Raw genomic sequence first — 144179 nt, 5'->3', positions numbered from 1 at the left:
TAGAGAATCATAGGCAGGGTTTAAAGGTCAGCTCTCTGGGAACCACTCTTTTCTGTATCATTTACCGCTGAAATGACCTTTGTCAAGTCATTGCAGTTCCCTAGGGTCCACTTTCCACCTTTTCCAGTGGCTAGATGTAATGAAACTGCTATTAAAGTAACTTAACTAAATATCACTCACAGGGTATTTTATTCTCCTCACTCACTCCTCTATCAGGGAATGGCGACCAGGGACAACATAGTAAATATATTTAGAATTATCTTTAGGAACTGTATCAGAGCACAGATTTTCAGTTGTCTTCTTTATTTTTGAATTCATCTCTACTCCTACGTAAATCCTGACTATTGCAAGTAGGTAAAACTATTATTGTTCCTATGAGAATTTATGATAAATGTGGTACAGGCATATATTCCTAGAGGCATAGCTCTCATAGGTGTGAAATTTCCTAACATTAGAGCGCAGGAATCTAATTTGAGGAGGAAGAGGAGGGAAAGAGAGGGGAAGGAGGAGGAGGAAGGAGACGGGGAGCGAGGGGGTTGGAAAAGCAGGAAAAAAAGGAGCAACATGATGTCGCGTAAACACCCAAAAGCCTAATGCAAAACCTCAACAATAAAAAAAGTGTTGTTTTAATGTAGCAAAGAAAATGCCACCAACTCTGCTCTTCCCAGTTAACTTAAAGTAAATTGTACAAATTTTATTAGCTGCTTTTCTAGCTCAGAGGAAATCAAAATCTGAAAATTCTGAGAAAGCTTTCAGAAATACTAAATGAGACACAACTAACCCCAATCTAAGAGGAAAAAAAAAAAGTACGGCAGGGAGGGGGCCCACATATTTTTAAATGCAGCCAGAGAGTATTGTGAATTTTAATAAAGAATCATTTTCCTTGGGGAATTTATTTATTCATATACCTAGATTTTCCAACCGCATCCAAAGCATACGCAAGTCATTATGAGAAGATGCACATGGTGATGTGATGGGGTCCATTTATCCAAAGAAATTCAGCTGAAGGGGAAACCTGAACACAAAGCAAGGGCGACAAGACACTTGGGTGTACGCTGAGGGTGGAGGCACATCTGAGACTGCAGATGTAATCCAGCTTGGGGTTCATAAATCAAATTCAGGCTTTATGCTATGGGGCATTTCTATGATCGGGGACAACAGTGGGTTTCACCCTGGTGTGGCAGGAGGAAAGTCGATGACATGTAGAGCATAGGATAGAGAGGTGTGGGGGGGTTCATGGGTCTCGGTGACAGGGACTACTCAAATGTGTTCCGGAGGCTCAATACGAGCAGAGCAAGGACAAAGGCAATCATGCTATTAGAAACAGTCCTGTGCAAGGCTTCTCAGAGATTGCTGCTCAGTCTACTGGACAAATAGAAGATGGAAGGTCAAGGGATACTAGTTTGATGTCGTTCCTTAAGTGGAAGGGCTTCCAAAGGCTTATCTCTAGGCATCAGTGAGCACAGCTGTTGTTTGCAGAGTTCCTGGTTCCTGTATGTGTAGAACCCACGTCTAACGACACATGGAAGACAGGCAATACTGTGACAGTTAGCTATGCAAGTGCCGGGGGCCCACTTGATCAAGCAAAACCTCCACCCCATTGTCATGTGTCCATTATTTGGAACATTGTGAGAATAATAGTTGATCCATAAATTCACGAGCTTGTGAAGAGGACTTTTTCCAAAATTAAAAAGGACAATTACATCTATAAATAGGTGTATTTTGGTTCAGATATCTACTTACTTTTAGATGCCAAGTAAGATAATGTCTAAAAAACAAGAAATGAATCATATGGTATGTTTCTTTCCCTTTCTGACTTATTTCCCTTCGTCATTCTAAGTGAAATAAGCCAGAAAGAGAAAGAAATATACCATATGATATCGCTCATATGGGGAACCTTAAAAAAAAAAGAAAACAGAAAACAAAAAAAGAGTATATTAATGACCTCATCTACAAAACAGAAACAGACTCGCAGACATAGTAAACAGTCTTATGGTTACTGGGGGCAACGGGGTGGGAAGGTATGAATTTGGGAGTTTGAGATTTGTAATGTTAACCACTATACATAAAAATAGATAGAAGACAGATTTCTTCTGTATAGCACAAGGAACTATATTCAATATCTTTTTAATAACCTTTAATGAAGAAGAATATGAAAATAAATATATATGTATATATGCATGGGTGGGACTTTATGCTGTAAATCAGTAATCGACACATTGTAACTGACTATATTTCAATTAAGAAAAAAGAGATTTGAAGTAAAAAAATAAAAAAGAAGAAATCAGTCAAGGAAACACGAACATTGGGGTCAGTTTATTTGTATTTCTCAGGCCTCCTCATGGTACAAAGATGAGGAGCAGTTCCATTAAAAAGTCATTGAATGAATTATTAGTAAGTGGAAAGGAGGTATCATCACTGAATGGGAACCCACCAAAAAGGGTGGGTTCAGTATTTAGAAAGGGTCCTTTAGTAGACAGAATATAGGATTTGGATTTATTAAAACAAATAAGAAAGTGAAAAAAAATCTCATTTAAATACTTCCCAATCCTCTTCTAGATTTTGTAATATTGTTAGCCAAATGGCATACTTCAGACCCCTTAAAGTCTATGCACGGTGATCACTTCAGGGTAGGAAGGGGTTAATATTAAGAAACACAGGACAGATCTGTGAGAAGAGCATCTAATTTGGGATGAAGACAAAGTGACTGGCGGTCGTGGTTGGGAGTCAGTGCACCCCTGGGAGGGATGGTTTCAATACAAAGGAGATTGTTCAGTTGTTTCCTTGGCTTTTTGCTTGTGTGTGTACATACACATCCGTATAACACAAATTCCCAGGTGATTCTTGCCTTGTTTAACAAAATGTTCACTATTAAGCTAGTCTGGAACCAGTCTTTGTTCCTATGATAAAGTGTCCTAGATATTGTAAGGCCAAAAAAAAAATCGATATATAGATAAATAGATATATAGATATAATGTCTAGTTAGCCACACAAATCCTTCGCCTTTTTGCATTAACTTAGAACTCTAGAAAAATCAACATTATAGATAAGGGAGAAAGAGGTAATATTAGATTGCCTAATTAGAATATGTTTAACAAACCTTCTTCGATTGGGCTGTCTCAGATTTCTTCACAATCTTTTCACTTACATCTGAGCCATGAGTGACTCTTTCTATTCAGCCAGTTTTCCACAAAGAGGAAGCAAAGTGTTACTTTGGTTCGCTTCGGTTTTTCTGCTTTTTTAATTGTGATATTTACTTCGTCGGCGTCAGTGTGCGCGCCAGTCCAAAGAGTCTAAAGCCAGGCTGTCCGGAGGTGCATAAGCCGAGTGGCTGGCCTCCTCCACCAACTGGATCACTCACTCCAAGCACAAGTGATTCAATTTTGTGCCTCAGCAAAATTGCAGATTTTTCCATGCTATAGACCAGTGAGTTTCAACCCTGGCTGCAAATTAAAGGCACTTTCAGATACCAGTGTTCAGGCCCCCATCTGTGATGTGAAACCAGATTCTTACTAGTTGGGTCCCTGATGTGTGTGCGTAGCATGCACACGTGTGACTCTGCATGCGTGTGAAAGTGTGGGTGCGATGGATGGATGCATGTGGGGCCTTGGGATGCTTGGCATCCCAGATGATTCTAATTTGCATGAAGGAATCAGGTTTGAGAACCACTGAGTCATAAATGCATACATCTTCACAGCTACTTACCAAATACATAACTGGAGACTCTCTAATTTATAAATAAGGGATGCGCTTTTACTTAATAAGAAATGAAGAATTAGAAATCACATTCTCTAAGACAAGAAACTCCTGTAATAAATATTCTTTAATGAATAAATTGCATCTGTATATTCTGGTATAGAGATAGACCAAGTGAGGATGTGGAGCAAGGACAACGTTTTTCTTAAAATGATCTCCTGGGTCCATCCCGATACATGGAGAAGTGAGGAATCAGCGTCCCCAAGTCCTACACCAGATATCACACCATAAATACTGGATCCTAAGTTTTCTTTCAAAATTGAAATTAGAAATTATCCACCTTAGTCAGCCTGAGAAATAGTTTAGTAATATATCAAACTCACATACATTGAAAACAGAGTTATTCACAGACCACTTACATTTCGCTACATATTTATCTTGTAGCTACACTTAAACGTACAACAGATGGTGTGTGTAAAACGTCTGACAAAATTTTGCTTTCTTATTCACATAAGATCCGCAAGAGACCCTTTGCCCATATGGAATCGGAGAGAATTTCCCCTAGGTAAATTTGGATGTCTTATCTTCTAGGATCTTCTGACTCTTCCTGGCTCCCACACAGCTTCTGTTCCAGGAAAGTTTTTCCCAGGCAGCCAGCGCCTTGCTCTTGCAAGATCGTCATCACCTCTCATGAGTTACTGCCAGTCTCAGCTTCCAGGACTGTGTTACACACCTCACAGTGGCTCCTTAACTTGTGTATGTGAGTCCAGCTTCTCTCTCTAACCTCAGAGTCCTCGTGTGACTGCTCTTTGTCATGTCCTGTGGCCATGAGGACAATCCTATTTGTTGGAGAGAATTATTCATCGATTTCACCCCAGCTGAACATTGACTCCCCCCATGGAACACACATCACTTACTCTGCAAACACCATGTTACATGCCTCTGGGAGGAGTGGTACGCCCCTCGCCCACAGTGGAGGCTGCAAAGTTTCCACGTAGAAGTCTAAAAACACATTTTAAGATCATCAAGTGATCAGCCAATCATTTTAATATTTAGAAGCACCATTTTCCACATCACTAGGTCAGGGAAGGAATAAGAGTTCACTAAATAGTAAACACTTCGCAAATTACTCCTTGGCTACTTTGCCTTGGATGCAAATGACCTTGTCGGTGCAGGCGTCATTGGGTGGGAAAGTCACCTCTACCTCGAAGACCGTCCCCACAGGGTACCAAATCTGAGACAGAGGGCAGGCTGCCAGACGGCCACTTCCATTACTGTCTGCCCAGGCCACAGGCACAGTGCATCTGTGCAAGCAGTTCACGTGTTTATATAAACACTTCACAACACCCAATGAATCACTGCTTCCGCCCCAGCACTTTCCTTAGGGAAGTGTATGCCCCTGACCTAGTAGAGACTCGAGGCAACTCCTTTCTTTCATGAGCTCAGGGTTTAATGGGCCCAACACAACAGCGGCACAGATGAGTAATTTCAAGGAGTTCTCATTATGACCAGGATCTGCGCTACAGAGACTCAGAGGACGCGTGTCAGCATACACCTCCTGCCTTTAGAGGTGTTTGTTTTTTTTTAATATATACAAAGCATTACAAAAGATGAAACACACAAGGCTGACCGCTCTCTTTAAAGGTCAAAAGAGGTTATGAGTTTTCTTCTAACAGTAAAATTCTGGGTGAGGAGAAATTTACAAGTTTCTATCTTCAAGAAAGTTAACTTTAGTAATAGCACATTCTGTTCAAATCTGTGTAAAAAGCTAGACCATCGTCTGGGGTCTGAGAGAGAAAGATCAGAGACTTTCTGTGCATATCTGTCATTTTAGCTAAATTGATAGCTAAGTAATGTTTTATAACACTTCACATTTAAATGCTTTCATTTCTTTCGTTCTCTGTATCTATGCCACCACTGCCCCCATCCTTTCTTATTTCTTGCAGATTCGTTTATAATCGGTTTCCTTGTTTTCCACTGAAAACCACAAATGAGAGATGGGATTAGTGAAGTGTGCTTTAAGACCAGGAAGCTCTTCGGGGAAGTACAATTCGTCTTCCATTGGCACAATATCTGTGGAAACAAAACAAAACAAAAAAATTCTCTACCGAATCAACACTAACCACAGCATAGCCAGCATGGGGGAAGCGGACATCCATCACCACGGGGCTGAGGAGCTTAAAACCACTGATCCTGTAGCAGCAGAGTCATAAAATCCTGCCTTCTACTTGAAAAACATTTGATAGTGGACGTCTGAATGCCTCATCTCAGAGAAAGCCGGGGTACAAGGGACTGAATCATTAACATTTTGCAAAATATGGGGAGTCATCACGTCTGAGAAAGCAGATGGCCTCCCCACCACTCAGACACCCCCAACCCAAACAAGCTCAGTGCACTGCAACAATGTGACAGCTGATGGAGAAAAGACACACCACGCTTCATTCTAAGCAGGAATGAGGATCTGAAGATGAACCCAGAGCAGTTCCAGGAACGGTATTGTAAATTCCCACAACTGATCTCCACTGGGGTTCAGGGGACAGTACTGGACCAGCCCCCCAGTGTGTCCCATAGCTACTGGCACCAAATCGAGCTTAACGGAATACTCTAAATGGATCACAGAGTTCGGGCTCATTAGAGGCGGTACATCACTTTCGTAAGGAGAGCAGTTAGAAGGTAATATTTAAATGCCTACAAATCCTTTGGTGCCCGAGAAAAGGTGTCCTAAAATCTTATTAAAATTTCCACCTGGAATAGGCATCACCTCAAAGAGATAATTCTGTTTTTGAGTTTGTTAAACATGTAATGACACCATATCATTATCAATTACATACAATTTTTTAGATTTTTAAAATTTCTCCCTTTGACAATTAGTCAGCTTCTTAGAGATATTTCATCGCATTCAAGGAGAAAATAAATCAGAGCAATTATCCAGAGAACATAGACTAAACTTCTTGCTCCATGTAGAGAAAAAATAATTAGAATCAGACTGAACCGTGCTGGAAAGGACGTAGGACAAGGGAATGCGATGCCTGATTCATCCTTCTGGATTTGCCCCTTAGATTTAAACACATGTGCCTCCATTCTGTAATATAGAGACGGGAGAAAAATAACTGTCTCACCTCCGGATATTGAAATGATGAAAGCAAAGTAAGGGAGTAAAAGTGTTTAGCAAAAACATAAATTTGCTGTTCAGTGTAAAATTTACTCAGACATAATCTCAGGCTCCTTCATCCATCTTTCACCTGCTTCCCTGGCAACATCACCCACATCCGTGGCTTCAGTCACCACAAATAAACTGGGGACTCCAGAGTCCTTTTCTGAGAAAGATCTTTTTTATTTTAATTTTTTTGTTTATGTATTTACTTATGTAATTATTTATATATGTATTTATTTTATTGCAGTATAGTTGATTTACAAGGTTGTGTTAGTTTCAGGTGTAGAGCAAAATGATTCAGTTATACATATATATATATATTCATTTAGATTCTTTTCTAAGAACTTACTAAAATATACTGAATATAGTTCCCATGCTATACAGTAAGTCCTTATTCTTTATCTATTTTATATACAGTGCTATGTATCTGTTAATCCCAAACTCCTAATTTATCCCTCCCCTTTCCCCTTTGGTCACCATAGTTTGTTTTCTATGTCTGTGAGTCTATTTCTGGTTTGTAAATAAGTTCATTTGTATCTTTTTTTTCTTAGATTCCGCATATAAGTGAAATCATATGATATTCGAAGAAAGACCTTTTTTAAATACAAATATCTGATCCCTTGCTCTTAAGCCCCACCTCTATTTCAGGTGCTCAGACTTACACGTGCTCTTGAAACCCACCAAGCCTCTGCAGAGGGAGACGGGGCTGAGGGAGACAGTTATCTTGTAAACACTAAGTGTGTTTTTATTTTATTTTCCTTTTGTTCACTGTATTTTATTTTATTTTATTATTCTATAGAGGCAAAGATTTGACATCACCTTTCCAGATAATCTCATTCATGAGAGTTGGGGTTTTAGTCTCCAAAAGTTAAGGAGACTTTTGGCTACGTTAATGTAAGATGTCTTGTTCTCAAATAACGAAGGGGGCAAAATTGGTTCTGCATTTATTGTAAAATAGTGCCTTTATCCTGGGCGGAGTTGTGTCACTGGATGTTTGTTTTTCACCTTAAGAAAATTGTTATTCTCTTGGCCCAGCTGTTCAGAGAGACCTCAAAAACCTACCTGTCTTGAAACTCAGTTGACTTCCGGACTTCAGCAGGTTGATGGCAGGAACCGGGCAGAGTCTGGGCTGGGTTCCAGAGCGCAGCCCCGCTTAATCCAACCAGACTGTTCCCTCAGGAATCTCACTCCACTTGGATATCAGGAAGATGACTTTATGTCTTCTGAACTCTCCCTCAAACTGTCCTATGGTGAACAAGTCCTCCTCTTTCCTACCGTTTATCAGCATCCTGAGAAGGTCCTGGCACTTTCCACCTACTTCAGATGTTAAAAATCAGTCAGTCCACGTGAAAAGCTTCAGCTCTTATCTGATTCTACACACGTTGCCCTGCCGTTGCTGGCCCAGGACTGGCTGGGACCTTTCCCTCCCTCACCATTGTCCTGTTCCTAAGTTCCAGCTCTCCAAGAATTAGGGATTGCAAAAAGAAATGAAGCGGGAGGACAAATGTCCCTTACCTTGCTGGGGATAATGTTAATCCTTTTTTGGCTGATATCTGCTGCTTTTCTGCCTCACCCCAACCCATCATCAGTGACAGCCTCTTTGTGACAAATGTACATACACTGTCCCACTCTGTGCGAGGCCAGGGACTGGTGTGGCCTCCCCACCACTCAGCGGGGTCCAGCCTGAATGCTGCATCGGCCCTCAGTTCCCACGTGCTTCCTGCATCTTGGAAGTGTTCACCCAGAGGGCAGCCCTACGGAGCCGGCTTCCGGCAAGATGTCTCTGACTTCCACGGTGTTCTACAAGCATCCACTTGACTGAGAGGCGTCTTGCCTTTGCCAAGCCAACTGGTGTGAGTCCCAGTCGCCACTTTGTTTCTCTGCCTGCCACTTCTCTCCAGTTTCCCTACCCATGGGGTGGATAGCTAGGTTAGCAATCTGATTACCTATGTAGACACCCCACCTGGAAATGAGACCCAGTCTACCTTTATCATCAGCATGTCTCATCTTTCATGAGAAATTTCTTGGGGCCTCTATGGGTGGGACGAAGGCAGAGGGGTAAGTATGCCCAGTAGTGGGGTCAGTTGTGCTAACTTTGAATGAACCCTGGAGAAGCTCCATCCTCAAATATTAGTGTGTGTGTGTGTGTTTTTTTTTAAGAGTGTAGATTTCTTAATACATTTTTTTATTTTCAGGTGTATAAAGTACTCACATCTCATATCAATTCTCAGGAACTGGCACTGTGATGCCGCAGCCAGGGGAAGCCCCTGAAATCACACAATAATGCCCAGCAAAATCGGGGGCTCCCCTCCCTCTCCGGGGAAGGCCACTCTGGTTGCTCCCCTCCTCATGCTCTAACTACAGAGGATTCGTTTACTCTGTGCCGTATGCTTTCCTGCTTCAAGCTCTGCCTCCCGGGTGGACCTTGCTGCTCCCGGGAATATCCCACAATTCTCGCCGTTTCGCCTTAGCCACGCCCCCTCGCTGCGGCCAAGGTGAGGCGCTCACAGGCAGCTGGGGATTAACGACCAGTGCCTGGCTTACTCCCTATTCATTCGTAAGCGTTCAGGTTGAAGGGCACGCGTCGAGGTGCTTCTCTGTCTTTGTAATTAAGTTAGTTTGCCCCTCTGCCCTTTCTGAGCCCTCATCATACTCGAAATTACTCGCTCACTGACCACGTTCTCTGTTAAATTACATGGTTCTTGGGGCCAGGGGTCAATCTCGTGGATGGAGCTTGCTCACGGGTGTATCCTTAGTACCGCGTGCATTTCCCTAGCAGCTACTTATTTATTAAGTGAATTGATAAATGTATGGAGAACGAAACTAGTGTCATTAATTTTTATTAGATTTAGCAAATGATATTTCAACCCTTCATTTGAATCTGCCCTCGGATCTATCAAGAACCTTATCTGCTCTATCCTGTTCCACCTCTGTTGCTTTCCCTGCACATTTTTGGCTTCTGTCTACGTGAGAGTTCGAGGCTGCTGTGGTATCTTCATTTCTATTCACATTGGAGAGGTTGGTGAAAATGTACATTTTTAAAATCAACGAAAAGTGAGTTTTACCTGATTTTAAACTAGATATAGTTGAAGTAAAAAAAAAAATTTAAAGGAAACAGAGCTCTGAACTCCTCATGTCTTATACAGCTTAATTTTAACCTTTCCTACGGTCATTCTTAACTGCTCTTCCCAGGATAGTTTAAATGACCAAATCGATCATCAATCATTGACTCTAAGAAAAATTTTAGGTGTGAAGGTTTCTGCATGGGTATGCTTGCTTGGTTTTTAATTTTACTTAGAGTGAAACAGTTTGTTTAGCTAATTGCTTCCCATGTAAGACAGTGAGGTTGTAGAGAACGCTGACCCTGGGTGTTATCTGTACAGAAGGAAGCACTGGCTGAGCTCGGCCATCTCCCATCTGGTTCCCATCACATCAGACTCGCCCTCTGGCCCCCGGCCACTGACATAACCTCTGGCATAGTTAGTGCAACCTTCCACCATTCTGTAAAATTTCTCTGCTTGTTACTCTTCCCCTGACAGTTTCACTCAGCAGATCTGACTGTTAGTGGTAAAACACCACATCCCAGTATTGAGGAGACACTCGGAGGCCGAATACAGCATCCCCTTATTTTACAGATCAGAGACCCAAGATCCCCAGGACAGTGTGACTCTCTTGTACTTTTTAACTGGAGGGAAAGAGACAAGGCTAGAATACAAGGCTGCCCTCACCCAGCCCAGTGCATGTTTCCAGCGCAGAACATGAGCACATTGAGTCAAGTATCCTGGAAGCAATCTAGGGTGACTAAGTAAATCGCAGATTTAAAATAAAAGGATTTGAACCATTTCAGTCTGGATATTCAAATCCCACTAAACAGTGCATCACTTTTTCTAATGCTTACATATAAGCAAATGGAGAACCAGAAATGGGCAAATATTCAATTATAAAAATCTCTGTAGACAGTGCAACTGGATAATTTCACGTATCAGACGAAATTAAAAAAAAAATCTTTCATCCTATTCTAAGTTTTGGGGGGCAAAGTGAGGGCGGGCTGTTGCATTTTGGGTTTGAGTTAACTTCAAAGCGTTCAGTTCCCCTGCCCTCACTTGGTCCTCAGAGACGACATGAGCATGCAGCCGCAAGCTTCTCCCCCCGTCTCCCTGGCAGCCGCAGTCCCGCAAAGGTAATCATCCCCAAACTGTCAGACGGGTCCCTCCTCCCAGAAATGGTAGCTGGGTGGATTTCTCTGAAGTTTGGTGGAAGTGGTCAGCCGCTGTCACTAAGGATTAACTGGTCCCCGAATAACCAGAAACATAAATCAAAGTGGGATCAGAAAAGACAGGTCCTCCCCACCAAGTGTACGAAAGAAAGGGAAATGTGTCCCGGAGTCTCCTTTCATCTTCTCAGCCACACCCTCACGTGGAGAGTCAGCTGCTCCAGCACAGTCATCTTCAAAGACAAAGGACAGCAAAGCAAGAAAGGGGAGAAAAGAAAAAAAGAAAAAAAATTCTAATGACTAATTGGCAAGCCATCTGTCTGTATGTGTTATCTCCCTACGTTACCTTCACAATTTTCCTTTTTAAGTTCTCCTTGATCTAAGCCCAAAGACATTAAAGTGTGTAATATATTCTGGTCTGCACGCCAGCAGAGTCTTCCTAATGTATCAGGACGGGGGGCGGGGGAGGTGCCGGGAGCCCAAACCCATGGCTTACCAATAAAGAAAACTGAGGCTCAGAAGTTTAGGTGACTTGGCCAGGACCCTATAGCTTCTTGGAAAGAGAGCCGGGACAAGAAATTCCATCTTCTGACTCCATCCTCTTACAGCGTTCTTGGTGGGATAGCATCTCATTAAAAATTATCTTTCCTTTATCCTATGTTCTTTCATGCCTTTTATAACTGCCTTTCCCACCTTCCTAACTTACAGCAGGAGCCTTGGTTTTTATCCTCTTCTGTCAAAATTTGCAACTGGAAATTGTTTTATATCTGTCTCTCCCCACTGAAGATGAATGAGAATCCGTCACCACCTTCTCTGAGGGTGTATTCATGCTCAGCCATACACTCTGAGTTGCGGAGTGGAAGCTTTTGTCCCTGTTAAAGGATTTGGCATCAGGGCATACCGAGGGAAGGAGGGGATTTTTTTGACACTCTCATCTCTGAGTTAATATCTGTCTACTACTAGCCACGCAAAATGCACACATAACTTCACCTTCCAGGAAACCATGATGGGGAATTAATTAACAGCTGTAAGATGGAGAGATCCAGTTTCATAAGTTGATAACCTCCCGGAAAAATCTCTCTAGTTTAGAACAGCATTCACCAGTGGAATGTGGCGCATTCCTACTTCTCCAGAGGTGACAGTAAATAGTTTCTGCTGTTTATCTCTCTCTCTTTTTTTTTTTTTTTTAAATCCGAAGAAGTGTATCTTCAGTGTCATTGCTGCCGTCTCCATTTCGGGGGTCTCTCGACTCCGCCTCAGATCTCCTGGGGAGTCAGAAGAGAGAACATCTGTTTGTCTGCTTTTTGCTCCCTTTTGCAGAACCTGCTAAATAGGGAAAGAAGCTAAATTTTTAATGTTCCCAAAGCTCTGTGTGTGAAACGATGATATTGGGTTGCCATTGAAGAAGAGTTTTAAGACAGGCAATTTTATATCAACTTACATAATGCATGCCAAAGTGTGAGGCTGTTATGGAATCGCATCTGCAATTGTGCGCTGCATAATACAGCAATCGTATTTGAATATTATCAGATTGTAAATGGCAGAAATGCAGTATTAAGTGTTTGTGGGGAGTGAATTATGCCCTATTATATCGCAGAGACCCTGGGAGCAGAGGAAGCAGCCGGTGAACGGCGGGCTTCTCTGATTTATGAACAGGGTTTGTTGACTAGGATTATGCTTATTTTTCTGTGCAGAACCATCATGAGCTTCGAGGCTCTCCTCCAAAGAGGACACACACAGTGAGGAGGGCTAAGTGGTCGCATGTCTCCCCTCCTGCACGCCACAGCACCTGGAACATCCAGCATCATTTGGCTTTTTTTTTTTTTCCTTTGGAAGGAAGGAAGAAAGCTAGAGAAATATATAAAGAGTGGAAACAAATCTCCCCAAACTGGCAAGAGCATTCGAGGAAAGCTGGAGAGGTGGAAAATGCTCAAGAGGGATATGATCTCAGACTGTAAATGCCTTCGAGGTAGCACTCTAAATGAAGGGTAGAAATTATTCACAGTCTCAGATGATGGCAGGGGTAGGTGCAATGGCCTGGAGCTAAGAAGGAAGAAGCTTGGATTAGATAATAAGAAAAGTTTATTGCAGTAAGAATGACAGGCTGGAGAAATAGCTTCTCGAGAGTCATTGCAGGGATTCAGGAATGGTTTCGGCAAAACGTTAGCAGGACTGATGTAGCGAGGAAAGCAGAATGGATGGAACACGTCGAAATTGGTGCTCCTGTTTCTGGAGACAGGGATGAAGGACCACATGCAGGCATTTTTCCCCACTGAGTTCAGCTTCGCCAACATGTGTTACAGAATCGTTACTCTCGTGTGACAGTGTCATACTTAAGAAGCAGAACCTCCAATTAAATTGCCACGTAGAAGGTCACAGTGAACAAGTGTGATGCCCTGTCTTCCTCTACAAACATCTCCATCCCTGACTTTGAAACCACGACGAAGAGGACCGCCTGAGCTAAAGTAGCCTGATGGCTTATTGAAGGACATGAGCTCAAAAGGACAGGGAATTTAGCGCATATTTTGCATTATTTGCCCATTCTTTATAACATGATTATTCCAAAAAGGACTTGTGTCAGTAGCTGAGGATTTAAATAAGGAGAAGGGAGGAAGATAATTGTTCTAGCTGGGCATGGATTTTTCTTGGATTTTTCGACTCTCAACTGAGTTAGCAGGAAATGGCAACATCAGTAGCCAAGCAGCCCCCCTCAGGTTGCAGGACTTGAACACCAAGGGTTGGTGGCTGTTCTGAACCGACACTTAGAACAAGGGTTAATTAAGAACATGAACATTTCAGAGATGCCCCCGCATCTGTGGGTGGAATGTTACATCTAATGCCTGCGTTACAAGTTCAAGAGGGCAGATGGCACACACAACACAGGCTCCCTTTCCATCACTAATTCATTGTACCGTTAGAAAATGAATCCACAGCCACATGGAAGCAGCAGGGCACCTCCATTGGATGAGAAATGTCTAAAATATGGAAAGCAACCTGAATCCGACTACTCACAGCTACAAAAAGTCAGAGTGGCTCTAACAGTGGTGTGCTGTCAGGAGCAAGGTAGTGATGCAGGAAAAGATGGGGAGCAAGAGGATGGCTGTGATGCAGGTCTTGGTCAAGTCCCTGGGATGCACTCCACCAAGGGTGGATCCTTGGCTTCAGGCAGGAAAGAATTCAAGAGCAAGCTATAGTAGAGTGAAGGTAGACTTATTCAGAGGGTTACACACTCCATAGACAGAGTGCAGGCCGTCTCAAAAGGCAAGAGAAAAACCATGAGGTACGGGGCTGTTGGTTTTTATGGGTTTGGTGATTTCGTATGCTAACATGTGGGAAGATCGTCCCACTTATTCTGGGGAAGGGACTGGGATTCCCAGGAACTGGGCCACCACCTACTTTCTGACCTTTTATGGGCAGCCTTGAAACTGCTGTGGCACCTGTGGGACTGAATTTAGCAGCTATTGTATTCCAACGAGCATCTATTGACATTCCAGGTCTACTGGGAGTTGAATCTTCCTCCACCTTGGTGCTAATTGCCGTGTCATTCTCTTAATGGATGCACCCTGTCCTGTGCCCTCCTGTCTCAGTGGGACTGAAGCAACTGCAGGGGAACTAGTTTGGATGGTACAGTCGGGGATTTCGGCATCTCTCCTCACCCTCAGCTCTCTGGCTCAGCACTGAACAGTGATGCCTGGGCCGGGGCAACCAGAATCTTAGGGCAGAAAGCTTGCTAATGACTTGAGCAGCTGCTACAGCTCAGGATGAATAGGGTAACCCTACATCTGGAATGCTTCTGCCCCTCCTTCCCTGTAACTCTACCCGGACCTCAGTACAAACCACAGTGGTGTGACCTGGCCCGTAGCCCACAGTGTCTATGCAGATGCAGTGTTACCAGAAAGTTAATGGTGGGTCCTCAAAACAAAACACACAACCAAGCATAACCAAATAAACATACCGCCAAGCATAACCAAATATCCGGGGAGCACCACATCATGAAGAGAGGGCACGAAACACTGCAAATGGAAAGACATATTCAGACTCCCAGTGACTAGAAAAAGCAAGATATAAGAGTAAATACTATCTATCTCTATACCTACCTATCCTCTGAGAAACACAAGACGATAGTATGATTTTGTTTAAAGATTCAATTTGAAAATGTGGAAACTGCAAATGTAATTCTTGAAGGAAGAAAAGTAAATACAAATTCTTGAAGAAAAAAGTGAACGGTGGACTGACCTCGAATTCCCATCAATGATACTGGATGCAAGAAGCCCACTTCTCCAAGGTTCTTAGAGAAAGTGATGTTGAACACTATGATTATATTTCAGGGCAAATAAAGACATCTCAGGTTTTTTGGGGACATGACTATTTTACCTTCCATTAACTCAAGTCTGAAGGAATTACTAAAGCATATATACCAGCAAGTAAAAATAAATGAATCCTAGAGAAGGAAATGGAATTTGAGAAACAGCAGTGAGCAAAGAAATCAAAAATGTATTACTAAGTCTAAATGAGCATCGGTTACAAAATTTCAACCTTAAACTAAAATCACACATGACATTGATGTGAGATGACATCAGTAAACACGCAGCAGAAAGTGACTTACTATGGAATCATTATTCACACTTTTATTTTTGCATTGTTTTCTTTATTCATGGACTTAAATATGATCTCATTTTTCCTGGGATGAGAGGAAGAGAACCTTACTCCTCTGAAATCCTGTTGCAGGCATCATCTCATTTAATTTTTTAAGATGTTTCATTTACTCATCTTTATGTGTGTTGTAGTACAAGATAAATTATAAATTCCTTCAGGGAAGAGAGTTTATCAGTTTATTAATTTAATAGGTTTGGTAACAACCAGTATTTTGAAGGTGTTAAATAAAAATAAATTTCAGTTTTCTGTACTGGTTGGGGCAGGAGATATCATGGAATCAGTTTGGGGGCAGAGATGATGATAATAAACCAAGGATCATAGAAACAAGTCAAGTCTTTTTTTTTAAAATATATATATAATTTTTATGGTGCTGAGGAAAAGAGAACCCTTACAATACAAAAAACCACAAATATTTATTTCTATTAGCTGTTAAAATTGTCTTTATAGAAACTCATATACAAAATCCTAGACCTTAAGAAAAATTCCAGTTCTACCAGAAACAGGCTCTGGACCCTCAACTGCCAAAGGAACCCCCGAAAATATCTGACACAGAGCAAATTCACATCCTTCAGTGAAGATAATGAGAGGAAAAAGAAAAGGCACTAGATCCACAGAAAGACATTACAAGACAAAAAGGGAAAAGAACATTGCTAAAAAAAAGAAAAAGTTGCCAAGATGTAGATAAAAATGTAGACAAAACATTTCACCATTGTTGAAGAAAAATACTTTGTCTAACTATGCTTTGAAGCGGATAATAATAATATATTAAATAACACAGTAGTGGAGCAAGAGTGGGACATATAAATCATGAGTTGAAACAGCTTGGGGAAAAAAAGCAAAGTAAAAAATATAATCATCATGGAAATGTAGAAAAAATAAAAAAGAACACAAACAAAGTATATTTAGGGTCATAGATCATAGGAACACAAGATACAAGCAAAGTGAAATTGAAATAAAGGATTTACCAAGAAAAAAAGAAAGGCAGGAAATAGAGATTCAACTAAATGTAATCAGAGTTCTTAAAGGAAAAAAACAAAACAAAAATTTAAAATAATAAAATACTGAAATATTAACTCAAAAAAGTCTCATTTAATTAGAAAATGTTATTTCTATGTATTAAAATATACAATCTGTGTCAGAATAAAAAGAATGATCAACTGAAGCTTATCATGGTAAAGGCACTGATGTTTAACCACAAATAAAAGAATTCTTAGGTTATAACAAGAAATGAGTGATTTACAGATAGAAGGGGAGTAAACAGAAGAAGGCAAGGCTGGCCACAACTTCTACTTTGCAACTATCAGCACAAGAAGAGAGCCGTGTAACATCTACAAATTTCTTGAAAATAGAAAGTGACCTAAGGTTTTAATACCTGGAGAAAACGTTAGTCAATGATAACATTAAAAAAAAATGGTTTTTAACAAGGAAGAACTCAGGAAAGACTTTGAACATTGGGTGCATATGCCTTTTCAAATTAGTGTTTTTGTTTTCTTCAGATATATACCTAGGAGTGGACTGGCTGGATCTTATGATAGTTCGACTTTTAGTTTTTGAGGAAACTTCATACTGTTTTCCACAGTGGCTGTAGCAATTTACATTCCCAACAAAACTGTACAATGATTCCTTTTTCTCTGTATCCTCACCAATGTTTGTTATTTAGAGTATTTTTGATGAGAACTATTCTGACAGATGTGAGGTGATACCTCCTCGTGGTTTTGATTGGCATTTCTCTGACAATTTGGGAAGTCAAGCATCTTTTCATGTTGGCCATCTGTAGGTCTTTTTTGGAAAAAATGTCTGCTCAGAACTTCTGCCTATTTTTTCATTTTTTGCCACTGATTTGTATAAAGTATTTATACATTTTGAATACTAACCATTTATCTATCATATCATTTGCAAATATTTCACCCATTAAGCACATTTTTTTAATTGATGATTTCCTTTGCTTTGAGAGATTATACGTCTCTAGGAATTTTTCCATCACTTCTATGTTGTCTGTCTTATTGACCTATAGTTATTCAGAGCAATCTCTTATGATCTTTTGTATTTCTGTTATGTCTCCTTTTTCATTTCTGATTTTGTTGACTGGGGTCCTTTCTCTTTTTTTTCTCCATGTTTCTGGCTAAAGTTTTACCAGTTTTGTTTTGTTTTCAAAGTACTAGTTCTTAGTTTCACAGACTTTTCTTTTTTTTTTTTTTCAGTCTCTATTTCATGTATTTCTACTCTGATCTTTATGATTTATTTCCTTCTATTAACTTCAGGTTTTCTCTGTTGTTTTTTATATTTCCTTTAGGTGTAAGGTTACGTCGTTTACTTGAGACGTTTTTGTTTCTTGAGGTAAGTTTATTATCCTACAAACCTCCCTCTTCGAATTGCCTACTAGCTTTGTATGTATTTGACTTGCTACATTAACTGCATATTTGTCTTTACCAATGAGATGTTTCCTTTCATAATTTTCGTGTTTCTAGTTGTGGCCTTTCCTGTTTTGCTTAGAGAAATCACTTTAACATTTTTTTTGTAAAGCTGGTTTGGCAAATCTAGCTTTGCTCACTTTTAATACTGCTGACCTCTCCATCAAATCTGAATGAGTCTTGTTAAGTAGACAGTTCTTGGTTGTAGATTTATCCCTTTCATCACTTTAAATATATTTTGCCTTGCCCTCCTGGCCTGCAGGGTTTCTACTGAAAAGTCAGCTGATAGCCTTTTGGGGGTTCCCTTGTATATAACTTGCTGCTTTCCCTTTGCTGCTTGTAATAATATCTCTTTAAGTTTTGGAATAAGTCTCTCTTTATCTATAATTTTAATTTCATTGTGTGTCTCTTTGGGTTGATCCTGCTTGAGACTCTCTATGCTTCCTGGACTTGGATTTTGATTTCCTTTCCCAGGCTTGGGAACTTTTCAACTATCATGTCTTCAGATATGTTCTCAGCCCCTTTCCCTCTCTCTTCTCTTGCTGGGACCCCTATAAGGTGAATGTTAGTAACCTTGATGTTGTCCCAGAGGTCTCCTAAACTGTCCTCATTTCTTGTAATTCTTTTATGTATTTTTCTGCTCAATGTCTATGATTTCCACTATTCTGTCTTCCAGTTAACTGATCCTTTCCTTCTATCATTCAGTCCACTGTTGATTCTTTCTAGTGTATTTTTCATTTCAGTTTTGTATTCTTCATCTGTGTTTGGTTGTTCCTTATATTTTCTAACTCTTTGTTGAAAACTTCTAACTTCTCCCTCTTTGCATCCATTCTTCTCCTGATTTCTTTGATAATCTGTATGATCATTACCTTGAATCTTTCTTAGGTAGATTGCCTATTTCCACTTCACCTCATTCCTCTTCTGAAGTTCTGTCTTCTGTCTTCCTTTGGAACGTATTCCCGTCTCCTAATTTTGCATAATTTGCTGTTTTTACTTCTATGTATCTGGTAGATTGGTTATGTTTCCTGACTTTGGAGGTGTGGCCTTTTATAAGAGTCATCCCAGCTGCATCTCTCTCATCACCAGTTACATGCTCTAGGGGTGCCGCTTATGTGGGCTCTGTGAGTCTTTCTGTTGTGGCAGCCTGACCACAGTGAGCAGTTGGTAGACTTAGCTGCTCCCTGGTCTGGTTGGTATCCAAGCCCTGTCTTGTGTGGAGGCTCCCAGCTGCTGGTTGGCAAGGTTGGGCCATGAGATGGCTGGCTTCAGTATACCAAGTTTCCCTGGGGCTAGTGCTGGCTCACTGGTGGGAAAAGCCAGGTATAGGGTCTGAGTGCAGGGCCCAAGGGTCTATGGCTGGTGTCAGACCAATAGTGGGTGTGGCCAGTTCCTGTGAGTTTCAGGGTGTCCTGAAGCTTGTGCGAGCCTGCTGGTGGGTGAGCTGGGTCCACCGGCTACAGGTGGACCTCCCGCTGGTGTCTGCCCGCTGGTAAGGGAGGCTGGTCCTGGGGCTAGAGGACACAATTATATCATGACTCCACCACTCCTACCCATCCATGTGTGGCTTTTTTCTTTTAGATGTAATCATTTGATCACAAAGCAATATTCCAACTCTACTAAATCTATGAGGTATAGAATCCACCACTACACACATACAGACACATATAAAAATAACTCAGAAATACCGAACAATTTTAAATTGGCAAAAACCTTCCAGAAAAATCAAAGAAAAAGAAAGCAAAGTTTATGATCTTAGTATCAGACAAGGGTAAATTGTGACCAAAAAGTCCTAGAAAGAAAAAAAATCACTTTTAGCAGCTAAACAGTGAAGTTCACCAGAAAAATATAACCAATATAAATATCTATACTCCAAATTGTATACTAACACTTTTCAACAGAACACGGGGATAAACTATGAAAAATAGTAAAAGCATTCACAGCAGACTCTGTCACTTTATTCAGGAAGTTCAAAGAGGTAACTTGAGGAAAGTTTAATTAAGGGACTATTTCCAAAGTTAAGATATTGAAAAAACGTTCAGAGTTTTAAGAATCCCAGAGCTGGTAGCAATCTTTCATGAACACTTTTATGAAACAAAATGTTTCATAAAGGAGCCATGAGAAGACATATAGAAACACTAATAATAGGATGCATTTCTACATCGCTCTGGAACAAGACAGATGAAGTGAACAAAAATAAATAAGAATGTAAGAGATCCAAAAATGTAATCATTAAGAGAAACGTTATGAGTCTGTGTTGAACTTTACACCCTATCTATTAAGAATGCAGCTTCTTCTCAGTCACCCATGACACATTCACAAGAGCTGATCATAAACAGAGTTAGAAAGAAAACATCAGTCATCTACATAATGGAAAACAAACAAGAGTCCCTTCTACCTAGAAAACAAAAATGCTGCCTATTAACTAACTCTCCGATAAAAGGAAGAATACAAACTGAAATTGAAAATTTTATGAAAAGAATGACAATGAAAACAGTATAGATCATAACACATGGGATGCATTTAGAGCAGTGATCAGAGGAAAATTCATAGCCTTAAATTCGTTTATCAGTATAAATGAAAGAATGATAAAAAATGACATAAATTCCAAGCTCAAAAAACGAGACAAAGAACAAAGCAAACACAAAGCAATCACAAAGGCAAAGAATAAAAATAAAAAAAGAAATTAATGAAGAGAATAGAGAAATGAATCGAATGAATAAATCGAAATTCTGTTTGAAATTTTGAAAAATGTAACAAAGTTACAACTAGAGAAACCACTAGCTTACTTAATCGAGAAATAAACAGAGAAAGAAAAAAATATGCAAGATGCGAGAATTGGGAAATAACCATGAAATAAAATTCATATCTTATAGCAAGACAAGAAAAACTTAAAAAATTTTCTCTGTCCCTTGGCCTCCTCTCCCCTTCTGCATTGACCAAAGCTTCCCCATTGGCAGAAACACCTGTTCAACTGTAAAGAGCAACATTCTCCCAGCTTCAATAAGACAACTCCTTAAAAGAAATATTTCTTCTTGATCATGGAAGGGGTCGCACAGCACTTGATTTCCAACGATGGAACAGTTCTCAGAGATTTCTGAGGTACTCTTTCCGGGTTATGATCCTCAGATTTGTCTCAAATAAAATTTTCCATTTCTTTCTTAGATCGACTGATTAATTTTTCATTGACATAACCATTGAAACACACAGATTTTTAAAAAATCACAGGGACTATATGATAGTCCTTTATGCAAGCCAACTTGAGAATGTCAGAGAAATAGCGTTCAGGGAATGCACACAGGATGCAGGAAGGATATGGGAGCATTGAGATCAGGAAAGATTCTGTTAGATAAAACACATATACATCAGAAAATTGGCTTAAGGCATGGTACAGTCTTCTAAAATATTCTTTTTTCTGAAATGTAAATATGCAAATGTATGTTAAGCAGAAAAGGAGTCAGACAGTCACAGCTAGCATTCCTCTTCCCACCCCCACCCCTGCACCAAATAAACGGTACAATTCAACATCAGCCTATAATCCAGCCTGGGTTCTGAATATCTATTTGACCCTTTTTGTGCTGCGTGGCACCCCTACATCCCCCCCTTCACCTTTTCTATTGTAAGACGGATGAAAGGACACACAGGCTACTGGGATGAAGACCTACTGAAGACTGAGATGGATTCACCTTGCAAATGTGCAAAGCATTAATGGCCACTTATCTGAAATTCCCCAAAGGCTGTTCATTAAGCCCAAATCAGGCTTCCTGCTGTGGCTCCTCTGAAAGAGATGACAGGCCACTGTGTCCTAGACGTGGGACTCCCACTGGGAGGGAAGGACATTCAGACCGACTCCGTGCCCTTGGGGTAGGTGTCCCATGAAAGGCTCCAGGAAGGGGGGGCGACGTCACATCTGTGTGGTATGAATACATTTGCCTTTCATTTCCATGTTAGTCAGCCTACAGCTGCCTAATTACCACTTTCTAAAGCCACACTGTAACACTGAAGGTCATTCATATTTGCTGAAAAGCTATTCACCAAAATGAAGTGAATCCTTGAATATAACTAATAATTATTAAACCATTACTAGTATTTACTGAGCAGTTATTGTGTGCCAGACTCTCTAAATGCTTTCATCCCATCATCTCATTCAGTCTTCACAACGGTTTTATGGGGAGACTGAAACACAATTCGCATTTATCCATTTTGTGTTTTTAAGTAAATGGCAGATTTTGATCTTAAAAGATGGTCAAGGTCACTCTATCTGTGACTCGATCTACCACCTTGATGATTTTTTTTCCCTGACATTTTATATCATCATTATTTAAAGGAATTCACGGAATTTGTAAATAGGTTACAGGGTCCTGTGATTGCATTGAGCACACGTTATAGGTCATGGGGCCGCTGATACACATTTCCAAAAGGATGGATATTTGGCACATCCCACAGAATGATGATGACTTTTTCCCTCTTATTTTGGTACAAAAAAAATATGCTTTATGAAAGACAGATGCTCACTGCATAAGAAGAAAAAATGGACAAAGGGGTCTTCCCAAATCTAATTGTGAAGATAGCAAGAGAATTAAGGCTCCTGGGCTAAAGGTTTGTTCGTTTTTATGATTCACGATAAAAGATGAAAGAGTGAGGAGGTTGCTCATTTCTTTTTTGAAATATCAGAAAGACACCGATGTTGAAACTTGTAGCCCAATTTAATACTGAAAAAACTTTTTATTTTATTATTGTGTTTATGTTTTTATCTTCCACAAAGTTTAGCATCCTGAATCTTGTCTTGCTGAAAACCACAACACAGTAAGCCTTATATTTGGTTGGTAGTTCTTTGTACTTTCACTCAATGTTCAGTAAATCTTTATTTTGAACCTTATACATAACTAAGCATTTTACAAGAGAGGGTCTCTGCTTAAAGGCTAGAGGAAGGAGGGGAAGTAATACAAGTCGCCCTTAGATGCACACAAATAGGGTGGACGAGAACGTCTCGAGGCTGATTTGGGATTAAGATCCTGTTTCAGGTGGCTGTAATATCATTACAGTATGTGGAGAGGTTCTAGAGTGACCACGACTTTGTGCAAGTTTATTAGAAACAACAGGGAGGGCATGAGTGTCCTCTTGATGTTCCAGTGGCATCTCTGTTGGGAGACCCAGCAGTCTGGCGATATCACAAGATAGAAAGAAGGTAGGGTTGCAGCCTGGTTTTTCTCATAGCACCCATGACTTGAGCAAGTTACTGAATTTTTCTGAGGCTGAGTCACTTCCTCTCCATGATAGGGGCATGATGCCCGCATGACCTGCATTGTGTTGTAGGAATGACATGAGATAATGTCTATGATGTATTTAGCACAGCGCCTGATGTAAGTGTGCGTTGAAGCCAGTCTGTACTTATACATCAATCGTATAATGATACTACATTTCTCTAAAGAACTTGGGAAGCTGGGGAAAAGTCAGAAATGCTAACCATCAACAACATTTGTCATTACAGTGAGCGTTTACCACCGACTTCATGTATGTGACTTTTTGGGCCCTGCAGTTCCATGCATCCCACTGTGTAGGTTTCTTTACCCCATAGCAACAAAGACAAGACATGTGTAGCCACGTCTGGTGTACATCCAGAGTCCCACAGCAGTGTACACATCCCTTTTCTTGATTTTGATGGCTCTTATTCTCCACATAGCTAACAACTGTCTCCTTTGGTTTGCTGTTTCCACTTGTGTCCACAGATACAGTTTTTGAAAACAGCACAATATGCCTCATTTTAAAAATCATGTCTATGATTACAGCTAATAGAGATGAGCTTTTAAAATTTCTCCTTCTACATGTAATAAATATAAAAGGCAGAAGGAATTGTAACTGTTTAAATTATCCACAGGTGCTGTGTATGTGTGTGTATGTGTGTTTGTGTATCTTTGTGTGTTTGTTGAGATTAAAAGGGACATTAAGGTAAAAAAAAAAAAAAAGGAGCAAGAAAGGAGTTTTGTGGCAGCATACACTTCAACAGAGTCTATGTGAGACTGACCAAGATGCTCTTTGGTACCTGTCTAATTAATCAGACGTCCTTCATCACAGCTCTAACCCCTGGATGTCCTGGGAGCCAAGGTAGCCCAAGAGCATCATCTTTCATTGAAGGAAGTTCGTGGGAGAAATTCCATTTTGGAGGACACATCCCCACCTTGATGTCTGCTCTTCATTCTGTATCTTTTCAGTTTAATCAAAACACTTTTCCCTGAACAAAAATGACTATGAAGTTTATTTTCATGTTTAGCAACCATGGGGAGTATTAGCTCACGTAGTTCTGATCGAAGACTCAATTCTCCTCTACCGTTTAAACTGACAGAAGCTGGAGAGAGGTACATACTTCTTCAAAGCCTTTGTGATCTGTGCCAGTGGTTACAAAACTTTACTGTGCATTAAGAACCAGTGGTGAACGTTGCTAAGTTTCCAGGTCTGATTTAGCTAGAGATGGGGATGTGCCTGCATTTCTGTTTTTCTAACTAGCTCCCAGACAGTCCTTGGCTCACACGTTAAGTTACAAGACCCTAAATGAGGAGTTGACCGGCTTTCCCTGTGAGAAGAGAGACAGTAAATATGTTTGGCTTTGTTAAAGCGATTCATCTCTGCTGTGGTAGCACAAAGGGAACCACAGATAACACATTAACCAAATGGGTGTGGCTGCATTCCAATAAAACTTTGGAAATGAAATTTGAATTTTATGTAATTTTCACATATTAAATAATATTTGGTGGGTATTAAAAAAAACTGTTTAAAATATGAAAACCACTCTCAGCTTGTGGGCCATGCAGAAACACTTGGCATGTCAGCTACGGCCTGTGACCCAAGTGACAGCAGCCTTATCCTGTAACCAGGACTGGACACGTTGTCTATTACTATGAAATGGGCTTTCTCTCTACCTCCTGGTTTAGGAAATATCATATTTGTTGGGAAATCTCTGCTCTTCCTGAGAGACAATCATTTTATGTACAGCCTTTGACCTGAGTCCACCACCCTAAATAAAGCTGAATGTGCCTCGTTGCATTTCAGAGGCAGAGTGAGCAGGGGCACCTCTTTACTCAAGGACTTTAGGTTTACTGGGGTTTATTTATTCACACCAAAATCGGGATCTACTTTGTCATCTATTTTGAGAGATACTAGAGTGTCATACCTTTTGCTAAATCACTAGTAATACCTCAGCTTGAAATTGTTTGAAATTTCACTAATTAGAAATCCATCTTGAAGATAGAATTTAATCCCACCCCCCACCCCCAATGCCAATGGACTCAGAAAGAATCCACAAAATAAACCTATTTTGGGAAAGTACTTCTCCAACTTTTTCAATGATTTCTCCCTGTCAGCACAGAGAAAACAGTGTGTGTGCTCAGGGCTCTGGAATCTAGACTTAACTGGCCCACAGCAAGTGTGAAATTCCTTTGAAGTCTCCTGTTTTATCTCATAAAATACATGCACATCTTGCATTTTATTCCATAATATATTGATGTTTATTGTAGTATTAAAAAATGTTTAAAGATACTTCACAGCTCACTTTCTTACATTTTTATGCTAAAAATTGAGAGCCCCAGGAAGCTGGCTAATGTTTACTGCATTGATTCACATATACTCACTGGCACACCTGTGTGTGTACACCAGTTGGAGGAGTTTAAACTTAGCAGGGGGTCCACAGTTCTCCCTGGCAGGGTGCTAGACCCCATGTACCTAACCCTTCCAGCTTCTATCTGGCCCCGGCCCCAACCACCATGTCCTCAGCCATATGATGCAAGGACACATTCGTCACAAAGTTCATCTAAGGATTTTCTAGTTAATTAGTTGACATTGTGCAGGTTGTCTTAGCATGATTGTCATTTGAACTTTATCTTCTCTGTTCATAGGCTTGGTCTTCAAATCAAATTAGCAATGGATTGTCTTTAATATATTTAACAAGCCTATATGTATAATGTATAATGCAATGGATCAGAATGATCTAATTGCGTCAATAACTCTAACCCAGTAACACTCTGTCTCCGTGTTGTCAACTTCTCATATATTGCATTTTATTGAAAATATGTGTTCTCATTTGTATGAATTGCTTTTAATTAATTAATGCATTTTATCAAGTAGATACCATTGAAACATCTGATGATGTTTTAATGTTTGTTTCTTTTCATCTTCATGGAAACCATCCATTCAAACTATTGGAGTATTATAAATGTGAAAATTAACAGCAAGTCCACCACTATGAATGCTGGCCTGATTTTTTTTTTTTCCAGGGGGAGGTAATTAGTTTTATTATTCACCTACCTTGCTGCTGTATATTTTTGCCAACATCAGTCTGGTCTCTTTTTTCTTTGGAAGCAGCACAACTCCCGGAGTATGCCTCAATTCTATTTAAGCGGCAACTCTGAGAAATATATTACCAGTTTCATCAAACCAGCTATAGATCCAAGTATACAATTTGCCAGAATCAACTTTTAAAATAGTATTGGTATTATTCCTTGTATTTGCTTTAGACCAGCATTGCTCTTTTAACCTGTCACTGACATGCAAATTTTATGTTAATTTCATTCTTGCCTTTAGATCTGACAGAGAGCTGGAATGTTTTATGGCATGTTTTGTTCTTCAAAACGCCCATCTGTACCTACACAGATTTTTATAACAGGTGAGGCAGTGTCCTCAGAATTAGGCACTGATAGCAAATAATTTATCACACAGAACCTGATCATCTTGACCACTGTTCTAATTACAGTCATTTTCCTGAGAGTTTATACAGACTTGAAAAAAAAATTATAATTCCTTTTAATCATGACTGTTTACTTTTGGAAACGCATATAAATACTTTTACTTTATTAGTAGATAGCTCCCATTTCTATTACTTTTTGTTTTTTAGCTCCCCAAGGGTTAAATTGTACAGGCAATAAGATAATAAAAATATTATAAAAACTTCTATGGTGAGCAATATATATATACAAATTTAGACATCTACATGCTTAAGAATTATATATTAAAGCCTCATTGATGAGATCTAGAATAAACATCATTGCTCATATTTCATGTAAAACTATGTAATTTACCAATTCTCTTTTCCCTTCCCTCGGGTTAGAGATATAACTTTCAGCAGTTCATCTGACTCTTCCAAGTCCTAGTAACTGGAAGCTATGACAGTCTGCATTTTCCAACCAAATTTCAGAACTAAGTACCAGTGATGTGCTGGAGTCAGCTCACACCAGATCAAAAGAAATAATTGTTAAATGTTCGAGAATTTTGCAAGCTGACTTTCAGGAAATAACTATGACTATAAATTAAATTATGTTAATTTATAATTACATTGTAATCAAAACAAGGATAATTAATACTCAAAATGTATCACTTTCTAGTTATTTTATTGCACTTTATGTTTCCTATGCTGTCTGTCCATTGTACTTGTCTGTGGGATATTATACAACAGTGTGCTAGTACCCATCTCCTCCATGTCTTCCTTCAGAAATGTCATAGTGATAGACTGAAACGAACCATAATGGGAGTTTTTAGACTAAATAAATTGACGAATGCTACAAATCAGGGCTCTCTTTTTTCTCTTCTCTTTTTTTTTTTTTTGGTTGGAAACCTAGTTGTTAAACATTTACCAGTACATCACTGACTAAGCCCCCTCCTTCACAAAACTGCAAATCTTGAGCTAAGAAGCAACTTCATGATTTAGCTAATAGAATAGATAAATAAAAAGTGCTCAGGCATATACATAGATTAACAGAACTGGTTATTACAGACTTACCAACAAGAGAAGAACTGAAAACTACCTGGTAGTGAAAAAGAGGACAAGACTCCCAGACAAGGAGAGGCCAAACATCACTGTATTACAGAATCATGAAGCTACAAAGAAGCTAGTGAACTTCTCGTGCAACATTTCTGGGTAACAGGTGAGAAAGCAGAAGTTTTCCCAATTGCTCAATGATTGAGCCAAACAAAATTCTAGCTTTAAATACTGCCAGTAGTCCTTCTTCTATACTATGTGTTTCATTCAGAACATCATGTGTTCAATTTTTTTTCTTTCACTCATGTTTGTTTACCTATTTTTTTTAAAAACATAAGTTGATATTAGGATAAATATATAACAAAATATTTATACTTTATCAGGTAATTAACACATGACTATTTCCAAACTCATAATTATTTATATAGTTCATAGAGTCTGATTTTTCTCAGCTACTTTTGCCCCTAGAAAATTTATCTTTATAAGGAAATAAGGGTCTTTATTTAAATAATAGTATATCAACTTATTAAATAACTGTTATGTGTTGGGTGGAACAACTTGGTGAGTGTAAATCATTACATGTATTTGATAGATTAAAGCAAAGCTTATGGCGTTTATGTAACTTTTTCCATGTGATGCAATTAGGTGACAGTAGCGCTGGGATTTGAAACCAGCGCTGCCTCACCCCAAGGTCTGTTTCTTTTTCCTTCCCTCTCCTCTACTATGTTACTTTATCTTTTAGACATCTGTCTATAGAAGAAAAAAATAAAAATGTTTGCCACAGTTGTCTAAAATTTCTAGACCATATTTTGCTTTTTGGCATTTTAGTTCACATCCAAGCAAAGTTAAAATCTCAGTCATTTTCAAGGTCACCCATCACTGTAGATGTCTGTCATTGTCACGAACTACATACGTAACCGTGGAGGGGGTCCTCAACTGAATCCTAAAGTTATCTTCCAAAAGATAGATATCGTGGACTGAAGGAAAGGGAACTGGGGACAGCGTGAGAGAACACTGAAGGTAATAACATACAGACTCATTAACACTCTAGCAAAATAAGATAAGTATATTGACAGCACAGAAGAAGAGAAAATTCTATTGTACTTTGGCACAGCAGGAAAATAAGATACTAGAGGCCATGCAGAAGGGCTGGCAAATTTGAAACAAATTAAAGGCAATAACCTTAAATATATTGGTAATAGGTCTGCGGGAATCACTACTGTAGGACGTGTTTAAATCAAATAACAGTGTCGAACTATAGGGCAGATAATTGAATGACCAATAACCTTGCTGGTGTTTTGGGTTAAGAAGACACACAACATCTCATGGGCCTGATCTGATCAGCCCAAGGGCAAGGAGAATTTAATTTTCTTTAGAACCAGATAAAGTATTCATCAGAGTAACTAGAGCTGGCTTTCTCATATTACTAGGACCTGCTTGTGAACTGCATTCCCAGCTCAGGTATTAAACAATAGTTAGCAATGGGCCCCATAGGAAAATGATGGAATGGTGTCAGCGTGAAAGAGAATTTTAACGTTATTCCTCACTAGTGGGGGTAGACTGCATCGAACCATTCTCATACACTCTTCTAGTTAACAAAATTTACTTAATAACTGGATCAAGGGTCAGATTTTAGCTTGTGAACTTAAAAAAGATGACAAATACTAATCCTAATGATTTTGTGTAACAGAAGCTTATAAACATTCAGACTTACATGCACAATGTTTGTTCATCATTATTCTTAATGTATCTTCTGGATCCTTCTATTTTAGCACATAAAGATCCACCGTTTTATAGTCTTCTTGGTATTCATTATGTAAATAAAATGTTCATATTAGGAAAAATGGAGAACTAGAGGGAACCCTTCAGTGTAAATAAACGGTTCATGTACTTTCTTTTTTTGTTGTTTTACCATTGAAATAAAACATTATTTCATATGCATCCCTGTGCATATGTGCAAGTGTATTTGTATAATAAAGTCCTTTGAATGGAATTACCAGTCAATGAGTAAATATATTGTCAATATTTGGTGGATGTTGCAAAACTGCACAGTAAATTGGTTACACCAAACTGTACTCCCACCAAGAGAAATGAGATCACATGTTTCCCTACTTCCAAGGCCAACTTTTTGATATTTGTGATTCTGAATCCTGAAAGGGGAAGGTAACTGTTTTGTCTACTCTGCTAACGTGTAACAGTGTGTGAGACTGAACACTATTTCATATGTTTAAAGCCACTTCTTCTGTGACATCTTCATTGAAGTCCTATCATTTTTTTTCTGTTTGGTAAAGGCCTTTCTCTTATGATTTGTTAAATGTTTCTTGAATGTTTGGTACATTAGTCCTTGTCTGGCCATTCTAGACATTAATTTTTATCTGTGTATCTCCAAGATCTCTAAACGTGATTCTATTCAGTAAGTTAAAGCTCCCCATTTACTGAGATAATAACAACATTTGGCTAATGTGAGTCTCTTCCTCTACCTTCTGGTCAAGATGAGATGTAAGGGTGCCAGTGCCAAGTACCAGCTACTAGAGGGGTGAAATTAATTACCCTGTGAGACAGTAAATGATTAATGTATGAATTTATTTACCCACCAACAGATTTATTCAACAAACATTTCCAGATTGCTTACTAGGTTTCAGTCTTTTACGAGGTGTAGGGACACCCTCATTTTTATTTTAGCATATTTAATCTTTTTCTAAGCAGTTCTTAACCACAAAAAACATAACAAAAAAGTATACACATTCAATATTTCTACACTGAATGAATGTTATATCCTAAATGTGTCCATTAGAAATGCATTGAGATGCTAATAATTCAAAATTTCAGTAGGAACTTATTGTCCCTGGGAGAGACTATCACATATCACATAAAGTCCAGAGGTAGGCAGTGCAGGGTTGGTATAATGTGTTTTTGAGTTACGGAGTTTCCTTCTGTCTTTCTGTTTGCAATCCTTATGCATGGCTTATACTTTCAATTCTCTTTACTGTCATAACATGGCTGCTGGGTCTCCAGGGATCGCGTCTGTGTTCCAGATAGCAAGCAAAAGGAAGCAGGTGTAAGGAAAGTATCACCTGCTTTCGAGGAAATCAGCTCCTTTTAAAGAGCTTCCTTTCAGGATGTTCCTGAACATCCCACTTGGTGGTTCCCATTTAAATCTCACTGGATGTGTTAATGAACTTGATTGTAGCAATCTTTTGACAATATATGCATTTATCAAGTTATTACATTGTACACCTTAAAGATATACAATTGTATTCATGAATTATATCTCAATAAATGTGGGGGGAAAACTCACTGGCTTCTTTTTTTTTAATTTTTTTTTATTGAGTTATAGTCATTTTACAATGTTGTGTCAAATTTCAGTGTGGAGCACAATTTTTCAGTTATACATGAACATACATACATTCATTGTCACATTCTCTTTTGCTGTGAGACACCACAAGATCCTGTATATATTTCCCTGAGCTACACAGTACAATCTTGTTTATCTATCCTACATTTTGAAATCCCAGTCCCCTCCCACCCCCTGTCCCCCGGCAACCACAAGTTTGTATTCTTTGTCTATGAATCTGTTTCTGTTTTGCATTTATGTTTTTTTCTTTTAATTTTTTTTTGATTCTGCATATGAGTGATCTCTTATGGTATTTTTATTTCTCTTTCTGGTTACTTCACTTAGAATGACATTCTCCAGGGACATCCATGTTGCTGCAAATGGCGTTATGTTGTCGGTTTTTATGGCTGAGTAGTATTCCATTGTGTAAATATACCACATCTCCTTTATCCAGTCATCTGTTGATGGACACTTAGGCTGTTTCCATGTCTTGTCTGCTGTAAATAGTGCTGCTATCACTGGCTTCTTTATTAGCAAGGGAATTTAAGAGAATGGACTATTAATGTTGATGTTGTGGTTTTACTGTTCTTGGTTTTTATTAACCTGGCACGTACATTCATAGTAAAGAAGAGGAAGATAATTGGCATTAAGGAGCAGAATCTGCCACACCATAGATTTCTTAATTCTTTAGGAGGCAATCTTCCAGTTTCCATTTTCTTCAAAACATAAGCAAGAGTGAAGAGGTGTACCCTACCCTCAACTTTGATGTCAAGTTGAGTCTACCATGTCGGAAAGAGCTACCACCTGCGAGATTAAGAACAGAGGGAACTCAGCTTGAAGCCTGGGCCTTTAAAAGTACCACGTTCCTCAGTATTTTCACATGTCACCTCTCATCTCTGTCTTTCTCCCCATTCCTCACACAAAATAAGACACCAAATTCAAGCTTCTTTTTCCTTCTTTTCTTTTTCTAAAAACCACAAAAGTACTCATTGAAATACTTTTCTGCCACCCATTATTCAGGCTTAAATTTCATTCTTCCTGGTTACTAAAGGCAGGTCAGTCTTTTAAAGCATCATTTTAAGTGTCCTTTTCAAAAAGCTCTCATTAACTTTGTAAGTCTTATTAAAAATAAAATAAAATAAAATAAAATAGCCTTACTCTTGCACGTAAGACTTCTGCAATCTAGTCCACCTGGACTTGCCGATATGATCCTTGAAAAGTGTCTAGTTCATCCTTAATCTGTCTGTCCTCACGCAGTTGCCCTTTCCTCTCCTCGTGAAATCCTCCAGGGGCTAGTTCAAGTTTTCCTTGCTGAACATAAGATGGATAATGTCAGGGAGCTTCCACGCCCATGACATCTTGTCCACAGTGGAAGTGAGCCTTTCGGTCCCTAGACACTTGTCTGCAGCACACGTTGACATACTCTGGTTTCCAGCCGTCTTTTTCACGTTTGCATTCATGTTTGCCTTGTATACACAGTAGTTATGTCCACTCTCTGAGAAAGCTCTGGACAGCTTTCTGAACACGTAGTGGGTTCTCATATCCACTGGTTGAAACTAATTTTTCTTATTCTCCTCGCTATGTATTTTGTGATCCGAAGTCCCCCTTCTCATTACGCCTGCTTCTCAATATCTAATCAAAATTGTATCCGGGCCCCAACTCCCACTCCGACGTTCCGCAGAGCCAGGGAGCATCTTCCACAGAGGTCAAGGCATTCCGCAACGGGCCGACTATTAGCATAAGGCTTGGGATGGAAGTGAATGATCAGCCTCTTTTAAACTGAATGGTTTCCATTGAGCTTTATTTTCTGTTTGCTTGTTAATAGAAATGCCCATAGGCAGTGGCCCCAGATCAAAAGGCGGAGCCTAATAGAATCTAAAAGTTCACGTTTAATTTTAAAATCAGACTCCCTTTAGATTCCTAGCATTGCCAAAATTCATCTGAAAAGCAGAAAATGTCATTTTCCTTCCACCTTCCAAAGCAGCTGAAGAAAATTTAAATGCATCTGGTTATAACAAACAAGCTAGAAAGTGCACCGCAATTGGGACAAGAGCGCACCCAGATCCAATTTTCATGACTGAGTTCGAAAGCCCTTGAAAACTGGGGCTCATGGTACAATCCCTGCTGGGACATTAGCTGGAGCCTCTTTGGCAAGAAAGACTGAACTAAGAAGGAGTGACATTTTCCCAAAGCAGGTTAAACACCGCAACAGAAACGTAGAAGAAGTTGCCCTTAAAGTTTCTCCCAGGCTGCCTCAGTGTGACCGCTCTTCTTTGCATGTCAGCTCCCTGCGTGGCACATCACACCATCCAATTTGTGGGCTGGATTAGATACCTTTAGGAGTGTTAATGCCACACCTTCTGAAGCTAAGTCAATGTGACAGTAATAATAAACTGTTGTTTACTTCCTCATTTGTTTAAAGTTTCCCCTCAAAAATGGAAGGTGAGACTCTTTGAAGGCTATTTCTTCACTGACCGTGCCCATCCCTATACCTGCAACTTGGTAACAGCCAATAAGATAGCAGTGATCTATGCCCTTTTTAGGCTCATGTCTCCTGCTGGGGTGGTTCGGATGGCTGTCCCTAGGGCAATGGGATGGATTGAGTGTACCTTCTGGACCTTTCAGAGGATTCATTACTGTTTGATCCTCACTTTAGAGTCACTAGATGGGCTGACACGATGCATAAGGCTTTTCACAGAAAGGATATTCACCTATTGGGTCACAAAAATTTTCTACCGTATCTGTCTTAGTTTGGAAAACTTGCCTAAAGGTAGGCTGTAAGCTTGAAACTCAACTCATTCAGTATCAAAATTTTTATAAGACAGTGGTTAAGAGATGAATTTTGGAGCCAGTTTGTCTGCGATAAACCCTGAGCTCCACACTAGCTCCATGACTTTGGACAACTTCACTTAAGGCTTTTTGTCTCTTGGTTTCTTCAACTATAAAATGGGCTTAGAATAAAGCAAGTATCATATTATTTTCTTTCCCTGTTTCCCAGTAAAAACCTTCTACTCTACTCTCAGATCTTCCAAGCGTCCACATTTGGAATATACGTATCTTGGTGTACAGGTCTCTGGTTGTACTGTTTCTTTTACCAAGAATGTCTGCTTCTTGCCCCCTGTGCACTCTTAGTTACACATGCTTAAGATTTAGGATCAGACCCTTTAATTGACTTCTTCCCTGGCACTTTCCACTACATCTCAACAGTCCTTTTTTTTTTTTTAATTAAAGTATAGTCAGTTTACAATGTTGTGTGAATTTCTGGTGTACAGCAGAATGTTTCAGTTCTGCATATACAAACATATATTTGTTTCCATATTCTTTTTCATTATAGGTTACTATAAGACATTGAATATAATTCCCATGCTATACAGTATAAACTTGTTGTTTATTTCTTTTGTATACAGTAGTTAGTATTTGCAAATGTTGAACTCCCAATTTATCTCTTCCTACTCCTTTTCCCCCCTGGTAACCATAAGTTTGTTTTCTGTGTCTGTGAGTCTGTTTCTACTTTGTAAATAAGTTCATTTGCATCTTTTTTTAGATTCCATACATAAGTGATATCATATGATTTTTTTTTTCTCTCTTTCTGTCTTACTTCACTTAGAATGACAATCTCCAGGTCCATCCATGTTTCTGTTAATGGCATTATTTTATTCTTTTTTATGGCTGAGTATTATTCCATTGTATGAATACACCACAACTTCTTTATCCATTGACAGTCCTTTTTAGAATGTCTCCTTAACCTGTGGTCTCTTTACCTTTCAGCCACATATCATTCACTATGTTCTAGCACTGTGATGAATATTTACTTAATAATGCCCTTACAATAAGCGTGTCTCATGTTTTATTTTTTACTTTATTGTATAACTTATCCAGCATCTAGTTGTATTAGTCTGAGCTTTATTCCACAATCTTCACAAGGTCGGACCTTGTGAAGTTTTCCTTGGTCATTCAAACATATTCAGGATATATTGTTGCCACCTGCCACCATGAAGCTTCCATTTGGCAAAAACATCAGAAACTCTGTCTTTTCATGGTAATAAATATTAGAAATGGTCTGAGGGCAAATGCGTTAGGGATGCCTTATTCAAATTTTGTTCTATCTCCTAGAGAAAGCTAGGATGTCTACTGAGCACTGTATTTTGTTGTCCCTTGAGTACTCTGGATTTCCTCTCCTCCTCCCAACAATTTGACTTTTATAATTGGCAGAACGATTCTCCTGTCTTCATTTCAATGACTAGCTGGAGGCTATGAACCTGATTCAGCCTTACCAGTCCGTTTATGAGACCAATCCATATTTCAGCGCTCTACCTTGTGTTGGTCGGAGTTCCCTTGGGTGAACTTGTGCTAATCCTTTGCTGCATGATGGTCCCATACTTGGAAATGCTGCTCTACCGTGTTCGCTTTGACCGGGCACTTGATCAATATCCATTGACTTCCTACTGAGGATGATTCTTTTGTCCCTATAACTGCCCTGCTTTCCTGAAATTCTCTCACCCCTTTGTCTCAGTCCCCTTCATTGTATGGCTATCTCCACACGGCTAAGAGTTTTATCCCTCTCCTATGGCTAACATTATTTAGCATGGCTCCATGAATGTCTTGAACACTCATTATGTCCTCAGTAAAAGAAAAAATGAAAGCAGCAAATTCTGAGTTGCTGGACATTCTATTAACAGAAACTGTTTATTAAATGGCCCTTTGCACTCCCCCAGAAATTATGTTTAAAGTTCATTAGTAATATTTTGTCATTGAAATAGCAATATATGCATTTGGAATCTGTAAGAGAAGCAATTATTTTCAGAACAATTTTAATTATAGTTACTCTGTACTAATTCACAGTGAATTACCATTCCATGTATATATTGTATGACTAACATCTGAATGCTATAGACACTAAAATTCTATACAAACAAACTCTGTTTAAAGCTATGTGATATATATATTTGTAACTTGCTTTGGATGTTTTGAGACTTAAAAAGTCTTTATATTACATTAAAACGTGTACTTACAAAAGGTAGGTGTAGATCATGATGAGAAAAAATTAAATCATGCGGTTCATTGACATTCTAAGAGATGCCACACTCAAATTTTAATTTACACTATATTTTCTTTTATCTTAAGCCTATATTAACATGTCTTTAATGTTAACACAAAATGTCCAATTCAGGGAGAAAAATCTTATTAAAAAGACCAACAGAAATGGTTAAGTTAATGAATGCTATGATGCACATAGCTTCCTAGTGGATCTACTGGTCTTTTTCAGTGAACCTGGTTCGGTCCTGTACTGATACACTTTACTTTTCAGAGCCCTATCTTTAGTCCTCACATTTCCTCTTCTTTCTTTTCATTAATTATCTTCCACTAAAACAGAGACTTAAAATACTAAAGAGAATGAAAAATAAATGGTACAAAGATGTATCCATAACACTTACGTAAAAATAAGAGCTCTGGAGTTTAAGACAACAGTGGTTTCTCATGAACAAAAATGTGAACAACTATACAGAGACTTGAGTAACAAAGAGTAACAAGTAAATATAGTTAAAATTGGGGCATGACTTTTGGAATGATAGCAAGGATAAATTTTTTTTTTCTTGTTCTGACTACGGAAACAGTTCATTCCTTTTTGAGAATTTAAATTAGGACAAGGAAGAAAAAGAATGTCTGCATGTATTCAGATCAAGAAACAAAGGGAGATCAAATTTTGGAGTAAAGCTCCCTATTTAAAAGTTCAACTGGCAGTGAGTCATCCTGCACAATCACAATGAGTCTTTGTACTTACCAAGTGGCTTTTGTACAAAGATCTCACAAGGCGAAGAACTGCAAAGAAAACTCATTTTCATTTGAGATAGATGACAACAAAATCAGAAGGAAGGGGGCAGAATATAGGCAAGTTTCGAATACTTCATTATTGCCTCTCAGTAATTTTTTTAGATTAAAATAATTTGTATGTTATACATTGTTGAATGCAGAGATTTGAAGTGCAAAATGCAATGAGTTTTGAAATATAATCACATCTATATAATCCTGACCCCTGTAAAGACTTGGAAACTTCTTTTTTTCACCCAAGGAAGCTCTTTTGACTACAAACTTAATCTACAACTCTCTTCTCAAGGGACAATCACTACTCTGATTTTTCGTTTCATCATACATTAGTGTAGTCTGTTCTACAATTTAACACAAATTAAATCATACAGTATGTACATTCATGTTTCTGGCTTTTTCATTTATCATAATATTGTTAGTAAACTGCTTTTAGGGTAGTACTGGGTTAAAAAAATTAAGATAATGCAGAATATTTCCATATATAACACACTCAGTTTCCTCTGTTATTAACATCTCAAATTATTATGGTGAATTTTTAACAATTAGCGAATGAATATTGATACATTATTATTAAGTAAAGCTAATCTTTTATTCAGATTGCCTGATTTTTGCTGAACGTCCCATACAGAACACCACATTCAATTTAGTCATGTTTTCTTAGGCTTCTTGATTATGACAATTTTTCAGCTTTTCTTGTTTTTGATGATCTTGACTTTTTTTTCCTTTTTAATGTAATTTTTGTTTTTACAATTAAAATCATCTCAACAGATGCAGAAAAAGCTTTTGCCTTTGAACGTTTTGAAGATTAATAGTAAGATGTTTTGTAGAATGTTCTTCAGTTGGAATTTGTCTGATGTTTTTATCATGATTACATTAGAATTATGTTTTGAGAAGGAAGACCACAGAAGTAAAGTGTCATTTTTGTTATTTCAAGGGTATAAGCAATCACTTGACTTGTAATTGTTAACATTGACCTGATCACCTGTCTCAGGTGATGTATGCTAGGCTTCTCTGCTGCATTTACCTTTTTTTTTTTCCCCTTTCAGCATAATAAATCAAGGTTCATCTGTTTTGTTGTGTGTACCAGTAGTCTGGTCTTCTGTATTACAGAGCAGTTCATTATATTATTAAACTGTAATTTATTTAGCCATTCTATGGTTAATTAATATTTATATTTTTCCAATTTGGAGATTTTATGAATAAGGCTTCTATGAACATTCTTATATGCATTTTAATATGTTTATGTGTTTTTATTTCTCTTAAATAAATGATTATAAGTGAAAAGTTAGGATCATAGTTTTAATGTATATCTAACTTCATAAGAAATTGCCTGACCAGTTCATAAAATTGTTGAACCATTTTATACTCCTAACAACCACGTATGAAAGTTCCAATTGTCTCCCAAATTCACTAACTCTTTGTAATGTGAGCCATTTTAATTTTAGCCATACTAGTGGCTATGCAGTTGTATCTAATTGTGAGTTAATTTTGATCTCCTTTCTGACTAATATCATTGAGAATCTTTTCATGTACTTTTTGGTCACGTATTTTTCCTCCATTTTAACAGATTAGTTACCATGAAACTGCTTTTTCTCCTCTCCACTGGATTTCATTGACAGTCTTGTCAAAAAGTCATTTGAATGCCTAAGAATGGATCAATTTCTGTGTTCTTTATTTTATTCCATTGATTTATCTTAATATCAAGCCAATACCATACTGTCCTGATTACTGTCACCTTCCAATAATTCCTTAAATAAGGTAATGTAAATCCTTCACATTTGTTCTTTTTTTAAAGATTGATTTCATTCTTCATTTCATCACATTTCCCTATATGTATTAAGATCTACTTGCTATTTTCTACTACTAAAAATGTGCTCAGACTTTGACTGGAATTTCATTGAATCTGCTGATGAATTTTTTAGAAATCAATATTATAAAAGTATCGAGTCTCCCAAACAATTATAGTATATAACTCTCCATTTGTTTAGATATTATCAATTTTCTTTTAGCATGTATGTGTAGTTTTTATTATGTAAGGTGTACACATATTTTATTTTAAAAGATCTAAAGTTCTCAAGTGTTCATAGATTTAAAAAAAAATTATTTTTCTGTTTTTGTTGCTAATATCTAGAAACACAGTTAATTTTTTTTTATATATTCCCCTTTATTCCTGAAATATTGCTAGATTGGTAGAATCCATATAATTTTTAACCAATATTATAATCCCTATTCAAAAATAGTTTTACTTGGGGAAGGGTATAGCTCAGTGTTACAGCACATGCCTAGTGTGCACAAGGTCCTGGATTCAATCCCCAGTGTCTCCACCAAAATAAATAAATAAACCTAATTACCTCCCCTCAAAACAAAGCAAAGCAAAAAACTCAAAAAAGTAATTTTACTCTTATTTTCCTGAGAAGGACCTTCACAATCACATCAAATAGAGGTATGAAAGGAACATCTTTGCCTTTTTCTCAATATCAGGGATAATTTACAGTTTTCCACCCTTAAGTGTAATGTTAGGTGTAAGTTATTTGTAAATGCTCTTGATCAGATTGATAAATCTGCCCCTTCCTAGCTTGTTGAGTATTTTCATAAGAAACGTGTTAAATTTTGCTGAACGCTTTTTCTGTGTACATTGAGGTGATCATACAAATTTACTCACTTATTTTGTTAACAGATTAAATTACATTGATTGACGTTACGTCTTAAATTATCTGTGTATTTCTGAGAAGTTACACCTGATCGTGAGTTATTCTGTTCGTATTTCATTCCACTTTCTAATATTTAAAACATCTGCTTATATGTTATTTTTGTTCTGTATTTTTCTTGTCCGGTTATGGTTTTCAATGTTGTGCAGGCCTCAAAATAATTTGCATTTTATATATTGTTAAATGCACAGATTTGAAGTGCAAAATTCAATGAGTTTTGAAATATGATCACATCTATCGAATCCTGCTTATAAAAATATGCTAAACATATTTTTAAAATATCGAATTGATATATATATCAGAAACTTCTATGTGTTGATAAGTGTCAATTTTTCTGAAATTAGATTATTATAACGTATTATAATATTAGCTTTTTAATAATGAGAAGGAGATAGAATTTGAAAATTTTAACACTTTCTCCCAGTAAAATTTGACAGATCTTTGTTCTCTTAAAGTTTGAAATATGGAATATTATTTTTGCTATCATACAAATTTTTTGGTTGTTTTTGACACTGTATACCAAATACAAGTAATGTTTATATAAGGCAGAATTTTATAAATCTGTTTTTATGACAATTAATGGGCTTATTTGCAAATTGATACAATTTAGAAGATGATGTGTTGTCTGAAATAATCTGGTCAATAAATCAAACTTTTATGAAGTTTAATTGCTACTGAGAACCATATAAACATATCACCTATCTCATATTATTGTTATAGTCTATGTTTCTTGTACTTTAAGAAGAATATCATATCTTGAGTCAAGGACATTTATGCAAGCTATTTTATTTAGAAGATGACCCAGGGAGCAGGAGTGAGGAATCAGAAACTGTTAATTAGAAAAAGTAGAAAAATCAATCTAAGTGTGAGTCTTTGAGATGATTACCATGGCTCACTGGGGCTAGAAGCATCCAATAAAACACAGAACATTAACCAAACTTTAGTTCCCTGAAGGATGGGAGGTGAAACTTTTTTTACACTCACTGGTTGAAGGCTATGCAGGTGCACAGAACGACTGGGTTCCCACATCATAGGGCAAACCTTGAGGCAGAGGGTATTCTTAGGTCTAAACGTTTATAGCAGGATGTGAATTTAAGCTGGCACAGCTACAGCTGAAGTCAGAGGGACAATAGCACATCTAATTCTAGGTCAACAAAATCTTGATTTAAAAGCTTAGAGAAAGAAATTAACTGTTAAAAAAATAGAAAGACAAATGATTAAGAAAATTGATATTAGATTATTTTAAACTAATAAAGTTAGAATGGTTATTTAAGAACCTGAGATTAGAATAAGAAAGAAAACTTAAGAGTTTCTTGCTCTGAAGAGGGAGAGACTGCGTCTCAGGCTATGAGGAAATTCGCCCTACACTGGCACTAGCTGAACTTAGCAAATTCAAATTTTGGAAAAGCAACAGGAGGCTTAGGGGATGAGTTGGGAATGGGATCAGTGTGAAGAGGTTTTTTGTTTGTTTGTTTTTAAGCTAAACAAAGGGAAACTCTGGAGAATTCAGGTGTAAACCATAAGGCTCTGATCATAGGGGTGCTGACATATCAAAGTGAAAAGGAAATACAGCCAACCTTGAACAAAATGGGGTGAGGAGCCCAGTCAAAATTCCACATATAACTTGCACACAGCCCTCTGTATCCATGGTTCCTCTGAACCCTAGTTCCACACCCGTGGATTCAACCAACCTCGGATCCTGCAGTACAGTGTTTTATATTGAAAAGAAAATATGCCTATAATTGGACCTGTGCAGACCAAGGAACAATGGTAGTTTGGAAATGTAATGAAAAGTCATCGAGAGAGAAAAAAGAGAATGAAAAAAAGAAGAGAACTAAGGTATTCTGTTCCACAGCAAAGCTAAATTGGAGTGCGTTGTTATATGCAACGTTAGTAACATTTAGGGGTTGTTCCCTAATATGCACTTCAGTGTAGTAGACAGATTCAGTCAGTCACCCATGGCACTGATTATGTCATATAAATTTAAGACTTGAGAAAGCATTTAGATACATGATAACATATTTCATTGTGTATTGAACATAGTCAATGACTAACAACCAGCAATCAACAGGACATGTACACAAATACATAATACACATGGCCATGTACGTTGTCTTATAGTGCATAAATAGTACATAAATTGTCTTTGGTTGAGGGATCAATGGGCTAAAATACTATAAATTATCCTTGGAACCAGACATTCCCTAAAATATTTTAGAAATAATTTAATTATAAAATTTTCAGAGGTAACGAATACCATTATATTAGGCTATTAAGTAATGTTCAATATTGATGATAAAACATGCAAATAGTTAATAGGTACAATTTAAATTTTTGTGTGTATGACTGGAATTTGTAAATTAAATCTTCTACAGTAGGATGGTTCTAATTTCTTTTTTTTTCTTTCTTTTTTTTTTTCTAATGGTTCTAATTTCTTATTAGATCACCACTAAGCATTGACTATAAGAACTCGTCCTTTGACTATGGTTGGATATTTAGCAAATTTTGAGTATAAATTCTACCACTGACACCATAAACACACATACTTCCTTTCCATGCACTTTGAGTCATAGCTATTTGTCCATACATGTTGCAACTTAATGTGTTCTAAATCCACTCTCAGGCAAATATTTAACTAAAAAACATTCATATGATGAAGTATGCCTCTGACTTTAAACATAAGCACAGTTTTAATAGGAGAAAAAAATGGTATATTTGGATAATGATCTGTACCTTTGGGCTGATTTCCAGTGAGTGACAAAATTCATAAAAAAGAGCAGGTCTCAATTTAACCCTCATAGAGGGTAAAACCATTATAACATTTCACTACCCTCTGCAGAATGCAAATAAAAGTTGTTCAGGCAGAGTATTCCTTCTTATATTTAATTTGAAAATGAGACTCTCAAGCAAGGATCTAGAATTTCAAACAACAGGGCACAGCAAAGGAGGGTGGGGGGAGATGCAAATGGAGGATACTGTAAAATCAATGAATTTGTGAAGACATCCAGTACCCAGCAAGATTTCCCCCAAAATGAAAATAAACAGCAATAAAAATGCCATAATATGATGAGGTAGCAATAATACATGAGAGGTTTTATGAATCATTCAAATGAGATAAAAAAAAAAAAGACAGAGAGAAAAGAACAGGAAAAAGGGAGGGAGAACATACTGAAAATGAGTGAGTGTTATTGTTTGATCCCTTATTTTCTTCCTTTTTGTTTTCTTTTAATTTCACTTGATTTGCTAAATGAAAATTGTCTCCAAAATGATGAATTAATTAGAAGAATATACAACTTTTTTTTTTCTTACGAAGAATAAAAAGAGTTTTATCCTCACAAGATCCCATCCAACGTCTTCACTCTGCACCATCGTGGGTTTTGAAAGTTATTTACATGATAGCTAACAAAAATGTACTCAGCAAAACACCAGGCTTCGTAAACACAGGAGATGATTATGTTGGAAGAGCGATATTCCATTGTCATCTTCATTTTCAAGATACATTTATTCTCCCGGTACACAGTGTATAACAACGAAACGCATATTAACATTTATTGGGTAAGTGTGTGCCATTAGAGTGACACGGTGCAGGGGGTTGGGGCTGATGGGAGTTAAGGTGGAGCTAAAGCCAGGAAAGAAGGATGCACTGCATTCTATTCCTGGCATATATGTACCACCTGAACGGTATTTTTCATTATCTCCTGCACTGGGAACATTCTATTATTCCACTGGGAAGTCATAGCAGAAGAGATATAATTATCAGCAGAGTAATGGGGATGCTCTTGCTAATGGCCAGCTATTCAAATATCTCAATATAATCGTCCTGCCCAATCTCTCCCCATTGCATACTCTTCTGGAGAAACTCATCATTTTTTCCACTTACTCCAGCATAATGAATTCATTTTGCATTTTCTTTGTGAGAAATTAAGAGGAATCGAAGTATAATGTGTTGACATTTGAAATTTTGCATGGAAAAGTTTAGGCTGGCAATTTAGTTTAATCGCAAGCTAGCAGGGAGAGGCTGCTGATTAAATTAGTTCCCTGTGTACAGAATGTGTATTTTCTTTGTAAACCTTTGCCTTTGTATCTGAGTTTGGACTTTTCCCCCCCTTCTTTGTAAATCCCAGTTTTCTCAAAAGGAAAAGATAATGTGCCCCAAATTGATGCATCGTGTTCTTTGAGCTTTTATTTTTTAAAATGACCAAAATTGTTGACATCACAATGAGCATTAAGTGAGAGGCCCTTGGGAAAAGTGAAAAAAAAAATGAAATAAGTGAGAAATTGCCCTTAAGAAAAGCCAGCAAAGTGTGTTTTCTTTTTCGTAACATAAAACCATTCATTTTGGCCACTCTTAGGGAAGATTAGATTGAAGCTATTCTGTTTACTTGCTCCAATCAAAATTTGAGCAACCATTTCCATATTTTATGCCTCTTATTTTTCTTTTTAGAGTTTCAACTCATTTTCTTTAATAAGACTTGTAAACTTCTAATAAAACAGCCTTTCCACTTTCTCTAGGGAATGCCAGACATCTGGGCAGGTGATAACGTGAACAAGCTGTAAAAAACACTGCTATTGGAATCATTGAATAGGAAGGCTCTTTATCTGTCCTTTCATCCCATCCTAGGAGCTTTGTTACGTCCTTATATTTACGGGGTGGGGGGCAAGACTAGGTGGGAAACCTGTTTATCAGTTGATGGGGAGCAACGTTTTGATGAACTTCTTAAAGTGTTTCATAGTCTTGCTTTTATTTGCTTCCTCTAGTGTTTTCGCAACCAAATACTGTGTTAACGTAGTTCCCTAAAATTTTTTGACCAAGATACATTTGGGAAAATATATTCAGAGGGAGTACCCTTGGCTCTAATTTTCTCCGGTCCTTTCTGAACAGCACACAGATGAGCACTGCTGCATCTCTCCCCAGACTCATCAAAGGCGGCAGGGAAGGGGTATAAGGAAAAGATAAAGTGAACTCCACTTCAGCAAAGGCAAAGGAAAGTCTGCCTTAGAAGCTCACATGCATCCAGAAGGATTTCCCTGGAGTCTGTGGGGTCCAAAGTCCTGCCGCACTCTCTGGCTCCACCACCATTCAGTCCATCCCTACTCCTCATCTTCTGAGAGTGACTGGGATCCCTCCACTTCTTCTACCACCCTTGACAGCCAAGGAGATGCCTAGACATTCCAAGCCCTTCTTAAAATTCGTCTAAAATTTTACATTCTCTGTTCGCTTGCAGTTCTTTTCCAATATTTTTACATCGATGTCCCATTGAATGCCATTTTCCTTCTTTGCCTCTCACTCTGCCCATTATCATTAATAATAAAATCCGTTGCTATTATGTCAACAGTCAAATATCCCACTGCCACAATTATTATAACATGGGACTTGTCACTTTGCTTGGAAAAAAATGACCTCTTGGTCTAAAATGTGGAGTTTTCTTTAAGAAAGGTGGTTCTATCTTTCACAATGAATGCCTTACATAAATAGATTATTGCCTCACTTTATGTCTGGAGAGCTTCCATAAGCTAAAGAGAACTGAAAAGGAAATAAAGGGAAAGAAGTTTATCACAGCTCCCATGGTGTGACAGTGAAATTGCTCTGCATGCGTGTTATTAACAACTGATCGCGATGCATCAGGATTTTCAAATTCCAATTAATAACCTATTTTTTCATTACTCACAGTGATGCTAAAGGATTCCGGGGATAGACGAGGGACTACAAAGGTGTATATCTGAGAGCATGCACACCAAAAAAGAAATTTCAGTTTATAGTCTGAAAGGCAGGATGTTATTATAGCAAGAACACTTGATGGAAAGTCAGTAGCCTGAGTCCTCATCTTAAATCTAGTTCTAGTTAACTAGCTACGTGACCTTCAGGCTGTGAGTCCCAAGGCCTCCAATTCGTCCATAAAGTGAGAAAGTTAGATTTGATTTTGTGCAATACTGCTTCCAATTTGAAGCAACTCTAATTGCATTATTTGGACTTCAAGTATCTTTCTGAAAAATCAGGCTATTAAGAGACAGTAAACATAAATTATTATCCATAATAGTTTCATTTTAAATGATTCATTTTTAAGTAGTTTCTCATAACAGGTAAAGAGGAGGTAATATAATTATTTAGGAGGAAGTGTAGTGAAAAAATATGGCAAATGTGATCAAGCAATCCATCATTAGAGATTTATTGAATGTCTACTGCCTTAAATAATATGAAAGATTTAAAATATTTTTAAATATTTTAAGAGGTCTCTTTCTTTAGTGGCCTCTCCTTTAGGGGAAGGGTGACGAACAACCTTTTATAAAAATATGGAGCAGTGAAGTGGCAAACACTATAGTCTTTATGAAGATGTACTATAGAATGTCAGCTAATGACATAAATGAAACTGTCTTATGGGAACAACTGGAGTCTGATGAAATATTTAGAAAGATTGGGGGTACTAAAATCAATATAAAATTGGGTATTTCTCAACTCAGGTAGAGAGGAGACACAAGGCACTCTGCAAAACTTCACTGAGGGGTAATGGTCACGTTCTCTACTGCTGTGCTCAGGGACAACGGACATGTGACGAGCGAGCCCTGGACACAACTGGAAACCTTGGATGCTTCTGATCTGTTCTGAAAGAATTTCTGACAATGGATATTAATATCTCCTAAATTTATAATTCACCAAAGCAGAGGCTCTATCGAGACAACAAACCCAGTAAACTTCCTTTTTCTAAAGACCTTACTCTAGGGCTGTTTTTTGGCATGACATAGAATGTACTTCATTTATTTACAGATATGAGTTCCTGACCAGGGAAATTATACAGAAATATAGAACTTGCCAGGTTACAGCTGTACTGTAATAATGTCATTGTGTATTCAATTTTACCAACTTTGTTTTCTTATTATGAAAACATAGGTTGATGTTACTTTAAATGTGTGCCGCTGGAGAAAATTAACTTTTTGATGTAGTTCTTTAAAAAAAATTTTAATAAAAAATAAATAGGTGTGTAAACCATGCTTGGTTTTACAGCAGAAAGCAGAGGGGAGTTTCCAAAGGATTTTCTGTGCCTTTTTAGGATTCTTAGTGAACGATTTATGGCAATTGTCTCAAACATTTTTGCTCATGTACTAAAAGACTTCTGACACAGTATTTACTGTTTCACACATACCTTTAGATTAACATTAAAAGTTTTTTATCATAAACTTTTACTTATGATACAAGGTACAAAAGAGATGCATTAAAATGTTGACATTTAAATACAATATTGCTAAATCATTCTATTAAACGTATCTGATAAAATCAAAATACTATGATTTGAAAGCTGCCATCATGAAAACAGCAGATGATGTGACTTATCTTTGCAATATTAGATTTCTCAGTTTCTTTTTCTCCATGAACTTGTATTTCCATTCTACATTTCCCACAGAATTTTATTCTTTAATGTATTTTTGTGCTTGAAAGTATTTTATTGATTATCCTATCATCTTTCTTTGCAACAAAATTATGCATGTAAAATGCAATTTAATATTTTATATCTCTGACTATGAAACTCTAAGTATTAAAAATTCTTCTCAATTGAGTTATTATAATTATCACTAATATACAATTGATCAATATAAGATACATAGATCGCAAATGCAGAGAAATACTACTCAACATAAAATGCAATCACTTATTGAAAATGCATCTCTTAATGAGATAGGTGTGTCTGGGTTTTATTTTTTCCCCATTAGCTCATGTATTCATGAATGAATATTACCCATTGCTACCATAGGGCAGTGTTTGTGATCAATTTCCCTTATTATTATCTTTTTTAAAAAGTATGAGTACCATTTAAGCTAACGGGCAATGAAAGGCTTACCTAGAACAATCAGTGTCAAAATAATTGGTACCAATAATAACCATCCTTTTGTTAGAAAAAGTTTAACTTTACTGTTTAATGTAAATAAAAGTGTCTGCATGTATCTCAGCCTCACGCATCTCACTGTGACTTTTATTGAGATAGATATATTAATGAATGATAGGTAAATAGATGATAAATAGACAATTAGATGGATATAAAGTAAAGTACAAAGTCCTTCTATAAGTTTTTGATCTCAGTGAAATAAGGCACCACAGCATCTAGTTCTCCTTCACCCAAGCTCTCTTAGCTTTGCTCTCATAGGACCCTCCTTTAGCAGCAAGATGCTCTTTTACAACAGTTTGGGGTTAAGGAGGGGAGGGTATAGCTCAGTGGCAGAGCGCATGCTTAACATGCACAAGGTCCTGGGTTCAATCCCCAGTACCTCCGTTAAAAAAAAAAAAAAAGTTAACATAAATAGATAAACCTAATTACCTCCCCTCCAAAACAAACAAAAGGAAAACAATACTTTGGGGCTTGGAAGCATCAGGGTAATTAAATGAAGACTGTCACTCCATTCCCTATCCCACAACATATCAAAATTGGGAACATGTCAGCTTAAGTCGAAGTACCACCATTTCCATTCCCACACTTTGTCCTTAACAGAAATACGTACAAAACAGGGATAACAAGAGAGATCTATTCTTCTCCTTTAGGGATAACAGAATTTTGAATGATTTCAAGGTTTTAAATTCTGTGTGAAAAGCCATGGAAAAGTGTCGTTTTCTTGTAGGGGAACAGTTGGCAAACAGGAGGACGGGCCTCGGGTGCTTTCTTGGGAAGAACCATTTCAAATGAAGAACACATTTACCCAGTTGAGGACATGAAAACATATTTTCTAAAATTATTGATACCCAGTAATCCCTAGGAAACACTTTGTGTATTCCCAGTGTAAAACTGGTTCAGGTAAGAAAGATCCCACCCCACCCCCCAAAATGGATCCTGCTTCCATGACGACGGCCTTTGTTCCCTCATCTCAGCACGAGCTCATCTCTCCTTACAGATCCCTACAATGTGCCAGGTGTCCTGAATCTACTATATCATCTAATCCGTCCAATTTATCTACGTCTTTGAATCGGGATTATAATTTAACATTTACAGCTATGTAAAATTTAGGCTCAAGGAGACTAAGTAAACTGTTCAAGATTAAAAAGAAAAGCCAAGGGTGGGCTGCAAACAAGTCTGTCTAACCCTAACATTACACACTCCAAGTCCTCCGCCACCTTAAACAACGAAAAGGTTGTAATTTATAAATTTTGATGAAGCTGCATCTCTAACGTTTTATGATCTTTAAATAGCCCCCAGTACGAAGCTTTCAGGGACACTGGGACTTTAGTCTGAAAATAAAATCAATCCTTGACTCTATTTGAAAATGTTTCTTTCTGATGCTTCATCTTTCTGATGCTTCTTACTCAACTTGCTCATCAGATTTTGGGTCACATTAACATTTTTTACTTTAGGAAATTAAAAAAAATAATCACAGTGTTCCCAGATTTCTTCCACCTAGCCCTCTCCACTTATGCTGGTCAATAACATTTTTTTTTTCAAGTGGGATTTTAAGATATAGCACCATAGAATTCCCATGGCTGTTCACTTCTTGGAATAATAAAGAAATTGCTGCTGGAAAATCCTCTTAATTGTGTTTGAATGTGTGTGAGTGTAAGTGTGTTGATGAAGTTTGGGAAGTAGGTGGGGAAGAAAACACTTGTTTAATTTTTGCGCTCTCATCTAAGAGTATATATTTTGCCTTGAGAGATTCTCAGAACATAGCAGTCAGTTCTGCGTTCTGCTCTTCTCAGAAAGAATGACACACTAATTTTCACTTCAAAGCCTGACAGTTTGTAAACTTGTCTGACACCATTCATGTGGGGAGCCATCTTCCAATGTCTTTCAGGGAGAAATTAACACTCAGCTCTGTTTGACTTACGAAAATATACAAAAACAGAAAATAAAGAGAAATAAATATGGAGCTTTAAGTGGTTAAAAGTCACAATGCTCAGTTCTAGGGTGTTATATGTCTACATTTACAAAAGTAAAAGGACAGAAGTGCCCAACTTGGTGAAAAACAGAAAAATAATATCAGAGTTCAAAACCTACTTTTTTAGAGAAACATTACCAGCATACAGTTGACACATAGAAAATGAAATTGTTTCAAACACACACACACACACACACACACACACACACACACACACTCACACAGAGTGAGTGGATGCCTACTGTTTTGTTCCAGGATTGAATGCAACCTAAATTTTTAGAGGCTATTTTTAAACAAATTCTATTTAAAGTTTTGGCAGAGTTATAAACTTAATTACTATATGTCATTTTCTAAATATAAACGTAAACACATTTCAAAAGAGGATGAATAAAAATCCAAATCTTGCCATATGAAAACATCTTAGCTGCCGTTTTCTGATATTCTTCATAATTTCTCCATGCTCTTCTAAATACGGTCCCCAGCTGAAACCAATACTGCCCATTCAGGCCATGCATGAAATGACTTGGGTATTAAATCACACCCATGTCCAAATTATCTTCTTTTCTTTTTTTTAATATTCATTCTTTTTAAAATCAACTCTTATTTTTTATTGAAGTGTAGCAGTTTCATAATGTTAATTTCAGGTGTACAGCAAAGTGATTCAGTTATATATATACATATACATACATTCATTTTTTTTTAAAGTCTCTTTTCCATGCCAGCTCATTACAAGAAATTGAATATAGTTCCAAGTGCTCTACATTAGGTCTTTGTTGTTTATGTATTTTATACACAGTAATGTTTAACTTCTTTTCCCCAGTGGACTTCTCTGCATCTTTGAGTCCAAAAGGCTCTCTTCCTCACTACTTTGGTCCCTTCTATGTGTCATGACTTTACACTTGTTTTATATGGAATATATTTTGTAAAACTCAAATGAGTTCCTACGAATCAGACACTAGCAAGAAGTAGCCTAGAGATCTGAGGTAAATTATATGTGTCCTCATTACTTAGACGTTCTGGAGACAGATTTAACTCCACAAGTTTCAGACAACAAAGGTTGTTCTCCACCCACCGTGGGGCACTGCTTCTTACCAGAGAGGCTTCTCACACTGGTGACTAGGGGGACCCTAACATCACAGAATTACAGATTTGAGTATGTTAATTCTGTTTTCAACTCCATTGCTACATCTGATCTGGGTGAAATTAATCTTGCGAGCCCTCAGATCCTTAGTTAAAAATCAAGCCCAATGATGTTTCAGTCCTTTTCCACTTCTTGCTCTCGCTGGCTACACTGCAGCTCGTGGAGAGATCACTGCTTACTCACACTGGCTGAAAGTGAGGCAACATGCACACTGATTTGCAAACAACATGTTATTTGCTCCTTGCAACGTTACTTTGGGGAATAACTGATTTCAGAGATGAGGAATCTGATAGTATTCTACTTATCAATGTGGCATTACTCTGGGAAATTAGAACGAGAACTCAAACAAAGGTTTGTCAGACTGGAGTATTCCGAAACTTACTCATAGCTTCCCCCTGCCCTGTTTTAGGAAATGAAAAAGAGTTGGATATCCCGGATGGCCAGTGATAAGAGTAGAAACTTAATGGCACCTCAGTGGTAATTTGTCTCATTAACAAGGGTGAAAAGCAGGGGGAAACCAATTTGAGTAATGGGAGTGGGAGCAACTTTAAAGTGTGCACACAGTGGAGAAGAAAAGTATAAACCAGCATAATTTAGAAATGTTTAATATAAAATCCCACCCTTAACTTTCTGTTTCTTTCCTCTTGTCTTTCCCTATTTGGCAAACCTGTAACAAAAAATGACAATATCCTTCTCTACACATAAGATTATATGTACATTAGAAATGAGCACAAGAGTCTTTGTGATATTCGTGGAACCAAGAGTTAACACGGAAATACAGAGACGGGGAAAAGTACAACTAAACGGAAGATTGAACAGGAAGCAAACCTTGGGAATCACGTGCTCTAACCTTGCTCAGAAAATGTGAACTTCCTGATCTGCAAGGTTTCATCAGAAAGAGAAAGCTAAAAATAGGAAGTGTGGGTTAAGTGAGTGGGACATATAGCTTTAAAAGAAAAAAAAGAAAGAAAGAAAGCAAGAAAGCTACTTACAGCTTAAAGCTTTAGAAAACTCTCTGTCACAAGATCTGTAAGAATAAATTACATCAAGAGTGGTTTTCCCGTTTTCTTTATTTGGAGGGAATGCAGTGGGGATTGATTTGGAGTGACCTGTATTTAAAAGCCTTGGCATTCTTGGAATAGGAACAGATCTATTGCACTATCCTCCTCTGCCTCCTCCTCAAATCACCCAGTCTAAGACAGTGCCCACTGCTGCCATGTTATTTTCTATCACAAAACTGTGTCCCTTCTTTTACGGTATCTTCTGCAGATTATTTCATTTTATTTTATTTCCTGTTCATTTTCTGACACCTTCTCTGCACAATGTTAGCTCTAATATGGCAAAGACCCTACGTGTCTTGTACATCACTGTCTCCTGTTCCATGCACAATCTTTGACATGCCCAATAACTATGAACTGAGTAAACGTGGCTGCTTATTTGTTCCCAGGAGCTTATTTCATCACATAAATTCAAGTTTTATAATTATTGACTAAACATATCCTGTATCATCATATTTTAAAGCATTTCTTGAAGAGTAGGAAACACGGAGGAGAATAGTTAATTGGCATTTATCATCAGTATATTCGAAAGAAGAAGAGAAAATCTGAGTAGAGGGATGAATATATAAGTCTAAGAATGCTGTATAATTTTTTCTATTGTGAAAATATCTTTTTTTCAAGAATGCAAACACAAATCATTAGGAATTATCATTTAAACCTCAAGGAGACTGTGGGTATCCCATTGTCACCTGTCCATATATCACTAGAAACCTCTCATACGATGATTGTCAGTCACTTACTTCTGTCCTCTTTCTGGCCCAAACACTGAAAAAAAAAAAGAAAAACTCAAAGAAACAATGAAAATAGAATGAGAGAATTTTTAATACAAGAATTGAATGCTTGTTATTCAAGTACACTTTACGGCTTCAATTTTGAGAAATGAATAACCCAACTTGAAGGATTTTGCTAGACAAGAGAAAAAGAGGAGGAAAAGTGGGTCTTTGGCGGTATATAAAAGCGGTATGTCACAGCTTCAACTCATATCAAAGACGAGAAAGCAATTAATCAGGAGTAAATTATAGAAATAAAATGGATGTGTGCTCAAACTTGTATAAATGTCAGTTTTGCTTGATGGCTCTGCCCATTAAGAAACAGAAATTGGAAATTTGAAATACTGTATTATAAATTCTGTGGAATAGCTCTATTTTATATAAAAATTTCAACCCGCCAGTTTTATTCAGAAGTTGAACTTTTCTGTAGCTAATTTAAAGGAATCACTGATCTCAGTGAATTGCTATAGCATCAGTACAGCTATTGTTAAAATGAGTAAAATTCCTTCAAACTTCTGAACTTGCTGTTTGAGCCTCATTCTGAGGTCTTTTAAAATTGTTCTTTCTTGCCTTTAAGTTGAAAGTTGAATGGGGGTGGGTGGAGAAAGACATGCCAGGGATTAAGATCCTGATTTTGAAAATTCCTTTAAGAATTGTGATTTGGTTCTTCAGAAAAACCAGCACAAATGAGGTAATTTCTCTAAAATGAAAGTTATATGGCTGTAATTTGCATTCCATTAATCTGGTCTCTTAAAGTTTCCTTTCTCCCCTCTTTCCAAGCTGTCATATCACACTATCATGTTAGAAAAATGTTATTGCTTGCAAAGTATTGAAGAACTTTAGGATCAGAAGGGAAATTGCAGCTGCTGTAGTCTGGCACCTCATTTTCCAAATGTGACTCGAGGAGCCGGAGAGTTAACATGGACTGCAAGGACCTGGTTCACCTAATGGCAGTGCCAGCTCTAACCAGGGATTATATCTGGACGTAATCTCAGAAGCCGTAAAGGAATCATCAGTGGGTCCGGTGGAAAGGATGTTGGACAATAAGGGGGTGCTATTGAGAAGGCGTAAGACATATCCATGAATTGACCAGTGAGCAAACACATTACATGTGTAAGCAGCTGGGTACTCACCTCAAGCCCTGTGATCATACCGCAGACCACTATGATATACCACATTGACTCTATTTTAAAGCTCCTTTGGTAGTTATGCTGAGAATCAGTTAGAAGACATTCTGCTCTAAGCTATTGCCAAATTGTTTGTTTATATTTCCTTTTTTGTCAACTCAACTGGGTTCAGTTGAGAAAATATAGATCTATATCTTGGGCTAAAGTGAATAGGCATTTTCTTTTGATTTAGGAATTAACATTTTTCTAATAAATTTTTTAAAATTATCAAATACTTTGTTATTATTTAAAGATAAATGATAAGTGATCATTGAAATTGAATTAGTTCTAGATGTTACTCAAGAGCAGAATATATTCTTTCTGGGGGAATAATTACGTTTATTTATTTGCTTATTTATTTATTTACTTACTTACTTACATGAAGGTACATGAACCCAGGACCTTGTGCATGCTAAGCATGCCACTCTGCCACTGAGCTATACCCTCCCCCATCAGAATATACTCTTTCAAATATTGTTTTTCAAAATATTTCCAAATGTAAAGTGTTTTCCTTTTCTCCTCTAAGACTTCCCTGCCTGTCATTTCTAGCTCTCCATAGTTTGACTCTGAAAAAAAAAACGTTTTTATTGCTTCCCATTAACTGATCTCTCCTTCTGTCCTGGTCAATCTCTTTATTGCACCACCTCACATAGGTTTACTGTCAAACCTGAGCCAAACTTTGCACCGTTCCGAAAACTTAGAGAATGACCTTGGCTGTCACCTCAACGTCTCTTCCTTTAGGAGGCTCACCCCATCACCCTTTCCTTGTGATACCTGAGCTGCTCTCTGGGTGACTGTGTCCCCTGCCAGCTTCCCCCAAATGTCTCTCACATCCATTTATACCACAGCGTTTAGTGTTCCTTGTTACTGAATCCAAAGTCATCGTGCTTGCCACATGACAGGACAATAAATTGGGAGATGAGGTGTTTTTTTTTTCTGTTAGTAATAAATAATCATCTATATTAAATAGTGCATTTCTCTTCTAAAAGCCAACTTGTTCAATTGTACAATTCATTTCCTCTAAATCTCCACTGGGAAAAATATGATGGAATTGTGTAATTATACTCATAGAAGAATGGAAGGCATTATCTGTGTATGAAAGTCCTCAGAGACCTTTTATAAAATTAAACCCAGGCAGATTAATTAAACAGCATCAAAAGTAACAAATACATATACTTTTTACCCAGTCCAAACTCACTCTGCTCTCACAAGTGGCACGATAGGCCAGTGAATTGACAGACGAGGTGTTGGGTCAAGGAATTACAACTTTATTTGGAAAGCCGGCAGACTGAGAAGATGGAAGACTGATTTCCTGGAGAACCATCTTCCCCAAGTCAGGTTTCAGGCTCTTTTTATACTAAAAAGGGGAGGGGAATGTGGTCGGTTGTTACAAACTTTTTGGTGTCTGAATCTTTTGTTCTGGCAGCTGTCCAGGTAGATCAGGTCATAACGTTCTTGTAAGCCTCCAACACGTCAAGTTCTTCTCTCTTCTGAGACTTTTTATCTCTATGTAAATGGAAATCTGTTAAACCCTGAAAGGTCAGAGCCTTGAGAATGGGCTCTCCTGTATATTTCAGGCTCTAGGCAACATTTTTTTTTTTTTTTTTACCAAAGGTGCAGAACCAGCATGACTCAGCACAGGGAACAGCACAGGGTAAGCGCTGAAGGAACAGATCTAATATGGAGTCAGATTTGTTCTTCCCTATTACACTGTGGTTGGTTTGTTTGAATCATTCTTGAGGATAGAAACATGACTTCTCCTCCCTGTGTATTTTCCATATTGTCTTGTCTATTTTTAGGTCCTTGGTCAAAGTTCAATAGAGGAAAATAATCAATTTTTAAAATAAAAAAAATCTTAGGGCTCCAAGTGATTGCAACCTGAAACACACAATCTCATTCTTTTGACAGCTTGGAAAGCAGTGGCGTCCTGATGGGCAGGGTAACTGGCTGAAGCTGATGCTGTTGAGCGCACACCTGGGATTAGAATCCAGTCTCCTGAGTCCTAAGCCAACACTTCTTCCACCATCTACCACCTCACTCACAACACCCAGAGATCATTAAGAACAGAAGAAAGCAATGTACCTTGAAGAGGTGACGCACATTCTTGCCTGGATGCAAGATACCTGGGTGAGGCATCCAGAATGTCAGCTCTTAGCTTGTTCAAAACAATACCACCCGAAATAAAACAACGGGCGGCGAGGAAAGCTGTCAAGTCCCAATTTGCAGCTTCTAGTAAAGATCACAGCAAAAAATAGACTCCAGCTTCAACTTGTCTTTATTTCAACTCCTCAAGGGCTCGACACTAGCTAACTGCTGGAATCCCACACAAGCACGTTGACCAGCTTTGTGCTTCCTTCTCCTCCTGCCTGGTTACCCAATTAGTTCCTTGTTAACCACACACCTGCAGCGTCTTTCCCCTCAGGCTCTGCTCCTCTCTGTGTAGCTTTTAACCCCTTCTATCCACAGTGTTTAAAACACTATTATGATGCCCCCACGGATGGCTGACAGAATCATCAGCGCCCCCTTGGTTGCTAAAGTAATTAGCTTACAGGGACATCTCATCTAATATAATTGCAAAATCAGGAATAGATCAAACTCCCCTGCCTGGGAAAGCTGCTGGGGCACTGGGGATGCAAACGTTATTCATCCAGGTAATCAGGTAACACAGAGAAGCAGAGAATGTCAGAAGCAAGACACCCAGAGAGTTCAGTCAAAGGAAAAATAGGAAAAACCATTGATTTTTCCAACCTTTCTGAACCCTACAAAGAAAATCCTCTGGGAAGCCAAAAGGAGGGTGATGACTCAGGGAAAATAATCATGGTGCCATGCTGAAGACTTTTTCATGGCTGCTCATGCCTTTGTGAACACCAAAGCGTGAAAAGGATGTGTGTGTTCAGGAGGAATGTGCGAGATGGTGCACTGAGGAAGTGAAGTGAACCCGGTGGGGGGATGACAGGTAATTCTAGGACTGCCCATCTGTCATCAAACCATGGGTCTGCTCACGGACAGAACTGACTTAAAAATTGGAAGCTAATTAGCATTTGCCTTCTTTTTTCAGATCTTCCAAAAAATACAGTGACACTAGGTAACTGTCCTACTTTCAGATTCCATGATCTGAAAATCTTCACCTGCAAGAAGTGTATGGCTTTCCAGTTTCATTATTAAAAAAAAAAATCAAAGATTCAAACTATAATAAGCAAAATAGCCAGATATAAAGAAAAAAAAATAATGACAGTCCACTGAAGACCAAGAGATGGTAAGAAAAAAAACCTGCTTATTTCAAATGAGAAAAAAACTTGCAAATATAATTTCAGAGTTATGCAGCAATTATAATCAGAGGAAACAGAAAAGAGGTGCTAGAAAACAAATGTAAAGGTCTCAACAGTTTTCCAAAAGGAGGAAAAAGGCCGCTAAAAATTACAGCTCTAGGACGTGGCACTGTCAACTAGTAAAATTGTCCAATTGATTATTAAACAATTGATTTATCCATATTCAAAATATCAAGAAGAGGTAAGTGGAAATTTCTCACCAAATTATAACTCATGCTAATCATTTTTTTTCTTTAATCCTGTTGCTAGATTAAAAAATCTAGAAGTTCCTATAACAACGTGGCTGGATTTCATCAAAGTTTTTCTCCTGAAATAATTTTTAAGGAGATTGGGGAAAATACGTTGAGCATTTGAATGAAGTCAATGCTAGTTGAACCTTGTTTCTTAAAGGATGAATGTCAATCCAGAGAGAGATCTTAGAGCTGTGTTGCTTCTTTCCAAATATAGGTGTCAAATGCCTGCTGTTAGCTAGAATTTGAGGAAGCAGTGTGAGTAAGATCAAGACTGGCAAAGACAAGCCCTCCCTTGCCTCAGTGAAAATTACATAAGTTTGACTTATTTTAGTAAAAAAGTGGTTGGAGAAATATAGGTTATTAAAAATAGGTTATTATTAAATCTTTAGATTTTACAAAGTTGGATGCATAACTGAATCATCACAGCAGAGACTTAAGGATCAAAAGGTTAGCCTAGAAGGAGGCATCATATCCAAAAGCAAAATAGTTAATAAGGATAAATGTAAATTAGAAAATCTATGGGGGGGGGGAGGTTATAGCTCAGTGGTAGAGCATGTGCTTAGCATGCACAAGGTCCTGGGTTCAATCCCCAGTCCCTCCATCAAAATAGATAAATACTTAAATAAGAAAATCTATTTAAACCCAAACTTAGGGATGTCTCTTGGGGTCTCAAGTTTTTGGGTGACTCCAAGATTAGAGGAGGCCAGAAGGGGATTTAACTTTCAAAATAGTTAACCAAATCCTAAACTGTATAAATAAAATCCAGCGTCCAAAACACAGGGAAATTAACTGCCCTGGTTAGATCAACTTGGAAGTTTTCAGTTTGTTGGAGGCATCATAGATTTTAAGAAAAATAGCAAGTTAGGAATAATTTACACGAGGTAAAGTGAGGCAGTAAAATGTCTGGAAATCCTGCTATGTGAGAACCTGATAATTTGAAACATTTAGGTAAGAAAATTGAAAAGAGAGATACATGTTTATCAAGAGAGTAATGGAATTCCTTAAATAGGTCCTTGGGACAAAAATAGTATTACATGATGAATATTTCAAAGACACAGAGTCAGTGCTGATAAAGAAAAGTATGCATATTTATCCATCAATCTAAAGTAAGAAGAGAGGGCTGATGTTTAATGCAGTGGATACTAAAAATCACCGAGCACACTCTAAATGTCAACCCGTCAGGAAGATTTTAGAAATGACTTCTTAATTAGAAAGGATTTTGGCCTAAGTGATGTCTAAGATTCCTCCTAATTTTCTAAATCTAAATCTATGAGACTGTAATAGAAATATTTTCCTCTGCACGTTTGGCTTCAGATGAATGTCTCCTCCTGAATTACTGTTCTATACCCACAAGAGATGAACAGTTATTAAGTGGGAATGGTTTCTCCAATTTCTCTTGCCTTGATCTATGGGTGTTATCATCTTAAGAGTCCAAATCCAATAATAAGTGAACTTAGCATCTCAATCAAGACACATTTTACTCGTCTATTGTACTTCGCTCAAAGAAAATATTAACTTATTCCTCCTTATTATGAATCTTGATGCTGCTTTTGTTTCCCTTCTTGTTTTTTTTTTTTTTTAAACAATTCAAAGCATTTCACTCTAGCCACATTTTAGATTTCTGGTCAATTAAGTGTGCAATTTCTTTTCATCTTGAATTTATGTTATACTCAGGATTATCCCAAATTTGCCATGGTTTATGATGTATTAAAGTGGTTCCAGAGATGTCAGGACACTAATTCTCAGGTTTGCTGGTATCCAAATTCCAGACATTCTCTGGGGTGGCTTCTCCAGACCGGCTTTCTGTCTCCCGCAACAGGATAGTACAAGCTGTCTCCGGACTATGCTGGGTGAGAGGGGTCCTTCTAATTTCTCTTAACTCCACCTTTAGAAGTATTTCTTATCTTCAATCCCTGTGTTTTTCCAGACTTGTGACATACACATATGCCTGCTTTTTCTTAAATTATTCCCTCAGCAAAATTACAGGGGAGGGTTTTCCCCTGTTCTACTTAGTCAGTTACCACCGGTCCATCTGTTTCTCATTTTCCAACATTTTGATGACATCATTAGTCTAGAGTCATTTCCTGTCCTGCTCTTCTCATCCTCTTGGATTTATATCTTTATTTTATTGTGATGTGATTTCAGAAGGAAACAGTATAAGCACTTGATCTGACAGATTAAACTAGAAGTCTCTTTTTTTTCATTTCAAACACTTCTTAATTTTTATTGTTGTTCACTTAACCATACATTGCCTCTTATTATTTAAATTTTTTTTTCATGCTAAAACCAGGGAAATGACAGACAAATGAATCCAAATTCCAATAGTATATGTCTCTGTTTAGGAGAAGTTATATGTGGTAATAGCTCTTTTATTTTTTGTATTTTGTAATATTTTCTAGATATTACAACTGTACTATTTTTATAAGAAAATCTAATTGAAATAATCAAAATAATTTTTACTCCATATTTTCCATTACCATGTATTTTAAAAATAATTTAAAGAAAATAGTTAACCCAACAAAATGAATTGCATTAGTTTTTATATTTAAAAAATTCTGAATGCACTTTTGAATTAACAGTATTAATAAAAGCAGCACTATTTACAATAGCTAAGACATGGAAACAACGTAAATGTCCATTGACAGATGACTAGATAAAGAAGTTGTGGTATATTTATACAATGGAATACAACTCAGCCATAAAAAAGAATAAAATAATGCCATTTGCAGCAACATGGATGACCCTGGAGAATGTCATTCTAAGTGAAGTAAACCAGAAAGAGAAATAAAAATACCATAAGATATCACTCATATGTGGAATCTAAAAAAAAAAAAAAAAGGACAAATGAACTTTATATATAAAACAGAAACAGACTCACAGACTCACAGAGAAACAAACTTATGGTTACCAAGGGGGAAGAGGGTGGGAAGGGATAAATTTGAAGTTCAAGATTTGCATATACTGACTGGTATATATAAAATAGATAATAAGTTTGTACTATAAAGCATAGGGAACTATATTTAATATCTTGTAGTAGCTTACAGTGAAAAAAGTATGAAAATGAATATATGTATATTCACGTATGACTGAAGCATTGCACTGTACACCAGAAACTGATACAACACTGTAAACTGATGATACTTCAATTTAAAAAAAAGGAAAGAAAAGTATTTTTAAGAATGATTATAAATAAAATAATGTATTGTGGAGTCAAAGTTTAATGGGAATAAGGTGCTTAAATAATATAGATTAGAGTGACTGAAATTTAGGACCTCAGCATTATGAAGTTCACTATACTTCTTCTAAGGGTTTTTGTTAAAGAGTTTTATAAAATCCAGGACATTGCCTGCAAGAGCATGGGTTTGTGAAGTTAAGGCCTAATAAGCTTGGCTCAAGTGATTTGGACTTTAAACAGTTAACATTCATATTCTAACTCCTGGATTTTGGTGGGAGGTGCTCACAAACCCCTGAAGGAGGAGCTAGCTAGACTCTTGCTTAAATGTTCTCCAATAATCCCTGGATTTGTCCTTGGTGGGGCTGGAGGCTGTGGGATCCCAGGGGAGGTTTATTGTTAGCATTGTTATTTAAAAACAGAGTAAACAAATAGCAAGGAATGCACTATAGGAAATACACTGCCTTGAGCTTTGAGATAGGGGGATTCAAATGGGATTTTCAAAATTATATCCCTGGTTTTGCTAACACAACAGATGTGGATTTAAAAAAAAAAGTAAGTGGCTGAATGGTGTTCTATAAAGCAGCTCCCCCCTCCCACCACACAGGTCAACTGTGAATAGAAGCAACTTAGAGGATACATTTTTGTGACATTTTGATCACTTTTGCCAGTTTAAGTCTATTTCATTTTATTTCAGTCCATCCAGTCCATTCATTCCATTTTATCTCATGACAGGTCACTTAGATTTCCCTGAACCTGTCATGAACCTTTTGGATATACATTTTTAATATTTACTAGTAATACTTAATATATTTAAATTGGTGAAATAAATTTCTGTAACTAAACTCATCCTCTATGTATGTACAGTTATGTCTTATACAGCCTTAAGATTTTCCTCCTCCAGACTTCCTCAGAGATGAGTGATATTTTGTTAAGTAGTTTTTAAAAAGATATTTGTTGATTTTTTTTTTTTTGGTGTTGTTTAGAAAACAAATGATACCTATGGTAAAAAAAAATTTGGAAAATGCAGTAAAGTACAGTGAAAATAAACTATCTAAAACTTTACTTCTTTCACAAATCCAATGTTACTGCATTATAATATTGTAATACTATGGGCCTTTTTCTCATAAGCAGACAACTTATTATTCCTGTTGCTATATAAATGTGGGCTCACAATCTATGTAATTTTGCATCCTGCTTTTTGAATATATATATGTACATATATATATATACACACACACATACACACATATATATATATATACAAATATTATATATATTTTTAAAGATATATATATATTGCTCTTTAAAAAAAATGATTCCCATTGTATTGTGAAGGGACATTTTCCTTATCTCATATTTAGACAGTAGTTTTTATTGTAAGCACATAACTACTTAATATATAGAAGATTCTCATTTTATTTTTCTATCTTCTCATTTCTGAGCATTTTAATTGTTTCTGGTTACCACTGTATGTGTGTGTGTGTGTGTGTGTGTGTGTGTGTGTGTGTATGAATATGTATGTGTATGTTGTAAGGAAGAAAATAACAAATTTTCCTCTAACCTTCTAGGTTCCTGGCTGAGAGCCCCTCTGTAATTAAAAAAATAAAAGAGATTAATAGAAGAAAAACAAACAAGTTTAATAACGTGTATGCCTCCTGCATACACAGGAGATATCCAGGAAAAATTGATTAATTCCTTGAAATGGCCCAAGCCACCACCTTAAATATCATACCCAACTGAAAACAAAGAAGGTGTTATGAGTGAGGGGAATCCAGGTATGGAGGTTAGTAAGCAAAGCACAATAAACAGGAAATTGTTGTTATGTAGATTCACATCTATGCCATCTTCATTGATAAGTTCTTAATTGTTTAATTATCCTCATCTTCCTGGTACAAAAAGGAAGATACTCTGACTAGTACAGATCTCCTTTATGAGTATAATTGTCTCTTAAAAAAGGACAAGTTTTTAGAGCTTTTCTTATATCAGATGTTTCTTAAAAACAATCAGCTCAAAAAAACTTTATGCCAAGGAGGCATATTTTAAAATGGCAAATTCTGCTCCTTTTATATATAAATATACACACACACATTACATATACACGAGAGAGAAGTGAGACAGACAGAGATAGAAACAGGGATAATCAGAGGGAGATAGAGACCTCAAACAAGATATTGTCAATAAAGATCGACAGAATGTATAAAGGCTATTTATTCAGAGCTTAGTACAGCAAAGGAATCAGCCACCCTCATTGATGTTTTTGCACAGACTCAGAAGCAGGCAGAGAAGTGGGAAAGCGTTAGAATGAAAAAAAAGACTATAGGTATGCTGTGATTGGAGACTATTGGTGTGAGGAAACTATAAATCAGCTAATAGAGGAGGGTCATCCTACATGATTGGTTTAGGGTATATATTTGGATTTCTCTACTTGGTCCTAAGTAGGAAGTGGGGAAAACATTTAGGAAAGCTGTCATTTTTAATCAAGTCTCACCTAACATTTGGACCAATTGTTACAGAAATTATGCTTGGCTCCTGAGTGGTCACTGGAGATAACAGTCTGGCTTCCTACAATTCTAACTAGTGGTGTGCTAACTGGTTGGTAATTGTAGATAAGCAGTTAGACTTCTGGATATGTTGCTGCAGGTTGTGGATCAGAGTTTTATTTTTATATATCATCTGGCCATTGTATGCATATGTGGTTTCTCAATAGACATATTCCTTTAAAATACTTGAAAGACATATGGAAATTTTACATAAATTGATTACATCCTAGATGAGCATAAAGGGTCAGTTATTCCTCATTGATATTATACAAACCTCATCAAGTGATCAAAATGCACTAAATCAGAAATCAACATAAAAATCAGCATAAAAATAGCAAAGAAGAAGAGAAGGAGGGGAAAGAGGAGGAGGAGGTAAGGGAGAAGGAGGAGGAGGAGGTTGCTGGAAAGGAAATGAAAGGAAAGGAGAGAGGAAAGGGAAGGGATGGAAACTCATCTCCACATTAGCAACCACAAACATTCCCCACCTTTGGAAAGTAACTAATGCTCTTCTAAGTAGGACAAAATAAAAATGGAAATTTCAATTATTTAGACAGAAGGGAAGTGCCACATATTAACTTTCATGGAATCCAGATAAAGCAGTACTTGGAGGGAATTTTATGGCCTTTAATACACATACTAAATAAGGCTTCAACGAACATCTCTCAGTGTGATTTATTATTTTCAAATCCATTTGCCCGTTTTTAAATGTACAGATATATTTCAAGAATAATTTTCAAAATATTACAAAGAAGTATTGAATGATGTTTATCCAGATTCCACGTTTTTTTAAATTTTGAAATATTTGCTCCATCATGCTCTCTTTGTGTATATACACTTACTTTTGCTACAGCATTTCAGAGAATGTTGCATACATTATGTCATTTAACCCTGAATTCTCCAGAATACATTTTCTATAAAGAAGGAAATAATTATAGTTCAATTAATAAATCTAGACGGTGTAATATTGATAAAAGAATAATATCTAATCAAGAGCTCCTATTCAAATTTTATCAATAGTTTCAATAATGTTCTTTATACTAACTCTGTTTCCAGGATCCAATTCAGATTATACAATTGAATTTAGGAACCCTGACAAGGTCACTAGGCCTTTTAATCAGAGCTGTTTTTGCATCCCTTTTTTGTCTTTAATGAAATAGTTTGAAAAATACAGTCTATTTATTTTGTTGCCTGTCCCTTACTTGGGTTTACCCACAATTATATTCAGGTTGTTCATTTTTGTCAAGAACACAACATAAGTGATGCTGTGTTTTCTCAGTTCGATCCTCCAGAAGGCTGGTTTTTAATGACATCAACTTTGATCATTTGATTAAGGTGTGTCTGCCATGTTTATTTCATTTAAAATTTAGTCTTTTTTCCTGGATAAATGCGTTTGTGAGGAGATACTTTGAGTCTACCTAACGATTCTATTCCTCCTCAAATGTGGGAGTTTGTTGATAACTCATATCAGAATCGTTATGTCTATGATGATCACAAAGTAGTGATTTTTCTAAGCCCATTGTCCTGTCTGCATTTCTTAGCAAACATTCCACTGTAAAGAAGAGCTTTCCTTTCACTATAATTTTAATTTATTTGTTTACTTATGTGTTCCTTATCAGTAAGGAATCGTAGGTTTTTACTTACTTGATACAAATTTTCAATAATGCATTTTATGCTTTCTTAGAGAAACCTTCTTTTAAGTAGAGATTCGTGCAGTAAGTGCATGAAATTCAGCCAAGCTGCTTTCCCAAAAAGCAAGATTTGGAACTCTTATCACTAGTGTAACAAAATACTTACCTTACTGTATTGTCAGGTGTTTGAGATTGGTCCATGTCATGGATGAAACATGAAAACTGATTGTACTGTAAATTTATTTCATTCTTTTCTTCTTCTGGCTTGCTGGCATTCTTACTGATTTTTTTTTTCAAGGATACAGACTTGACATACAATTGTCCTTAAAATATCTTTTCCTGCCAATCATACTTGTGTCACCAATATTTCCAAAAGTTCCCGCAGCTCTGCTTTACCAGCTCAGGAAGTTTCTCTAACCTTCGTCTTGGAAAATTATCAGGAGGACGGCCAGTCTCCAACTCACCTGTCTGAAAGCCAGGCCCCTTGCGTCTTATTTATTGTTTGCAACCTGATGTCTTGTGCAGATGATGCCTCTGTGGGACGTCACCTGACTGCTGATTTTTGTTTTACTCCTGGACACTGTGACTCAAATTAGCTTCAACTCTGTGCTCTGTAGCCTGAGGATAAGTCCTGTTTTAAGTCCCTTATTCCCTCCAGGTACAATAGCCTTGGGTTCTGCTTGTCTTGAAGGGAAATTCTGACAAGTAAAAGACACATTTGGAGAAACATAGATAGTCCAGGCCCTTAGGTCCAGCCAATTCTGTGAGTCCTTCATCCCGATCTGCGGCTCTCAGTGTGTGGCCCTGGGAGCATTTCAGGTCCTCAACACGATCAAAACTATTTTCATAATAAAACAAGCACTTCATGCTTCCCCTTCACTCTCATTCTCTCATGAGTTTATGAATTTTCCAGAGGCTACATGAATTCCAATACTGCAACAAACTGAAGATAAAAAACACATTTGCAAATCCAGCCATCTTCTAGTTAATCAGTCACTAAGTTGATCTGCAAAAATGTAGAACAATGATAATCTGCTCACTAAAATTAGTTTTATCTTAAAAAATAGCTACTTTGCATTAAACTATGCTATTAATGTTAAGATGTAATTGATTTTTTACATCTTTATATTTAGATGAATTACTTACTTTTAAGATTTCTAATATGGCAAATAGCTAGAGATAAAACTCACATAAGGTAAATCAGTACTGTCATAATTTTAAAATAAACAATTCTGTCACCACCTCTCTACTGAAAAGCCATCCATAACTATGCTGCACATATAAACTCTTAATAATTGTTAAAAATCTACACTGCGTGGACTGACCCATGCCCGCATGAGCAGCCTCTGCACACCTCCCTTGCTTTCACTCTGGAAATGTTATTTACACTGGTCTTCTTTCAGATCCTCCAAGGAGTCAATTTCTTTCCAGCCAGAGGGGCAGAGAGATGTTGTTCCCTTTGTCACAAACATGCCCCCTAACGTCTCGCATGGCTGTCTCATCTCACCTCCTTGGGGATACCATTCCTGGATTACTGCTCAACTACTCTTTAACCTGTGAATGAAAAATACTGCAGACTGTATCAGTAAACAAAGAACGCTGAAGCCATCAAGTCATCAGCGGCTGCCACCAGCCCCCAGTGAGGACAAGCCTACAGCCCAACCTCTGCAGCCACTCACAATGGTGCACCCTGAGGGGACTCAGAATAAGAAAGGGCAAGACGTTGGCCCTAGATAGTGAGGTGCTTGTCAAAGGAAAGAATTCAATGAGCCCATATGTTTGCTTCTTCCCATACATAGAAAAGCACGGAAATCTTCAACTTGAGATGCCTGGTTTTCTTTAGTTAACAAGTCATCTTTTAATGTTCCAACTACCTGGTCTTTGTTGTAAAGCTCCTATATGTCCTGGCTCCTCCCCTACCTCTTGGGAGCAGCCCCTCAGAGCCACCTGAGAGGCTGTCATCCTGGGCTGGAAGGAGTTCGAGTCCTCAGAGATGTCCACCCGATAAAACATAGCTCTCAACTTTTAGGCTGTGCATTTATTTCAGTCAACAAACCCCTCTCTTATTGTCTTTTTTTTTTTAATACCTTGTCCATTTCCATACAGACCTTGTTATGTTTGTTAAATAGAAGCGTATCAGGGAACAAAAGGACTTGAACAGAATGAGTTCTTGCACGGCTGATGCTCTCCAAGTGACAGCTGCTCACTCCTCTCTCTGGTTTTCCATTCTTTTCCAAACCCTGAGGGACAGAGAGCCCTTTTCTTGTCAGTTTCATGGTAGACTCAAAATTTCCCATTTTAAATAATTTTTCTATGATGTTAGTTATGTTTAATGGGAGAGTTCTAAAGTTTGTGATTAAGAGAAGTCCCCAATAGTTTGTAAGACGGCTGAATCCCACAGGGTCCTTGGAATTGATTAGGATTTCTACAGTTCAAAATAATATGGAAATGTCAGAAATGTAGAGCAACTGTCATCTGAATGGGCTACAGATACCCTTAGAAGAAGAACATGTCTATTTTCTACCCTCTTTGGTTTGGACACTCCTCAGTCTTCCACTCAAGAAAGCACATACATCCAGGAACCTCAGTGCTTTCCTACTGTCTGAAGTCATACTGGTCATGGAGAAAAGTGATTTGGCAAACCCATTCCCTTTAGAGTAGAGATACTCTTGGTGTTAATTTCTCCTACACAAATTCCATTCTAAGAAGCAGACTTGACGAAGACCTAAGGGGTGCATGATTGGTATCAAAGCCCGTGCGGATAGTGAAGAGAGAGTTAGTGGCAAGGGGCCAGCCTGGTTCTCTTAAATGACATATCCAGACACTTGCTATATCCTTTGTCTTTTACTTTCTACAACACAAAACTCTAGTCAATGACTATTTGGGGACTGAGCATGATTCACATCTCTCTTAATATTTTTGTTCAAACGGCTTTCTCTACTAGGCAGGTCTATGTGGGTAGAATGGTAGTGGGGGTAATTCTAAGTGTTCGAGCCCAGCAGATGTGAGAATGAATCCTACCACACTACCCTCCTGCTAGTCATACACTCCCTTATCCTTCTTCCTTATCTGGGAATGGAGACTAATAGGCACTGTTGTGACCATTAGAGATGACAGGAGTACACACAGGAGGCACTTCATAAATTAGCTAGTTTGATAGATACTATAGTTGAACAATAGATAACGCAGTTATATGAATGTGACTGATTGATACATATAAACCTTTATGCACCATCTGATTCTGCCTCGGTCAATAAAGTACAAGGTATATTATACATACTATATGTGCCCCCCTTAACTTCCTTTTCTATACTTGTTAATCTAAGCCGTCTATCCAGTTACAACACTGTCCAGTCAGAAGGGACAGTGGCCATGAACGACTGAGGAGGCCATCTTTGTGCCTACCGGCTCCTGGCAGCCCCATACTTACTTAAATTCAGTGTCCATATTAAATAAAACTTCCTCCTTGATGCCATTATTGACACCATCTGTTGTTTATAACATCTCCCTCACTGGGTTCCCATAGCATCTTTCTACATGTCTACTTTATTGTGATAATTGAACACTTTTTAATTAAACTATTCTCCATATTACAATTTCCATACACCATCCCTCCAGTAGACTGTAATCATTTTGAAAACAGAGAGTATGTCACACTTCTTTCATAACTCATATCATGGGAATACCCACATATTAAAGATGCATCAAAATATTTGTTGAAGTTTATTGAAATGGGTCTGCTAAGGATGCGAACAGCACCGACATCACTCTCCAATCTAAGAGAGCACTCTTCTCATTCCCAGCTGTGCTGGCTCTTCACCCAGCCAGTGACGCCCCCATCACTGCAGAGGCGTTTGCCATTGGTTCGGTGATGGCACCACAACACCAGAATAGGGCTAACATTTTATTCTCATGTTCCATACAAAAGGCTCTCCTATTTCGAAGTGGAATAAGTTTCCCAATATGATCTCTTCGGAAGAGGGAAATTTCTAGGAGAAAAATAAAGCTGGGAGGAGTTTGCTTCTGCTCCGGGTGCATTTTTTAATCATCCCCATTTGCCCCTCCAGTGCGTCCGCCCATTTCTGAAGCCAAGCTCGTGCTCGTAACTGCGACACACCATCATGGCTAAATACACTATATCATTTCAGCAGGCGCTTCACATTGTGTTATTGCTAATGACGCTTTTTATTTACCAGAACCATAGGCAATATGATATTACTCTCATTCAGTGAGCCCGGCAGGAGACTTTTTATAAGTGTAATGCATTTGCTCTCATGTCTCTGATCAGGTGGATCCAGCCTGGAAAAATTCCAAGTCAGATAATTACATTTTTGCTACCTATAATTTCTACCACCCCTTTGAGAGCTTGTAGCATTTTTTTCCTTTCATATACTCCACACATACGTGGTGTTTGAGGGACATTCTTTTAAAAAGAAAAGAAAACTGGTGGATCTTAACCTCCAGGAGGTCAGGGGACACCGACCCACAATGGAGAGGTCAGAATGGACTCTTCTGAGTTTGAAGGCATGGCGTTGAAGTCTGTCTTTATTTTTCTTCATTCTTCCAAATATCCATGTCCTTTACTTTTTTTTTAATGACCTATCTTCTAGAACTTTTAGATAAACAGTGTTCTCACACTATTATGATTTTCTCAATAATGAGAGGAAGTGATCTAGTCAAATCACTCTTACTAAAGCCTACATGATATGTTTCGTAACTTATCCAGAGATACATGAACTGTATAAATGATAGCTTCTGGAAGGGAGAAGGCTTAACCTGAAGGGACAGATTTTGAAAGGCAGAAAATTAGAGCCCTTGTGCTACGAGAAAAGAGATCCTATCATGTGCTGAGCACGGTACACACATCTAAATTCCCTCTCGTGCTTGCACACGAGAACACCACTTTTGAAGTAAAGAGAAACACTAGAAACTACACTTCATTGTCTCCAATAGGTTACATTAGCATACAGGGCTCTTTGCATATAAGGTGTGACAGGATCAAGAAAAATGTTTTTAATGTTTTTATTATAAGAGGTCCCAGGGTCAACCATTTTTCAAAGAGTCCAAGCACCTGAAGTCCAGTGATGAAGGAGAATGACTAAGCTGAGGCTCTGAGTACAAAAATGTATGACCTTGAGATCCACAAGGTAAGACTGATTCTCAGCCCAGCCTGGTCGGATAGAAGAGACACCACAGCAGGGTGTGAATCCTTGTATCATAGTTACATGAAGGGATGACTTTCAAAGGGAAGTTAGATTCCCTTGAGTGGGTGGCACCCATTTCAATAGTGTGTCACATTTTTTAATGGGTATCCATGAGGTGCTCTGACTCCTTCCATGTGTCTCCCTTTGCCTTGGGGACCTGGATGCTCACAGCATCCCTACACCGTGCGTAAGCCCATCCAAATACCTTGTCAAAGCTCTACCTCAGAGCCACATGCGGTTTAACATCTAGGCAGTTGCTCAGCTGACAATGACAGCTGACATTACTGTCCTGGAGGAGCCCAGCCTGTACTTACGGACATTAATTCCATCCGTAATATTAGAGCTGTCAAAGTTGGCTAATGTAGATTTTATTGTATACATGTTTCCCTTTTCTTTTCCTGATATGCCTTGATGTTGTTCATTCCGTGCAGGCTTACGGAGGCGTTTGTTTATATTGCTTCAATCACCTGTCTGTGTCTTCCTGACGCTACAGACAGGAACGTGCCACATTAATCTGGAAACTGAGGAAGGGCTGAGCAGAGTGATGGACTTCTCTGCTTGCACTGGACTCAGAGCAGAGCCAAGGTGACTCTTAAGGGAATTGGCCACATACCAATCCACATCTGAAGGTGATGGTGGCAGTGGACAAAATCAGCCCAGCCTCTGAAGGTCTAGATGAGGACAATTTTTGAACAAGGTGCTAATTTAAATTTTAGAAGTGTTGCATGTTAGGTGCTGGCAGGACAAACATGGAAAGATTCTAAATGAGCATATCCATTTGAGAGTGATATTATTTAAAAGTAAGGGGAAAAGATGGTATTAAGAGACATTCTTTCTTTTGAGCGCCTTTTAAACGTAATCAGTAGGGCCATGTTTAACATTTGGGCTTATATTCATAATTACAATTCTTGTGATCGCCAGGTGTCACAGTCATTGCTCACAAGTTTCCCTGGTCTCCTGTCCCATTTTGGCAGTAAATGTGGCATCTCGTGTTTATAATACAAGTTCGGGTTACTATGACCCTTGAACATCAACAATCCACAGCTTCATATATTTTTCCAATTGGTTTTAGTACTACAAATAAACAGCCCATTAATGACAGATCTGAGATCTTCGCCTTTAAGTGTCTTCCTGTACCATGACTCTGACCATCCAGGGTCCCCCTGTATTCATTTCTACTTCACAGTTTGATGAAATGTCCATATCTTTAAGGCATAATTCACCAGTCTCCTCAAATTTGGCCATTGCTTTTTCCTTCAGAAATGTTATCCATACTAATAGAGTTAGTCCTACCAGACTGACCACCACCACGTAATCCTACCACCAGCTACTAGTTCTACTGGTCTCATACCAGAGCAAGGGCTGACCGATGTTTTCTGTAAGACTCCAGATTGTCAGTGCTCCGTGGTCTGCATATGATCTCTTTTGTCTATTCTTTGCCAATTCTTCTTTGTATTTTTTAAATTTATTTTTACGACCCATTGAAAATATTTAAAAAAAAGAAACAAATTAAAAAACAAACAAACAAAAAGTCCCATAAAACTTAGCTTGCGCCATTCAAAAAAACCTGCTGATTCCTGTGCTAAAGACCAAAGGAACAAACAAGGATGTATTCTTATTATGTAAAGGGTTCAAGAAAACGGAGGAGAGATGATGAATTATTGCCACAAAAAATTAAGGAGATAAAAGTAGTGATTTTGGAATATGTAATTTTACCAGGAAAATTCTTTGGGGAGTAAATGCAATCACTTTCTAATGTTCCTGTTTTGTGCGACTTTCATCTTCTCCTTCAGGTAGAGTCAATCTATCTCTGGCCTCCTGCAAAGAATTTAAATAGTCCCAAGTATCTGTTATTTTCTTTCAAATCAAGGAGAATACATCTGCCATTCCTCCTTAGGGAATAAACCGTCTTGAGCTGACTTGGACTTGGACTGGACTTCATGAGTAGGCTGAGTTTGAGCAAAGATGTGCACTTACAAAACCATGTGATGAGATGACCTTTCAAAATGCTTTTCACACTCTTGGTGTTCCCACTCTTCTCAAGTTTCTATTTTCAATCCTGAAGGATTTTGTTTTGCTTCGGCAAATTCATATTTAATGGGCTGTATTAACACCATCACCCATGTCACTTGTCACTTGGCTTAGTCATATTGGCAGATAGATTTTTTTGGATGAGTCTTTCCAGGAGGAGATACAGTATAGCAAAGTGAAGGGGAAGAGGGAGGCAGGAATGTCTCAAGAGTGAGAGGGGCAATGACCAACAAGAAATCTCTTACTAAAAGTTTGCTGAGTTGAACTTTCTTCAATAACCACCATTTTTTAGTAATAGGATAATTGGTTACCAAGTATCATAAATTTATGCTGACAACCAGAGAGTGACGTCCAGGAGGGACCATGATATTCAAGGACACTTTTCTGCCTTCACAGCTATTGAAATGGCTGGGACAAAGATGGTCTACCAGCAGTCTACTACCTGGGAAGTCTCTGTTGTCCTCCATAAAATTCAGGAAAAGAGAATTTTCTGCTAAGAAAAATTTTTCCTCCTAGTTTATTGAATAAATGAGCCAGAAAACACACCCACACACACCCAAGCAGAGAGGCAAATTTTCTTGGCTTAATGAAATATCTCCAAACAGAAAAACTATGAATGAACGTTACTAAACCTCAAAGAGTATGGGCGTGATGGACTAATCTGGGCATGTGCCTCGGAAGTGATTCTGATTCTTGCAACGCGGGGTAGGTAATTCGAAAAGTTCATTTAAGATTTCTGATACTGTATATTCAGTGTCTCTTACAAGAATTTGAGTTATATTGTTACCATTTAAAAAATTCAACTAGTGCTTTAGGCCATCTTTCAATTTTCTGGCATTCTTTGGTCTTGTCCAGGGTATAGATTCAAAGAGATATGTTGTCCAATTGATTAAATTTTATCCCAAAGCTACCCTTGAACCTCATAAATCTCTTCCATCTTAAATTTGTCACCCTGAACACATGAAAAGGGGAAAAGACAATATACCCCTCTTTGTCCTGCTTTAGTTGCTCATTGTCCTTGCATCAACTCCAAAGATTTATTTTTTTTAATCAGACCTGATCAAACAATCCCTCCAACCAATTAATCTTTCAGGTTGTTTTTCCCTTGTTTCTGAAAATTTGTCTTCAGCTGTCTTCTTCCAAGGTGTTCAGAAAGAGCCAAAGAGATGCGGTGGGATGGTCTAGTGAACAGATGGAAAAGGTGGTAACTTAAATTAGTGGAAATATGAGGAATCCTATATATCCCCCTCCTCTGGCACTAAAAACACACACTCTCTCTTTCTCAGACACACACACACACACACACACACGATACACGTATAGTCTTCCTCGTGGTCATCCACTGAAACTCTAACCAACAGATAGATATGCACGCATTTGGAAAGCTCACATTCCAGACATTACATCTAATCAGGAGGTTTATACCTAAAAAAATGCCTTGCCAAACAGATAAATGCTAAATGCAGAGTGACTAGAGGAAATTCACATGGAATAGAAAGAGAAACGAGAGTGGGGATGTGGGAATATGACAGTGTTCCTTTCACTGGAACTCCCTGGTTAAATGTATCTTATGACAATATGTTTTAAAATATTAAGCATTTGATTAAAATGACTTCTGGTATCCATTTATCACAAATGGCATTAAATTTTACATGTTAATATTTTTTTTTAATTAAAGCAAAGCAGTGTAAAGGGATCAGAAGCAAACTTTCTGATTTCATAACTATTTTGAGGAAACAGTCCAAAACACTTTTTTTTTTCCAAAGGCCCAGTAAAATGGCATTTCTCAGAGTGTGTATGACATGAGGTCACTTTGTTCCATAATTTGAAGCTAAGAATGTTAGTTGCTATTGTTGTAGATTTAAATTTTCCTAATTTCCAGGCATGCCAATTTCTGTCTACATTGACAGTCTCATCACTCTGAGACATTCCAGCTTGACTTCTCTTTGTGTCACGGTCATATGTTTTTATTGGGAATTCTATTGTAACTGACTGTACTTCAATTAAAAAAAAATATATATAGTATGTATGTATGTATGTATGTATGTAAAGCTTTAGGGAACACAAGAGTGACAGGAAAACCTGGGAAAGCACTCTTCCCTAACAACAGCAAAAGTCCAAGAGGATGCTCATCAAATAATTGTGAGGCTTGAAAACGTTAAAAAGTTACCGTCTTCGGTGATGTGTGGAATAATTAAATGCAACATCAGCATGACATCCGTGGTAGATAATTTTCAGCCATAAAATGCCATTGTCTTGCATTAACTGGAGGTTTTTGTCTCCATTTCACCAGACAGAGTACAAAACATTGTGACATGCTTAATATTTCTTCCGCCAAGATGTCCACTCCGATTCCTCACCCTTTACAGAGTTGTTGATTTCATCCTGCATTTAGCTGCCAAAAAAGCGATTGCGTGGGCAGTGCCAGTAACAAAGTGAAAATGAATTATGCATCAGAAGAAACTGCATTTGAGTCAAAAAACTTAGACTTCAGCATCTTCAAATTACAATATGATTTAAGAAGGAATACATTTAAGGAGATAGCAATGGACTGAGGTGAGGGGGTCAGCCTTGGCCCGGTTTAATATAATTTAGCTTTCAATTATTTATTTTTTAAAGAGCTACTAAGCACACTGAATCTCTTTAATGGCAATGTCAAAAGTATGGAGACTGGAGAAAAGCCATGAATAATAGTGACAGATTGTTATGCATGGTAATGTTATAAGGCTTCTGCAAACGGAAGCATTCACAGGAGCAGGGGAAACAGACAAGGCGGCAGCCTGCTTTGAAGGCAGGGACATGGCTCCCTTCCGCGAGCTGTGAGGATGCCCGGACTCCACATCCACTGAGATCCAACGGGCTGTGTCCAAGAGGCCATTAAACCAATCTGTCCAAAGCATCCTGCCCTCCCCTTGTGACAACTGGAACATGTAATTGTTTCTTTAAATTGTCCACCTTTAATTTTATTGACAGTAAAATTGATTCCGTAAAAATATCCTCACACATTTTGAGCAACCACATGAGTGACTAGAACAGTGAAAAGTGCCCTGAGGACATGAGGCAAAAATTTGCCCCTTCTTCAGGAAATCGGTCATCCACTGAACAGATTTGCACCCGTAAGTCCAAACAGAAAATAAATACGGAAGTGTTGAAGAATCTGGTGTCAATGAAAAGTGTTAATTAGTACAGAGGAGGAAGGAAAAAGATCACGGCAAAGCAGCGAAATCTGAACTAAGATTAGGGATCTCCATGTTTACCCATCAACTTGCCAAGGGTCCTGCTCGGCTCTGTGCGCTATTCACGCTTGCGCTCCTGCAAAAACGGCAGTGACTGAGAAGAAACCCTCCCCGTGTGCTGTGATTCTCACCTACAGGACAGTAACTCCCTTCTCCCCTGACTGCTTCTTACCTGGGTAAAGCAAACATCCGATTCCGTCTGTCAAACGGCCGTTGTGCCACACCTGCAGTCTTCTGGGCACTGGAGGCGTTAGACGCTCATTCCCTCCCATCACTGTACCATTTCCTGTCCCTCCCCACCGTCTTAGAATAACTTGCCACCCCGGCCGCGTCTTTCCTGGCGGAGCGCCAGGTGGCAAAGGCAGTGTCATATGGAAGACGAGAAGACCGAATTGGGAGTCAGGAAAGCAGATTTCCAGTCTTGGCTCCTGCATGTTTATTTAGACAACTTTTGGACTTTGTTTCTTCAGCTTTAAAGTGAGCAGATTGATTAAATCAGAGGTTTGAAAGCATATATAGCTATATATGTAAACATATATGTATGTATACACACTTATATAGCTTAGCCTTTTAGTAATAAAAAACATTTATTTTTCTATTCAAAGCAGTTTTCTTTCACAGACCCCAGTATTGAGAGACAGAAGCAGAGCCATGTCAGTTGTGTGAACGAAAAATACGGCAAACGGTTAACTGTATCAGTAAACAATGCTGAAGCCATCAAGTCATCAGCGGCTGCCTCACCCCCCAGGGAAGACAAGCCCGCAGCCCGGCCTCTGCAGCCTCTCACAGCGGTGCACCCTGAGGGGACCCAGAACAAGAAAGAATAGGACACTGGCCCTAGATAGAGAGGTGCTTGTCAAAGGAATGAATTCAATGAGCCCAAATGCTTGCCTCCTCCCATACGTAGAAAAGCGCTAAATTCTTTAACTTGAGATGCCTGGTTTTCTTTAGTTAACAAGCAATCTCTTAATGTCCCAACTACCTGGTCTTTGTTGTGAAGCTCCTATATGTCCTGGTTCCTCCCCTACCTCTTTAGAGCAGCCCCTCAGAGCCATCTGGGGGGCTGTCATCCCGGGCTCGAAGGGGTTCGAGTCCTCAGAGATGTCCGCCAAGTAAAACATCACTCAACTTTTAGGCTGTGTGTTTATTTCAGTTGACAGTACTAACATCTGCATTTTTTTTTAATGAAGTGTGGAGAGAAAAAAGCAAAAACTAAGGGGATATTTAAGAATATGATTTCTGAGAACGAGGAAGGTAACTGTTCCCAGCTGAGTATTGAATTGGTTCTAAGAGATGGTCTAACCTGCGCCGGCAGGATCAGTTAGTTCTACAGAGACTTCATGCAGAAAATGTCCAGGAAGCGGTTTTTCTGCACCTTCCAGTTCTTCTGGCTGATCTAACCATTACATTGACATGAGACAGATTAACAGGAGAAAATCAAACTTAATGTTATGTGCATGGAAACCCCATAAGAATTTGAGGCAATCAGACAACTGAGGATCATATGCTGCTCTGAGCCCAGGAAAAGGGGGTTGGAGTGTGGGATTCTGAACAAGAAAAAGACAATTCTCAAGAATAAATGTTTAGTAAACAAAATGGTGGCCAAGCCAGGTAGAGACAAAGGGACACAGAGAGGAATGTAAACAGTCCTGGCTGGTTGTCCCCAGTCTAACCGCCTCCCCAGGTCCCCAGTAGTTATCTCTGTTGACATTTCTTCGTGGAATAGGCTGTCTGTCTACATTCTTCTCAGGCACTTAAGGGAGAGGTAAAAGCTCTTTCTGAGTCTTTCATTCCTTAAAAATCATCAGCCTAGATAATCCTCATGCCAGTGGGACCCATTTTGAGGTGGCAAATCTTCTGCCTTTATAAGAGGATGGAGAAGTGGGTAAAAAGTGTGTGACTTTACCACTTCCCTGATAGATCTAACAGATTTGTCCCCACTGCCAGTGAGAGAGGAAGAGGGCAGGGCACAGCCATTCAAGGAACAATACAGCAATTAACATCCAAATGGTGGAAGATTCAACCACCAGGAGGCCCTGAGGCTCAGGATGGTGGGAGATTTGACTTCTAGTAGACCTTGAGCTTCACTATGCACTCACTGTTATATACTAGCATGGTGAATAACATGCCCACAGGCACCATGGCAGTCCCAAGGCTGGCCACAACAGGTCCAAGAGTGGGAAATGGCCAGCTTCCTGGGAACCCCAACCCCTTCCCCAGGCTACTTAGATTGGTCCTTCCACTTATCAGCATATGAAGCCACTGAGCCCAAATAACTGGCAGCACATGCCTTGTGGCCGCTGCCCCCTCTCTCTCCCTCCTTGGAGATGGCCCACACTCTGTCTATGGAGTGTGTACCTACTTTTACTCTAATCTGAGCCCCCAACCCCCACACCTCGGGGCCTTTCTCTTGCCTTTCGATGTATCTCTAAATAAATCTACCTTTACTCAACTGTGGCTAGCTCTTGAATTCTTTTCTGTGCGAAGTCAAGGACCCACACTTGGCAGGGCACATCCCAGGGGCTCAACTGAAGCCTGGGACACAGCCCTCCTCATGCCCCACATCTATTTTTCCTGCATCACCAGGTCTAAGTGCCAGGCCACTAAGAGTTTTTGTTTCAATTTCATTTTGCACACTTGTGCCCAAAGAAGGCAATGCTTTTAGGACTATTTAGTATAGTCTGTTTTGGGGGAAGATTGCAGGGCATGTGGTGTTGAAACTGAGTCCCCTAAAAAACCGAGTCCTTCTGTCAAGTTTATGATCAGCCTCTCTATCTAAAATATTATTTCCTTTTTTCTCCCTTATCTGATCCCCTCAAGATCGAGGAGTATCAAAGAAAAGGGGAGATGCACAGAGCAGGACCCTTTGGGGCCCTCCTGGGCATAAAAGCCTTTCCATGTCTCCTGTATCTTGTTTGCAGGATAAAGGTTTCAGACTCCCAGACCTTCCCTGAGTTCCAAAGAGCAGATCAAACAGTTGCTAATCAGGGAAGTCAGGGAATACAAAGACAGTGGAGGAGCAATATAGAAATGATAGCACGCTATTAAGGCAGGATCCTGGTTCCTGCTCAAAGGATATACATGTTGTCTTTCAGTTCTTCTGCAGGGACTAAGGCCAAGGCACTCTGACATTCAGCTTGACAGCAAGATCGCACTGAAGTCGTCCCAAGAAACTGCTTGTTAGGGAGAACGTTGTTGTTTCAGAAAGTCACAATGACTGAAGTTTTTTGATACTGTCATAAAATTCCTGAATGTGACCGCATAAATGAGAAAGGGTGTCATCACATTCCGAACAGGTAGCTTACCTGGAAGCATACAACCGGCCTCTAAATTTGTGACCAAAACATTTGTTTGATTGTATGAGGTTGGCTGCCCTTTTCTTGTGATGATACAAATGAAGGATGTTAGATCACTGAAAAATAGTAATGCAATAAACAAGATTATACTGTACAGCACAGGGAAATATATACAAGATCTTGTGGTAGCTCACAGCGAAAAAGAATGTGACAATGATTATATGTATGTTCATGTATGACTGAAAAATTGTGCTCTACACCGGAAACTGACACCACATTGTAAACTGACTATAACTCAATAAGATCAAATTAAAAAAAAATAGTGATGCCAATCCAGTAGAATTATTTCAATTACAAATTTAAAAAATATATATATGTGCCAAAGAAATCATAGAATTTCCCACAAAGTCAAATGTAATGTTTTCTGTTTAGGAAAATAGGAAGGGAGACTCTAATACAATGTAAAGAAAGGAGACCCTTTTTAAGGTCACAAGAGCATTTGGATAAAACAAGTGGCTCTTCCTTTTTTGAGGGTTTTTGATTGTTTTTGCTGTTTCCTTCCTGTCTTACAGAAATTCTCTATAAAGATATTTATCCACATTGTCATAATCTGCTAGATTTGCATCTCCAGTCCATGCGGAAAATCTCACCTTCAGACTGGGGATGAGTTTTCATTCCCCAATTCCTCATTTTTCATTAACACAAGAAGACTTATTTACGTGTATGGTGCATTTTATATGCAAATCTAGCCAGTCATCAGCAGAGTGGACACTAAAATCACGATGAGTTTTAAAGTCACAGAGGCAGACGACATCCTTGCCAATGTTCTAAAGATTCCAGAGGTGGAGTCAGTCATACTGTTGATCTAGTGGGGTTGGCCATAGGTGCTGAAGCCCTGGAATTCAACCTGGAAATGGATGACCATGAGATGGCACGATTAGAGAGTTTTGTTCTTTTTGGTCCTTGGGAAATTGATGGGGGTGGAGAGGTGTGACAATTTGCCTTTTCTCTTTTGCTCTATCTTTCTAGGGCTTATTTCATCAGCATATTTTTTAAAAGTGCATCGAATGCAGATGGCTCCTTCCTGCTGAGCTGGTCAAAGTGCTTTACATACATTATCTCTCATTTGTCCTCCGCTAATCCTCAGTGTTTGATAGGTGTCAAAGGAATCAAAGGAATGTCTTTTTTTTTTTTTTCAATTTGAGGGGGGAACTCAGGGCTCCAAAATTGAAAATACAGAAGATTGATTTTCCAAGATGGCAGCCAACTTTGGAATTCCCTTAAAATCCAGTAAAACGGAAAAAATGCCTTATTTGATTGTTTTACTACTATTTACCAGTACCCTAGTCTTCTTTCCTTTTCTAAACCCAAAAAGGCTACATTTGTCATTTTTCTTGCCTTGAGGTGGACTGTCTTGGTGTTGCCGTAAGATCAGCCCCTGTCCCTGAAGAGCTGCATAATTCAGAGACAAGGTCTTGGAGCTTAGAGAAAAGAGGCAGCTTTGTTTCTTTGCTGGGCAAAGAGGACTCACAACCAGCAGCCTAGTGCCTTCAGAACTGTGAACCCATCTTGGGGTTGGAGCTTAGTGATTCTATAGACAAACATGTTGGAGCATAAAAGGTGGTCTTGATAAACAAGGATCTCTGATAAAACTCCTAAATCTGGATGAGTGTGTCTGGTATTATGGGACCTCCTGGTAGTCTGGAAGGTCATCAGCCCATGACCTGCTTTATCTGGTCAGACTCATCTGGTGCTACGGAGGAACTCTGGGGGACCTGGTCATTCTCCTGAGGTTATTGTCCCATGATTCCTTTCCTGGGGAATGACTCAGACACCAAACATGATTGTAATTATCAGAGTAAGGTCACATCAAAGAATAGTATCAAAAACGTTAGCTTTAACAATGGGCCTGGAGCTGGGCAGCTAGGTTTGCTGATCATTCTAAAAGCAAACAGTAAGCATAAAGCCAAGCATTTGTTAGCGTAAGTGCAGCCATTTTATTATTTCTCCTTCATTGGGTTATGAAATGTAAACAGAAGTGATTTCACTCCCTGGCTGAAATGACCCTCCTTGGTTCTCTAATTCCTTCTTCTCCACCAGTGTGTTCTGGAACAGAGCTATCCCTGCCCTGAGAAAACACACACACACACACACATACACACACAGGTGGGATATCTGTGTGAAAGAAAAATATGGAGTCATGGAGATTTGACTGTTCTTTGTTACGTCGAGTATAAACTTAGCTTCTTCTCCCTACTACATCTTATTTAGGTAATATTTACACATAATGAAATGATAACACTCTACTACTTAAAATTTCTTTGGAATCGCAGTGTACAAATGGACCAAAAGTACATTTCCATCAGGCAAGTAAGTTAATTTCTGTAATGTACATTTCCACATATCAATGAGGTAAGCGTATGTTGCTACAGGGCATTATTCCTTTTCTATATTAAAAGCAATAAATTGTACTGATTTTTCTTAATGTAAAAATAAAGCATGCAGATTGAAATAATTATGGAATACAAAAAAGGACAGATAAGAAAATAAAAATTATCTATTTTTCCTCATCCACACACAATCAGAGTTATTATTTGGGGCATTTTGTAGAAAAATGAGCACAGATAGTGGCAGATTTTACCCTTCTCTGTCGTTCCTGCGATGAAGACTACAAGCTGAAAACATACAGAAAAAATGTTGTGCACCTGAATCTGAGCTCTGGCGTGGATACTCACTGGCTAGGAGACTTTGCAAACCCTGTAAACAGCGATTAACTCCCTTGCTTTGTTGATATTTCTATTTCTGCTTCTGTTCCTCTCCATAAGGTTCCAATTTCATAAACTTTGTTTTAGGCCTTTGTTATTTGGCTCTGAGTCAATTTGCTGAAAACAATTAGCTGGAAGTCGATTCACCAAATGATTAATTTCCCAAATGAACATTTCACCAAACTTTTAACAGATTAAAAATCAATCTGTAAGAATTTTGCTTGGAATATTCAATAAATGTAGTCATAAAAGTATATTTTATCATCAGTAACAAAGATGCTGGCATTTTCTGTTTTTTGGGTTTTTTTTTTTATTCTTTTACATATGTTAGTTCTCATCGATACCTGCCTAATCTTGTATTCACTTTTTGCGTTGTCAACCTTTGTTTTTTCACATAAGAATTATTATGACTTTCAAAAAGTCTAATACTTTAAAAAATGTATTTATATGTAACAAAGTTCAAATTTGAGGTTTTACCGTATGGGGGTATAGTAATTACTACTGGGAATATTTATTTTCTCTTTTGAGTGATTAAAGTCTTTTATGTCAGAGCTTTGTGCAAATTATTACCGAGTGAAATAAGTCCAAATGTCTTGCTAGCATTCACAATTTAGTAACTTCTAATGTGAGATGATTTCTGGTTATTTCTTTCAACTAGTTTGAAGTTAATACTAATTACATTTAACATGTAAATGAGATAAACCTTAAATTAATATAATAAAATTTAGTTAAGTTTTAAGTTTAAATTTTTATTTACATAATTTAAAATTAATTTTCAAATTCTTTTAAATTTAATGAATTTTTAATTTAACTGTGCATGAATATTAGTTTTTTATCTATTTTAATTTAAATATTTAAATGTAACTTAATATTTAGTTTAGTCATTAGAAATATAACTTCTAGGCTAATAAGCTAGTTGAAGAATTGAACAATCAAATCTAAAAGTATTTAAACTTTTAAAAATTCAAAAAGCCATTCAAAAGTTCTCAAAACAATAAGAAGTAACAGACAATCAAAGGAAAATGCCACAATCTTAACTAAGGAAATATTTTATGTATTATTTCAATGTGAACTGTTAAAAGATAAACTGATAAAATTTTAAGAGTTTGTTTGGGCAAAAATCAATTTGAATCAGGCAGAGCCAGACTAGAAGTGGTTAGGATGACACTGACACGAGCCAGGGAGGGACTTTCATTGAGAAAAGGTGGAAGAAAGGAAAGAACATTTTTGATTGGCTGCAGCCTAAAGCTGACTTGACTGTGATTGGTCATCCTTAGGGTTTTTATTTTGCATCCTTGATGCATTTATAGGCTTAGATTTTGATTTGCTTTGGTAAGCCATCAGGATTTTGAGGCCACATCAGTCTAATGGCCTCTGTGTTAATTAATTTAACAAAATACTGATCTGTTTTATAATTTTTATTGTGTTCCAGTTTATTTCACTATTTTTGTCAACACTTCCCACTACGTATAGTTAATATTCAGAAAAAGTGGATTTCATTATCATTAATCTAAATTGAAATTCTTATTAAAACTTCTGGAAGCAGCAATTAAAACCATTAGCACATTGTACTTCGGGTTAATGGATTCTTTGCTGAATTGCTTCATTATCTCTTTCCCCAGATTCCAACACCCTTTAAACCGAAATTTACCACGAAACGACCCACCATCAAACAAAGTGGGAAAGAACAATAGCAACAATGAAAAGAGATCGGGTTGTTTTCAGTTCTTGTCTAATAAAACACAACATGGAGCAGAGTGTTTTCACCATTCTGATAATGTACTATTTAACTGCAGAGAACTGCTTCCCCATCTAAAGAGACTTGCCTCGTGGATGTATTGCTCTCACCTGGTTTAGAAATTTTGCTCATTACATTTATTTGACAGGTATTTGTTTAAGACCCTTTTGTATCTGGTATAGTTCCCAGAGGTTGAAGACATGGGCTATGTTTACCACGGATTTATGTTCAATTGTGGAGACAAAACAATAAACGAACGAACAAAGATTTTATATATCATGTTTTCTACTTCACCTAAAGCTATTTACAAAGCACTGCAGTTAAATAGTGAAGAAGAGGCAAATATTATTGTCCAACAAGCCCCTCCACCCTCCCACGTTTGTGGACTCCCTTCAGGACAACATCTCCCTCATCACACCAAGGCATCTCCGACATCCTGGTCCTCCAGCTCTACCCTTCCTTGGCATCTTCACGCTGCTTTTTGCCTTTCTCTTCTCTGGGGATGCCTTTCCTGATAGCCTTCTACTCTGAGATTAAATGTCACCATTGCAAAGAGGACTTCCCTAATGACCCTGTCTAAATTAGCCAATACCCCGTCCCAGTTTATTTCTATTATTTCATTATACTTACTCCCTTAATAATACAGTTCGTGCTTATCACTACCTATGAATAGCTTGTTTTGCTCCTTTCTTTACTTATATATTGTCCATCCTTCCTTGTTGAAATTTAAGCTCCATCAAGAGAGTGATATTTTCTTATTTTTACCTATTGTTTCCAGAGGCATTAGCCCATGATTGCATTTGGCATTTGTTGGATCATTCATTTATCTATGCCTTTATTTATCCATCTATAGATTTATTCATTTATTCAATAAATATTTTCAAGCAATTATTATATGGAACCCTTTTTTTTTTTTGGCTTGGGGATAGGAGTAAACACAAAGGCAAGCATATACCCTTATGAATATTGTAGTCCAGAGATGGAGGCAGAAATGAAGCGAATAGACAAGTAAAAGACAGAATTTAAGATGGTGATTAGTGCTACGGAGAAAAATAGGACACAGAAACTAGAAGCTTTCATTTGGAAGGGGGTTATTATGTTATACATGCTAAGAAAGGAAGATGTTATGGAGAATGTAACATTTAAGGAGAAACTTGAAGGAAGCGAAAAAGTATTTACTGCGATTAAAATAAATAGTACATTGGGTGTTTTAAAAAGAGGGGTGGACCAATCTGACTCCTATTTTAGAAAGAACATTCTGACTCTTGGATTGAATATACCTTGTGGGGAGGCAGGATCTGGTGGAAGCAAGGAGGTCAAAGCAGAAAGTGTAGAGTTGTCTAGGTCATAGGTGTCATTGTTTTGAACCAGAATGTGAGCGGTATAGGTTAGGAGAGGTGGTCAGATTCGACTTATATTTTGAAGTTACAGCATATGGAATTTGCTCAAGGCATAAATGTACAACATGGGTTTGGATGACACAGATTTTTGGCCTGATCCCTCAGAAGGACGGAATTGCCGGTTTATAGAGATTAAAGTCTATGGGAAAAAAACAGGTTTGGGAGAAGGAAGGATAATTGGGAAATAAGTTTAGGACTTATTAGCCTTAAAATACCTATAAGACATCCAGGCAGAAATGTCAAATAGGCAGTTTGGATATAGAAATTTGGAATTCAGAGAACTCACCCATCCATCTTAATAAATATTTACTGATTACCGATGCTACCTCAGAAACTGTGACTCAGACTGTAACTACTAATTTGAAAAGTATGTCATTCCTACCTTTTAGGAATTTTCAGTTTAAAGGGGAAAAGGGAAAATTAACACGTATTTCCAATAAGATGGGATAAAAGTTTTCATGGCGCTGCAGGAAGACATAGGAGAGGCATGAATGAATTTTATTTGGTATTGGGTGAAGAAAAATTTCTTGGGAGAGCTGATTTTTTGGCTGACTTGAATAATGTTCAAGAGTTAGCTAAGCTGAGTGGGATCTAGAATGTTCCTTGCTGATTTTCAACTACATCTCATATAATTCTATTTCTGGGATTCAGATAGATAGGTATCTTTACATGGGCAGCAAATTTTCAAATCCACCTAAAATAGAGTGTGTGTATGTGTGTGTGTGTGTTTAAAATTATCTCATCAGTAGGTTTCTATTTTTCCCTTGAGATCGATGTAATTTCTTCTCAAACTGTCTCTTCCAACTCCATGATACTTTCACATAAACTCATTCTAGCATAGTGCATTCCTTTAAAAATAAAGACAACAGAAGGAAAATGGATTTGAATTTAGGAGTTTTGCTTACAAAATAAATTCTTCAAGACAGGAGGCATTACACATCTTATGGAATAACCTGAATAGAATTTATAGAGATTTATTTTTACACTGCATTTTGACTTTGTAGTTTTTCTAAATGTATGGTCTTATTACAGTATAGTGAATGAACGCTGGAATGTACGCAGCTCCTCCAATAGGACCACAGTTCTCATTTTCCCAGCTCCCTGCAGCATCCTCTTCTCTGGAAGGTGCCCTGTGATGAAGAGAGCCCAATCCCCCAAGGATAGCACTCCTCTCCAGGGTCAGCACACAGCTAATGACGTTCAGCGTCAGGACGTAAAGGGCTGTCTTTGCAGCTGGAGTCAGGGCATCACTGAAGAACCATCTCAGCTCCAGAACTCTCCATGAGATTGGCTAAGGGCTCTGTTGACATTCCATTAGAGCTTAACTTCTCCTTCAGCCCAGTTCTGCTTCCCTCACTTGATTAAAGATTTTATTACCAAAGGTACTACTTGATAAACCCCTTGTAAGCCAATGTTTGATGCAAGGTCTACTTCCTGGTAACTGTCTGTGTTAGCATCATTTACATCATCTATAGTATAGATTGGTTTAGCAACTAGCAGTTAAACTCCCCAGTTAGAATCAGGAATATCCACTTTGCTCAAAATGCTTTTATAATTTTGGATTAAGTCAATAGAAATATTCTTCATTTCCAAATCATGTCAACCTCACATATACCCTAAATTGTGAGCGAGTGGACCATGATTAAATTTTAATTCCCAATTCCTCATCACTGGATGAATGAATGGATGAATGTATAATGACTGATGAAAAAGAATGACCTATAGTGTCCAGGATCTGGAAAAAAAAAGCATCCAGATCAAAAACTTTGCCAAATCCTCCCATTGTTTTTGAACATCTCAGCTGTCCTTTGAAATTTTAGAAGTAGATTTGGGTCTCCTCTTTAAGGACAACTAGAGAGAATCCAGAATGGGAGGAAAATGGTTTAGATTATGGAAAGCCAAGCAGCCGATCTCACATATATGGAAGATGTAAAGAGGGTGTGGTTTTAGCATTAAGAATGTGAAATCACACTGGACAGATGAAGATACGAGGAGTGGTAGTTGTAAAGAAGTAGCTTGTGCTCATGAGCAACAGAGCCGACTCACGGTTACAAAAATATACCCTGGGAGGTCTTGAACTAGAGTAAAGGGACACAAAGCCAGGGATGTTGTATAAGAGATACTTGTACTATGCTGAGTTGTGAGCAGCTGACTGTCAAGGATTTATCCTGCTCCGGCTTTGCAATACTGTAGACTTGGACAAGAAATTGTCTCTGTTCAAAGAGCATCTCTAAACAATGTGGTCATCTACAAAAAAAAGAGAGAGATGTACACCAAATGTATTCATGTGAAATGAATGGAGAGATACATCTATATACTACTTTTGATAGCTGTAGATATGGATGTAAATGTTCTGTCTACGAGGAGACAGCTTGATTCATTTATTTTCACTGTTTTAGAGAAATACATTGTATGCAGACAGGACAATGTTATTTATCAATTTCTTTGTAGAAGGACAAAACATTTTTTGTTGTTAGTACACACAGTGCTACTATGTATATATCTGTGCATGTCACCAAGTGCACACATGTAAGCATCTCTCTAAGATTTATAGCTAAGAATGGCATGGCTGGGTCTCAAGGTGTGAGAATCATGTCTCTTAACAAAAAATGCCAAATGATTTGCCGAAGTGATTGTGTCTGTATTGACTCCCACCAGCGGGCTATAAAAATCAGTTGCTCCCAGACAGTATCAACCCTTGCCCGGCTTCTACTGATTTTTCTACTAGTGTGTTGGGCATGAAATAATCCTTCACAGAGATTTTACCTTTCACTGTACCGACTATTGACAAACTGAGGATCTTTTCATAAGATCACGTGACATCTCTCCTTCTGTGAATGTCAACTAATTGGCCATAGTATGTGTGTGTGTGCGCGTCTCAAGAACTTCTTCTCTAAACAAACCTCCCCCAAATATTTTTCTCATTAAGCAGTAGTCCTTTATATGTTCGAGATCTAATCTTCATTAGTTTTATGCATATGAAATATCTTCCTCCAGTCTGTGGTATGTCTTTTTATTTGTTGAGTCACCTCCGGAGAAATGGAAAAGTTAATTGTAATATATTCGTCTTGATTGATTCTGTCTTTTATGGGTTGCACTTATTAAGTCTTGTTTAAGAAATTACTCTATATGCTGAGGTCTTTAAAATGTTATTCTATGTTATTTTGCCATTTTGCCTTTGCTGCTTAGACATTCACATTTAACTTTTTAACCTACTTTGATGGTTCCTGTTAATAGCGTAAGGTCAATATCCACATACACTCTTTATGGACAAGTGTCATCCTAGCAAACCTTACTGAAGACATGGCTTCCTCCCCTTCTACCCAGCAGTGTCCCTGGTCATTTGTCAACTTTCCTGGAGACATGGGTCTGTTTCTAACTTTGAAGTGTTCTTTCTCTTCATTATTTCACTTCCATTTTCTCCCCTAGATTAATTACTATAACTTCACAATGAATCTTGAGGTTTGGTAATGCTTCAACCATTCTTGATGTTTGCAATGTATTTCTTCATCTGGTACTTTCCTTTCTATACACAATTTAGAATCAACTTCTCATTTTTAGAAAAAAAAAAGGCTATCAGAAATTTTACTAGAATTTTATTGAAGCTAGAGTTTATTTGGGAGAAAGTTACATGTTTTCAAAATTGTATCTTCTTGTCTATAAGCATTGTTTGACTACATTCACTTAAATATTCTCTAATGTCTTTCAGTAAAGATCTATACATTTTTCCATAAGAGGCTTGCAAATTCTGTATTTTTTCTGATTCAAACTTAAGTATCTTTAATTTTTGGTGACTGTATATTGTATTATTATTTTTTCCAACATATTTCTTTACAGAAATGCTATTTATTGCATATACTAGTTTTGCTATTTATTGCATATATTAGTTTTATAGTATTAACCAATTTGCTAAATTATCTTATTAATATTTTCACAATGAAAAGTCCTTAGAAATGGTACTCTGACCATTTAAAAGGAAAGTTTAAAAGCCTATGAGAAGTGGAAGCAAAAAGGAATAAAAAAGCTTGAAGATATGTAAGTGTTCCAGCCAACATCATTCCAGTGATGGAAAAAAATTAGAATAAAATCCCCATGAATGGATTTTTACAAATCCAGCTTTTGTGTTTTTCACTGAAATGTGTCTACTGCTAAAAAACTGTGTTCTGCCTTATTCAGATACCAGGTTCTTTTTCTTGCTGGAATGTTGCTTTGGGGTTTATGATGGATAGAAGAGTAAAATCTAACACCTTTCCCCCAAACTCCATCCCTACTTCAAAAGAAACTGCTCTGTTTGATCTTCCTGAAGCTCCCATTGACAGGGCATCAATCATTTTATTTGTATACCACTTTCCACAGCACTAAAAGTGCTTCACAGAACTTGCACCGTCCCAGTGCCCAACATAGACTGACAAATTATTTGTTCAAAAGGCAAGCTTATGAATGTGTGCAGAGCTGTATTGGCTGCATGTGAAATGAGGCTAGAATCAGGTGTCCATGTCATTCAACAGGCAGAGGGGCTGGGGAAGCCTGGGCTGTGGCCTCTTGGAAAAGCAGGCTGTGCACTCCTGGGGTCTGAGAGGCCATCTGGACCTGCGGGTAAGAGGACATGGAGTTTCTCCAGTGGCCTCTCCTAAGGAACTCACTACCATGAGGTGCAAACCTTCTTTGGGTTGAAAATGATCGTGAAGAATTACCCATTCTAAGAGCTGCACTTGGTAACCAAGTCCCAGAGGTTAGGTGATTTTAAGTAAAGCCAGATGGTTATATCATTTCTTTATTAGCAGAAATTATACTCATGCTATTTAATTTTATTTATTTATTTATTTATTTATTTATTTATTTATTTATTTTCCCTAAGCCTTTCTTCAACATGGCTCTTCTACTTTGGTCGGGTTTATCTTTCCACTTTCTCTGCAGGCATTTCATCTTCTTTTCTCATCTGCCCTCCGCATGGGACCATTTTCCTCCCTAATCATTATTAACACCCTGTCCTTGTCTTTCCAGTAATCAGATTACACTGGCATGATTTCTCTCTCTTATCTGAATTATCCAGACTAAGTTTATGTTCCTGTATAAGTGTTTCTTTAATATGTGCATATCTGTATTGATGTCATAATAAACATGTATATGAGTCTCAACGCTGGGCTGGAGCAACGCGATCGTGGGAGTTTCTATTTGCTTTCTAGAGGCCAGCTGTGTAATCACGGTGCAACACGTATGGCACCACACACACACACACACACACCAGTAAATACTAAATTACTCTATACAAAATGATTATATCATTGCTTAAATGCTGCTTCAGAAAATGTCCTTGTTTCTTCTGCTTATGTTGTTCCTTTTAAAATGTTGTTAAATACTTGAGCAGAGGATGTATAAATCTTTGTTCTGTAATCTCCTCGATACATAATAAATAAATGTATATATATGTGTACGTATGTCAGAATATATAATAATTTTTGAGTGACGGAAACAACGGACAATTATGATAATTTTACTTTGTAAGCACCAAACAGTGCAGTGTAGCAACATAAAGTTTGTATATACTTGCATATAATACATGTGATGTGTACACATTATAGTTATTTGGCAAAATATTACAAATACCTATAGGCATATAGAGATTGACACATACAATCTACACGACTGTTTTATAATAATCAAGAAATTAGGAGCTTACACTATAAAACATTATGTGTGTATATATGTTATATATAGATTTTGTCTTATAATAATATAAAGCTAATTCCCAGATTAAGAATTTGCCTCAATAAATTCAATAGAATTTATCTCAATTTTTTAAGAAAAAAATTTATAATTTATAGTTGATTTCAGTGGATGCATTCTTTAAGAAAAAAATAAATCCAATGGTTTTCACTAAAGAAACATGTTATGGCCTGGAAAAAAATATTTTTATAGTATCTAACTTCTGCAAGTCTCAACAAATTCTTCTATTAGCACGTACATTTATAGTCATAAAACAACCTTTAAGCCACATTTTACTAAGCCCTAAAGCAGATGAGAATCAAATGCAGATGTGGAATGGGAGCCTGACAGATGCTGAAAAACCCTGTCAATATCCTAAAGGAATCCGCTCCCTATCAGAGAGAAACTTAATTTCTACTATAAAGAATTTGATTATGTATTGTTATACAAAATGTGATTAATGTTTTGCGGTGATTAATCAACTGCAAAATATATAATTATGCCATCTGTATTTTTCCAGCTTCTTGTCACTTACAAATTCTGCAGGGGTGTTGGGAGGTGCGGTGCCGAAAACTTGTGGCATTTGGAGAGCTTTAAAACCACGGGAGACACATCTGGGGAACAGAGCAACTTACAGGCCTGGTGCTTATTCTAATGGAAAAAAGAATAAGATTATAAACAAAGAGATTCCCAAAGCCCACTGGCTCCCCGCAGAACAGAAGACTCTGATAAGAGAGGCCACATCCTCCCAGATACAGCGAGAATTAGCTCCCTGAGTCAAACTGCCATTCACTTTTCATTCCAGGAACAGGTTACAAACTTCATCTCACCTAGTGGAAGCAATGGCCTTACCTCAGTGCCAGGCAAGGATATGTCATTTATTTCAGTGCATTAGTAAAGTAAATATTTTTGCATTTCCATTCTACCAAAATCCAAGCTGTAAGACTATGATTGATGTTTATGCCGCAACCCACATTCACGTCTTCCTAAAAACTGAAACTGTTACAGTTGTATTTACACATGTGTCCCAGTTGGAAAAAGTTTCAATATAATTGAGAGTTACTTATTTAGATGAATTCTGCAGAATACCTAGGGTTTTAATATATTTTTTGACCTAGATAATGCTAGATAATATGTTTCATTGATTTTGTTTTTCATTGTACTATTGCTTTGGGGGGAGGAGTATTATGTAGAAACAGCTTAAAATGAGTTCTGCTTCAAATCCCCAATAGTTTCATAGTAAGAATAGCGTCAGCTTGTGTGCTGAAGAGTAATACACAGAGATGAGATTATTTTATTAAAGCATGCCTCCTTAATTTTGGCTAGACATCTGAATCACATGGAATTTTTCTTTTTAACACAAATTTTGGGCCACACCTGCAGAAATTAATTGTTCTGGGGTGAAGTCCATACATTGGTGTTTTTAGAAGCTTCCAGATAATTTTCCTGTAATGTCTTCCAGAAAGAATATCGAATAAGCCAGTAGCTCTTCAAGTGTGGTCCTCAGACCAGCAGCCCAGCATCATCTGAAAACTGGTTAAAAATGGAAACTATCCGGTTCCACTACCGATCTGCTGGGTCAGAAACTCCAGCATGAGGTCCAGTGTGACTATAATGCAGTAAGCCCTACAGATGACTTGGATTTGCACTGATTTTCCCCCAAACTTTAACCTGCGTTGGAATTAGAATTTCTGATACAGTAGGTTTGGGGTGAGGCTCAAGAATCTGTATTTCTAACAGATAGCAACACTGGTTGGAACACTGCACTTTGGACACTGCGAGGTTAAAGTGTTGCAACAAATGTAAACTGAGACTGGCATGGCAATATATTTATAGATATTTTAAAAATGTGATGTGTTACCTTTCTCAGCCTGAGAATTACCCCTTTGTCAAAGACAGCCTTTGCAAAGCCTTTCGTTTCAAGTCCCATCAGGTGATACTTCACAGTCTTTGTCCAGATTCTAGAACAAAAGCCAAGTGTCCGCAGGGGTTCATCGGTCTTGTTTATTACCCAGTGCGTGTTTAGCGCCATTCAGCTCGCAATAAATATTTATGGAATGAAGGAGAAAATGAGAGGATGCTTTGATTGAGCTCACCGGTAAATTCAGTCAAAGTGAAAGATTTGACTCACTCTTTTCAGTAGCTGTTTCACTTAATTGACAGGTTGTTTTGAAATAATATTGACTCGATGTATTTTTGCTTAAAAGATCGAGTCTGTCTAGTTTAGCGATTGACAACGAGCACGAATCTATTGACTAGATTTTGTTGGTTCTGAACCAGTCACCATGAAGTTGAGCAGACATTAGCTGATGTCTCCACGACAGCTATTTTCTGTTCACATGGTCCTAATATCTGTAAACGTTTAATCCTTTCAGTTGTATAATTATGAATCTGCCATCAGCAACTTACAGAACGGAGTAGTTCACTGATGAAGGAGAAGCTGTCACTGTCCCTGTTCCTTTATACTCATGTTCTGATAATTATAACAATGTATTTGGAAATATAAAATAAAATTTATGCCCTTCTAACTGGGATTAGGGGATTGTTCCAATTTTTAAAACTATGAGTATGATATACCTATGTGTTTGCAGAGAATGAGAAGTAATAATTATTTCTGGCACACAGTTTGTAGAAAAATAATTTTCCTTTTTTTTTTCTCCTGTGAGAGGAGAGGAGGAAGAAAATAATTTATGGAATTAAAGGTTCAAAAGAAAAGAAGGGGAGCTATTGTATGTGAAAGGTCAATTGAATACAATCTCAAAACCACTCCTCTCACTTCATGGGGCTCCTCGTGCCCTTATATTGCTTTTAGGGGATCTGGATGAAAGCTCAACTGATCTGTTTCAAGAAACTGAGAGCAAGGGGTTGACAGTTCAATACGTCATCTCCACCTGTGTATAAAATAGACGGCATTTAACATATTCTATGAAAATCTCAAAAGATGTCAGGTTCTGTCAATGTTAGCATACTTCACTGAGATCCCAAAAAGACTTTAGATTTATCAATTTTGTGAGAGATGTGTGATCTAGGGCCCATTCTCAAGTCACCAGTTGTTTATCAAAAGTCAACAAGAAGCAATATTGCTAAAGCTTTATCACTCATCAGGATGACTTGGGGGAAAAGAAAAAAAAAAAGGATATTTATTTGGAATTTGAGGATGACTCCAAGAAGAAAATAGACAATTGTGTTTAGAAGAATGAGAAAAGAATCAGGAAAATACAGTCATTGTTTTGTAATAGCGTTACATGATGTATCATCTGTAAAAATACTACATCATTTTGTTGTATAGCTGAAACTAATATAATATTGTAAATCAACTACAATTTAAAAAGATAACTAGAATTCAGTGATCTAGGGAAAATACTTAAAGATGAGAAAAATGATAAAATAGAACCACCCCAACACAACCTAAATGCATTATCATTTATTTCAATGACTTTAAAGTAATATCATAAAATGTATGACATTCATGTATGTGTGGTAAATAAATTCATAGGAAACATGGGTTTTAATTCAGAGCAGAGGCGTATTATTATTTTTCATACTTAGTAATTTCTGGAGGTCTGTTAGATCACTTTATTTTGGGAACAGCATCATCCTTAAAAAATTGAAGGAACAAAAGAAGTGATACCATGTAATTCTGTCTCAGAGTCTAGAGCAGAAGAGAATGTTGTGCTAATTTCATCATCCACATGGGCAAGTGTTCATTGCCCTTGGTGAATGGAGTCCTAGTTCAGATGGACATTATGGTTAAACACATACATTTCTGTTTTCCAAGAGCTGGCTGTTTCAAAGCCCCACCTGATGATGGAAAATTGAAGGAGGCTGAAATTCTAGGTAAATGTTCCTGTTTCTTTGCATTTTGTAAATAGTTCTCGTCTCCCTCAGCCTTGCTCTCTTTGCTATAAATTTTAATGTCATTGCAAAAAGAAATTCAACTCCAGGAAAATCAAAGTGCATTCATTTTCACTTGATGGCTAAATATTGAAAAAAATATTATTTCCATGTGATCTGATCATTACAAGCTGCTTTTAAAAATACCCACTAATGCTTTGTTATAGAACTTCAACTTCCTAGAGATACCATAGCAGGGTAACCAATTAAAGGAGACCATCAGGAAAATATATTGCAATGAAGTTTACATTCAGCAGACAGAGCTTGTTGGTAGATAAGAGGAATCTTTTAAATGTGGGCTATTTATTTATTTTTACATTTTATCATGTTGATTATCACAGCATGAGGCATTCTTTTAGATTAAAAACATTGTGAAACGTTAAATTTAAAAAATGAAAAAGCCAATATGCACAATTAAACAATTATCACTTTCGACCTAGACTCACAAATGAAAATAAATAGGTGAGACAAGAGCACATAAACATGTAGGGGGTCTTGGTTATACTCACTGCCTCCGTGACAGCTCCATTAACTTGAAACCTTGGGTTGTTACTAAGAAATTACAGTCTTGCCTCAGGAAGGAAGTAGAGTGATGCTTGTCCAGAAGCTTGGGCTATATCTTCTTCATCATAAGGACAGGCACTCTCCCTTCAAAGGTGGAGAAGATATACATTTTCTCATGTGGCATTTAACAATCGCACAATCGACTTCCTTTCTCCCAAAATGTGTTTTCAAATTCAGAGTGTTGTTAAGTTTGCAATTTGAGGCAAAAGCCCAGGCTTCAAATATATAGCAGTGACAGAGAAGATATAAAAGAGTAAACAACAGAAGTGGCAAGAACAACAACAACAAAAAAAACACTTTATGGAGACTCAAAAACCCAGTTATGTGGACCAAACGTGGAACAGATGCAGAGAACAGTGAGCCAGCTACGAGGTCAGTCTTCCTGGTCTCTGAGACTGTGCACAGACAATGGTGATGAGATGGGGTGATGGACCATCCATGGGAAGCCAGCCAGGGGACAGCGGTCAGAAAAGTCTAGTCGGAAATGGGCTTGAAAAGGCAGAAACTTAAGACTCTAAGGGAGCGCGGGGATAAGGTCAAAGCTAAACGATCAGAAAATGCCACAAACTACAGTTGGCTGGATGGTGGGAAGCGTAAAATCCCCAACAGCTGAGCAAGAAAGAGATTTGAACCATTTCTATAAGGACTGAGGTCCAGTGAGGAGGAGGAGCAAGGTCAAAGTCATGAAATAAAGACAGGTAAGAAAAGGAAGATGGAGTGAGAAAAAGAGAAAGAAAGAACACACGTACACACACAACACTTCCCACTCAAAAATTAGCATTTCCCCCCAAATTGCAAAGCAAATGAAAAATCAAAGCTATATTGGTATAAATTCCCGTGAGAACTAATTTATTCCAGATAATGATAATTTTGTGTAAAAGTCTTGGAATACATTAAATATACTCAAGCACAATACAGTAAAATTAAACCTCCCTACAACAAAGGCAAAATAAACAAAGTTAAAAGACAACAAATGGCACAAAAATATGTAGAACACATCTAAGTGACAAATGCTATTTTTTGGTACATATTAAGAATTGAACGAATCAGTCAGGAAAAGATAAACAACTTGAAGGCTAGGAATACAATACATAAAAGAGGACAAAAATGTTCATTAAAGACATGAAAAAAAGGTTCAACCTAAATATTGTCAGGAAAATAAAAAATAAAATAAAATACCACACCTGCATCTAATTAGCAAAAGATACATAAAACTCGTAGGTAATATTACCTGCCAATACATATACTTAAAAAAAACCAGTAATATGTCATATCATATCATATCATATCATCATATCATCGTGTTATAATATGTATTGTAATTTAAATCTAAAAGGAAGAGTCAAAGAAAGTAATTTATAATGTGATTATATAGTTTCATAGATAAATGCTTGGGGATAACAGCATTTTAAGCACCTGCATCCATATCACTGTGAAAAGGGCAGAAAGGGGTCTAGAAAAATCTCGCTATCTTCAGTAAAGAAGTTAATGACTATGGGCCTTGCTGTCATGAGTGATGTGACTTTTTTAAAGTAGTAACCAGTTTTTGTACATATCTGTACCCACAAAATATGGGTAGCCCCCTATAGTTAACCCAGTGGTCCTAGCCATTGAAAATTCGGCATAGGTTAAATCTATGCACAGTTCTTTAGATTCTTGTGGAAGTTAATGTATGCAGTGATAATTACACCCAAGTTTAGAATGTTTTGTTTTATGTATCTCCATGAACGTTCAGTTATATTTTCACAAGTTGTTTGAGGAGCAAAACGACTCGTCTCCTGGGGACTGTCACACACAAAGGCTAGTCATCTCACGTGCTGACCCCCGCCCGCTTAGCAGCAGCCCTCAACAAAATCATTGTGGCGACCCAGGACGTCCCCACAAGTTTCCCTTGCCTCTCAGAATGCAGCGAGGGGGCAACTCTGAGTGCACTGATTGTGATGTAAATTGGTGCAATTCACAGGGCGGGTAGTTAATCTATAATAAATGTAAAGGTTTCATTCTCTAAGACCAAGCAATTCCACTCAACAAGCGTACACTCCAGAGAAACCCCAGCTCATGACATGGGGGAGAATGTATGGGAGTGATTATTGCAGCACAGAGAAAAACTGAGATCACCTAAATGTCTATAAACAGAAGAAGGGATAAATAAATGGTGGCATATTCGTTCAATGAAATACTCTTTCTCTGTTTCTCTCTCTCTCTCTCTCTCTCTCTCTCTATATATATATATATATATATACACACATACATATATTTGTAAATGATAGAGCTACATATATGAATTGATGAATTTCAGAAACAGTATACAGGGAAAGTTGTAGAAGGCACTGCACAGTATGATGCAATTACATACATCTAAAAACACGAAACCAACACTTCACATTGTTAAATGCACATACATATGTAGTAAACATATAACAACTCACACCTGCATTTAGACACTTTTTTTTCCCACCAGAAAAAGAGAAAGAGGAAATTGTAATGTTACTTTCCTAAGCACAAGGTTTAAAGTGGATATTTTTAAATATTTATCTCATTAACCTGATATCTATCAGTTTTTCTATTATTCTCTATAATTATGTACAGTTTTTTTCCTACTATAACCATATTCTTTTAATTAAACCACCAGTATATCTTTCAAGGCACAGGGTTTCATTGGTAACAGAAGAGAAAAGGTGATATTTTTCATGTCTTGTATCCTATATTTTACATATTTCCCTAGAAATAAAGTTCCCCATAGGTCTCATTTGATAGCCTCAATTCTTTCCTGTATTATATGAAATCCACACTATTTGACAGGGCAAAACAATGCTTCATTTATCTTTTTTTTTTTTAGCTTCTAGCATAACTTCTACCCTGTATATCATGTATGAGAAATAAATAGCTGGAAAGATGGGGTAGATTATGTATAAAAATAAACACATGGAATGTGTATTATAGATGAAATAACTTTGCCCTGTCCTAGAACTTTATTTCAGAGAATGTTTGTCCTGGAACAATAATTTTATGCTAAAATAGATGTGTTTTCTATAATCTCTCAAATCTTAAAAATCAAAAATTATTTCCTAGGCTATTTCTAAGTACTGCAGACATTCTGTAATATACATTAAAGGACAGAGAAGCTACTTGTGTTTTTTTTTTCTTGTTTTTCTTTTCTTTAATCACAAAGATTTACCTGAAGAAATCATAAATAAGGGTAGAATTTAAAGCTATGCCACAGCTGTTGAAAAATTTTATTTAGTTTTTGAACTTTGCACAACGGCAGATTAGCAGAAGTCTCACCGTAACAGCACGAAAGCCAGGAGGCAGTGACCTTTCAGACACAAACCACTGTGTGAAGTGGGGGAACTGGAGGAAAAGACGGAACATGAGAGTGACTCAGCTTCACAGTGATGAAGAAAGATGAGGATCTATTCATGCTGTCTAACTTCTGACTGTGGATTGGTTAAATGCATCTCAATTTAAATCATAATTTGTATTGTATTTATTTTCTTTTCACGAACAGTGAAGATAGCAACAGCCTGGATATTTAGTTCGAAGGGGACGTACCTAAGAACTAAAATGAAATTCTGCAACTCAGAATATGCCGGCATCTTTACAGCATTCTTGCAGAAGAACACCAAAAGCATTCCCACTGTCGCCTAGGCAGACTACTTATTAAAAGCATTCAATAGTTTGTTGAATAAATAGGTTAATTGGACTTGTCACAGTAAGGCGTCTCGCTTCATTTAGTCTGAGACCTGGTGCCCATCAAGAGCATCAGATGTTGTTTTAGAATTGCAGGTGTATCTATCAGAGTGACAATTCAGAGATGAGCTTTATCTCCAAAAAAAAAAAAAAAAAAACCTGTTTCTAGTATAAGGCCATTGTGCATTGTCCTCATTGATTTATCTAAAATTTCATTAAGGTATTTTCACATGGACCCTGTTCCGGTGTGCAAAAAAAATCCTCTTTATTAACCCAGAATTTACTACTTCAAAAATGTTAGAGAAGGAGTCTCTGGGTGGAGGGGTCCAGGAGACCATCATTTGTATTTTCTTCCCACAACCAGGGCAGTTTTAAACTTCAAGCCCTGTTCCTAATTTTTAGTCTTCAATCACTAATTCATTCATTTGGTTAATCAGTCAGTCAACAAATGCTTATTAAGAACCATGGTGTTACATATGTCATAATAGAGACTAAAGTAGTGACAAAAACAAAAGCTGCTGCCCTCCTGAGGATATTCTGAATGGGAGACAGATAATAAACTGAAGGAAAACAAGGTCGATCTACCCATCTATCCATCTATCTATCAGTCGCTCTATCTATCTCTCCATCCATCAATTCATCCACCTAATTAAGCTGGACCATGGGAAGTGCTAAGGGGAAACAAAAGCAGGGGTGTGGTATAGGAAGTGTGGGGGGGTCGGGGGTCGGGGGATGGAGAACAGAGGTGGTCGCAGGCAGGTGGCAGTTTTACATCAGGTGATACTGGAGTGAAGGTTGGTAGAAAGTGAGAAAGTAAATCCACGAGAAGCCTTTCCCAGGTAGCAGTGTCAGCAAGTACAGAGACCCCCTGGGACTGGTTTGTTCAAAGACCAGAGACGATGTCAGACTGAAGACGTCAGATGTTCGGCTGAACCTCTGAATCTACTGTCTCTTTCTTTGACTATCATCTCGACCATCCTCTTAGTCCTCTTCACGGTGACTTTCTTGAGTTACCAAAACCAGCATGGCAAGGATGCGTTCTGGTTTCCTACGAGGGACAGTCACTCTCGGAATTTAGTTTCCTGTCTTTGCCTTTGAAGTTTAGTATTTTTTTAGCCATCCACCTCTCCCCACTCCCACAATTTTATAGCACAAGTTCTCCTTGAAGTTTGCATGGTTTGAAATGTCCCTGACCTCTTCAAATTGTGTATACTAATGTCAATGTCTCCATCCAAAAAGGCAACTAAGCCTTCCTTGACGAAAGCTGGGGTATCTGAATTCCACTTGTATGAAATATTTATTGCTACATTCCACTCAGACTAAATAAACTGTTTCAATGGAGGACAAAAAATAAGATTTGCATCCATTTAGTACTGGCACACTCTGCAGCTAGAATTGTAAAAGATGCTACTTGGCGATGGTGCAAATAATTCCTAATTTATATGGAGCTGTTTTTCAGTCAGCACAAACGTACCCTGAATATCCCCTTTTGTTATGGAATCTTTTCTAAGTTACTAGACACGCTTTCAAATTTGCTCTACCCTGAACAAACTAAGGACATTCAAAACCTACTTCTGCACTCCTGCCTTTATAGTATTATTTGTAAGACTTTTACAATTTTTTTCAATTAATCATACACGCACTGGTGAACGCCCTGGGTCTCTATTCTGTTCCTTTTGTACATTGTTTCAAACTGTTATAATTACTCCATCTGTGAAATATCTTCTATCTCATACTATTAGCTTTTTTCTCACTTCTTCAATTGCCACTTTTCAATTGCTTTTCTAACTACATTAACTTTATATTCATATCCGCATAAAATCCCTGTGGTGAGTTCCCCAAACACCCTGTTTATTTATTTTTTAATTTACTTTGTTGGATTATAATTGATATAAAATATAATAAGTTTAATTGTACCGTTCAATGGATTTTACCCGTATAATCACCACCACATTTAAGGGAGGAAATATTTGCATCACCCAAAAAGTTCTCTAATGTCCCTTCCCAGCTGATCACCATCCACCTCTAGTCCCCAGCAATCACTGCTCTGCTTTCTGTCACTACAGGTTACACTTGTCTTGTCTAGAGTCCCACATAAATGCAATGATACAGCAAGTGCTCATTTGCGTCTGGGTTCCTTCACATGTTTTTAGATTAATCATGTACTTGTCTACCAGTAGTTCGTGTCTTTTTATTTGAGTGGCATCTCATTGTAGAGTATGTCCCAGTTTGTTCATTTATCCACTGGTGGCTATAATTAGGGTTGTTTTCAATTTGGGGCAATTAGGAATGAAGCTTCTTTAAATAACCATATGCAGAACTTTGTGTGGACGTATTTCCATTTCTCTTCCACTTAACAGTGTAATTGCTCTATTTCATGAAATTGTGAGTTTCACGTTTTAAGCAACTGTAAAACTCTTTTCCAAATTGGTCGAACCATTTTAAATTTTCATCAGCAGCTTGTGAGAGGTTTAGTTGCTCCACATCTTCACCGACATCTTATGTTATTTTTGTGTGTGTGTGTGTTTGTTTTAATTTTAGCCATTCTACTAAGTGCATAGGAATAACTCTCTGTGGATTTTATTTACATTTCTTTCAAGGTTGTTGGGTTTCTTTTCATGTGCTTTTGGCATTTGTGTATTTTTATTTCTGATGTATCTGTTCAACTCTTTTCCTCATTCAAAAAATTGGATTTGGGTCATTGTTATGAAATTACAGAAAACATTTTAATACAGTTTCTGGAAATAAGTTCTTTGTCAGATGTATATTTTGCATGTATCTTCTTCCAGTCTGTGGTTTACCATTTCATTTTCATAATAGTGTCTTTCAAAAAGCAGTTTTCAATTTTAATAAAGGTCAATTTATCATGTTTTTTTATGATTAGTTCTATAAGACATATTTGCTTTCCACCTGAATATAAAATTTTTCTTCTTTTTTTAAAATAAAATCTTCACAATATTAATTTTTACATTTAGATCTAGGATCCATTTTGAGTTAACTTTAATTTATGCTGGGAGGCAAAGTTTGAGGTTCCTTAATTTTCATGTGTATATCCAGATATCCCTGTGTATTTGTTGTAAAGATGCTTTTCCATATTGAATTACCTTGCCACCTTTATTGAAAATCAACTGACTGTATATTTATGGTCCTAGATTCATACATACATGGTAAATTGATTCCTGGACTCTCTACATTGTATTGATATATGTACGTAGTCTTACTTTAATAATATAAAACTTATTTGCTTTTCCTTTATAGTAAGTCTTCAAACAAGTCAAAAACCCCATCATTGTCTTTTCAATATAATTTTGACTACTCTAGACCATTTTTATTTCCATATAAATTTCAAAATCAGCTTATCAATTCTAAAGAAAACCCATTAGGTTTTATTAGGGAGCACTTTGAATCTATGAATGACTTTCAGAAAAAATGTTTAAAGATGCCCAGTAATCCATGAAAATGGTATGTCTTTCTATTTATGTATGTCTTTGATTTTCTCAGTGCTTTGTAATTATCAGTGTACATGTCTTGCAAATATTTTATTAAATGCATCCTTAAGTATTTATTTTAGTAATTTAGGTTTCAATAATTCATGGATATTGACATGCAATTGATTTCTGTATACTGGGCATATATCGTGAGACTGCGCAAAACTCCCTCTGCTAGAATAGAGATGCTCTCTAAACAAACTAGAACAATTTGGGGCTGACTTTGTCTTTCTTTTCTTAAGGATCATGGTCTTGGCCTTGCCCATTGTCCAAGGTGTGAAAACACTTGTTTTTTATATATGTCATCCAGTTTCCTGGTTGTTGGAATGGGGAGATAATTCCAGACTCTGCTCTTCCTTTGTGGCATAAATCAAAGTCCACAGTGATCTCTGATTATTTTCTTTAAATTGTTAATATTAAATGCATAAAGTGTAATTCAAGCAGATTTTATTCCTTAAAATGTTAAGCTTTTAAACTAAGGGCAAGAGGTCATTTGTTTCAAACATTCTTTTATGTTTTTCAGCAGAATTTTAAAATGTGCTTAATATTTTTACACTTTGTATTTTTAATTTGATATTCATAACTTACTTTACTATGTCATTAATTATTTAGATGGCAGACATTAATGTTTTAATATTCTTTATTTTTTCTTCTTTTAAAGTTTATACTTTTTAAAGTTATGTTAGCATTCAGGAGTGAATATGTTATCAGAATCTATTTTGCTTTTGTTTTATTTTTAAGAAGGAGTAGTTCCTTTTTTCCTTTCTCTTTCCTGTACTCCTTCTTCTCTATTTAAACAATTTTAAAAATTTACTTAGCAATAGTTTTTTTTTTTGATTCCATATCTTCTTTGATTAATTTTGGTCATTTATATTTTATTACAAAAGTCATCCATTTTCACCATAGATTTTAACATTTTGTATTGAATTTATTAAAATAGGCTCCATATTGAATATATATTTTTCTTATGTATATTTTGTTATTTCCCTACTAGTATATCTGATAGTCTGTATTTACTTTTCCCCCTTTTCTTAATTAAATCATCCAGTTTCAGATTTTTATGATTTTTTAAATAACTTTAAAATTTCTTTACTATTAATAGATTTATCATCTCTATTACATGAATTTGTATACTTTGATTATTTAATTTCTTCATTCCTTTTGTTCATTTTTAAAATTATCTTTCCTATCTTTCTGAATTCATAGCATAATCAATTTGTTTTTTTAAATTATTTTAGTTATAAAATAATTGAAGTTTATTTTCCTCTGAGAAAAGATTTAACAGTCTCTGATTATATACAGTCTTCAGTACCAATCTTTCCTGGCTACAATTAGTTTATCCCCCCACCACCAATAGTTTCAGGATGTATGCTGATCAAGAAGCTCACATCACTTATGGAAAAAAATCACAGTCACGAAGCAGTTTGCATTGAAATGTAACACGCCTGGATTTGAATTCAGTTTGTGTGAATTGTTTCTCAAATTGGATGAGGTGATGGAGACAGTAGAGAGGATGCATAGAACTCACCATCTCCAGTGATTTTATAAGTTGAAAATGAAATGAGTGAAAATAGTTTAATTCCTCATATCCAATAAATGCAAAGTGAGCAAGCTGAGAGAAGTTGCGGATGCCTTGATAGACTAACCTTCAGAACTCAATATCAGGTTTTGTTTTGTTTTGTTTCCAATTGATGTTTTTATTGCCTGTCTTGGAGATTTATGGCCCAGTGTTACTCCTCATAGTCTTACGTTGAGGAATGCTTCAGGAATGATCCATCTATTCCCCCGAACCATGAATAGTTAGCATATTTTAACTTGAACGATGAAACAATAAAAATTGTAACACTTTGAAAACCAGTGCAGAAATAATGGCAGAGTAATATATATTTCAGAAAGAAGAAAAATGGCTTGGGGTAAGGAAACAGAATTCGAGAGGTCTAAAGCGAGTTGCCAATGAAAGCAAGAAAACAACCACCACCAGAAAAAAAAAAAAAAAGAAGAAAGAAAACAGAAACATTAACACCATTCACATAAAGCAACAACCAAAATACGGATTCATGTCTACCTGCTTTTTAACTCTCCTGGAGATAATTAACAACTAATAAATGTCTACACAACAGCATTCTTTTTTATCCCCTGACCAGCAAGTATCTCCGTTCCCAAAGATACAGGTCTAATTCGTTCTCCCTGGCAAGACAGCTCACAGGGAAAAAAGTACACCTCAGTCTCTCCTTTTCAATTACATCTACCTACTCCCAACAGGCTTCACCCAAACAAGTCCAAGGGTTCTAAACAAGATGTTTTCCTTCTGAACAAGTCCAAGTTGGCTCAGCCTCCCTGCATTGCCGTTCCAACATGATTTAGTACAATTCTGGAATAAAATCAAATGATCTTTGTCTCCCTTTTCTCATCGACTGTAAGGAAATTTCTCATCTCACAAAGCAATTTTCTGATTTATCTGGGGTTCACATTCAAAAATTACGTCTACCCTTAAAAAACACAACAAGTAAGAGATTCTTGTACACATTCAATTCATCCATTGAACTGAAATAACAGAAAATTGAGGCAGTATGGGATGACTTCTTTAATTTGTATACACTAGTGAAATAAAATTGTACTTAGTTACCCCAGGCCACATAAGCTAAATATTTATATTGATAATCTGTCTATGTACTCAATTATTTTAAGATATTAAAATAATGGCCGATAGTAATTATATTTTAAACAATTCATAATATTAAATTAAAATGATCAGTTTCTTCATGTTTTTAGTAGCTCAGATGATTACTTACTGACCACAGCAAAAAGGTCTAACTTAGGTCCCATGATCCCACTATGTGATCCCAACTTCCAAACTATACCAGGTCATGGGTCCACACTTCACTGTCTGTGAGTCAGATACTCATGATTCTGTTATCGTAACCGACAAGCCAACAGGTTTACCAGAGTGCTGGGTTACCAGCGAAGTCGGATCCTTCGAGGCCAAACAGAAGAGTATGTTTGGATTTCAACAGGACATATCAGTATTGCCCATTTTCTCCTTGACTAAAATATTGTAAAAATACATCCCACAAAATACCATGACACAAATATAACGGTTTTATTGAATTGCTGGCAAAATACCAAAGATGCCTTTTTTTTTTTTTTGCAACGCGTACATTTCCACTGTAGTTAACACTGTTTACATGGGTGATGGTTGATTTCTGTGTAAACCAATGTACTCCCTTCTCTACTCATAATCACTATCATGGGCAAGATGTTGACTAAAATTACTGTGCGTTGAGGAGTATGTCGTAGAGTGTGCAGTGCACACTTGAGGTGGGTGAGCCTGACACTTTTTCAGAGCCACCCTAAAGGCATCCTCAAAGGACAGTAACTAAGTCTGATATGTTAAAACCCATAATTGTAAAGAATATTCTATATGGAAGACTAAGCTCCCACAAGATGCTTCCTTACCCGCCCCTGGCTTTGTGGAGGGAAAATTGATATATAATAGTGTATAAGTTTAAGGTAAAAAAAAATGTGATGATGTAGGTATACATACGTGTTGTGAAATGATTACCATAATAAGGTTAATCCACACCGGCATCACTGCACATAATTAGCTTTGTGTGTGGTGAGCCCAGTTCAGATCTACTTTCTTAGCAACTTTCAAGTCTATAATATTGTTAATTATAAGTAGATATAATTGCTAAGTATGTAATATTGTTAACCGCTATCCACTATACATTCAGAACTCATTCATCTTATAACCAGAAATGTGTACCTTTGACCAGCATTTCCTCATTTTCCCCACTCCCCAACCCCTGGTAACCAGCATTTGACACTCTGTTTCAATGAGTTCAGCTTTTTTAGATTCCACATAAATTAGCATCATACAGTACTTGCATTTCCCTGTCTGACTTTCTTCTCTTAGCATACTGCCCTCAAGGTCCATCCATGTTATTGCATATGGCAGGACTTACTTTTTCATGGCTAAATAATATTTCATATATGACCATATATGTGTGTAATATTTTCTTTATCTATTCATCTGTCAGTGGACCCTTAGGCTATTTCTATGTCTTGGCGACCATGAATAATGCCGCAATGAACATGGGGGTGCAGACATCTCTTTGAGACGGTGTGTTCACTTCCTTTAGATATATATCCAGCAGTAGGACTGCTGGGTCAGGTGATAGTTCAGTTTTTACTTTTCAGGAACCTCCATACTATTTCCCATAGTAGCCACACCAATTTACATCCCCAACAACAGTGTACAAGGGTTCCCTTCTCTTTACATCTTCACCAGCATTTGTTTTCTCTTGTCTTTTCATAATAAACTTTGTACTAGGTGTGAGGTGACATCTCATGGTGGTTTGTCTTTTTTTATTAGTAGACTTTATTTTTTAGTGCAGTTTCAGGTTCACAACAGAGTTGAGCAGAAAATACAGAGAGTTCGCACATAGCCCTCCCCACCCACACATACGTACTCCCCTACCCTCTGCATCCCTCATCAGTGTGACATATTTGGTACAATCGATGAAGCAACATGGGCACATTATTATCACCCAAAGTCCATAGTTTACATTAGGGCTCGCTCTTGATGTTGCACATTCTATGGGTTTTGACAAATGTGTCATGACAACATCATACACTTGGATCAAGTCCACAAAGTCATATGAAATCCTCACTTTTTACTAACTGGTGGGATTTCATATAGCCTCGTCCTTTAGTCAGGGACCAAGCTCTGCCACTCTGGGTTCTGAACCATATAAACCAGCAGCCTAGTGTTAAGTTGGAGACAAGTGTTTATATATAAATCCATGCTATTCTATTAATAGTTTTAATTAAGTGTGTGAAAAATACAAATTGTTTAAAAAGTTCTTTTTAGACTATTTTGTATTAATATCCCAGATCTGTGTTTTTATTCTTAATACCTGAAAAAATTAAAATATATCAAGGAGTCAAAGATAATCAGAAAACCAGTAGCTCCTCTGCAACAAGCATTCATGTTTAGTTAATTCAATCCCTGTCCCTTTTTCTGTCAATCATATTCAATATCACATGATTTATTACATTTTCTTCCATTATTCTCTACTTCCCATTATTGACTCATAAACAATACCCCTTGATTCATATTTCTAAATCTAAGCTGTTTTTGCATCATTCATGGTTCCTAGAATAGAGTTCAGTAAACGGTATGCTATTATATATTTGTTGCGTGAAATTTTTCTTGAAATTTTTTCTTGATTAGTGATTGGAGAGCTAAGTGGAATCTCATAAGAATTCTTGCTTCTTAGTCTTTCTACTTGCTTTCAGGGCACAGGAATTGAGATTAGACCTACTGCTTACCTCTAAGGAGCCAACCGCTGCCTCCCGACCATTCATCATTATCTTGCCCACCTAATGATAATTCATGATTTTTATAAATTCTTTACTACCGGCAGCCTACATGAATATCTGAAAAACATTAATACAGCTGTATTGCAATGTCCCACCAACACTATCTTGACATTTGAATCTTTTCTTCTCTAGAATACCAGGGTTACTTTCATTACAAATCTTATGAGTTTTATAGGTTTCATTACAGTGTGAATCCACAGAAATTTGAGGATTAGGAAGTAAAATCATTAGTTATATCTTCAGAGGATAACTATGGTCACCTAGGAAAACCTTCTAAAGTTGTCAAAAAGACACTTTAAATGACTTATGAAAAAAGAAATGTCGCCAGGCAGCAACCCCTTTGGTCGCTAAGGATATAAAACACACTGTGTTTAGAGAAGCAGCATTTAAATGACAGCACAAACATGAAGTGTCGTGCTCCCTGCTAAAGCCACAATAAAAAGGGCAGACCACCGGCAGCCCGAACCTGGGTTCATTCTCTTTCTATGCTTTTTATAAACAGTGTGATCTTGGAACAAAATTAGCCATCCTACCTTTTCAGTCTCTACAACAAAATCTGTAATTCAGGTCCCAGTGATATTTCTACGATAATTATTTAATTATGATCTTGTCACACCTTCGGCTGTCCCCTTGCCAAAACCCTTCCTCTTCCAGGACCTACATATACAAGGCCACCTCGCGAGCAGGTGAACAAGCAGCCACATTGCTGTTTTTAGAGCTCCGTCCCTATCCACCAGGGGAAAACAATCGTCAACCTTATGGCCCTGCCCTCAGAGGTGGCCTCAGTTTTCCTCGCTTCCACTCTGCACCCACCAAGAGCGGACAATTGGTTGGTTCATCTTATCTACCTCCTTCTCCCCTTATTCTGAAGACCTTCTTTTTTGCTTTTCTATTCTATTCCTGCCATAGACGTCTTCTTCCCAAGATTATCTGGGTCACCTTTTCTCCTGCTGAAAAAAAACACTACCGGAAATAGTGGGTCGTATTGCACAAACCACCAAAATCCATACACAGTGTAAAAATTTGGGTGTTGCATACAGCGCAGTGCTGAAAAGTTGGTGAACTTAATAGTGGACAAATTTTAAGGTTTGAATAATTAATGACTTCTTTGAGCCTTAATTTTCTCCTCTTTGAAAAGAGAAAATTCCAGAGAGCTACTATTAATATTGATGAAAAAAAATTAATGAGAAGGCGTGTTCCGCGTGTTAGGAGCAGGGAAGGTCTCAGGCTGTAGTGGAGGGGTGGGTATTGAGAGTAACGTAAAGAACACATGATAAAAGTATTTAAAAATTATTTTAAAAGACCTTTGTTAGATGAGAGTGTCTTTCTCAACTGACATTTATTCTTCTCCTCCAAAAAGTGAGGGATTTTTACAACCTATTCTAATATTAAGTAATGTTTCTTAGAGCAGAGGTGGGGAAGAGTGGAAAGAAAAAAACAAATAGAAAGACAGAAAAGGGAGAAAGTTAATTTATTTAAATATTTGCCTATCTATCTATCTATCTATCTACCTATCTATCTATCTGTTTTTATCTATCTATAGATTGTTAGAGAGTGGGGCAGGCATCCCAGAGAGGGGGAACAGAGCAAGTTCCAGAACTACAGAGATAGTTTCAAAGTTGCTTGCCAGAGTACATGCAGAACAGACACTTGCTTATCCCCCCAAAATGAATTGTTTATTTTGCATCTGAAAGATTAATAAAGGACCAACTTTAAACTGCAGCAGTGTGTAGATGGAGTGTGGTGGTAAGGCTGGAGAAATAGAAGGTCACAATGCACTAAGTAAAGACTGAACTCAGAGAATTGCAAACAGAATTGACTGACAAGTCTCTGACATTGTTGTGGTAAGTGATCTTCCCAGCCCAGATCAACACAGGGATCCAGGGAGCACCAACTGTTGATCCCCAACCATCATAAGAAAAGGAGAAGAATCTAGTGGGCTAGCTCTTCTTGGCTGAATATCTTCCTAATTTTTTGGTGAGGAATGATACATGCCGATACCTGAAGTCCTTACTGTGTTGGATGCAACTTACCCATTTTTACTGAAGCTAAGTGTAAAACAATTTCCATCGGTATTTCACTCTGTGGTTAAAAGACTAACATGAACAGCGTTGTCATCAGGATAAGATACTGAACGGAAGAATGCCCATAGTTTCAGTTTTATAAAAATATATGAACTTAGTGCATTTTATCTGACAATAGGAAAGCAAACCCACTAAAGGCTGTCCAAATGAGGCTTTGCCAGGATGGCAGCTAAATGTGAGTAGTAACTATCTGAGTATGCTGGACATGACCAACACGTCATTCTGACAGTTGACACATTTATATTAAGCATTTTGGTTATACCTATAATTTAAAATTATAAATAACACCTACTTTACCTCTTGCTTTTAGAACATCAAAGGTGATTAAAGATAAGTAGAAATTTGATTATATCTCTCTAGGTATCACAGATCACGGGGGTAATCATAATTAGCTTGAGTTTTGTGCAAGATCTGGGGGGCCAGGATATAAATCAGGAAGATAAGATGGCCTGATCAGACAAAACTAAGTTGGTGTTGGGGTCATCACTGGTTAGAACTGCTAATCTGGACAAACCTCTAGGACTTTTCTAATGTTTTAATTCCTCCCTCTGCCTTCCTGGTGCTTTGCAATGACCAACCATCACTGACACCAAGAAGCTAGGATTGCGAGGATCATGCAATCCAGAGTTGGGTAAGATATTGAAGATCTAGTCTAGTGTTTTACAACTGATAATTCTGAGAAATTGTCGTTCACCCCAGTCTGTTTCTTGGAAAATATCTTCCCCTACCTCCACCCAGGGACAACCACAAAAAAAAAAAAAAAAAAAAAAGTAGAGGTAGCCAGCTAGGTTTTCCTTTGTTTTTAAAAGTAAGAAAAAATAATTGTACTCTTGTGTATTTTATATAATAAATTACTGAGTTAGATCTTTCTAAGATAATCTTAAAATTCTTTGTGGAAAAATTCGCAGTGGAAAACCACTGGTCGAGTGCAATATTCCAACTTGAGTATTCTTTCTTTAACTTTTATATATTTTTTTAAGGGAGTTTATTTATTTATTTTTGGAAGAGGTCCTGGGAATTGAACCCAGGACCTCATGCATGCTAAGCATGCACTCTGCCACTTGAACTATATCCTCCCCCAACTTGAATATCCTTTTGAGTAATTCTGGCTGTTAGGAAGAAAGCAGACTAGTTTTAATTGGCATTACAAAGGGGACTGATTATTTTAACTAGACATTATATTGATACTGACTTGAGGAGGAAACATTATCTGGTCTCCTATGAACTTTCCATTTTTTCATGCAATAAAAAGAATCACTGTGCAAACTTATGAATAACAAATGCGCATGTATAAAAATGTGTGTATAGTTTCAACATATATTGTTTTAAATTTTGTTTGCCCTTCATATATTCCATATATTTAAGGCTTTCACTGTGTAAAGTCACAGCTAGGTAGACTTAAATGACCCATCAAAGTTTTTCACTGAAATGAATATATTTATTCAAAAAAACCAAGCTATCTCTGAGAAATAAGGGGAAAAAAAGGGATGGTTTTTATTATGAGGAGTTTACAGCACAGTGGAGGTTGGACATGTGAACTGTATTAAGCATGGCTTTTATTTTCTGAATTTTGATGCTTTGGTCTCTGGGTTCTAACTGATCCTGAAGGGACCACCCTTCTCAGGGTTAGCCAGCTCCTAGAGATAGCAAACGACTCTTCCAGCAGCATGAATCTCAAATGCAAACCAGACAGTGTAGGCACCACACCCCAACAACTCCTCTATCAGGCTCTCACACTTCAGACCATCATCCACCTGCCCTAATCACCCCAGGACCCGGTACCAGAAAAATAGGAACAACATCGATTTGTAGAGTCTGATAAAATTTCTCAGCCTAGTCAATCCTCAATCAGTTTAATCTGCCTCACCTATTCCTTCCCCCAGAAACGACAAGGCACGCTGTTGCCACATTTCCTCTTGCTTTCTCAGCCTCCTGACCGACCCTGGTGCTCGTCCACGTGGCTCCCCTGTGCGGAGTTCCATGTCTTCTGTTTCTAGGAAACTGTAATTTACCTTCATTCACAACAGACATTACCATATCTAATCAAAACAAGTTCTGGATACTCTTAAAACAGAAAGTAAAATGAAAATGTTTCCAATTCTACCTGTTTGAATTCCCAAATGTGTGAGATGGAACCAAAGACTAACTCTAGGAACTGGCTCAGCTGTATGTCGTGAAAATAATCACATTTAACTCAACGGATTCAGAATTAAATTTGCATATATATCAAATAAAACAGTACCTGCCGAAACTTAAATGTTCGATAAATGTAAGCTGATATCATAAATATAACAAACTTGGTACATTGTGATGTTTAGGTGTCCAGATTTCTGAAATCATTTCATATCACACAATTTGTGCTCACGGATTATAAAATCATCACTCTACGTGCCTGTATTCTATGCAACTACTTTTTTTTTTTTCCAACTAGCGGATATTCTCATTCATTGAAAAAGATAACATATTACCCCATTATTGGTGATCTGAGCACTACTCCTTTCTGACTTACTGGTGAATAACTGGAGAAGTAAAAGCTTAACTAATTCAATGCAATCACTGTCCAGTTTTCTCCCCTCTTCCTTTCTTGAAGATTGACTTTCAGGGATGAAAACCTCCATTCTCTGATCACAATTTGAGAATTTCCTATGCAAAGCCAGGGTTCACCCGAGATCTCACCAGACTTATGTCCTCTTAACTAATTTATTGAACTTGAAGGCCTGAGCTAGCTTAAGCTCCCTCTCATAAGCATTCATTACTGTTTCCATAGATTGAAAGAAGGGGGAAAAATGTGGATACATGAGAAGCAAAGAAGATCAAAGGAGAGGAAAAAAAAAAAAGACAGAAAAAAGTTTTTTTGAGGTATGCTGCAGGTTTTCTTCCATTAAAGGAGTCTTATCACAGCCCTTAAATAAAGTAGCTACAGGGTAATATGTGTGGCTTGTGGATGAATTTGCTCTGAACTCTCTGTCTGTCATGTTCTTCATTGAAGGACTATTTGCCGAAAGAGGCCAGGCTCAATGAATTTAACAGCAGCTTTAAAGTCATACAGGGTGTGACCCATACTGAAGCTGATCAGGTGACAATCTAGTATTTATGATTTGAGTATTTCTGGAAGTGTCCAGAATTATATCTTCATGGATCAGTCTTCACCAACTTTGTTTTGGGGAAATTTTATTTTTTTTAGTAATTTACTATCAAAAATAATAAAAATAATAATTGCTATAGTAAAAGGAATAATGATAAAAAGCATAATATTGGAAAATGGTTCACAGTAGTGCATACTAACATCTTTGTGTGATATCGTCTACTTATTTTAACACTGGAATGGGAAGGCACCACCTAAAAATGTGGGACTCTAGATAAGACAAAGTGCTAAAGGAAAAAAAAAAAAAAGGTTACCGACACAAAGTAAAACCAAAACAAAAAATAACTTTGTTTTTATTTTTTACAAGTTTCCCAAGATTGGTCTTTTATTAATAAAATCTAAAGGACACGCAGAAGTATGAGGTTTAAACAAACAGGGAAAACCTCATTTTTTGTGACATCTTTTTAAGTCAGTGTGCAATTACTAATCAGCGACTACGTCTTTCAGTCCACACTAGGGTGAGCGGAAGATACAAGTATAACCAGAAGGTTAAACCTAAATGGACCATTAAACAATTTGGCAGTGAATATAATCTAAGGCAATGGGCGTTACTAGGTACATAACTCAGTGATAAAAGGCTCTTCTTCGTCTCTGATGAACCTAAGGAGATGTACTCCAAAAGAAGGGGAATAAAATATTTGAACTAAATACACTTTGTGCAATTACAGGGCTCATGGAGAAGACTGCCAGATGATGATTCTATGGGAAAAATACTTTTCTGCATCTTCTGGGGCTTTTATGTTGATTACTATGATGATTAATATTTGGTTTTTTGGGGAGGGGGCTAAATATCCAAAACCCAGATAGGAAACATCTGAAAAAATAAGCCAGGAGTCTTGAAAAATTTAGTCAATGCAGATCAGACTTAGAGAGCTCGTACCTGTCTTGGACCATAATACCACATTAAAGAGTGAACCTCAACCAACCTTCAAATATTAGGAAGAACCTAGCTCTACTCATGCTCCTGAAATCTCCCTGCCACATCCTTAGGTAACTCAGATCTCAAGGAATTTACTGCTGTATAAAGGGCAAGAACCATGGAGTGAGAATGTCACTGTGTGATGAAGTTTTCTGAGTAGCTGATAGAGATTCAGATAAGGAGGCTAGAAATAGAAGACCATTTGTGGGAGATGTGCAAACCTTGGGCAAGGAAGCTACGTTGGAGACTAGGATCAGGTAGACAAGGGGGTTCCTTTATCCCTTTGTGAAGTTTTAACTCAATAAAGACTTTTCTGCATAGAAATTTTATATATATATAAAATATATATATATATATAGATAGATAGATAAATAAATATATATATTCAAAAGTTATACAACTGATAAGGAAATTACATCCAGAGTATATAAAGGACACTTACTGCTCAATATTAAAAAGACAGACAATCTAGTTAAAACCCAAATTGAACAACTGACAAAGGATTTTAACATACATTTCTCCAAAGAGAATTTATAAATGTCCAATAAACACAGAAAAATGAGATACTCAACATTCTTAATCATTACAGAAATGTAAGATTTCATTTTGTTATGAAATACACGTGTGTGCGTGTATATATATATATATATATATATAAAAGATGTGGTGTATGTGTATATGTGTGTATATATATATATATATATATTAATATTACTCAGCCATAAAAAAGTAATGAAATAATGTCATTTGCAGCAACATGGGTGGACCTAGCCATTATCATATTAACTGACATAAGTCAGACAAAGACAAATATATGATATCATTTATATGTAGAATTTTAAAAAAATGATGCAAATGAACTTATTTACAAAACAGAAGCCAACTTAAAGACACAGAAAGCAAACTTATGGTTACTGAAGAGGAAAGACGGGAGGGGAGAGATACATTAGGAGTTCGAGTTTAACAGACACACATTACTATATATAAAATGGGCAAAACAACAGAGACCTACGGCACGGCACAGGGAACTATATTCAATGCTTTGTAATAACCATAATGAAGAAGAACCTGAAAAATAATACATTGCATCTATGTGAGTAATTCCGCTGTACACCTGACATTATCACAGTATTGTACATCAGCTATACGTCAAAAAAAAGTGAATACACATGTATAATGCCTTTTGGGACTGCAAAGCAGAAGCGCCACTGGCCGCCAAAGCAGGCCACCTGGGGGCATCCCCTGAGTGGCTGTTGAAAACCTGGGGCTCCCGATGACTCTGTGAGCTCCCTTCTGGGAGTTCAAATCAGCTTTATCACGTGACTGAGATACTATCTAATGTAGTTTCTACTCTATAAAGTTATTCTACACAATGACGTAAGTATGTTGTATTCAGATTCCTTGAGGTGGCGTGGATCTCAGACTCCTCATGTACTTCCATTCGTGCAATCTTAGAACCTACTGATGTCTCTGTCATGAATCAATTATTATTCTGTTGGTTATGAAATAGTGATTTTCCAGTTGTTTCAGTTTTTCTACGTTTCAACGTTCTGTTAAAAGATTTTTATTTATCTACTCTTCCACTTCCTTCCTTTCTTCCTTCCTCCCTTCCTTCCTCTCTTTCTTTCCTTCCTTCCTCTTTCTTTCTTTCTTTCTCTTTCTTTCTTTCTCTTTCTTTCTTTCTTTCTTTCTTTCTTTCTTTTCTTTTTCTTTCTTTCTTTCTTTCTTTCTTTCTTTCTTTCTTTCTTTCTTTCTTTCTTTCTTTCTTTCTTCCTTCCTTCCTTCCTTCCTTCCTTCTTTCCTTCCTTCCTTCCTTCCTTCCTTCCTTCCTTCCTTCCTTCCTTCCTTTTTCTTTCATCTATCTTATGTGCCTTTTCATTTTCTCCAGTGATTTAGAGGATAAATTAAAAATATTCTCAAGTTTATTTTTTGGTTAGTAAGAATTCTTTCAGCCTAGCTTCCTCTTTTTTTGTTTGTCTGTTTCCTGTTAACTTACCTCCTTCATTCTCTGAGAATTTTTTTCACATTCTAGCCCAGCAAAATGATCTAGTCTTGTTTTATACTTCCCTTTTCCTCCTTTAGGTTTATTTTATTAGAAGTGGTATCTGGCAACCGAGATCTGGAAATGCAGTGTTCTCACTGCTACTGGTGTGTCACTGCCCCCAGTCATTTCAGGGTTGAAAGTAGGAAATAAAGGTCAACATACACACACAACACACACACAACAACACACACACAACACACACATACACACAACACATACAACGCACAACACACACAACACACAACACACACATACACACAACACACACAACACACACATACACACAACACACACAACACAAACACCACACACACACACAACACACACACCACACACAGCACACAACACACACAACACACAACACACACACACAACACATACAACACACAACACACACATACACACAACACACACGCCACACACAACACACATCACACAACACACACAACACACACATACACTTATGCTCATACTTATTTCTATACCCATCTACATACATCTGCATTTAAATAATCATATATAAATATAAATATGGATATATTTAAAATGTAAATGTTATATATATGTAATATATAAAATTATATATGTAAAGCCTGCCATTATAGCAATGTCTTCATTCTAACCCAATATGTCAGGTTCATTCTAATGTTTTCTTTTCCCATTTCGTAACTCCCCAGTTCAACATCGAGGAATTTGGTTCCTATTATCCACAATCTGCCAGCTTTTACTGCCCTGGGCTTCAGCTGCACCAGGCCCTCTCTTCGGCTTGCTGGGTTCTGTCTTCCTTTTGTCCTTGTATGGGCCACACTGGTGCCAGTTTGGCAGGAAGGAGGAGGGTGAGGTAGCCGTGTATTTGTCATTGTATCTTTCTATGCGTGTTCTTCTTTCCCATCTCTATTGAGAGCTTTCTAGAGCAAAGGATTATAAACCTTATATTTCAGTGTGTCTCTTGAAAATGTCCAGCACAACCTTATCCCAAAATTGCAACTTGAAAACTAACACTGGAATTCCAACACCCATGTTTTATTTAGCTTTTGTTAAAAAACAAAAATAACATATTTTAAGACAAATATATTGTACTTTTAAAACAAAAAAAATAAACAAAACAAAAAAGAATGTATTTTTAAAGCCAAAATAATGAGTTTATTTCAAGATTTATTTTATAGTTTTCCACGTAGGTTTCAATTTCTGACTTCTCTGAAAAATCAGAAGTTACATCAGTGGATTCATACTCCTGCGTGAGAACAAGAAACAGACCAGTGGCTGTGGCTGTCTGTAGATGGACACTGACTAATAGTTCACCACAGATCCCCTGACATGCTTTCCTTCACTGACTATGTGGTGCTTAAGGAATCTGAGCATATACCCTGACACACCGGAGGCACTGGCTGGAAGTCTGAGTAGTTGCTAGTTACTTGATCACTCAAGGTCAAGTTTAGAGTCCCAGGCCAACTGAATCAACCTTTTCTAATAAAGCTCTGAGAGTTTTTCTTTGCTGTTTACTCCGCTACATCTTCCACCTTTGCCTGAATACAGAAACCTGGTCACTGCCACCTGTGAATTATAGCAATCTCACCAGAGGATAATACTTGCCAGCCTCGAGACGTGGAGGAGAGGGTGCCAGAACCATTAGTTGCAGAGGAATAAAAATTGCTCATTCATAATTTTGCGTGTGTGGTCTATGAGCTGTAAAGACCACTTAAGGTCACCGCTTCATACAGTATTAGGTAAACATTTAAGAGGTAAATACTTTTATCCATCTTTGCTTCCAGCAAAGAAATAGACCATGAAAACTCCAGAGGGCTGGCTTGACATATGTTTTCACTTTATTATTTTCTTGAGCTGAGTTCCCAGTGATACTCTGTGTAGATGCAGGTAAGTGGACCATGCTCAGTGTGAGGGAAGAAAGGCAGGTACATCTGAGAAGCTATGTTTTATATATATATAGAGAGAGAGAGAAAGAGAGAGACAGACGGACAGACAGAGACAGAGACAAAGAGACAGAGAGACAGAGAGAAAGAGAAAGAGAAATCCCTTATGAGAAAGACATAAGAAAATAATTGTTAGTTTGTGAATTTGCAGGCAAGTTAGAAAGAACTGAGGACATTTTAATAAATAGATTTATTAAAATAGTTATTATATTAATATATGATATTGTACAGTGCTTAGTGGTAATACACCATGTCTGATACTTACACGTATTTCTCTGGTAATTGTTGATAAATACAAATTTTTCCCCCTCTATTTGCCAATACGTTAGTTGGTAGTGTATCAGTTGATAATAAGTTAACTCGGTGTATCTCTGTTGATAGTGACTCTAACCTGAAAAAAGGAAATCACACTTTATTTATGGTGAGGCTGTTTGGATGTTTATTTTTATGTTCCCTGTGAATTATTCATTCTTAACACTGAGATGTCACTGAGTTGTATAAACTCATTATATATTAAGCTCAAACTTCTGTTCTATTTAACGGAATTACTTATTCCAGATTACTCGTTCTTTTATTTGCAATTTTCGTACACAAAACTTTTAAATTTTAAGCAAATTGTTAATTTTTCTCCTTTTGATTTATTCCTTCTCTTTTGTGATTTGAGCGCATTTCTTCTTTCTAAACTGAGAACCATAAACATACGTTTGTATCAAGCGCACAGGACGCTGGGCAACGTGAGAGTCCTTGGTTACGCATGAGCCAGCTGTCAAGGCGAGGACCTTCTATCCAGAGGCTCCCCGTCTACATAACAAAACCAGATTTGTCAACAGTTGACTTCCTTGTCTTCTCTTTCTCTGTTCCCTTTGCCACCTCGGCCACAGAGAACTTGAATAACAGGGGGTCTGAGAGTTTCCTTATGGATGACACTGAAAAAAATACTGTCCGCCCCCATTACTCCAACTCATATACTGATCCTAAATGGAAATTAATGGGGAACCTTTTCTTACGACTTTAATAAAGAGTCATTGGAGACCTCAGAGGAGCAAATTAAACTCTTAGCTTGCTTCTTACACAGACAGACACACAGACACATAGATGCACATCCTCATACCGTGTCCTTACAACTGCCAGGGAAACGCTGAAGGAGGAAAAGAGGGAACTGGGGACACGTCTCTGCCCACTAACAAAATTAAAGGCTTTACTTTTCCTGGGATTGCGATTTAAGGGCTAATCAGCACCATGGTCCTTGCACATCATCTAAGGAAGGAGAAATTACTGGTTAGTGAGTCTGTGCTTGGAGGCTCCAGGGGGATCTCTGCAGACCCTCTGATAACTGCTATGCCTTGCTTGGGTATTCCTCCCTATGTAACTGGGTTTGTTTGCTATGTATGAAAAGTGGCCGCCGGCTAATCGTCTGGCTCTTTCTGTCCATGTTTCAGTAGCACGGTTTGCTAGTGCAGATTAAAATTCTTGTGCTCAGTTTTTCTCTGCTCCGCTGGCAAAGACTCAAGCTGCTGTTTGTTTGCACAGTCCTATTAAATTATTCAGCGGCACTCACATTCATAGGTCTTCAGACCATTGGCTGCAAATGAGTCATATTCAAAAGAAAGGCATTATTTTTAAGCCATTGAAATCAGAAACAGTATCATAAAGAAAATGAGTCCTAAAGCAGAATTTAGTTCATTCGTGTAGGGCACAACCAACTCTGCTCCAAATTCTGTAAGTTGATTGCTCTTTAATATCAAGGCAACCCCTTCTGTGGAATTAAAAAAAAAGTCATTTCTCTTTTTCAGAGGCCAATGATGAGGGCAAGAAAGAGAGCAAGAGGGGCAAAGATACCTGAACGCCCTCGATGTTTCTTTCCTTTGGGAATATCTACATGAAATTGCCAGTGTGACCTCTGTCCCTCTTAAGACCGGCACAGAAAGTCCTGAATGAGCATCTTATAAATATCTCATTTGTTCACATATATAATTCTGGGAAATATTCATCACACTAATTCATGTGGGAGTGGTAAGTATCATACAAATCTAATGGACACTATGTGCAAATAATTTAAGTGGAAAATATAAGGAAACACACACAACACACACACACAACACACACACAACACACACATGACTCACATGAATAAAACGGCTATTGCAGAAACTTGCAGAAAATTCTTTTGTTACTTGCTGTAGTGCCCTGGTAAAAGTTCCTGGTTTTAAAATGTGTTGTCCCCTAGTGTGAAAAGACTGATCATCTAAGAAGCTCTTCCATTTAGGATCTCCCAAGACAGCAGTCACCTTTTTGAGCCAAAAGTAATTAGGTTATTCTGTCCATCTGTGGAAATTTGTGGTCCACATGGACAAATGACTTTCTCATCCACATACATTGCTTGTTTTTAAAACAAAACAAAGTTAAAAAAAAATACCAATGACAGCACGTGGAGCCTTTCTCAATTTCAGGAAGGTAAGAGAGAAATCTTAACATTTTTTCCCCCCATCATTATTCTTTCCCCTTCTCTCCAATTGGCATTTCTCGGTTCTTAAACACTTTATTTCAGGACCCATTTACAAGCCATTGCTTTTCTCTTTCCAAATCAATCTTCTGATTCGTATTTCTGTTTTACAGTCATATTGCTCAGTATCAAGAAATCAGGTGTCGGGAATCTCTGCTTTCCCATGAAGACTGGAAATCAGTGAATTTGTCCTTTGACCTCTTGGAGTCATCTTCCCCTGCCAGCAACGAGTACATTAGCAGCGTACAGAGGGACACACTAGATGTAGGAAAGCACTAATATAATGAAAAAATAAAAAAGATTTGGATTCAGAAGGACTGAATTCTTAGTCCCCGACCCAGTACCATATTGGCAAGCTGTATTATTGTGATGAATCATTTGATTTCCCTGAGTCTTAATGTTCATTTTCATAAGATATTCCAGCACCATTTGAGAATGAATGGAATGATATAAAGAACATACCTTTTAAACTGTGAAAATTTGGGTTCACATTCAACAGTGAAGTTCTTCTGTGCACATGGCTATTGCTACCTGGGGAGAGGTGGAGAAGCGGAAGGCGGCCCATGCTGAAGGAAATGCGAAGAAATTAAGTCTAGAAAAGTGCTGGGAAAAAACATCATGAGAGAAGCTGAGCAAAGGATGTTAGATCAAGAAGGAGTTAAACTAATCTAGAAGAAGCCAGGAAGCAGAAACATTAGAGACAATAGAAGTGGAATGATTAGAATTAATTTTATTATTATTTTAATAAGATGTTGTGTCCTGCTAGATTTAAAGTAGAGGTTCCTCTTATGCAAACACACATCCACATGGTACTGGGGGTAAAATATGAAAGCTTGTAAGGGTCAGTTTATAATTTTAACTTAGGAGACACCCAAGAATCAAAATGTCAAACAATATCAAGACAAGAGAATCCCCAATTTCAAAGGAAAAAAATAGTAAAGCTCGTTCAGCTCACTTCAAAGCCATAAGATTTGTGCCTGGATTATCTAAATAATTGTCCTGATTATAAGCTTGAAAGCAAAGAGCAGACATCAAGGAGATCTCACCTTTCTTCTACAGGTGAATTTCATTTGAAAGGTACCATTTTGCATCCATCAACTTTTATTTAAACCAACTAGTTTTTAAACAGATAAAAAAGTGAACTAATGAGTTAACGTCATGGAGGGTGGTCCAAATTTAAAAGGCATTCAGGAAACTGAATAATTATGCCCAAACTCCAGGAAAAAAATCAAGTGGTGAAATATCTGTGTGGTTATCTTTAACACTGACCTAAGCTCTCTTTGCTCAAAAGTATGGAACATTAAACACTGAGTGGATGCATTAAGCAGAAAGATTATGTATTACAGAGCTGAAGCAATTCGTTGTATATCCAGAGGACAGTTATTCTAAGAAAGAGGAACAGAAGGAAGAGAGAGAGAGAAGGAGAGAGAGAGAACATACTATGCAATACTCTTTCATTCTAATGCCAAAGCCATTAAAGTAGGGAAACACTATGTTAACTCAATGACATTCTTCATTTATTTGTAGAATAGCTTTCCCAGGGGACAATATTGACAAGGATCTATTCATTATATTGTTGTGGCAAAAATCATTCAGTAGGTAAATGTAGGCAGTATGGTTGATGAAGAAACTACAGAGTGCAATTCTTTCTACCCACCCCCCCCCTTTTTTCCTTCTCTGTAGTTTCCACTTCACTCTCTTATCATCATCACTGGTATCAAAGAACGTGGAAGAGCATTCTTGCTAACATTTGAAGTGATAATGCTTTTGGACATAGTTTTAAAGCTGGCGAGTGATGAGGATTGTAATTTCTAATATCAACTGACACTTTCTCCTCCACCTTTCATGCATTCAGAGAGCTCTGGGCTCCAGTCTGCTCTTAGCTATTGTTGAAGGCTGTCATTAAAAATAGCAGCTGATACTCACATAGCCCTCAGCAGGGTCTGGCCTTCGATGGGGAGCAAGTGGAAACAGACCTATAGGCACTAAGCAAGAAGAAACACGGTTTAGGTTTTAGAAAACCATTTGGAAGTGGCTCAGGTAAAGTCAAAGAGGATTCATTCTCTGAAAAAAAAGAACTGTTCATTGAACATATATAATTCAAAGCCTGATATAGTTAGGGCACTGTTCTGAGTCCTGAGAAATTGTATTTCCAAAAGAGATATGGGTTTTCATTCAGGGAGAGAATCAGAATGATCAAATGCATTAAGAAATGAATGTCAATGATTTAGTTCCCACTGTGGTGGTGTTTGCTGAGGAGAAGCACAGAACCTTGCACTTTGACTTTACTGAGAACTGTAACAGCCCTCAAAGAGCTCTTCCCTTGAGAAACAAGGTTGACTTTCCATGATGGAAAATGAACACTAATGGTTCAGAAATACTCCTTTTATGGGTTGAGCTGCATTTGCAAAAACATATGTTGAATTTCTAACCCCAGTGCCTTGGTATATGACTTTATTTGGAAACGGAATTGTTGAAGATGTAATTGCTTAAGATGAGGTAACACTGAAGTAGAATTGACCCCTATTTCAAGATGACATGTCTTTATGAGACGGATATTTGCACACAGTCACGCACAGAAGCAAAACGATGTGAAGACCCAGAGAAGAAGATGACCGCGTGAAGATGAAGGCACAGATTGGAATTACGATGCCAAAAGCCATGAACACCTAGTGTTACCAGAAGCTGGAAGGGGCAAAGGAAGAGCCTCCCCTGGACATTTCAAAAAGGAGCATGGTTCCTGTCAACACCTTGATTTTGGAATTCTAAACTTCACCCAGTAAAGAGGACATATTTCTCTGGTTTTGAGCCACTTGGTTTGTGGTTCTCTACTACAGCAACCTTACAAAACTAAAGCTGCTTTACAGTGCTACATTAGCTTTGCGACATTCAAGTTCCTGTGCTGGATCCTGAGGATGCATGTGATTAAAACAGACTCATGAGTTCATATAAGAAAGAGCAAACAACCTATTGAAGGAAACAGATATTTCATATAAATAAGATTTTTCAAAGTGTAACTATTCAGTTGTGATTAGCGCTAACACAGACAATTATAGAGCCCCAAGGAATTACAGAATAAGAGGCCTAACCTCGTCCATAGAAAATGGATGATTTTCTCCGAAAATAAGGGACTTTTAAATTGAAGCCCTAGGAGCCTCTCTCGAGGCCTCTTTCATGATTGAGTCTTGCCTGAGAAGAACTTCAAGGATTGCGGGTGACGTCCTGATAGTAATGGTTTCTCATTATTTGTGGAGAAGGAAGGAAGGAAGAGAGGAAGGAAGGGAGGAAGGAAGGAAAGGTAAGGAAGAGGAGGGGAGAGGGAAGTAAGAGGAAGGGAGAGAAAGAAGAAAAGGAAAAAAAAAAGGTAAACTATAAGAGGAATAAATGAGTGGTCTAAATTAAGAAAAAAAGAAAAATATTTTCTCATTGGCCTAAGAAAGATGTCCACTTTTATTTATATGTATTTTCTTATATACTCATATATATACATATATAATATATAAACACATATATTTATTTACCTATGTATTTATATATAAGATCTATGACATCTTTAATCATGGAAATAAAAATTAAAACGAGACACCATCTCACATGCAACTAGAATAGCTGTCCTCAAAAACGTAGATGGCAAGAAAAATTAAGGAGTATGTGGAGAAACTACAGTCCTCCACGGGGATGTTAAATTGGACAGCCACATCGGAACCTGGCAGTCTTCAAAAATTAAGCACGGACACACCATATGACCCAACAATTCCACATCTGGGAATCTGCTAAGAGAAATTAAGTATCTGTTCACACAAAGTCATTTATATTCACAGTAGCTCTCCAAAAAGAAACGTTTCCAATGCCCATCAGATGACAAATGTATAAGCAAAATGTTTTGCATCAATATAATTGAGCACAATTAATTAATAAGTAAAGAACAAATTATTGACACGTACTCCAGCAGGGGTAGACCGCAAAATCATTATGCTAATTGAAAGAAGCCAGAAGTAGAAGACCACCTATTATACCATTTTTATGAGATGAACAGAGAAAAAAACCAAATGTGTACATAGAGGAAGCCTATCGATGGTCAGCTACAGTTAGTAATGGACACAGTGATCAGCTACAAATGAGCACTAAGAAATGTTTGATGTTGTATCTGTCATGTCTACAGGAGTGGGGAGTGGCAGAATGTATGTTGGTTTCTGTCATTTTTCCCCTCTATGCAATAAGAAGCACTTGAAGTAAATGGGTTTTACTTCTACAAATGGCACTCTATTTCTGAATCACGATTCCCACATTTCTCAGGCCAAGGGTTATTCGAATTGTATTTGTGTGATGCTTTGGCTTCCTACCACTTTCCAGATCTCTCTTTCCACGCTGAAATTCTTTTTTAAAAGCATCCAAATGCATACTCACTGCAACATGTATCAGTATGAGGTCATTTGCATTAAAAAAATCTCATTTTATTTGTGAAGCCAATTTCTTTCACTGTATCAAAGCATATCCTCTTGCTGAATCCATCCAAGCCCTTTTTTAAATAGTCCTTCTAAGCAAAATACTTTCATTTTTTAAAAAATGAACATTTCCTGTACCCAAGTTAACTTTTTGTGTTGAGCTGAAGCAATAAAAAACATCAGCTCAAATGGGAAATGTGGGGAGAAATTATAAAGCAGAGCCAGGAACGGGAAATAACTCTCAAAGTTCTGATGTATGGCATTAATGATGTAGTTCACTGTAGATGAAGGGTGGCTATTTCTCTGCCCTTTGTTACAGGGAAACCAGTGATTCTTCAATGTTTAAACTGTGAAAAATGTAAAGACTTTGAATTTTGCTATAAAATTATCTTTTAATTACTTAAAAATAATATACAATTTTATTGCGAAGAAGAAAATTCATCATCCTGGTACCCACCTCCGCTACCATCACCTCTGATTATCGTGTTCATGACTCTGATGATGTTTATTTGAAACATTAAGCCCACTTTTGTTGTTACTGTATGACTGAACGGCAGACAATAACAGTAGATTTAAGTCTTATATGTCCAATGGAAAAAGAAAAATCAGTCCGATCTCAAAGAGTTGGCAGTGTATATACAGCATTTTTATGTAAGATTGTCCATTATCAAATGCTAAGTGCTATGTCCGGATTGTACAGATCTTAAACCCAGTATGAGATTTTAAATAAGTAAAACTTACTTTGGGGTGGAATAGTAAAAAACAAAAGATGTAGGAGAATATCTGGGCAAGCAAAGAAGTAGGGAATGGAGTGGGACCCAGGTAGGGCTATGTAATGAATATAAAAATATTTCATGCCGTGATCAAACGGTGCACTTCAATGATAATATTCTACACTACTTCTCCGGAGCTTTCAGACTCTCTGAAGGTAGTAGGGAGAGAAAGGTGGTGTAGAAATAATTAGAACCACAAATCTGGGCATGGGGGAAATGGGGAGGCGTTGGTCAAAGGGTACCAGCCTTCAGCTGCAAGATAAATAAGTTCTGGAAACCTAACGTACTGGTGACTATAGTTAATTACAATGTATTATATACTTGAAATTTGCTAAGAAAGTAAATTTCAAGTGTTCTCACCACAAAAAATTTAGGTACCTATGCGAGGTGATGGATATGTTAACTAGCTTGATTGTGGTAATCATTTCACAATGCATATATATAACAAAACACATTGTATACTTTAAATTTATACAATTTTGTCAATTTTGCTTCAATAAATCTGGGAAAAAAAGAATAATTATTTTGGGAATGTTTTCCCACAGTTAATTTAACCACAGATCATAGTCATGATTAATGAATTACTGATAGTTCATTAAAAATCCCAAAATTAGTTAATTTTATTTTGAAAATATACAACCTGAACAGAAACAACACAAATCTTTGAGGACATCAACATTATTTATATCCTAGCAGGGTAAGTGAAAGTTATCACATGAAATATATTAGATGAAAAATCTTACGTTAACACGTTTTATTACTTTAAGCCTAGAAACTTCATCTGCATCTAAGTTTCCTCATCTTTCAAATGAGGATTATGATCCAAGTTACATGTGGACTGTTGTAAACTGTAGGAGAGGAATAATAAATCTTTCTCCTCTACCCATATGAGGTTCTGACCATACAGCCCTATAAATTAAACTAGAAAAAGGCAGATTAAGAAGAGAAAAACAGAGGTTAACATGTATTAACGTGTATCCTGCATGTTTGTATGGGACCACCCAGTGATGGCTAACCCAGCGTTGGTTAGAACTTGAGTTTACACGTCATTTCAAGGTAAGGAAAAGGAAAGATGGGCTTCTGGGCTGGGAAGGTAAGTCATAGGAAGATGACTAAGAAAAAGTGGTAAACTAGACTTGCTTCGTAGTATTTTTATGCAGATTTAAGTTGCTGCCTTTTTCATTGATAAGCGTTATTAACTTCTGCTCTTCCAGGTCAGAGAAGGAGACATCTTTACAAATGGAAATGTCCTTTATCAAATATAAGCTTCTTTTACAGAAGGAAAGCCTGTACCCTGTTTCTAGAGCTTTTCCTGCCTCTGTTGGTTCTCAGTGGCGTTTAGCTCAAGATACTTCATATGCTGAAGAGGCATATTTTGAGTTCCTTTCACTATATTAGAACTCCATATGAAAGCATAGTGAACATCTGAGGATTTTAATACATTTTTCATTATCTCATCCTATTTGGGGAGTAGAGATTTGCCACTTGAAAGTCTATCTATCTCTCTGGTCCACACACTTTTGAATTTTGAATGAAAAAGAGACCAAGAAAGCAGCTAATATATATGTGCGTAGAACATACATAGTGGTCCCTAAAGTACCCAGTCTACTTCCTTTGTGTATCTCCTCTTTCTTCTTGTCTCTCTCTCTCTTTTTTTATTTCTTTCTCCTTCTTTTCTTTTCTTCCTTTCTTCCTTTCTGTCCTCCTTTTCTTATCAAAAAATCAGAAGAGTTCAGATTTCACTTATTTAGATAGTGTGCTAATTTAGGCTTGTGCTGAACTGGACTTTTATCTTGAATATAGGCATTTGGCAAAAATATTTGTAAGCTGGAATATTTGGTCTCCTTAAAATAAAACAACAGTGTTTGAAAAATGAGAAATAGCTATTTCCAGACCAAAAACATACAGAGGAAATATTCAAATGATCGTTTCTTGTGTGCACTAACAATCATTTTCTACTGCTACTTCAATGCAAAGGCTAGGCTAACATTCCGTAATATGGGCTAGTTACAAAACCAAGATCAGAGAACTTGCTCTGTAATTTGCTGATTGCAAGATCTGAGGGAAGTCCCAACCTGCAATTTTCAACCCCCAAAATTGCACTGGCTAGCCTTAACTGTATTTTATTTTTTATGGCCTATTATAATGCAGAAACATCCACAGCATAGATGAGGCATACCCACCTTCGTGATGGTGTCAAACTCAAGAATTCTACAGGATTTCTTTTGTTTCTGCAACGAATATCTAATGATTAATTTCCTTCAGTTCTTTTTATTTGCCTATTTTCTGCCTTGATCACTTTTATCTTCTTTAAAAAAAAAGTATTTAGGCAAATGATATGCAATTTCTAAGAATCTACCTGCTCATTTGAATGGTTAATAAGAGTTTGTCATTCTGGTGACTGCCTTCGACAGAGGTTCACTTGCATTCCGTCAAGGATTTGCCTTTTCAGTGACCATCAAGTGATGGTCAAATGCAGATCCCTTTGCTCTCTGGGCCACGCCAAGCTTTGGAGCCTCCCTGAAGTCAGGGGAAATGGCCAAGGGCTCCTTGACATAAAGATGAAAGAGAGGGGGCTCAACAACCTAGGTCTCCAGGAAGAAATCTGCCATTTGTCATTGGAACTTTCTTTAGGTCAACTTAACCTTCACTGCCTTCTCCATATTCCTTCTCACTCTGGTTTGGTCATATTTTGGCCAGTTGAGAAATAGCCATGATTTCCACCATTCCTCTGCCAATGTCTATTGTTCTTATCTGATACTGGTCAAGCTCTAAAAATCCCGTCCAACATGAAGTCAACAATATATCTTGGGATTTCCATGTACTGGACGTAGCAGTCACTTGCCTTGCAGATGTGGATCCGGAAGTAATGGATTTTGGTCTGACTGGCTGCTGTTGATAACTTAAGGACAGCACTGAGTTTCTGGCTCATTCACAGTGTGTGATGTGATATAAGGGCTTCGCTTTGTTTTGTTTAATTTTGACTTTTTATTAAAAACTTTTAGATGTGCAGAAGAGTTACAAAACTAGAACAGAGCTTCACCATACACTTTCACCCTGCCTCCCCTAATGTTAACATAACCATGGTACAATGGCAGGACTGAAAACATTAATATTGGTGCAACGTTATTACCTTACTATAGACTTTATTTGGATTTTATCAGATTTTCCACTAATGTTCCTTTTCTATTTCAGGACTGACATCAGGATCCCAAATTACATTTAGTATGTCTCCTCCAATCTGTGACAGTTTTTCCATCTTTCCTTGTTTCATGTCATTTTGACGCTTTTGAAGATGTTTATCATGGTTAGACTGGGGTTATGGGTTTTAGAGAAGAATACCACAGAGCTGAAGTGCCCTTGCATCGCATCACATGTCAACGTGACTTAGAAAACTGGCGATGCTAACTTTGCAGGCTGATTGAAGTGATGTCTAGTAGATTTCACCCCTGTAAAGTCATTATTTTTTTTTTCTTTCTGGACTTAATTTGTTGTAAATCAATCACTAAGTTTAGCCCACATTCAAGAGAAGAGAAATTAAGCTGAATTAAGTTCTATTTTTTGGAAGGAAGAATATATTAAAAAAAAACGTGGGGACATATTTTAAACACATGACAGTAATTAACAATGTTCAGGAAGATAATTTGAGATTACGGCAAATATCCTATTGCTCCTTAAGATGTTCTAATTTAACAGAAGCCAAGCTGAAGGATGGACAGCATTCTCAAACCAGGACATAAACTAATAGGTCTTTTCCTTTCCATTTTCAGTTTTTTGAGGGTTAAGTCTTCTCTTGTTTTTCTCTGCTTTGAAATGCTTTCCAACATCTTAACTAGGTTTTATAACATATTCTATCTACATTTTTATAATTATTATCTGTGGGAATGTTCATGTATCCACTTTGCTTTACTGTCATTACTGGAGGTTTCAAGGCTCAATTAATTTGATTGGTTTGCTTGATCTGTTCATAATGATGATGTTCAATCCCCCCAAAATAAATTTAAAAATTTCATATAATATGTTAACTAAGGTAGAGTATGACCTTAATCATTCAAGGACCTTAAATGATTAAAAATTGTTTCAGTGATGACAAATGCAGTCATTCCCAACACACCATTTCTTAGCTAATTCAGATGAATGAGATGTTATCTCACTTCCCACATTTTATTAATATCATACTGCAAGTGCTTATTCAGTGAAAACTTAATCAGATTTGTGAATATAAACAGAATGCCGGTTTTCTTAGCTTTTGTTTGGTTTTGAATTTCCGGCTGGCTCTTTCAGCATCAAATGCATTCGGCTCCACTAACGTAAGTGCTCAGGGCTCTTTTATTTTCCAATACGCTGTGATTATGGCCATTTTCAGCCTTTGCTGTTGATGCGGATTTCAAAATTGACTGCTGTAGGCAGAGGACCAAGGAGCAGGTTTCCAGAGGTTGGTGTGATTCTTTGGCTTGAAACAAATGAAATTCCCAGATTGCAAAGCAATGTGCTTAAGTGCTTTTGGCTTCCTTTACGAACAACCAAACTGCATCATAGGCACAATGATTCAGCCGATTGGTGAGTACCTGTGATGGATTCCTGTGCACATGGGCATATGTCTGTGTCCGCACACATGCGTGTGTAAGTGTGTACCTGTATGTGTGTGCATATGTACGTGTGACTGTTTGGTGGGGCTAAAGAAGGAGAGTTCAAGGCATAGAAGAGAAGAAAAGATGGGGTGGGAAGGAGGTGGTCAAGAAAGAGTTAAATCAATCTAATAATAAAAAAAAAAAAACACTGAGTGGCTACTCTGTAAAAGAAAATAAACCAGCAAGTGTGGTGAATATAAATCCCGGGCCAGAAGGCCCCCTTGTTTCAGTGGGTAATGTTCAGGTAACTAATGTGAGCAGTCCTTTTAAGACACAGAGCAGCGGTTTTTAAATTATGGTACTATTACATTCACAGGTCTTAGAGGAGGCTGAGGACCCAAATGGGGCTCCTTGACCCAACTCCTTCTCAAGCAGAAGAGCTTTATTTACATCTGTTTTGCACAGTTGACATCTGACTAAAATGCTTTGAATAAAGACTTCCTTTAAGAAAATGAAACTTAGTCTACAATTTTGAGCTCCTAGAAGACAGGGAGAGCAGGTGGCAACACCTTGAGATGGATGCTCCAAAAATAATTCTATTATACCAACAATTATAAATGGCAAGGGAAATATTGTATGCAAACAATAAATGTAAGCTACTATTGTGATATTGATAATAGTAAAACATTCTATCTTCCAATCTAATTTTACAAATCACAGCTTAATTAACCTGATATTGTTACAATATCATTTATCAATATGATGCTGTAACATTTATTTCATAAAAACTTAATCAAGTGTTTGCTGGTTTTGTGAATATAAGCAACGAATTGTTGTATTCATATTTTTTTCAGTTTTCAGATGAAAAAAAATATTTAAAAATATATAGAGAGACTGCCCTTACAGTTCCATGGAGCATACAAAGGGAATTCTTAAAACAGTCACTGGCTTCAGTAGGCTTTGGGTGCAACTGAAGAAATAAAATTTATGTTATGCGAAAAGAAATCAGAACAAAATGATATCATATTGCGTTTCTTACATAAGTAAGTAGTGAAGTCAGGGATTGGTTATGCAAATTTAAACATCTCAATGGTTTTGTAAGACTCTGAAGCCTTAAGGAAAAGGAGAGATCTGGGTTATTTCTGGATCATAGTTGAAAAGGTAATGAAAAGGTACATGTTGATATATTCATATATTAATTTACATTGCTTTATACTTATAAACTTCTTTTCTTGTATGTAAATATGTACTGTGAAGCTAATTAAAGAAGCCATACTTTCAAAAAAGATTTTTCATCATGCTTGTATTAGAGCCCATTAATAAAAACCTGACTTTTGAAAAAGTGTTCAAAATAATGACAGCCATACTTGTTTCTTACATCATGCATGATACTGTGTGTTGCTGGAAAACAAGACAGAATTGCACACACATCACAAGACTAACACCTTTTGTTTCAGAAGCCAAACTCAGGAAAAGAAGCCTGAGAGTCAGGTAGCCCAGCCGTATGAGTTTATACGTCAAGGCTTCATTTATTCCTAATGGGGCCATCAGCGCTTTTTGTGATCTCAGTAATTAAGAAGCCAGTTTGATTCCTCTGATTATGGACTTCCTAAAAGCTGGCTGCTAAGTCATAAAGGAATGAGAAGGATACTTGGGAGAACTAACGCTGCCCATGTGTGCTGAGTCAGTCACGGGTTTTATGGGACGGTGTGCTGACTTACGCAGAACTGCGTTGAGCCTCTGAGATGATCTGTTTTAATGTGTTGATTGCTGCAGCTTGGATGTCATTTTCTCTACAGAGACACTGGCCATTTGTACAATTTTGCAAAACTAATTATGAGAGATGAGAGAAATCTTAGATGGAGCAACAAGGGAATCTCTAAAGTCAAACACTGTATGTGGAGGTCTACAATAAACACGATAATGCAGCAGTGGGAAGATTTCTGTGATATTTTAGTTGAAGGATGGAGACTACTGACTCCATTATGGACATCATGAGTAGAGTCATGTTCATTGCAAGACAGCAGAATGGTTTGAGGATCTCCATGAAAATACTATTTTATTCCACTCACTACCCTCCCACTCACCTCCAATTTTGTTTGTGTCTTCCTTCGTGACTGCCATAGAGCGGTGAATACAAGAAAAAGAGGGTAAGATGGATCAAACAGTAAACCAACGTGAATCACCATGATGGAGTTTATTAATTAGAAATTGAAATTAAAGACACCAACCTGTGAAAAAATCTTACCTCTGGAGGTTGTCCCAGGACATTGTCTGTTCTAATTTCAGAAGTTAATTTGAAAGAAATGTTTAAAGTATTGTGTGTAAGAGAAATATGGTGGCCCAGAATAAAAATCACAGTGGGAGAAGAAGCAGCTTTATATTTTTTTCATTTCCAGTGCATGCTTTGATTAGACAAGCACCAGAAAGCCCCATTTGGCCCGCTGCTGAAGTTCTTTGTAATAGAAACAGCTAAAGGTTTTCTGTCCATTGTTCTGCCTGGGAGCCATGTGTGGATATTCACCCCATTTTTTTTAATGGTGAGAGTTTCTTTCTGACTAAACTCTTCTGAATCACAATATCTTCCAATGAGGAAGTAAGAGATGAGAAGGTTGGAATAGAGGGGGAGAGGAATGAGGAATAGAGAGGAGACCATTAATTGTTCTCTAAGTGCATTTTTTAAAACTGAAGTATAGTCAGTTACAGTGTGTCAATTTCTGGTGTACAGCATAATGTTTCAGTCATATATATATATACATAAATATTCATTTTCATTTTTACATTGTTTTATAATGAAAAAATTATAGATTACCACAAGATATTGAATATAGTCCCTTGTGCAATACAAAATAAATTTACTTTTTATCTATTTTATATATGGTAGTTAATAATTGCAAGTATCAAACTCCCAATTTATCCCTTCTTGCCCCCTTTTCCCCAGTAACCGTAAGTCTGTTTACTATGTCTGTGAGTCTGTTTCTGTTTTGTAGATAAGTTCATTAATGTCTTCTTTTTTTTTTTTTTGGTCTCCATGTATAAGTGATATCATATGGTATTTTTCTTTCTCTTTCTAGCTTACTTCACTTAGATGATGATCTCCTGGTCCATCCATGTTGCTGAAAATCACATTATTTTACTGTTTTTGATGGCTGAGTAGTATTCCATTGTATAAATATACCACATCTTCTTTATCCAGTCATCTGTTGATGGACATTTAGGTTGTTTCCATGTCTTAGCTATTGTATATAGTGCTGCTATGAACATTGGGGTGCAGGTGTCTTTTTGAATTAAGGGTCCCACTGGGTATATGCCCAGGAGCAGGATTGCTGGATCATATGGTAAATCTATTTTTAGTTCTTTTGAGGAATCTTCATACTGTTTTCCATAATGGCTGCACCAGACTATATTCCCACCAACAGCATAGGAGGGTTCACTTTTCTCCCCTCCCCTCCACCCTACATTTGTCATTTGTGGGGTTTTAATGATGGCCACTCTGACTGGTGACAGCTAGTAGTCTCGATAGCTCTTCCTCTCCCATGAAAACACCACAAATTTACATTTAAAATGCATTAATTCTAAGTGCATATTAAATAATATGTGCTCAATTTTAACAAGTAAAATTTCTACGAACCAATGTTTAGTTATCTATAAATTCAAGCAAACTGATTTTTTTTTAGATTCACTCCAGTTCCCTGGAAAAAGTGAGGATAACTAATAATAATAATAATAATAATAATAATAATAATAATGTCAACAAAAGAGCACTTGCAGCAGCAGCAACGTGCTGGTTACTCTTCACTGCCAGCCTCCTTGCCGCTCCATTTCCTGCCCTGTCCTTTGCCGTGGAAGTTGATCCCAAAGACTTCCTTGTTCTCTTGGCACGGGCAGGGTTCCACCAATGGAAGTTGATGGCAGGACATTAGATGGCAGGAAGAGAATGCGGTTAAGATAACCTCCCCCCGCCCCTTGCCTACATCAGCGTGGTGGCTGCACTTGTTGGCTCTCCTGTTGCGCAGCTTCTCTCCTGTGGCTCCCGCTCTACAAACACTCTTAGCCTTTTCTCCTTCCCCTGCAGTGTTGGAGCACTCTCGTCAGAAATATGAGTACGACTTTCCTCAAGTTAGTGCTAAATACTATACTTTCATACCTATTAAATGTCTTTACTAAAAACAAAATCAGATTCAGAGGAAGGAAATATTAATTCTATGTTCAGTACGTCAAGGATTCCAAGTAATTCCATTAAAATCACATTTTGCTCAGTCTTCCTGCTATAGATGGAGATGGGTCAATGAGTCCTAACTCTTGTCGTGGGACAGAGAATCTCTAGATGGCCAGACTCTCCAACCTGCCTTGTCTGTACACTCGTCTCTTCTCCTCTTGGAATCTGAGCTGTGTCTGTAGCTGTGTTGATGGATAGAATGTGGAAAAAAAGTGACCTTCTGGGACCTCTGAGCAAGGCAATAAGAAAGCTCCCCTCCTCACTCTGGATAAATTGCAGACAATCCTGGTGAAGAGAGAAGCCAAGTAGACAGATCCTAGAAAGTGAAAAATGCCATAAAAAAGAAGTCACCCAAAGGAGCTCTGAGGTGCCAGATGTCCAGCCATCTGACGGCATCTGCCATTTTGCTGCAAGTGCATGGAAGGTCTTAAGAAAGACTAGCAGAGGAACCTCCCAGCTGGGCCTCAGCCAACACACAGATTTGAGAGATATAATAAAATGTCTGTGGTTTAAGCTACTAAGTTTTGGAGTGATTTATAATGCAGCATTTGGTTAACTATTGCAATAGATATTTGACTTACTAGCATTGTGACCGCGAAAGGTACTTACTCTTCCTGAAGCTCAATTTTCTCATTTTCAAAATGTGGATGATAAAAGTTAACTATCCTATAGATTACTTTGAAATCTAAGCTAGAAATGAGATAAAATATTTAAAGTAGTCATTCAGCATAGAGCGTGGGACACAGGAAGTGTTCAATAAATTCTGTTCTTATTGGTAACACCTTTATCTTCACCTCCTCTAGGAGGGTCTAGGAGTAGTAAGGAAGTACAAAAAGCATTAAGATGGTCTCAGCAAGAGGCTGAGGGGAGAAGAAAAAAGGAGTGACTAAAGCTAAGGAAGAAGGAATAATAGTTCTATGAAAGGATAGAAGCTACTTACATGGAGACTTGAGTGATGTGAGTTTGCTTGGGAAAGATGAGTCTAAAAATGAATGCTGCTGACAAATTCAGGAATCCAGAACTGTGGATACCCATGCATAAGAGAAGACTTCAAAAATTAAAGGAAATTGCCTACACAGAGAACGAAGGGAAGCTGTAGACAGCTGGAGAAGAGATATGAGGGATATGAGTGTTGGTATGAGACCAGGTCATAAAGAAGGCTGGGGGTGATTTTGAGACTTGAACATTTTGCTCTGGATGTTGGCACTAATCCTGAAAGCACAGAGACTTTGCAATGTAGGTCAAAACTCTTGGTTGTGTGAACAATGGGCTGAATAGAAAGAGATTAGACTTGGGTGACAAGTAGACAGGGAAAACAGCAGGAAAGCAAATGGACAGTGGTTCTCGAAGTCCAGATATATTTTGCAATAACATCAGTACAATTTGGTAACCGCTGGATGAAGAAAGCAAGCAAAAATGAGAGGGCAAAGGTGGGTCTCAGGTTTCTATCCTGAGACACTTGGTAAATGATAGTGACTTTCACTAAAACAGGAAATACAAAGAGGGAAAAAAAAGACTACTTCTTCAGTATAGAAGGAGGGGATGGATAAGAAGGGTCAAATAGTCATCATTCTTTACTGGGCGCATAATATGGGTTCAACACTTTTACAAAGATCTTTAAATGTAAGCTTTCTGCTTATCAAAAATATTGGAGCCAGTATACCCATTATACAGACAGTGACCCTGCGTTTCAATCAGATTAAATTACTTGAACAAGACATGGCTTGAATGGCAAGGTTTTATGACTTCAAAGTCCATGTGCATTTCTTATTTAGAAGCTGGATATGAAGCTGTGAATAAGAAGAGTCAGGCAGCTGGATACGGATACTCTTGTCTCGGGAATAGATGAGAAGGGGGAGAGTAAGAAATGAGAAGCTCAAAGACACAATCCTCTAAAGTACCAGAAGTTAAAAATTCAGAGGAAGATGAGTTATTGTGTCAATGGTAGAAACACTGATGCAGAGAAAAGAGGCCAGCAGAGAGGACCGCCCAGAGAAGCAAGAGGGGAATGGAAGAGGACAAATCAGAAGAAGGGAGGTGACACACACATGATGTGCTACAGAGAGCTCAGAGCTCAGGAGGCTGAAAAATGGAAGTGACCACGAGGTTGACGTCTAGGAGGTACAAATAGTTGGAAGAGTCTGGAAAATCTTAGTGCCCCAGGTAGGATTGTGACGGCTTCCCTTAATTAGCTAGCTTTGACAAGGCGGGGAGGAAGGAAGAGGACACTCCAGCCTTGGGCGGTTACATGAATGAGGTGACAATAACCAGAAAGCAGGACAAATAAAAGGAGCCATGTTATTAACATGTACCTCTCAGGCAAACCGTTTTTCACAATTCTGATTCCTATTTATATCTGTATTTTTTCATAACCGGGTTTTTGCATTAAATCGGGAGACTTTGTCCTACCTGGGGGGAGACCACATGTGCCCACAGCAGCTACTAGAATGTGGTTATCCAGGGTTAAGCCATGTCGAGAACTGTGAAGGGGCTGAGACTTTACCCAACTTGTAAACCAACAGTTTAGAATGCCGCTGTCATGTGGGTGTTGGCAGGAGACACGAGACTCCCGGGTCAAAGGCAAAGGATTTTCTTAATCATGGCAATAGCAGTAGTCAGAATATCAGTGTTTTTTTAAATTAATTAATTAGTTAATTAATTTATTTATTGTCTCTAGTAATTTTTATTTATTTTTCTTATTTTTTGTTGAAGTATAGTCAGTTACAATGTGTCAATTTCTGGTATACAGTATGTTTCAATCATACATATACATACAGACATTTGTTTTCATATTCTTTTACTTCATAAGTTAGTATAAGATATTTACTATAGTTCCCTGTGCTATACGAAAGAAATTTGTTTTTTATCTATTATATATATATAATGGCAAGGTTTTATATATATATGTTTGTATTTGCAAGTCTCAAACTCCCCATTTACCCCTTCCCACCCCCTTCCCCTCAGTAGCCATAAGTTTCTTTACTATGTCTGTCAGTCAGTATTTCATTGTGCTATTTCCCTGAGCTCCAGTTCACATAGGACATGGCAAAGAGGGTCAGGCGGCCCCTGTACATGCCGTGGGTTGCGTTTCAGTAGAGAAGCAGTGAGTTTAGGGGACCAAGTGCCTTATAACAGTCAGTGTGCGCCTATGCTTTGTCCCAAAGGGAGATGCGAATTTTTTGCACCGAGCAATTTGCCTCCAGAAGGAGACACTGCATCTCCCAAGGCAGTAAGCAAACCTCTTCTCCCTGGAGCTACACACTCTACCTTCTAAGGCTGTTGAACAGACAGTCTGGAAAAGAGGCAGTCCTTCCATCTGGCAAAATGTGCAGAAACCTGAGAGACCCATGGAGAACTGCCTCCCAACAAGCTGATGTAAGATGCCGATTGTGAGTTCTTGGTTATTCCAGGAAAAGAAAATGACAATTCACCGTCATTTTATATACAAAACTGATACGGGTCCACAGACACAGTATCATTCCTGTATCAACACACCTACTCTTAGCATACAAACTAATTTATGTAATATGTGCACAAATCCCCACGCATCTGTGTTTGAAACTCTTTGGATGTGTATATGGGGAGGTGTCATTAAGATCTTTACAAAGAGAGAGAGACACTGAGAGTCAAGAGGGACTACACTATTCTCCAAGTCACAGCAGTAAACAGCACCTGGCCTTTGAACTCCAGTGACTGTACCTCCTCGTTTGTTGTGTTCTGTACCCACGCATTCTCGTGGTGCGCCTGCTATGGCTAAGCTGTATGGAGTGGTTTTGTCTCTCCTCATCATTGGACCACTCTGCTGTGCTGTGTGAGGTTGGACCTGGCGTTTCCTTTTGCTCTGCCTTGGTTTATTATACTAAAAAATGGTGGCACATCCCGTGTACCTCGCATCGTCACAGCATCGTGGCGAGAATTATCTCAGGGAATAGGCATGCGTGTGCATGCCGGTGTCAGCCAGTCAGTCACTCCGTCGGCACCATCCATCCCCCCTTCCCATGGCACACCATTGCCTCCAGGATCCGGCCCCAAATATCGCCTGGCCTGGCAGGCGTTCCTTGATCTGGCCTTTCTCTCCCTCCCAAGGCTTAGTCTTGTGGCTTGCACTCCCGGTAAATCTGTAAAATCTCCCTTTTTAATTTCAAATTTCCCTCCTTTGAAATTTCATGTCTTCAGATAAGAACTCCAGTGGTACTTTTTCAAGCACCTACAGGCATCTTCTTTCCTTTGTAATACAGATTGTGCTCTGTTATCATTACATGTGCTTATACTTTGCCTTCAAGTAGATACTGCAAATTTCTTGAAGGACAACTGAATGTCTTCCCATTTATAGTTGTGTCTCGGTCCCATACCCAAAGCCATATTTTCTGCAACTATATAGCCTTTTTTTTAATGGTGATTAAAAGGGCAGACTTTGGAGTTAGGTGCTCCTGGAATACAGTCCCGGCTGTACCATTTATTAGTTGTGAAAGATTAGGCAACTTTGTCAAATGTGGTACGCCTCCGTTTTCTCATGGGTAAGCTGGAAATGGTTATATGATTTATAATAGGTTTTTGGGAAAGAGTATTTATAATATTGTTTATCAAAATATAACTACTCACCAAAAAAGTCATTATGAATTTAAATTTTATGCTTATTCAAATTTTATCACTTTTGACTTTAGACTCATCATGGACAAATGACATTCCAGAAAATTCTGTTGATCTTTATTGCTCTCCACCTTCCAAGCACCTTCTTTATGTTGCTATGACTTATTGGAATATTTTCAAATGCTGGCTTTAAAGTATTTCCATTTTTGACATTCCATAGAAGACCATTTCAGGTTTTACTACTCAGAAATTAGGGAGATTTTGAAGTCTCTTGGTAATTCAAATACTTAAAAACCTAGATGAAGTGCCTTTGTTCTTTTAGTAAATTACCTACAAACAAATGAATGGTAGCTGTCCTCTACATCCCGAGTTTGGGCTGTGATCCAAACCCTTAGGCAGATATATATGCAGCTACCAATATAGAATCCATATTTGGAGACCTGGCTGGTGAAATGAACGTTTCCTAAATTGATATTCTTTAGGGTCCTAGGGAAACAGCTGTATCATTGGAAACCCTCCTCTCTCCTTTTCCTACGACATTACAGCTTCCTGCCTGATAGTCCCAAACTACTGGTTGCCTAGTATCATTGTTTCACCTTCCACCTGGCAGGGTTTCACCACTGCTTGCACAATAAAGCTCAACTTCAAAGTCATTCCCGTCACAAACAGCACACGCCACCACCTCATCCTCCTTGGCTTCCTAACACTCTGCCCTCTTCTCCATGGTGTGGCTCCATTTATGACATGCAAACCCGCATCCGTGCAGTGTTTTGTCAAACAACCAAAGCTTTCTTTCCACACCCAGGAATGCCATCAGCCCTCTTCTTCACCTGCAGGGTCCTCCCCAGAAGACGCCGATATCTTTCCTCTCTGGCCTGTATTGACTGGCTGTCTACCATACTCTTAAAAATAATCGTTTTATCGTTTTACGTAGTTTTTGGTTTTAAAGCTGTTTCACATGTAGCTAATTTTCTCAGCTGAAGTCACCATCACCTATTAAACACTTCATTCAAACTAAACATACGGAAAAGTACACATATTAACAAATGTGTATCTCAGAGTTTTTTGTCACAGGTGAACACACCCAGATGACCGGCTCCTAAGATACAGAATATTATCAGCACTTCAGAAATCCTTTTCACGTTCTCTTCCAGGATACTTTATTTCCAACATTTCAAATATATGCATCTAAAGATTGTAATAAGCTGATTCAAAAATGAAACATTACAAATAAATCAGATTTGCAAATTGTAACCACTACACATGAAAATAGATTCAAAAAAACAAACTTTTTCTGGATAGCACGGGGAACTATATTCAATATCTTATAATAACCTTTAATGAAAAAGAATATGAGAATGAATGTGTGTGTGTATATGCATGACTGGGACATTATGCTGTATGCCAGAAATTGACACATTGTAACTGACACTATTTCAATTTCAGAAAAAAAAAGAAAGAAAGAAAAGAAAAACAATAAAGCGTTACATTGCTTTATGAGGGAAAGCGACAAGCCTCTGCCCCATAGCTGCTGACCGTATAAGTTGCTTCCAGGAGGAGCCACTTTTAAAATGTTTAATGATTTCTTATGAAAGCTTTTTCTATTTCTCTAAGGTGTATGCTCCAACCAGTATTTCTTGATTTGTGAAGTTTAGACATTACCTATTAATTCAGTCGTGAACGATGAGGATTAGTTAATTTATACACCGAACTCTCTCCTTTATATTCCAATTTTTTTTTTTTTGTCCTCAATGGTTGGTCAGTGTAGGGTGTGGAATATTATTTTTTGATCTGATAGCAATGGATAGTGCCTTTCACCTTCCCACTTTTCTAGCTGAAGACACTTTCATCTCAAGCTCTTCTTACCATCATTCCTCTACCTTCCTACACCTGTCACTATACCGATGACATTTGCTTTGCTTGCTGGAACCATAATTAAGTGTTTTATGTTTGCTTTATAGCCACATTTCTCAAATCCAGCCGCACATCAGAGTCACCTGGGACTGCTGAAAAAACACAGAAGCCCATGTCTTGTCCCCAGAGTTCCGATTTAATAGATCCAAAGGTGTTTCGGTATTGCTGGTATTCAAAGCCCCACAGAGATTTTAATGTGCTGCCAGGATTGAGAAACACTGTCAAGAGGGTGATTCAATAAGTTCAAAATCAATAAACTGATTTTACAGAATCATGGTTACAGAAACGTTGTTCCTGTTAGCAGCATCACTGTTGGAATATGATTACATATTTTATTATTGCGCTGTTTGCTTTATTTTCCTCCAAACTCTTCATCCATTATTTTATTGGTCTTACTCTTCTGCTCAGAGATCTTCCTCCTGGGGGCTCTCTGTCCCTTTGTCTTAGCCTGGTACAGAGATGTTTTCCTGGGATATGCCTTCACTTCTTTCCAGAGTTAATTTTTTTTTTCCTTATATCTCATGCCAGCCTCTGTAGGTGGACTCTCTAGGTTTGGCTGCAGCTCATGAATTAGTGAATTGTCAAGAAACTCTGCAAGGGGTTCTTGCCTATTTGATAATGTCTTTGCTCAGGAAATTGGTGAAAAGTATAGAAAATATACTTTGGAAATAATTTTTCTCAGTACTCTGAAATTATTACCACATTATTTTCTGGGATCTATCTTGCTGATAAAAATTTAATGACAGATCATTTTTTTCCAGTCTTTTAAATGTTCCCTGATTTTACTCAATAAAAGAGTTAGATTTTTTTTTAATTTCCTTTGCTGTTCTGATTTTTATAATGGAATATTTAGGTAATGATAATTTTTTCCATTTATTCTATTGAGCCACTGTGATTCCTTTCAAAGCAAATACCGATAGCCAGTTCTGGGAAATTCTCTTGTATTTCTTCCTTCATGATTTTCTTTACTCAGTTTTCTGTGTTTCCTTTCTTTCTGTCATTCATATAGAATTGCAATTTTTTTTGTCTCAACTTTCCTATTATATTTTGGAATCTTTTGCCCTTTTTTTTTAAAATTTTGGAGGCTATGTTCTCAATATTGTCTCCTACATTTTACTACACTTTTCTTTAAAATTAGCAATTACATTTTTACTTTAAAGATCTTTTTATTTCTTTTTCATTGCTTTTTTTTCCCCCATAACATCTTGTTCTTTTTGTGTGGGATACAATATATTATGAAGTCTATCTGAAAATACTTAAAAGAAATATCTTTTTATTGTTTTCAGTTCTCTTTTTTCCACTCAGATTTATTTTTCCTTAAAGGATAATTTTTCTATAGTTTTACTCACTCTTTTTCCCACAAACATATTCTAAGTTTTGCTTAATTATATCTAAGGAAGAAAAATAGTCGAAAATTTAACTGTGATTTAGACCAATGTTTGTTGAATAATTGGTTTTCTTTCAGGAAGCATAGACCAAGGACTAGTATTTATCACCTGAGACTCAATTGCCAGAATTTTCCAAATGTCTTTGCATCTGAATGCCAATCATCAGAGAATTTTTTCTTTTATGATTTGATGTAAAAAATTCACTTTATTATTTATTAAGATGAACATAGGTTTTATTACTGTAGTGGTGAAGAATTGTTTGATTTTTAAAAATTTGTCTTATTGTGTTTTTCCTGAGCAGCAACCCTTGACTACAGTTTCTAATCCCCTCAACTCATGAAATTGCATTGATATGATTCCAGGGTTTTGGTACTAGTAGGTACCTGGCAGAAACAAACAAAAATTTCTCTAAAGAGAAATAACATAATCCTAGCCCTCACATTATTTCTCTATATAATTTTGCATTGAATGTCTGACAATCAAGAATAATCAGATGCATAAGAAAAAAAGGAGAAAAGCTGCAAATTTGTGTGAAAACAATTATATATCCTCAAAAAAAGAAGCAAATATTATAGAACTAGAATTAGAAATAACTTCGTGCTATGAACTCATTTACAAGACAGAAACAGACTCACAGACATAGTAAACTATCTTACAGTTATTGGGGCAAGGGGGTGGGAAGGGATACATTTGGGAGTTTGAGATTTACAAGTGTTAGCCACTATATGTAAAAGAAGATTTTTTAAAAAAGTCTCTTCTGTATAGCACAAGGGACTATGTTCAATATTTTGTAATAACCTTTAAAGAAAATATGAAAATGAATGTATGTATGTATATGCATGACTGGGACATTGTGCTGTACACCAGAAATTGACACATTGTAACTGACTATACTTCAATTTAAGAAAAAAATGGTCCTGCAAGTTCTTGGACAACATTTGATGTTAAAAGAGAGTATATCAGTTAGAAAAATCATCAATTATTTAGCTGATGTCTGTTCACATTTTTTTTTAATTTACATCAATAGTAGTCAAATTATTACAGAAAGAGACAGTTCTTTTGTTTATAAGAACTGGATCCAAATCCATTCGATAAAATGACAAATACAATATTAGCAAGGTCTTTGCATGTCCTCTCATCCTTTATCCCACACCTTTATTCTCTCCTAGTACATCTTTCTGTTCATAAAAATGCTGAAAACTATTTCCTTAGCTGTATGTATCCTAATCACGATATATTTCTCTCCTTTAGGATTTGTTATATTGAATTTCTAGAAACAAATGATGATGATGATGGTAGGATGATGATGATAATGGTAATGCCAGCTTCGTGTTAACGACATAATCAGGAATACCAGTAACCATAAAACATATACCAAACAAAAGAGTTTCAGATGGCAAAGGCAGGCTGGTCATTCTGGAATGCCCAGAACAGAATTATTTATGACCTTGCTTGATACAGCTGAGATGGAACAAAGCTTCTGGGAAGGAGAGTTAAGGGGTCTTTATTTGGGTTCCTGAATGTGGCCTTCCTGTGGCTCTATTCTCTGAACCAGTTCACTTCTGCGTCCTCTGTGCACACTCTTTACGAGCACCTGATTCCCCAATTAAGACCTACATCTGCAGCAGCCAAACTTCCATCCCATCAGTTTCCACCTTTAACCCTCTCCACAGCTCAGAGGAACTTCTGTGCCCAGAGAGTCAGCACAACACGGCAGCTGCCCCCGGGACTCTGAATCGCTAAGACAAAAGAACCGTTTTGCAGAAACACATTTATCTTCCTTTTCCTGGGTTATTACCAGGGCATCCATTGTCAGCTGGGATAAACATGTTCACCTATTTGGCGCATGGTAAAAGAGTTTCTTTCCCCTCCCAAATGAGCAGTGACTGAAAAGGGTTAGACTAAGACACACAGGCTGTGGCTTTTTTGGAAACATGACCTTAATAAAAGAGGGCAGAAGTGGGGGTGGGAGGTGGATCTTTTTTAAACCTTGCAGGACCAGGACTGAGTGTCAGAAAGCTCCAGCTAGATCATGACTCTTTCAAAGTCCAGAATTGAAGGTCATTAAAACTGGATCATCTCAACCATTTCAGACCACAGCCCGTGGATGTACCTTTTGTTTATCAGAAGAGCTCAGTGGTTCCTGCTGTCAAGATGACAGATTCCCAGGGAAACCACCATCATCATGTCTAAAGTCACATGAAAAATGGGACTATGTTATTTAATTTTTTAAAAGTGAATTTGTAATAGTGGTTAGTTATGGTCCACATACTATGGCTACCTTGTGTAAGTTATCACATCCAATCAAAGATTATAGCCTGAGAAATTAAACCCTACATTGTCAGAATTTCCAGAATTTTATCTGCCACACCAAATTTTCACTGATATGCACCAAGTTTATTACTTTATTATGGCAATTCTAGGTCTTCCTGATGTTTTCATTTCTTGTCATTGTTTTTTCTAGTTCACTGAACTGAGACAAAGTAGATTGCTTAGTCAGCAAAAATACTTGAATCACTACCATGAACAGTATTTGCTTTTGAAAGGAAATATGTGTATATGCAGCCAGACTCTCTGGGTTCTTTTTATTACCGTCTGTGACTTTGGACGGCTCTTCTTGATTCCTC

Source organism: Vicugna pacos, chromosome 24, assembly GCF_048564905.1.
Source record: "Vicugna pacos chromosome 24, VicPac4, whole genome shotgun sequence".
In the NCBI taxonomy this organism is placed as follows: domain Eukaryota; kingdom Metazoa; phylum Chordata; class Mammalia; order Artiodactyla; family Camelidae; genus Vicugna; species Vicugna pacos.
Note: the sequence above shows the minus strand (reverse complement) of the source record.